The 117,312-nt window shown below is 48.7% G+C and overlaps 1 protein-coding gene across 8 annotated transcripts; it reads right to left on the reverse strand.

The window, feature by feature from the left end:
* Positions 1-5,851: 5,851 nt before the first annotated feature.
* Lrrc20 (leucine rich repeat containing 20) lies at positions 5,852-104,139 on the reverse strand. Of its 8 annotated transcripts, XM_021227628.2 has the most exons (6): positions 104,007-104,077; positions 102,339-102,428; positions 97,870-98,014; positions 54,874-55,023; positions 35,298-35,465; positions 5,852-8,650 (listed from the first exon to the last, which is right to left on the reverse strand). In XM_021227628.2, exons 3-6 carry the CDS (start codon positions 97,949-97,951, stop codon positions 8,493-8,495), a joined length of 558 nt encoding a protein of 185 aa, XP_021083287.1. In that variant the 5' UTR covers positions 97,952-98,014; positions 102,339-102,428; positions 104,007-104,077; the 3' UTR covers positions 5,852-8,492. The 8 variants fall into 8 exon arrangements, with proteins under 8 accessions (XP_021083287.1, XP_005070892.1, XP_040588158.1 ...); XM_005070835.4 differs by lacking the exon at positions 102,339-102,428 and having other exon boundaries at positions 104,007-104,139; XM_040732224.1 differs by lacking the exons at positions 102,339-102,428; positions 104,007-104,077 and adding an exon at positions 103,503-103,948.
* Positions 104,140-117,312: the final 13,173 nt, after the last annotated feature.

Below are 117,312 nucleotides of genomic sequence, written 5' to 3' on the forward strand. Positions count from 1 at the left end.
CTGGGTGCTTTCCTCTTTGACACTGGCTTCCTGAACACTTTCTCTCGGGAACTCAGGGTACCTACCCATCTCTAAAATGTGAGCGTTTGGGTGACAGAGAGTGCCTCATCTTCACAGCCCCCATCCTTGAGCCTAGGTACACAGAGTCTTCTGAGAGACTGGGGATACCCAGAGAGGTCCTGTTCTCAGGCTGGGCTTCACACTCTAGGTTGTGATAGTGATGGCTTCTTGGGAGGCTTTGGAGGGCGCAAAGCCAAGGACTCAGTGCATCTCTGGGACATCACAAGCTTTAGAGGACCAGGGCAGTTCTCTAGGACAGCAGGAGAGGGGGAGTCCACAGGCTTCCCAAAGCATGTGTGTAAGCCTGGGCACTAATTGGAAATGATACAGACTCTAGTTAAAAGACCTGGGCTTGGAAACCAGTTCCTCCTCCAACTGGGAGCATTCTCGTGTGATATGTGACTTTGATCACATGCTCCATCATCTCCAAGCCTGTCTCTTGGCTTTATTTCTATAGCCCAGACTAGCCTTAAGTCATCCTCCATCAGGCATCGGTGGCGCATGCCTTTAATCCCAGCACTTGGGAGACAGAGGCAGGCAGATCTCTGAGTTCAAGGTCTACAGAGTGAGTTCCAGGACAGCCAGGACTGAGAAACACACACACACACACACACACACACACACACACACACACACACACAGTCATCCTCCTGTGTGATGAGATCACAGGCATGCAGCGCCTGACTTGTCTCTTCTATACACTGCAGCACAAATTGTAACTACCTTCCCTGTTGTGGTGGCAACTGAATTTGACAGTAACTGGAAAAACTTGACAAGTCACAGATTTTTGCCTTATTTTCAAAGGTATCTTACCTTATTTTTAAATTTAATTTTATTTTTGAGGCAAGGCCTCATGTAGCCCAGACTGACCTCAAATCCTTGACCTGGAACTTAAAGAGCATCATTTATTTTATGTGTGGGTCCTTTGTCTTCATGCATACCTGTGTGCCACAGGGCTGGTGCCTGCAGAGGCTAGAAGTGGGGGGGATCCCCTGGAACAGGAGTTCCAGACCCTTCTGGGCTGCCACGTGGGTGCTGGAAATTCAACCTGAATCCTCTGGAAGAGTAGCCAGCATTCTGAACTGCTGAGCCATCTCTCCAGCACTTTGATTACCCTGAGGGGTATAGATCTTAGAAAGTTAATGTGAGCTTTTGATTTGTATATAGTGAGAGACTCCAGACTGATGTGGTATCTCATGCCCATCATCCTAGCACTTAGGAGACTAAGGCAGGAGGATTGTCATGAGTTACAGGTCAGCCTGGGCTACAAAGTGAGACCCTATAACAAGATCAAAAACAGAAGGAAGGGAGGTAAAGGGAAGGAGGAGAGGAAGGGGAGGAGGGGGAAGGGGAAGAGAGAGGATAGGAAGGTAAGGGGAAGGAGGAGAAGGGGAAGAGGGGAGGAGACGGGGAGGAGTCCTTTAAGCAGGCTGTTGTAGCCTCTTGGAACATTCATGTCCACATGTCACACACAGATCTTGGTGAAAGGCAAATTCTCAGAAGGAACATACTGTGCTTTTTGTTGTGAGAGCCTGTATGTTGGTATTTGAATCCAGGCTCTTGAACATGCTAAGCAAATGCTGTACCACATTTTTAACACACACACACACACACACACACATACACACACACACACACACCTCCTTCTACTGATGCTGCTGGCTGAGAACCACACTTTAAGTAGCAAGGGTCTGATCGGTCTGGTCCCTGAACTCTGTCAATCCTGACAGGGGTGGAACTAGGGTAACAGGAGAGGGTGCTGCTTGATCAAAAGCAACAATCTCCTAACGGTGAAATCTCAGGCAGAGAGCACAGTGCTTGGGCGTGGGGGCTGCCCATCCTCTCCTGGGCTATGTGTGTGAGCTCTTGGAGCTCCACTTAGAACAAAACCCAGCCACAATACTATGGTTTGTGAGGTTCTGGGAAGAGCAATACAAGGGGGATTACCTGATGTTCAAATCAACATCGCTGGTAAGATACACGGAAATTTAATGTGAAACTTGACCTTGAGCTAGCAGTGGTCCAGTCCGTGAGCAATTTTCTCAAAATCCCAATTCTCAAACATTGAGATTCATTACCATGCACCTGTTCAGCCACTGGCGGCAGTCACTGTATACCAGCTATGCGCCAGACATTGCTCAAGAGATGGGAGGGAGGGACAGCTATGGAAACCAAGACCATGATCCCAATGAGTGTAAATAATGGTCACAGATAAATGCTCACTGGTTACGCAGTAGGTGATAAGCTCTATGGATGCAGAAAAACTTGGGAGTTGGGAGTGTGTCCTAGTGGTCCATTAGAGAAGGTGACAGGTGGTAGATGATACTCAGTCCAAAACAGCCTTGTAAACCCTTAGTTTCCCTTGAAGGCAATGGAGAACCTTTCAGGAGGTGGAGCAGGAGTGACCCGGGATCTAGAGGATCTTCTGGGTGCTGTGTGGGGGGTTAGCAGGAACTCCTTAAGGTGCATGGGCCCTATTTCCAGAGTCCGTCTGTCTGGCAGCTCAGGTGGACCTGGGATTCTGCTTCTTTTTTTTTTTTTTTTGGTTTTTTGAGACAGGGTTTCTCTGTGGCTTTGGAGGCTGTCCTGGAACTCGCTTGGTAGTCCAGGCTGGTCTTGAACTCACAGAGATCCGCCTGCCTCTGCCTCCCGAGTGCTGGGATTAAAGGCGTGCACCACCAACGCCTGGCAGGGATTCTGCTTCTTAGAAAGCTCACATGTGATTCTTTTTAGTCGTTTATCAAGACAGGGTTTCTCTGTGTAGCCCTGGCTGTCCTGGGACTCACTCTGTAGACCAGGCTGCCTCAACTCAGAGATCTGCCTGCCTCTGCCTTTCAAGTGCTGGGATTCAAGGCATGTGCCACCACCACCCAGCTGCCCCCATGTGCTTCTTAGACCCAGTCCTGAGATCTGATACCACCCTTTGCACAACCCCTGAGCTCACTGTGCCCTCAGTGGAAGGAGTCAGATACAGCAACTGCACTATGAATGCCCTCTGTGAACTGGGCAGTGAGAAAGGCCCTTGGGACTTATCCTGAAAAGTGTCAGCTTAGGTGGTCGCCATTGCCAGGAGATAGGGAGCATAGATGCTTGTGATGGAAGGAATCTAGTTTTGCTCTTGGGCAATAGCAGGAGCTCCAGCTGGCTGTCAAGGCCTCCGCCGACTCATCAGGCAGCCTCTTTAGATGAGCAGCTCAGACAAGTGTTAATAGTGGCATTTTGTTCTTTGGGACATGGTTCTGATGCTGTAAGCCCAGGCTGGGATCCACATCACAATTCCCCTGCCTCAGCCTCCCAGGTGCTGGGTTCACAGCTTTGTAGGCTTCTGAACCACCAAAAAGGTTCCCCACCAGCCTCCAGATGTGTCCAGTGGATTTATGTCCTTGCAGCCCTTTGTGGCAACAAGAGGCTATGTTCTTGTCTGGACCCCGAGGGCTTTGCTCACAGTGGTGGGCAGTAAGTAGCTGTGAGAGGCAGTTTCAGGGCATGGCAGGTGGTAACCCTGATGTACCCCCCGTGTTGTGTGAGCTGGTCTGCTGACTGGATGGGGAGGCAAAGGCTTGGAGAAGCCATTTTCCAGAATCATGCCATCTGGAGAAAGCCATTGGTCACTTCCATGCAAGCAGGCCTCCTATGAAGCTCAGGCTCAACTGAAGACCCTGGACATGCAGAAGCTAAACAGGCCATCCTAAAGACCTGAATCTGATGCTTCCTGGTCCTGTGCTCACCCCTCCAGCCACGCCTGCTGGTAGGGAGTGATGCTGCTACAGCAAACAAGGACATACAAGTCCCTTGGGGGCTGGAGAGAGGGCTCGGTGGGTAAGAGCACCTGTTGCTCTGGAAGAGGACTCAGGTACAGTCCCAAGCACCCACCTAATGGACCACAACCACCCGTGACTCCAGGGGATTTGATGCCCTCTCCCGTATTAGGCACACATACATTCAGCCAAAAACACTCATACACTAAAAAAAAATTTAAATGTAAAACAAGTTCCCTTTGGGGACAAGTGGACACTAGGAACTCATGAGCACTGGCAGCCTGTGTCTCCTCCTGACTGTTTGAGAACTCTCCCCACTCAAACCTACCTTTGATCCTAGACCTGCCCTTTCTGGCCATGGTCCCCTCTCCCAGGATTTGACTGGCTTTTTGAGAAGGAACAAACACATTTCAGACACACAGAAGTTTCAAAGCACGATTCTAGGGGTCCAACATGATCTGTTGGGGAAAAAAAACACCAGGTCACACCCTCTGGTCTCACACTGCCATATCCATGAACTCTGCTAATCTGTCATCTTCAATACAACGTTCCAGTCCAGGAACCTCCTGCCCAGGAAATAAGAACTTTCACTTAATGGAGGGGTCTAGTTGTATTAACAGTATCAACAATCCCAAGACTCTGAGCCCTCCTTTGTCCCCAAATGCTTTTTTTTTTTTTTTTTGAGAGGAGTTTCTCTGTGTAGCCCTGGCTGTCCTGGAACTCATTCTGTAGACCAGTCTGGCCTCAAACTTGGAGATCCGCCTACCTCTGCCTCCGCTACCCTGTGCATGTCCACTCCATCCACCTTATACTTCACTGTAATCACCCTGTCTTGACCAAGGCTTCCTATCTGCATGAAAAACTAGGTCTCAGCCTCCTCCCTACAGGAAGAATAAGTGAGGATCTGTCAGCTCATGGTCAATGACTGAAGTCCTGAAAGCTGGAATTTGACAGGAAAAGTTTGATTTGCAGGGGACATTGAATAGCAGAACCCTTAGAACCCAAGCAATGTGGACTGTGTGATTCCAGAAAGTTCCTCGGGAATTCCTAGCATGGCCCATTCATTTTGCAGGTAGTAACCAAGGCTTGGAGAGAGGCAGAGATTTCTGGAAATCACAGGACTGCTAAGATAGCACCAAGGGATAAACACGTTAACAACCATAATGTGCCTGGTACCTGCTGGGTGCTCTGTGTCTATTCAATAAAAGCCGTAGTGCATTTGGTTTTACAATTCCAATTGAAGTTGGACAATCCAACTTAAAAAAACAACAACAAAAAACAAAAAACAAAACACGTCTGAACCCAGAACAGCAGTTCTCTAGCTGGAACGTCAAAGCTGTCAAAGCCATCAAAGCCATCTGGAGGGTTTGTTTGGACAGCACCAGCCAAACCCGAGTCTCTGAAGTTGCACCTGGGGTGAGCAGAGTTACTGCACTTTTAACCAGTATCCAAAAGTCTTCTCAGAGAACGGGGTGGGGGGTAACAAAAGGTGTAATGTCTGCCACTAGTGACATGAGTTGACCATCCTTCCCAAGACAGTCTTCTCCAGGCCCACATCCATCCACTGCTCTGCAGAGCATGCTGCAGGCTGTACATTTTGTGGGCTTGCCCCAGTACAGCCTTTGCTTTTCATTTTTGTGTACACTGACATTTTACCTGAATGTCTGTATGAGGGTGTTGAATCCTGGAGTTACAGATAGTCGTGAGCTGCCCTGTGGGTGCTGGGAATTGAATCCCGGTCCTCTGGAAGAGCAGAGTCATTTCTCCAGTCCCGAATCTCCCCCGATCCCCCCTTTTGAGACAGCGTTTCTCTGTGTGACCCAGGTTGGCCTTGAACTCACAGAGATCTGCCTGCCTCTACCTCCTGGGTGCTGGGATTAAAAGCATGCAACCAACACCACCAGGGTCTAGTATAGCTTCCTTTACCTTGTAGTTTTGAGAATTCCTCCCCTGTGGGAGATGTAAATAATGTTCATCTTCCCACTGTACGATCCCAATGACAAACCAAAGTATGATTCTATCAATGTCAAACCTGGGGAAGCAATGAGTTTATTGTGTTTCTTTACAGAGCATGGGTGAGGAGTTGCTTATAGGTGTGTGGGTGATTCTCCCCCCAAAAAAAGCCTCACTGGAAAGTCTTCACCCAGCGTAGATAACTTCCTTGTAGCCATATAGATGGAATCTCTCAGTTAACATTCCCTAACCTATAGACTGGCATACAAATCGCTGGGAGAGTGGCTGGCATCTCAGATTTTGGGTCTAATGATCTTCTTTACCAACTCCTTCTCTGAGGACGCCCACAGTCCACAGCTCATTCCCGATGGACTTGGGCAGGCATGCCCAGCTCATCTAATGACTGTAGCAGCTGTTGCATAGAGGACCAAACTGTAACTCAAGCCTTCCACCAGAGAGGCAGTCTCCCTTCAAAGGTGGGCAGGTGACATCCGTTCTCTGATTCCCAGAGTGTGTGCTGGGAGAATAAATCAAATACTACTTATACACACTGGGAAAGAAAAAAAAAAAGAAACTAAAAACCAAACACTACCCAGGCAGATAAGACTAACACATCCATCCTCTATTACAGACTGAAGCAAAGGGCTTCCTTCCACTGGTAGCCTGGACCTGGAGGTTTCTGACTGCCCAAGCTTGTCTGTCTAGGCAGCATAGAGAATGACTTCCAGGAGCAACCCCAACTGCCATGCAGGGATGCCCCAGAGAGGTGAGGTGGGGTGACAGGACATACCTAGCCACCATCTGGTGATCACTACAGTAGTCATTCCAGTGAAGCCAAGACTGAGAAATGATCTAAGATGCTAGTGTCTCCCAGTGCTGTTAGTGGGGGCTGAGCATATACTCAGATCCATGGAAGAGTGTGTGTGTGTGTGTGTGTGTGTGTGTATCAGGGCATGACATTCACTCTGCACTGTGAGGACATGCCCAAGTCACCCAGGCCCTTGACTGGTTCTCACCATGACACTACTGAAGGGACCAGCTCTGGTGCTTGTTAAGTCACAGTTCTGACTCAGAACACCAGTGGGAGGCCTGGAAACCTGCATTTTAGTTTCCCCTTTACTGAGACAGGGTCTGACATAGCCTGGAGACTCTTTTTATTCTAGGTTGAGGTTGGTCTAGAACTCCTGACACTTCTGCTTCTACTATCTGAGGGCTGGGATTCTAAGAGGGCATCACCACGCCAGACACTCCTTTCTTCTGTCTGCCTGCTGTTGTCAAGTTGAGATAGACTCCCATTATGCAACACAGGCTGGCCTCAGACCTACAATCCTACAGTCTCAGCTTTCCAAGGACGGGAATGACAGGTGGACAACACCAGAGGCTGCGTTTTCAGCATATTCAAGTTAGCCTGTCCATACTTGGAACTGCTGAGCTCCAACCATGAGATCCTTCTACATTCCAAGAACCAGGAGCACTGTGAGAGTTCAGGGACCCAGACAAACTCCATGACAGGTTTCTGCTTGGAGTAGTAGTGTTAGTTCTAAACTGCAGAATCTTGGAGACAAAGTGGCAAAGCCCTACCTGTGTCCTGGTACCTACACAGCCTTCACGGACCTACACAAAGGTGTTGACCAGCCAGAGTCTGGGCAGCTGATAGCTCTGCTTGCTCAGGTAAGGAGGTAGACACATGGAGATTGAGGGGACCAGGGATGCCCCCAAGTATAGGCCTTACCAGAGGTGAGAGCCCAGCCAACTCCTGGGAAATTCCACAGTTCTGAGCGCACTGGGACAGCTCGACACCCTACTCTCTGGCTACCTCCTAGGCCACAGGAAAAGGTCCTAGAGATGGCAGGTCATTGGTGATTATGGTGATAGCCTTGAGGGTGGTGGTCCTGGGCCAGGACACGGCAACCAGGCTGCTATCAGAGGGAGGCCACGATGAAGGAGGTCACTGAAGGACCTTGGGTCAAGGTCACAAGTGCAGACAGTTTTGTCTTCTCTGGGTCACCGCTCCTGTGGCCCTGGGGATGATGCCTGGCCATACCGGGCTATCATCAGGGAGGGACAGAGCAGAGTGCATAGAACTTCTTCCCCTTGTCTTGCACAAGACAGGATGAGCTGCCCGGAGCTGCCCTCTGTACCCAGGCCTTCATAAACACTCCTGCTTACAGGAACCAACCACAGGACCTAGGCATCTGAACTCTTAGTTCAGGCTCTGACCAGTCCAGGCACTCTGCTGGCCAGTCTTTCGAAGGAGGACTATGTTCAGTCTTCAGAAGATGACAAATAGTCAGAGGTGGTCTCTTCTCAGGATGGTGACTGGCTTCAGATCATAAGGTTCATAAAATGCCCATCAAAGACTCATCCATGAGCTTAGAAGGCGTCTGACGACGTGGAGGCAGAATGGCAGATGAGTCCCAAGCAGGAAAGGCTCTCCACTTCCTTTCCTCCTCCCAAGCTACGAAGAAACCTACCTACATCAGCACGGCAGTGTTGAGTGTCCTGAGCCAGGCTCGACCCTCACCTAGCTTCTCCCTCTGGAGCACCAGGGCTCACTCTAGCGCTAAGCTACCTATCTTGGCTTAGCTGCGCCCCTCCCACTTTATCCTGTGTGGCCCCCCCATCCCACTCCCGAAGCTTGGCCTTCCACAGCCTGTCCTCCCCTCAGGTTGGCAGGCCAGTAGCTTTTGTCCCTTGCTGGGTGAGCACAGGGAGTGCGTCCTAAGGCGGAGGGGCCTGTGCATCATCCTCTGGAGACATGAGCATATCAAACTTGATGAGTGGCGGGGCGATGACGCGCACCTCGGGGCTCAGTGGGTTGAGGCGCAGGTTGATGAGCCGCAGAGCTGGCATGGTGGCCAGCTTCTCCACAGGCACATCTGTTGGGGAGAGAGGGGACAGGTTAGAGGGGTGTGACAAGCAGGCCGGCATAGATGACGGAGCAGGAAGACAGGAGCACAGGGAGCCGCAGGGGTTCCCATCCCTGAGGGAGGGGTCATCGGGGGCTCACCAGGACACGGAAGCCACATGTGGGACAGCAGCTTTGTAAGTGAGGACTTAGGCTGGGCATGGAGGCCATGCCTGTAATCCCAGCACTTGGGAAGCAGTGGCTAGAGAGTCGCTCTACTACATAGTGAGTCTGAAGGTGGCCCTGGGCTACCATTTGTTAGTTATTGTGGGGGAATTAGATTAGGCATCTCAAAAATAGAATTATCATATAGACCACAATTTTATTCCTACACAGACTCAAAAGAATTAAAGACAGGCACTCAAATCCTGTTACATAGAGAGAACAGGAGAGTTATTCACAATAGCCTGATATCCACCAACAGGTAAAGAAACAAGAGTATGTATGTGAGCACAATGGAATAGCATTCAGCCGTAAAAAGGAGAAAAACTCGGACACATGCTTCCTCCTTGGGAGGAGGAAGTTCTATGGACTCTGCTCTGTCCCTCCTGAGGAAGGCAGGCACAGCAACTCCACTTGGCATCTAGAATAAAGTTCACAGAGACTGTAGACAGCTTCTCCCTGAAGCTGGAAGAAGAGGTCAGGGTGAGTTAGCCAACTTGGAAACGGATGGTGGTGATGGCTGCACAGTATTATAAAAGCAGTTGCCGGGCGTTGGTGGCGCACGTCTTTAATCCCTGCACTCGGGAGGCAGAGGCAGGTGGATCTCTGTGAGTTCGAGACCAAGCCTGGCCTATCGAGCGAGTTCCAGGACAGGCTCCAAAACAATACAGAAACCCTGTCTTGAAAAACAAAACAAACAAACAAACAAAAAAAGCAGTCAATGCCACCCAGAGGTACCACACTGAAAATGGTTTAACTGGCAAAATTTCATGTCATTTACAGTGTTGCAATTTTTTACATTTATGTGTGAGTACATATTTATGTGGGTGTGTGAGTGCAACTGAGCATGTGTGGAGGTTGGAGGACAAGCTTCCCAAGTTGGTCTCTCCTTTCGCTGTGTGGGTCTCTGAGACTGTATTCAGGTGGCCAGGCTTGGGCAGTGAGTACCTTCACCCGCAGAGCCATCTTACTGGTGCCTGAACTACAATGTTTTACATTAGTAACACACCATGCAGAAGCGCACTGAACTACAATGTCTTACATTAGTAACACACCATGCAGAAGCGCACTGAACTACAATGTTTTACATGAGTAACACACCATGCAGAAGTGCACTGAACTACAATGTTTTACATTAGTAACACACCATGCTGAAGCGCACTGAACTACAATGTCTTACATTAGTAACACACCATGCAGAAGCGCACTGAACTACAATGTCTCACAATAGTAACACACCATGCTGAAGCGCACTGAACTACAATGTCTTACATTAGTAACACACCATGCAGAAGCGCACTGAACTACAATGTTTTACATTAGTAACACACCATGCTGAAGCGCACTGAACTACAATGTCTTACATTAGTAACACACCATGCAGAAGCGCACTGAACTACAATGTTTTACATTAGTAACACACCATGCTGAAGCGCACTGAACTACAATGTCTTACATTAGTAACACACCATGCAGAAGCGCACTGAACTACAATGTCTCACAATAGTAACACACCATGCTGAAGCGCACTGAACTACAATGTCTCACAATAGTAACACACCATGCTGAAGCGCACTGAACTACAATGTCTTACATTAGTAACACACCATGCAGAAGCGCACTGAACTACAATGTCTTACATTAGTAACACACCATGCTGAAGCGCACTGAACTACAATGTTTTACATTAGTAACACACCATGCAGAAGCGCACTGAACTACAATGTCTCACAATAGTAACACACCATGCTGAAGCGCACTGAACTACAATGTCTTACATTAGTAACACACCATGCTGAAGCGCACTGAACTACAATGTCTTACATTAGTAACACACCATGCAGAAGCGCACTGAACTACAATGTCTCACAATAGTAACACACCATGCTGAAGCGCACTGAACTACAATGTTTTACATTAGCAACACACATGCTGAAGCGCACTGAACTGTGCGCTTTCGATGTAGGGACTGAGCGGCATGTGATATATCCCAGTGTAGTGATGAGGGGGAAAAAGCCTGTGTAGAGGCTGGGGATGGAGGGCAGCTGGTAGAGTGTTTGCCTTGCTTGCATGAAGCCAGGGGTTCAATCCCCAGAAATGGATCAACCAGGTGTGGTGACACCCATCTATAATCCTGGCACTTGGGAGGTAGCTGCAGGAGAATCAGAACATCCGAGACGTCTTCAGCTACATTGGGAGTTTGAGGCTAGCCTGGGCTACACATGAGACTTTGCCTCAAAAAAGGCAGCGAGGGATGGATGGCAAGATGACTCAGCAGGTAAAGACATTTGCTGCAAGTCCAAGGATCTGATTCCATCCCAGGGACCACCACACTCCTGTAAACTGTCCTGAACTCCATGTGCAAAACAAAGAAAGAATCTAGTAAAAAAAGACCAAAATGAATGTGTATGTGACCTGATGGATGAGGCTGCATCGGGTGACACGTGCAATTCTCATTAATGGTGGCAGCACCATTCTCTGTCCCATCACCTGGTCCACTGTGCCTCTGAGGACTCCCTAAGACAGGGCTACACATATGCATTGGGCTCCCTTCCAGCCACCTGTAGACCAGTACCGCTGAGAACCTAGACAGATCAAGAGCCCTTCACCGCTACACTGGCTCAAGGTTTGGCATCAAGACTCCCACATCATGTCCCCAGTCATATGCCTATAGGAGTGCCCTGGATAGTCAAGCAGAGGCTAGGTGTCCTCAGGAGTCAGGGCAAATCTCTCCTGTCATAGCTCTGGGTCCCAAATGCTAATATGTAGAACATGGAAATCAAGTTTCAAATTCTCACCCATTCAATTTATCCAAAGATAACAGGACTGTTCTCAAAACACACCCAAGGCACTTTGTCAAAAATATAGGTAGTGATGACCTGATTTAAGTTCCAGTACACAGTCAGAAATGAGGTGGCAGATGATAGGGCGCATCCTTGCAACCCGAGGACCTGAGTTCAATCCCTGGGGCCCACATGGTGGAAGACCAGAGCTGGTATTCACAAATTCTCACCTCCATAAGCACACTATGTATGGTTTATACTCCCTATAACAATAAACAAACATGCCCCAAAAATAATACTGGATGTGGTGGTGAGTTCTTTAATCCCAGCACTGGGGAGGCAGAGGCAGGCGTATCTCTGTAAATTTGAGGCCAGTCTGGTCTACAAAATGAGTTCCAGGACAGCCAGGACTACATAGAGACCCTGTCTTAAAAACAAAAAAAATAAATAAACAAACACAAAAAATATAAACAAACAGACCAAACAAAACGAAAAGCTTGGCAGCAGCAAGCCCGAAGACAACAGGCCAGCTTTCCTCCACAATAATTTCTAGTCCTGCTCCGTGCGTCATTCCGTGGGAACACAGATCCTCAGTTGCAAGCCTGCACAGGTGTGCGCCTGCCAGGCGCATAGTCATCTTGAAGGCTGTTGTGATCACTCTGTCAGTGTGGTGCTAGATTCTTCCACCATATAATTACTGCTGTTTTCATTTTTCTCTCATTTGCAAATAACAAGAACTCTGTGGGGACACTCTTTAAGAGCAGGCTGGCAGAGTCTCCTCATCAGCATCTCTCACCCATTGCCACGGCCTTGATGTCCACGGACAGTCCGTTCCGAATCCACCTTGGTGATGGCTATAGACCGTGGCCTGCCACTGCTCAGCACTGCCCTTCTTGGCTGCCCATCTGTTTATCAACAGGGATTTCTATGCTTCTGCTGATCCCTGACTGTTGTGTTTAATTAATTTGTTGCTCAATTTGTTCCAGATTTGGCCTGTGGGGGCCCCTTCAACCTGGCTCCTGACGGCTCTTGTTTTTGTATTTTGTAGTGCTGGGGACCGAGCATACTAGCAAGTGTTCTGTCTTGCTCTTCCACCCATGGCCCTGGCTGTGTGGGTTGGCAAGCGCCCAACGTTTTGGGTTGTATTAAAGCATGTTGTGGGATCCACTTACAAGGCTCTGCACATACATAATCACCTGCTTTGAACTGCAGCCAAGTGTGCCGTGCGTGCAAGCGGTTCCTCGCTGCACCTCCCCCTGTACTCCGCCAGTGACGGACACGTAGGCTGCACCATCTGCCCCTAAAGGCTGGTCTGAGGATGCCTTCGGCTGCCTGCCAGGAGCAGAGACAATGGCTCCATCCAAGGATGTGTATGCAGTTGCCTCTGATGGTTCCTGGACCCTAGCTCTGGTCAGCCTGCCTCCCCAAGATGTTCAACTGAGGCTGTCTCCATATCCGTGGCAGAGACACACCCCAGGCCTTCAGCAAGGTCCCTTGTTCTCCCTCCTGACACATACCTTGAGTCCTTTGAGGATGGTGGATAGCGAAGACTCCCGAAGCACAGACAACTGCCCTCTCCTGTATGCGTGATTGCTAGGATGAAATGGAGAGGCTACCGGCTCTGGCCAGTCGTTCCCTGCGCATGTACCAGAGCTTACAAAACTGAGGAAGTCAGGGCAACTCAGGGGTTCTTCTGCCCACTTCACAGATGAGGAGCCTGAGGTCAGAAAGGCTGAGCTCAAGGACATTTGGTTACTGAGAAGCACAGCAGGGGCCAGGTATGGGGCTGCCTGCTCCAAAGCATCTTCTAAAAGGGGCAGGCTACTGTAAGCATGGGGGTGGCAGAAAGTGACCCAGAGGCCCCATGTCTGAAGAGGTAGGTGGTTCCATGCCTATGGGGCTTCCCAGAGGCCTCTTTGCACCAAAGCCCAGCACAAACATTACAAAGTGGAACTCTGCAGTGTCCCAGGCCTCCAGATCCTCTGTGCTGGGTCATTTTACTGTTGATAGCATTTTCCGTAGTTATTATTTGTTTTTATTATTTTTTATTATTGTTTTTCGAGATAGGGTTTCTCTGTATAGCATTGGAGCCTGTCCTGAAACTCACCAAGCTGGCCTCGAACTCACAGAGATCCACCTGCCTCTGCCTCCCAAGTGCTGGGATTAAAGGAGTGTGCCGCCGGCACCTGGCTTGTTTTTATTTTTACACAGGGACTTGTGTATTGATGGCTGGCCTTGAATTTGCTATGTGGCCAAGAATGACTTTGAATTTCTCATCATTTCATCTCTACCTCCCAATAGCTGGCAGGGCAGACCTGCTCCACCACTTCCAGTTTATGAGGTGCTGGGGATGGAACCCAGGGCTTGATGCATGCTAGGTAGATGCTCTACCAATGGAGCTACAGAGTTTTAGGTAATACGTACTAAGGTCTTGCTAATTTATGATCTGTATGAATTATTAACATTTCTAACTTAACATTTTGTATAGCTGAATGAGCCGAGGACCATTAATTTTTATAGGATTTTTATTTGTGTATGTACATGCTCGTGTGTACATGTTCTTGTACCTGGGGAGAACATGTGTGCATGTGTATTTGTGCCTGGGGAGACTAGAAGAGGGTCTTGGACTCCCTGGAGCTGGAGTTGTAGATATTGTGAGTCACATAATATTGACAGTTGGGAACCAAATCCCAGGTCTTCTCCAAATGCAGTACACAATCTTGGCGGCTGAAGTCTCTCTCCAGCCCCAAGTACCATGATTATCTCTATCCACTGTGTGGGATCAAGTCCAGAGATATTAAAGACGTGTGTGTTTATGCGCGTGCGTGCTCGTGCATGCGCGGGAGCATTCAGTTGGTAAAACGGGATGTCTGATGGCTGGCTGGCTGGCGACTGGCCCTGTGTCCTTCATGCCATCTCCCAGGCAGCCTTCCAGTGTGGCTTGTGTCCCCCTCCAGAGCTGGGTGGGCTTAATCAGAGAGGAGCAGCACTCAGGCAGCCAACTCTTCAGGCAGAAGGGGTTAGAAAAGGGATGTTCACCCTCTCCTAGACTTCAGGGTGATGGGCCACTGAACCCCCGAGGGAGGGCTGTCTATGATTAGATCGGGGCCACATTCAGAGCTTCAGTGGACAGCTTGCACAGAAGAAGCCAGATGCACAAGGCAGATGTGAGAGTGTCACCACCCGCCTGGCAAGCAGGAACCACTGCAGGTGGAAGGGCAGGGTGATCCCTAACAGACTAGGGTGAGGGCAGAGCACAAGGCCAACCCCCCCCCCCAGGATGTAGGTAAAACAGAACAGACCTACCGCCAGGAGGAGAAGGAAAGCAGAGTGATTGACATCTGCCAGTGCCCACCCACTTCCTTCCTCTGAACACCTGCAGCAGCCTGGGAGGCTCCTTGCTGCCCCTTATTGGCTGTGGGGCTAATGGCAAGAAGACAAAGGCTCATTCCTTGGGCTCATCATCGCAGAGGGCAGCTTAGAGGAGGCAGCCAGGCAACACAGCCCCTATGTCTCATCACCAAGAATTAGGAAACCCCTTGCATTTGGCTTAGTGAGGTCGAGTCATTGCACTGACCTTAACTTCCACGGGGCACAGAGGGAAATCAAGGCCCAGATGTAACTGGAATGTTAGGGTGAAATTCCAGGTTCCAGCAGTCCCAACAAGCTAGGCTGGACATCCCACCCGATAAGCCTATCAAAGAGACAGAGTGAAAGCAGGGAGGAGAGATTTAATCAGCAGCAGGAAGAACTGATGAAGGCGGAGGGGATGCTGAGCAGGGGGAAAGGAAACCGAGGGACCTTCTGCAGCCATCCACTTGCAGGGAGTCACGTGAGACTCAGAAGCCTCAGCATGATTACTAACACCAATCGGACAGGGAATGAAAGATTTAAACACAGAGATAGATTTCAAATGCTATGATGAAAGTCTCTTTGGGAACACATTCCCATAGTGCTAGCCTTCAGATGTACAGTCAAGAGTAACTAATTGCACGATTACAGAGGGACCAGCTGTAGCTGGGTGTGGTGGTGCACACCTTTAATCTCAGCTTTTGGGAGGCAGATGCAGGTGAATCTGAGTTCAAGGTCAGCCTGATCTGCAGAGTAAGTTCCAGGACAGCCAGGGCTGCACAGAGAAACCCTGTCTTTAAAGAACCAAACCAAAACAACAGTTAAAAAAAAAAAAAAGATGCGAGGCTTGACCGCCAGACCAGAAAAGCAGTGGGTCTCCCATGAGTCTGGCCTGGAAAGCACACCCAACACAGAAAAAAGCCCTGCTCTGTTCCCCCAAGCAGTGGAACTGAACAGAGTGGTCAGGCCAAACAAGATTAGCTACAGCCATTTCCAGGGCTCCCTGCATCTATGAGCTGGGGATTCATGACAAGCAAGTACATGCAAAATGGCTCACTTAAACTGCCTAGGACCCAGCAACAACCAGTCCAGGCAGGAGTCACTGGCCAGGGAACTTGCACATAAGGTGGCTCACCCTAACCACCTAGGAACCCCCCCCCCCCCGTTTGAGCTGTCCTCATTTACAGAGGCTCTCCCTAACTGAATGAGGGCTCCACAGAAACAGAGACCCGTGTTCCATCACACACTCTGGTAGGTCTGTCACCTCCAAGCCCTCTGATTTCTTTGCAGTATACTAAATAAACTTTTTTTCTCTCGATTATGACCTTGGGAGGAATTCTATCGCCAACCCTCTTATCCCCACCACAAAATGGCCCTTATGCAACTCCCTCCCCCTGGTGTTTGGAGAGGGCCTCCCTATTTCAGCTTACACCTGCCACACTGAGGGGTGAGGGACCCAGCCTCATCTGGGAACTTACCCCACCTGCTTCAGGAGACTCTGTCTCCTGCAGAAGCCATCACTGACTTCCCTTGGGGGACAGCTCTGAGCAGAGATGCCCTGCTCTTCTGGCGATTGAGGGTCTCAGGCCACGGCAACTCATAGCGTACCCCACAGCACACAGAGAGAAGATACTGTTTTCTGCTCTAAACGTCGTGCACAAAGCAGACCAGCACTGCTGCATGTGTCCCTTCTCTCGCAGCCATGTTCCTGACAATGCTCATCTCAGTCATCTAGGAGTTTCCTGTGACAACAGCATGGGACAGATTTCCCTTTACAAGCCGGCTCAGCATTTCTGCCCTTTAAATGTTGGCCCCAGCACCAGGTAGACCTTTAAAGAAAAAAATCACATTGTGTGTTTGTGTGTTTGTGTGTGTGTGTGTGTGTAAGCTTGCCCACTATGTCACACCTGTGGAGGTCAGAGGACAAGCTGCCAGAGTCAGTTCTCTATTTTCACCATGTGGGTTCCCAGGATCGAACTGAGGTCATCAGGGTTGGAGGCAAGTGTCTTTAAGCACTGAATTGACTCTCCAGCCACAAATGGTCCTTTTGAAAGGAGGGGCACCCTTTTAAAAGCTCCCTGGTGGGTATCTTGTATCTTTTTCCTTCAAAGGGATGCCTTGTTAAGAATGAGTGTCACTGATCCTGTTGCTGTGTGCCACAGGCCATTTTATCTCTTCAGACTCACCTCTGGAATGTCCTAAAGAACCAACCGAGGCAATTGGTGGAGAGAGGGTTTAGCAGTTATATATTTGGTTTTCCAGACAGGGTTTCTCCATGTGGCTTTGGAGCTTATCCTGGAACTCTGTAGACCAGGCTGGCCTTGAACTCACAGAGATGTGCCTGCCTCTGCCTCCTGAGTGCTCCTGTCCCTCGGCTAGAGTGATTGATGTTCTTGCTGCAGACTAGAATTTGGTTCTTGCATCTATGCCAGGAGGCTCATAACCACCCGCATCTCCAGCTCCAGGGGACTTAGGCTCTCTTTCTGATCTCTGCAAGTATACCTCCCTACACACACACACACACACACACACACACACACACACACACACACCTAAAAATAAAATAAATCTTGGAGCGGGAGAGATGTTGCAATAGTTAAGACCACTGACTGCTCTTGCAGAGGACAGGGGTTCGATGCCCAGCACCCACAGGGCAGCTCACAACCATCCCTAACTTCAGCCCTAGGAGATCAGATACTCTCTTTTGGCCTCTGTGGGCACCAAGCATGCAGACAAAAACACCCATACATGTAAAAATAATAAAGATAATACTTTTTAAAAATCTTAAAGAACAGAAACAAATTTGATTCTCAGACTATGAGAAGGAAATGCCATTTCATCTCTCTGTATAGTATAAATGGGCCTGATCAGGCCTGATAATTCAGACAAAACCCAAAAACAAATGACAACAAAAAATCACATTACCAACAGCAAAAAGTTTCAGAGGTTGTTCAGATATACAGCTCTTAATCTGTATCACTGTGTTATAAATTTAAGCTCACATTCCGTATAAATGGGTAAATCTGTTTTACTGAGTAATTTTGTCTCACAACTAATTATATGTGCATTGGGGGTGTGTGTGTGCGTGTGCAGTGTACAGACACCCATGGAGGCCACAGAGGTTGTCATATCCCCTAGAGCTGTAATTACAGACGGCTGTGAGCCACACAATGTGGGTGCTGGGAACTGAACCTAGGTCCTCTGCAAGAATAGCATATGCTCCTTTTAGTCTCAATATTTATTTAATATGTATGCATGTTTTGTCTGTATAGACATGCATGTGTGCAGTGCCCAAGGAGGCCAGCAGATGGCATTGGATCTCCTGGAACTGGAGTTACAGATGGTTTTGATGCGCCATATGGGTGCTGGGAATTGAACCCAGGTCTTCTGGAAGAGCAGCCAGTGCTCTTAATCACTGAGCCATCACTCCAGATCACCACAACAAAGTATTAACATCACAGGTGTATTATCTGGGTTTGTCAGTATATTTATTTCTGGAGAGGTGGTTCAGTGTTAAGATGGCCTTCTGGAGGACCCAGGTTCAATTCGGGTAGCACCTACATGGTTACTCACAACTATCTGTAACTCCAGTCCCAGAGGAATCTAGAACTCTTCTGATCTCCAAGGGCACTGCACAGACATACATTCAGGTGAAACACTCCTATGCACAAAATTAATTTTAAAAATGGTGTTACTGATCTGTTCTTAGTAACATTAAAAGAAACAAAGATTTTTATGTTTGAGGTAATTACTTTCATCAGAATTTGTGAAGCTTTTTTTTTTTAACCTAAATGTTCCCTGTGAAATTTTAAATCACCATTGATTTTTTCAAGACAGATATAAGTGGGTGTGGGTGTTATGAAGGAAATTTCCAGAAAAGAGCCTTTCCACTGACCCTTCTGCAGGCCGACCAATTAGAACTTCAATTATGGTGCAGAGTTTAGAATGTGAACCCAGAGCCAAATTATCCTGGGCCATTGGTTACCCTCTTAACAGCCATTACTGCCTTCCTCTCTACATGTGACCTAACATCTTCATGACAACTAGGTAAATCCTTTACAATGTACAGATGGACCCTAGTTCCCACCAACTCAAGGCTTGAAAGTGCATCAGATAACATTCAGGCTTGGAGCTGAGGTTTTTTCCAATTTTTTGAGACTCACGTCAGTGTTTCCACCAATGCCTTTGAAAAGTGATTTATTACAACTCTGTTTTGTTACTATAAAAGTTCCACACCGAACTGATATTCTCAGGCCACTCATATTTTGTTCCAGAGTAAACTCTTATTTCCTTTAGATCTCACTTTCAGCTCAACAGGGCCAGGAGGGAAGCCCTGCTCTCTCTCTCAGACCGCAATGGAGCTGCCCTAATTGCCTTAATCCATTTTAAAATTACTTTAACCATCTGATGAAGAGCACACAGAGACAATGTGCTCCCCAGAGACAATGTGATACCAGATCTAAGGGTACTGATAGGAACTTGAGGTTTTAAAAAAGGAAGAACTGGCGTAAGGGCAAGAGATGTGCATGTAATTAAACAGCCCTGGTCTTTCAAAGGGGTCTCACAAATGAATTATTAAACTGTCAACTGCTGTCACTGTTGATGGGGATCAATATGATTCTGGCAAGATGACGGGCGCCTACATTCGGAAGATGGTGGTCTGCCCTGCCAGTCTTTGCTGTCCCTGGAATCCAAGGTAGACAGTGACTCATCTCTGTGTCTTCAGCCCCAAGGGGTTTGTGTGTGTGTGTGTGTGTGTGTGTGTGTGTGTGTGTGTTAGGTTCAATAGGCATTCCTGAGTGACTAACACACCTGTCAGGCAGGAGTCAAAGTCAAGGAGACAGACACAGATGAAGGTGGAGATGACAGGGTTTTGTCTTGCTTTGAGTGACCTGTGAGCCCAAGTGGGGAGTTAATGCTTTTTAGCAAAAGCTGCCTCTAAGTGCCTGTCACACAGGAATTTGGCAGCTTATCTGAGAGGGCCTAGCAGAGGAGGAGACTTCTGGAAACCGATGTCTGAGGTCCTGTTCTAGAAGGTTCCTCACGATGCTCCACTTTACAAAGGAATTGAGCCTCAGATTCGTGGTGACCAAGGTCATGGAGCCAGTGAGTTAACATGAAAGGCAGTCCCTGATCCTAACACCCACCTGTGGGGGGGGGCGGGGTCAGGGCCAAGATGAGACACCAGTCTGCTTTCTCTGGCTCTCTGGGTTCCTGAGGGTAGTTGTGATGAGCACGCAGTAACCCCTGTCACAGCGCTCCTGCTTCAAAGAGGCTTGGACCTGCGAAACCGTCCCATCTCCCCTTCTGTCACTGGAGAGTGCAGCTCCTGCCTGTTTCTCCAGAGGGACTGTACTGGGGAATTGCGAAGAACCTGTTTCCAGGCCAGTGGTCTGCACAGGGGCTGGTGTCCCTGGGATGCACTGCTACAGATTGCTGGGTGCTGCAGACCAGCCTTGGAGGATAGCTGGGGGGGGGGGGGGCAGCTGACTCTCTCCAGTGATTAACTGCTCAAGTGACAGAAGCAGCTCAGGGACAGGAGCTACCGAGCCACGGTCCATGGCAGAGATGACAAAGCGGAGCAGCCTAACTAGCAGATGATAAGCCCGAGAAGCCAGCCGAGAGCTTCAGGATGAAGTCTCAGAAAGATCATTTATGCTCCCTGAATCTGGACGAGAGGCAGAGATGGATAACGGGATGGAGAGGAGATGAAGTGATTTGTGTCTTTCTGATGAGGACACCAAATGTGTCCATGTCAACTGCACCTCCCTGGGTCAGAGCCTGTCAGTAAACCACTCATAACAGAAAAAGGTCTTGCCACTTTGGTCTCCACATCCCCTCAGGACTGTGGATTCCACCCCCACCCTACCACCCCACACCCGCCCCAAACTTCTGCTCCTTAATCCTAGCCCAAAGACCACCTCCTGCCATGTCTCTTGGATCTCCTTCGCATTCTTCTAACGTTTTTGCTGTCTTAAAGGCTGTATGTGGGTGCTGGGAAGTGCACCTGGGTCCCCTGCAAGAGTGGCCAAGGTTCTCAAACCACTGAGCCACCTCTGCAGCCCCGCCTTTCACTTTTTTGAGATAAGACTCTAACATAGGGATGAACAACCCCTCCCTCTTGCTTCTGCTAGACATTCAGCATCTTGTCCACATCTTGGCACCTGCAACGCTATGTGGGTTAACAAGGCATTCTGGGGCAGCTGCTGTCTACTTCAGCCAAGCCTGAAAGATGTATGATATGAAGCTCTAGAATCCTCTCATGAAGCCAAAGCAAAATGCCTTCAAGTGTCCAGATGTGGTGGCGTACACTTAGAATCCCAGCACTGGAGAGGCTTGGCAGGGTTAGGATGTGGCTGACTGAGTAATGTCTGGAACACAGGAAACCCTGAGGTCCATCCCCAACACTGCGTAACTAGCTCATGTGTGGCAGTACACACCTGCACTTTTAGCATTTTGGAGGTGGAGGCGGGAGGATCAGAAATTTAAGGTCACCTTTGGTAAGGCCACTCTAGGCTACATGGGACCCTATCTGTCGTGAAAGAGAAGGTCCGAGGCAGGAGTAGGATCAGGACTTTGAGGCCAGCCTGGGACACATACTGAGCAAAAACCTAAGTCTCTTAAATTTCTTATGGTCCACTAGTGTATGGAAAGGGGTTGGCACAAGCTTCTTTTGCAAAGCCTTGTGTCCTGGGTGGGTTCTGGAGCCAAAGACTTAACAAATCTTTCAGAGAAAGACCCAAATCAAGGACAAATTCCCTCCCTGATGCTCCTCAAAATGTAGAGGGCCTTCCTAGGCTCTGTCTATTCATGGGAGGCTTAAGTAATCAATCAATCATGGCAGCACCCAAGCGGGCAGGATTTACAGACAGCCCTGTCCTGAAGTCAGCTTGGCTTCATCTTGCTGTCATTAGCACTATTGACTGATAGTTCTGTAATGCAGTGGGACCAGCTGAGAGGCAAAATGACAAATACCATCTCTCTGAGAAATTTCCTACATCTCTGATACCCCCCATGGCCCAAAAGGATACTAGGAGGAGGAGGAGGGGACTGGGCCCAGGAAAGTGGCAGGGATGGTAAATTTCCAGCAGGGTTAATTAGAGGTTTGTGTATCCAGAATGACTTTAGATTCTTGGGAATCCAGGCTGGGCAGAAGCAGGGGGCCTGGCTTCACACCTCAGCATAACAGCAGCTCTTGGTGCTTAGAAACCAAACTAAGTAGCATCAAGGATGTACAGGCTAGCTTCACATCCCACGCAAAATGCCATAAACTCAGGTAACCCAGCAGGGACAGGGAATGGTGCCTGAACAGGACTACATCTGGGCCACACTTACGTTCCTCAGACTGTGCTAGTGACTGGCCAGAAGCCAGATGGGGGAGTAACTAAGCCTCCCAGTGCTCTGGGCAGGAAGCCAACAGAAATAGAATAGTTCTTGCCTTCTGGGAGAAGCACAAAGCTGGCCTCGGTCAGTCCCTCATATTGAGCTCCAGTGTTTGGGGAGGCTATGCATGATGTGGAATTCTAAACCTACCACTGAAGAGACCAGGGATTTAGACCCAGTCTCCCAGTCAATCTCACACAAGGTTAGTGAATTTGGCCAGTCCTGGCTACACAAGCTGACCCTGAACACAAGACCCTCTTGCTTAAGCTTTTCTCAGGATATTGTACAGGATATTGTCTTGTTCTATGGCTCCAGAGACAGGGTCTACCGAACCTGAAGGTCACCCACTAGGCAGACTGGCCAGTGAGTCTTGGGGTACCTGTCTCTGCGTCCTCGGGTACGCAACACCATGTGATAGCGAATGTTGGCTGTCAACTTGACACACCCAGAAAGAGGGAACCTTACTCGTGGGGTTGCATCCATTGACTGGACTGTGGGCGTGTCTGTGGGGCGTCGTCTTGACTGATTATTGGAGGAGGCTCCAGCTCACTGTGGACAGCCCTATCCCTAGGCAGGTGGGCCTGGGCTGTTTTCTCCTTGGTTTCTGCTTCAGACTCCTCCCTTGAGCTCTCATGATGGAACTTCACTTGTAAGCTAAAATAAACCCTTCCCTCCCCAAATTGCTTTTGGGCATGGTGTTTATCACAGCAACAGGGAGCACACTGGGACAACCACACACAGCTCTTTAGGTGGGTGCTGGGCTTCTGAATTTGGGCTCTCATGTGCACGAGGAAAGAACTTTCCTGACTGAGTATTTCTCCAGTCCCGGTGTGCTTTGAGAAGTAGCTCATGCTTGCCTCAGGCTTACTGGGTAGCTGAGATTGACCATAAGCCTCCCATTTGTCAAAGGCTGGGATTACAGCCATATAACATATTATGTGCCTCTGTTTAAACCTCTCATCTGCCTCAGACTGTTGGGTGGGGTCACAGGGACATTTAGAGGACCATAAACTGTTTTCTGGGGAGGAGGGAGTTACTGAGGTGTGCAGTGTGCAACCCTTCCAAGAGCATGGGAAGGAAGCCTGCATTTTTAAGGCTCCGTAACAGTCTGCTACCCACACACATACACAAGCTGTCAAAGTATGAGCTAGACGGGAAGAAAGACAAAGGAAAACCCCAGCTCCTATCTCCCCCTCCTCACCACAGGCTGGTGTGATAATCGGGCAACTGGGCGTCAAGGAAGGTCACCAGTCCATGCAGCCTTTCCCGCAAGATTCTCTGTACCCAGTTCTGACACGCAATCAAGTCTGAGCACAACAGTTCTCCTTAGAAATAACAGCTGGCCTCCAGAGACCCAGAAATGATGGCCTCAAATCATCGGCTAACAGCTATCCTTACTCCCCATCTGGCCTGCTCTCCTTCCTCTGGCCAGCCCCAACCCTCCAGGGCTCAGGCTAAGATGCTCTTAGGGAGGGCCTCAGAAAGCTGGGCAATTTCTGTCTCTAGTGTCTGCCACTCCCTCCCTTGGAGCTGGTGGCCTCTCATTGGAGGGCTGGAGCTGAATGATGGGCTGTCAGAAGGGTAGGAGGGCAGGCTGCAAGAAAGAGCAGTATCCAAGGCACTGAATTGGGGGTGGGGGCGCACAGCACCATGCCTAGAGTCCCAGGAGGCGGTTTAGTAGAGGAAGATGCAAGTCACAGAGCTCAACTGAGTTGCCCTCCAGCAGAATGTCAGCTCCCAGAATCAGGCTATTGTTCTTATCTTAAATTATGCATCTCCCCAGAGGTTTTAGGGAGGGCAGTTAAAGCTTTTCTAGGGGCTGAAATGAGGGTTTGTCTGGGTTTACTTGTTTTTCCAAGTAGAAAAGACCCTATGTCTGGGGCAGAAGTGTGCTTATTGGTGGAAGGTTCTGGTCTAGCTCAGCTCCAGTCTTGCCTGCACACTGGAATTATCTGGAGCATTTTATTTTCTGGTGTGTGAATTAGCTTCTGTGATTCTCCTGTCTTCAACTCCTGTCTCTCAGATGCGCTGGGGTTGCAGATGTGCCCCATAACTGTGTCTGGCTTTCTGTGGGTTCTGATGCTTGGAACTGAGGCCCTCACACTTGCTTTACCCACTGAACCATCTCCTCAGCCTCATCTAGAGAGTTCTAAAAAGTCACGGATCAGAATTCCACCACCAGAGATTCTAATTCAATTGGTGTAGGATGTGATCTGGACTTGGACCTATTTAAAAGCTCACTGGATGGTGAGAATGTACAGCTAGTATGAGCACCACCTCCTCTCTCCGTGAGGATTAATGAGAAGTTGCTGAAGATACTCACGGGGAGCCTCCATCCCGGAATGCTGCCCTGCTGCCGCACTGTGTGGGACTGAGCAGGCAGGAGGAGGCAGGATGTGCCTCAGGAGACTGCTTTGCATACTCTCTGTACCCCACTGATCAGACTATAGCTTTCTCAAGGTTCTCTGCTCCAGAGGTTCGTAGAAAAGTCCTATTCCTGGACAGAGTGCTGGCAGGAGTGACACAAGGGAGCTTGGGTTAGAAACGCTGCTCTGTCCAGATGGCGTGACCATCTCTTTGTTCCACAAGGTTACGGTGGAGATTAAATGAGAGCATCCTTGAAAAGCTCTCAGAAAACATGTAAGCATGAACTGGAGAACTGGCTAATACCAGCTACTAGGAACCCATGATGCCACGAACCCCACAGGGATGGAGAGACTTTTCTTTGAGTCTCTGCTCAGTACCTGGCACAAAGTTAACATACGCTGCGTAGACCCATGTTGTGACTTCAACAAGCTGCTTTTGCCCTGGGTAGACATCCTTGCAAGGCTGGGCTTAAACACCTAGACCATCGCATAGTCTTCTAGCTCTCTAGGCAGAGCCAAGAGTAGGTGGTGTCAGGAGACTGGTGGGTAAATGGAGCTTAAGAAACTCACTAATTAGCCAGAGATAACCTTAAGTTCCTCATGCTCCTGCTTGTACTTCCCAAGTGCTAGGACTACAGGTGGGTGTCCCAACAACCTAGTTTACAAGTTGCTAGGGATCAAACCTAGGGCTTTGTACAAGCCAGTCAAGCACTCTACCAAATGAGCTATACTCCTAGCCTTGTACAAGCCTTAATTATAGTTTAAACAAGAGTCAAAGAAATTTAAAAAATACCTGTGTGATGCCAGCAAAGTGCCAACAGTACCCAGGATAACTGGAGGTTTTTGATCATCAAAGCTTCATCACATGGTGGCCAACACGGACGATGGATGCCATTTGGGCAAAGACTAAGTGTACGAAATGTATTTTGCTTAGACATGGCCTTGCTAGTTCCTTGTAGTTGGACCTGTGCAGGATCAGTGCTGCAAATAGGATCTTCTCTCCCTTTGGGCCTGAGAACCACAACTTCTTTGCATTAATTGCTGTTGGGTCCCATTTGTTGACTCCACAGCTGTGGCCAGCAGGTGCTCCCTATACTGTCTGTCCAGTGATCTATTCCTGGCACAACCCATGCCTGTACCAACCGTTTGATCTCCACAGACACAGTACAGAGCTTTGCAGATGCTAGGTGAATGAGCGGAGCATGCCTGCTGTACACACAGGTAACTACCACTTGGGAGGACATACTGTCCTTCCCAGGTGCTAGTCCTCCACCAGGCAGGACTAAGTATGAAAAACTATGGAAAACTCCAAACCCCACGCCCAGGAGGACAGTTCCATTTCCTGCTGAGGCAGGCTTGGATATGCAGGGACAAGAGGGAAAGGCCAGAGTTTGGCTTTGCTCTTCGGATATACCAGACCAAGGGTCCCTGTCTGGCCAAATCATTGCCAGGATTGAAAGCTGTGCATCATGACCTCTCCCTCTTCTCAAATGCTAAGACCCCATCTCCAATCCCCTTTGTTTTTTCAATGACATGTGTGTCTGGGTACACATGTACACATATGGAGGTCAGAGGACAATCTCTTATGTCATTCTTTAGGTGCTGTCTGCCTTAGCTTTTAAAACAGGATCTCTTACTGGCCTGGAGCTCATCAAATATGCCAGGTGTTGTGGAATATTAGTTTAACGTGTGTTACATTCGTTTATGCTGTGGAATATTTGTTTAATGACGCAAAGATGTGCTGCACTCTTTTATGTTGCATTTATTTAACTCTATAAAGCTTTGTTATTTCGCCTGTCTGAAATATCTGATTGGCCTAATAAAGAGCTGAGTGGCCAACAGCTAGGCAGGAGAGAGAGAGAGGCAGGGCTGCCAGGCAGAAAGAATAAATAGGAGAGAGGGAGGAGGATGTCAGGGGTCAGCCATTCAGTCACAGCCAGCCACGGAGAATAAAGAAAGGTAAAAAAAAAAAAAGTCCAGCAGCAAAACATAGTTAAAAAGAAATGGGATAAATTAAGTTAGAAAAACTAGCTAGAAACAAGCCAAGCTAAAGCTCGGCACTCATAAGTAAGAATAAATCTCCATGTGTTTATTTGAGAGCTGAGTGGCACCCGGAAGAGTGAAAACAAACTAACTGCATCCAGGCTGGCTAGTGCCAGGGATCTGCCTATCTCCAGCTCCCCAATGCTGGGACTACATGTACATCAACACGACTCTGTGTGTGTGTGTGTGTGTGTGTGTGTGTGTGTGTGTGTGTGTGTGTGTGTGTGTGTGTGTGTAGTATAGTATGGGTGGTGAGGGAATGAGAGCTTCTGCTACAGTCCATGATGTGTCTGTAAATATCTGAGTTGCCACAGACCCCTTTGACTTGAAGAGCCCTTGGTGGTTTCTGCCATGTGTACCTCCCAAACAGGCGTCTGGGGTAACAGGTGGGGCATGTGGTGTGAAGGAGGTTTATTAACTAGGAGTTGTCATTTACCAGTCAGGACTGAAAGAAACCCTTTAAACATACAATGACATGGGTGCCAATGGACTGTTGGTTGCCTACAGCTGACTGCCATTCTGTCCTGGCTCTAATCTTCAGCAAGGTCACTGTGTGATCTTGGACAACTCGCTGAGGTTTGGCCCCACCATAACAGTTCATGTGTTATAGTGACAGAACCCTTCCTGTCAGCGAGACACAATGAACTCATTTTATCTATTGTTCTAGTCACCAGAGGAAATGGTGACACCCACACATTGAGCAAACCTGAAAAGAAAACATACACTTCTTGAGTGTTGGCAGTAAATAGCAGAGTGTGGGGTTCCGTCTCGGAGTCCCAGGGCCCTGCCCAGTGCCCTGCCCCGTGCAATTGTTACCCAATGACCACGAGGCCTTGCAGAAGGGCCTGGGTTCAACCAGTTGTCCTGTGGCCTCTTGGTCTTCATCTTCACACGTGTATCCCCCAGTACCAAGGACTGAATCCTAGCTCATACATGCTAAGAAGCCGGTGCTGGAGAGACAAGGGCTCCTCATGGCCGAGCCGGCTCTCCAGCTCCTTATTTTTCTTAAACATTTTATTTATTCACTTATTTACTTACTTAATGTGCTTGTTTGTGCCTACCAGAGCCTGCATGCAGGATTTGGGGGACAACCAGGGAGAGTTGTTTCTCTCCTTCCACTATGTGAACTGTAGGGATCAAATTCCCTGTCCTCAGGCCTGGGTGACAAGAGCCTCTGTCTGCTGAGCCATCTTGCTGGCCTAAATGTCCATAGTTTTCTTAAGAGGGGCTATGAGGATAAGGACTCCTCTTCCTACCTTCAGATGAGAAAACAGAGTCTCTGCCTTTAGTCTAATGACCCTGCATGGTAAATGACAAAACTGGGACCCAAACACAGACTTTCAGCCCCCACACCCCACCAGCTTCCTTTCTACCACCATTAAGTGACAGGCTGTGGGCCAGGTGACTGAGCACTTTTCTTTCAAGCACGAGGACCTGGGTTCAGCCCCTAGAGCAGGCATACCTGTTTTTATTGTTGTTTTAAAATAGTTTATTTATTGTTTTTGTTTTGTTTTTTTGAGACAGGGTTTCTCTGTTTGGCTTTACTAGACTGGCCTCTAACTCACGGAGGGAGATACACTGACCTCTGTCTCCTAAGTGCTGGGATTAAAGGTGTGCCCCTACCTCCCAGCCTTTAATATTTATTTTTATTTCATGTCTCTGGGTATTTTGCCTTCATACTTGTCTGTGCAACACCTGCATGCAATGCCTGTGGAGGCCAGAAGAAGGCATTGGTTTCCTGGAAATGGACTTAATGTATGTGAGCTGTCATGGTGCTGGGAATCAAACCTGGGCCCTGAGGGAGAACAGTTAGTGCTCTTGACCACTGAGACTTCTCTCTAGCGAAACCCCTCCACATGCTTGTAATCCCAGTGTTGGGGAGGCAGAGACAGCCAGTCTAGCCTACTTCCAGAGTACTGAGCAGGTACTTCAAAAGCAGGGCGGTGTGAGGGCTGGGGAATGTCGGGATGACTCAGAGGTGTCTTGGGGGCTACTATTGCTGTGAGGAACCATCACAACCAACTCAACCTGGGAGGAGAGGGTTGATCTGGCTCACACTTCCACATCACTGCTCACCATCAAAGGAAATCAGGACTGGAACCTGGAGGCAGGAGCCGACGCAGAGGCCATGGAGAGGAGCTGCTTACCGGCTTGCTCCCCATGGCTTGCTTAGCCTGCTTTCTTATAGAACCCAGGACTACCTGCCCACAGTGGGCTGGGTCCTCCTATAGAAACCACTAATTGAGAAAATGACTAACAACAAACTTGACTACAGCCAGATCTTACAGAGGCAGTTTCTCAATTAAGGTTCCTTCCTCTTAGGTGACTCTAGCTTGTATCAAACAGACATAAAAACCAGCTGGCACCGCAGGGGAAGTTACTAGCAGTTCTGAGGGACTGAATTTTGAATTCAGGCCTCACACACCAGGCAAACACTCTGCCACTAAGCAGTATCCCAATTCTTGTTTGTTATTGTCTTTTTGTGTGTGAGGGAATGGAGACAGGGTCTCGGGTAGTTCAAGCTGGCCTGGAATTCATCATATAGCTGAGGCTGGCCTTGAACTCCTGATTAGTGTCTACCTCCCAAGTGCTGGAATTACAGGTGTGCCGTCGAGCCTAGCTATTTACCAAGTCTTCAACCAGAATGGAGTTTCCTACGATCCTTTGCTCTCTGGAACAGCGTGGGTGCAAAAACAACAGAATTGAGGGTCGTGGAAAGCCAAATTCTTAACTTGGAGCCTCCTGCTTAGCAAAATGAAGCTGTTGAAACATGTGATTTCCTCCTCACCCCCACATGTTCTAGCACTGAGCTGCCAGGCAGGAGCAAACGCTCACCAAGTGAGGATGTAATTCTGCTGTGCTCCCTCCCTCTGATCCGAGATCCGCAATCCACACACAGGCTGGGGATGTGGGGAAGCTGACTCGTCCTCATGGGACTGGCAACCTGTCACAGGCCCACATCATCACTCCCAGTCAGACTGAACGCTTCACCTCCTCAGAAGCCTTCTCTGGAGCATCCTGGGAGTCCCCTCTCTAAAAGTCCACCGACAGCCAGCCACCTGCTTCTAGAGTCCTCTCCACTGTGGTCCCAGCTCATCTGCCCTCCCCTGGTGGCTATGTCCTTTCCAGCAACGTAGCTGGAATTTGTCCACACTAACCTCTGCAAGCCCTGCTGCCGGGCCAAGAAGCCCCTGCCTCCCCCAGCAGTTTTGTTTATAAATACTTAACAAGCCTCCACAGAGTCACTCCTCCCTACCTGTATAATCTTCATTCAACATGCCAACCAGCCACAGGCCAAAATTAGTCAGGAAAAAGACCATGTTTGTATCCTACACATGCAGAATTTTCTTGTCATTATTATCTAAACAATGGAATAGTCATTCACTCGGCGTTTACACTCTTTTAGGTATTATAACGAACACCAACTCTGAATGCATTGGAGGCCATTTGTAAGTTGTACTAAGGCTTTTCCACTCTGGGCAAGGGACCTGATCATCTATACAGGGCTGGTAGCCTCAAGTGTCCTGGCACCTGTCCCCTATGGATTCCCAGAGGCGACTTCCACTTTCTAGTTTGGAAAACAGAAGGACCGTCTCATACCCCGGAAACTTTTAGGTGATTGTTGTTTAGACAAATACTCTTTTATTTGTTTTGTCTTTTTTTATTTTTCTTTTTTCTTTTTTTTCTATTAATTTTATTTTATTTGCATTGGTATGGAGGGTGTCAGATCCCCTGAAATCAGGGTTACAGACAGTTGTGAGTTGCCATATGGGTGCTGGGAATTGAACCTGGGTCCTCTGGAAGAGCAGATCAGTGCTCTTAACCTCTGAGCCATCTCTCCAGTCCCTGTTTTGTCTTTTTTTAAGACAGTGTTTTTCTGTGTAAGGCCCCTGGCTGTCTTGGACCTCACTTTGTAGACCAGGCTGGCTTTAAACTCAGAAATTCACCTGCTTCTGCCTGCTGAATGCTAGAATTAAAACTGTGTGTCTGGCATTGAGCAAATACTTTTAGGCCACAAATACCCCCCAGAACAAACAGCCTTGTTTCCCCAAATCAGAAAGCTTCCCATCAGTAGGGGAGGCACGGGGGGGGGAGGGAGGGAAGGAAGGAAGGAGGGAGGGAGGGAAGGAAGGAGGGAGGGAGGGAAGGAAGGAGGGAGGGAAGGAGGGAGGGAAGGAGGGAGGGAAGGAGGGAGGGAGGGAAGAAGGGAGGGAGGGAGACTCCTCCGTCCGCTCCCCTTCCTGTCCATCTGAACCAAGTGTTTAGACTGAGGAATCTGGCCACTGGCAAAGAGGGCACTAAGACTCGAAAGGTCCTTTGGACTAAGAATACAGACCAGAGGGGGCTGGAGAACAACAGAGGGCAAGGTTGCACGTTACACCCGGGAACATGGACTGGACGGTAGGACTGGTGGCCAGGCTGGCTGAGAACAGAGGTTCGGTTCTCTGTAGAAAAACTTACTGAAGTGTCTTTGGGTAGTTTGTTATTATTATTATTAATTATTAAAATTTGATTTAATAGTATTATGTCTATAAGTGCCAAGAGCCCAAAGGACAACTTTTTGTTTTGTTTTTAGACAGGGCCTCTTTATATAGCCCTGGCTGTCCTAGAACTTACTATGTGGAGCAGGCTGGCTTTGAACCCACCTGTTTCTACCACTATTCTCAGCTTCAAGGAAAATTTTGTCAAGCTGGTTCTCTTCTTCTACTTATATGTGGCTTCCCAGTATTAAACTCAGGCGGCCAGGTTCCCACCAGCTTGGGTGGCAAGCACATTACATCTTGACAGATTTGGTGGTTTTTATTATGACCATGCTAAGAAACACAATTTTTCACCACGACCCCAAACAAACACCTGAATGTACACACAGTAAAACTGAAATTAAAAGTCACAAAGTAGCAACTTACCGTGCTTCATGTACCCTGATATTTTCTACTCTATTAAAAAAAATTGCTGGTCTCAACCCACTAATTTACCATTATAGCTCCCCAGTGGATCACAGCCTGCAACTGAAATAATCAACTTGACTTGGTCTGGGGACTTTAGAGGGACTTTGAGGCTTCCCAATCCCTACTGTGCTGTAGTTGTGCTTTCTAACCAGCGAGTGGCAGATGTTACGTGCAGTCTCCACGGGGTAGCAGGGCACGCGGCTACACCAGAGGGAGAGCACAGAGAAGCTGGGTCCTAGACCAGGGATTGTCTGCAGCCACATGCCTCACAGCCGTGCCAGCTGAGGACATTCAGCTGCTGGAAAACACCAAGGATAGGTGGCACCCCACGCTGGGCCTCAGGAAGCAAATGGAAGTGCCCCCATCCCTCCCAACTGGCATCCCTGCAGAGGGTCCAGGACATCTTTCCTCCATGAAATGGACCCCCACACCCTCTTCCTCTCACCCCAGAACAGCCCCAGATGTGGAGCAGAGGTAGATGGCAGCACTAGCCGGAAGAATGGGGTGCGTGTGTTGACCATGGAAGCTACAAGTGTCAGTCTCCCAGGGCCCAGACAGGAGGCCTGGTGAGGGGAAGTCCTTCAGGGGTGGGGATATCCCTCCAAAAACTTACAGCCAGTTCAGAGCTCGCTCCGTTTGCTGAGTGAAAGCGTAACAGTAACTCAGCCATCTCACAGCTCTTTCTGGGGTGGACAAGGGGGTGAAAGCGCTGTGTTTGCCACCAAACCTAACAACCCAAGTTTGATCTCCAGGACCCACAGGGTCGAAGAAAGAATCAACTTTCTTTTCTGAGACAGGCCCGCTCTCTCTTTCTATACTGTCCTGTGTTAAACCAGGCTGGTCTCGAACTCAAGAGATCTGCCTGCCTCTGCCTCCCAAGCGCTAGGATTAAAGATGTGCACCACCATGGCAGGCATGAGAGACCAACTTTCGCAAGCTGTTCCCTGACCTCTTCATATGCACTGGGGCTCATGCCCCAGCCCCCACAAAAGAAATAAGTAAATAAATGTAATAGAAATTCAACGGCAAAAGGGCTTGTTTTTTTTTTTTTTTAAGGCATTTCTCGTAAGAACTTGGCTTTATTTTTTCCAGCACCATTTTAAGGTTCTAAGGGAAAATAAGTCACTTTGAAGACGTCCGAGCTCTAACTACCATTACGGTCCTGTGGGAGACGAGGAGCTGGCAAGCAGCACAAAGCTCTTTCCCACTGAAGGACGCGTGGGCCTTGTGTTCACTGGCGACAGCCCCCCTCCTGCCCTGGGGCTTGTCTCACTCCAGAAGGGCTAGAAAGGATGTAGTCCGGCCTTCCCACTGATTTGAAAGTGGAACAGCCACTGGGTAACCAGAATGGACCGGGGAGAGGTAGAATTGGAGCAACTCAGCAGGGTATGATGGCTGCCTCAGTCCGATCCCTCTCTCTAGATGAGAACAATCAACTCTCCTGCAGTCCCATAGTGACCTGAGGTTAGCAGGGCACCTCCAGACCAGCTGCCGTTTGGGGACAACCAGGAGTCTTTTCTGGACAGAGACGGTTCCCTCTCCACGCTGGCATCTCTGTATCACACACCCACCTCCAACCATCATCACCCCCCCCTCCACAGCCTAGGCACTGAGGTCCCTTTTACCTGGACAAGTGTGCAATAGGAACTTGGCTACAAAGGCTAGGAGGACCTCCTAGAGTCTCAGTTTCTCCGTGTGTCAAGTGACTTGCTAAGCTGTCAGCACATGTGACAAGTTATTACTGTCACTCCATAGAAAGGCAGAGATGTGTGTATGTCACAGGGAGCCAAAGTAGCCTGTCCTTGCTGTGTCACTGCTCTGCTGAGGGACATTGTCAACACTGAGGGAGAGGAAAAATGGAAGTGTATGGATCCCCATCTTGCCTGACTTGGTAACAGTCACATTATGGATGGGCTGCAGCCAGCACAGATGTTTAGTCTGTTCCCAAGCTTGGAAGAAAGACCCTTTTTTCTCATCTCTGAGCACCCTCTGGGGTGGCCAGAGATCCAGGTGGCCACTGAGCATATATCACTTTCATCCAGAGAGCTGCCCGAACTTTGTCCTGGCCCACATGCTCACTCTGGACTTGGCGCTGACCACGGGAGCCCTTGCCCAATGGCTAGCTGACTTGGATCTGCTGCATGAAGAAGCAGAGGCAGAGGAAGCGAAAAAACAGTGAAAGGCAGCGGAGAAGACGGAGCTGGGAACGTGACACGGAGCTCAGCACAGCTAGGGTGATGGGGACGGCAGAGAAGGGAGACCTCACAGTGAGAGGGCACTCTGGGGGTGCTCTTTCTGCTTAGGGGAGGTACAGTAGTGAGCCACAGGCCAGACTGTTCAGGGACCCCAGACTTTAGGAGTGCCCACGGCCAAAGGCTTCTCTGAGACCAGCGGGGGAGACACAGTTCATAATCGTGTGTTTCCCTTGTGCATTCTCTCCATGCAATCTAATGTGCTCTTGTAATGCTTAGGAGCTCTTTTTCCTCATTAGTCCAAGCCAGTGAGATGGCTCAGCCGGTGAAGGCACGTGCTGCCAAGCCTGAGGACCTGAGTTCAATCCCCAGTATGTGCACGGTAGGAGGAGAGAACTAGAGAGCTAATTCCTGCAAGTTGTCCTCTGACCCCAATATTGTACTCTGTAGCCAGCATGTGCACACCCAAACACACACACATGTGAACACATACATACACAAGTAAATGCAATTTAAAATGAAAAGGCAACAATAACAAAATGGACCTAGAACTGAAAAGGTCATCTGGCCTCACCTCCTCCCAACCTGGCCAGGTCAGAAGTCTTGCCCACAGCATCCTGGATATTCAGGCACTCACTACCACACAAGGCAAGGACTGGACACAAGGCATTCCCCTGCTGCAGCCCAAACAACTCCAAAGGCCATTGCCTTTAATCAAGTGGCATAAAGGACCATAAAAACACATAGGAAAAACCAGAGCAGAATTGAAGGGGACTGGGGGTAATGTGGCAGACATTAGAACAGCCGTAATGATAAAGGCACAGGGAGAGGGTGAGGCGGGGCCAATGGAGCTAAGAGCCAAGAAGATGAGGACACAAAGAGACCAGTGAGCATCTGCTCTCTCCGGGGACATCAGGCTCCTAGCTGGAGAGGACACTCAGTTCTGTGAGGTCCCGGTGTGACAGGGAGGAGCTGCACTGAAAGGAGGGAGGGGGCACTCTAACCCTGAGCAGAACCCAGCCCCGGGGGGCTGCAGCTGCCTCATGGCGGGGGCCCTGAGCTACTGTTCTGAGCATGACAGTGTGTGGTCCCTGCCACTTACTGTGAAGACAGAAGACTCAAGTAGAGCTCAGTGTAAAGGGGTTCACGGCTGGAGGGGACCGGAGACAGCCGAGGGTAGCAAATGAAGATCTAGAGACGGGGCTGAGAAGTTCAGGACTGTGTCATGGGGAAAGCCCAGGCCGCTGATGGAAGTGGCTATCTGGGCTAGCACGGGGCAGGTGGCGGGGCTGTGCAGTGGTTATCTTCCCAGGCTCCCTCCCGTCAAGCCTCCCTTGTGCCTAGTGTTCTAAGCTCTGCAGAATCCCAGACAGCAGTAGCCACACTCACCCACTATCTCATTCTCCTCCAGGTTGAGAGTCTCCAGTTCAGGCAAGGTGGTCAGCTGCTCTGGGAAGTCTCGAAACTGGTTCCGGGACAGGTCGATGGCCCTGAGGTGCTGCAGGCCGCTGACCTCGTTGGGGAGGCGGTAGAGGCAGTTGCCTTCCAGGTGGAGCTCTGCCACAGGAGGGAAGGAGGACAAGTTGTGAGGGAAGGGGGCCTGCCCAGAGGCCGCCGGGATTGCTGATGGTGCTCAGCCAGGACGGTGAGAATGCCCCCACCACTGCCCAGGGCCTTCCACCATTATTCCAGCAGAGGTTCCCTGCTTTGGCTCTGTAGGAGGCTCTCCTAACAGAAGCAAGGGCCCAAAGATCCGGGTGTGCTAGCTCCCTCAGACAGGCCTTGTGGGATGTGTCAGGATATGCACCAAAAGGGTCACGACCTCTCCTCAAGTCCCTCTTTGCTCCAGGACTGCTGGGGTAGCCCAGTTCTGTCATGTGTCCTTGGTTCCTCACCCAGCCACTACCAACCACACATGGGTAGGTGATGGGGAAGTCCTGTGTATATGTAAATAAAGCACTGTTGGCCAATAGGGAAGCAAGACAGGTGGGAGGTGGGACTAGGAGTCTAGGAGGATTCTGGGAAATGTAGAGAAGGGAGTCGTCGCCACGTGATTCCCAGGCAGAGGGGATGCAAGTCTGCGTTCTCAGAAAGATAAGTCCTTATAAAAATATATGTTAGAAATTATGGGTCAATAATTAAGTCAGAGCTAGCCAATGAGAAACAATAGCAAATGGCCAACAGCTTCATAATTAATATAGTGTCTTGTGTGTTATTTGGGGGCTGAAAGAAGCAACAGGAACCAGGCGGCGGCAGGAAAACTAAATGTTACAGGTAGGTTCCTCCCCGGGAGTGGTCACTGTGAAGCTGACCACTGGCCTGTGGAAAGGACTCTCATGAGGAGGCCCAGACAACACCGAGAGATGGACCAGGGCAGAAGCTGAAGCTGAAAAACTTCAAGAAAAAGGCTCCTGGGCCAGACGTGGTGGTGCACGCTTCTAATCCCAACACTTGAGAGGTAGAGGCAAGTGGATCTCTGTGAGTTCAAGGTCAGCCTGGTCTACATAGTGAGTTCAAGGGCAGCCAGGACTACACAGAGAGATCCTGTCTCAACAACAGTAACAAGAAAGGAAGGAAGGAGGGAGAGAGAGAGGAAGAAAAAAAGGAAGGAGGGAAGAAAAAAGGCTCTCTGTGTCTGCTGTGTTTGAACATTTCCCTACTGCTACATGGCACACGAGATTTTTTTCCAGCCTTTAGTCCTTTAACTTGTAGAGAAAAGGGCTCTGTCAAGACCCAGATAGTAGTAACATTAAGGAAAAATAAGGAAACAAGGAGCACAGACAATAGGAAGCAGCTTCATTCAAGGGAGGCAGGGATGCGAGTGGACTGGAGCAGAACTTGAAAGACAATGAGAATGCTCTACAGCTTGGCTAACCTGGGAGGATTCTGTTCGTTTTTATTGATTTGAAATTTCACATAAGACACCCCATCACATTCACTTCCCAGTCCTCCCAAGTCAACCCTCAACCCTGTGACCTCCCCAAAACAAAAGAAGGAGAAGAAAAAAAGAAGAAATACCAAGTCCAATTTATGTTGTCCATATATTCACTGGAGCATGGTCAAACCCCCTGTGGCCTGCCCCTTAAAGAAAACTGAGTTCTTTGCCTGCATCCCCGCCAGAAGCCATCAACTGCGAAGAGCTACATTTCAGCATTCCTATTACAATTTTTAAGAGTTCTCTTCAATGGCTTCCTGTCTAGACTGTTTCTTTTTGGAGGCTGGGGGAGAGAGATTGTCACACAAGGAGAGACTTCTATTTTGTGAGGACCTATTCAGCTATGTCCATTTCATATATGCCTCTGCCTCTTATTCTATTCGACAAAAAAACGATTTTAGTATAAGACAGATGTTAACTGTGTGGCTATAGTGTAACTGTCAGAAATATAGTTAAGTAAAATATGGTACAGTACAGAAAGGAAGGAAAGAAGAGGCTCCCAGAGGGGCCCCCAATAGGAAGTAGCAAATACAGAACCAGACAGAGAGTGTGGAGTACAGCGCAGGGCTATGATGGGAATCAGTTGCTGTTGCTGGAGTGCGAACCCCACCCTGGCCACCTCCAGCTGACTTAGTCATTTTGCCCATTTAGATTCCAGTTTCCTCACCTGAGGCAGGAGCTGGTAGGTGCCTGCCTCGTGGGGATGTAGAGAATTATATCAATTCACACAGGGAAAGCACCAAGGGGGGGCAGGATTAGTGCTTCTGGAGTTGGGACAGGCCATTTGGGGAGCAGATCACCATACACTAGCCTGCTTCTCTATGGTACAAGTGCCCCAACTCTGTCTGTGTCTGACGCAAATGAAACAGAGACCCCGAAATCTCACATCATGTCCCTCAGCTCTTCCACCCAGCACCAACTTTGTGGACGTGTGACCCATGCGGTCCCATAGGGTCCCATTCGTTTGGAGTGCAATGCCCATGTGCCACATTTTCTGTCTGTTTTGAGACTCGGTCTCATCATACAGCCTCGGCTGACCTCCAACTCAAGGTCCTCCTGCCTCAGCCTCCCAGGTTCTGGGATTGCAGGCATGTCCCACCACGGCTGGCTCCCATGTAGCATATTTTCCCCAACTCTTGCTTTATAAGCAGCTGTGAGTTGTGATGTCCGAGGTTACATGCAGCCCTGCCTCCATCTCTGGGCTGTCTGAAGCTTCCCTTCCCCCTCCTTCGGGCCTGTGTTAGGCCTTGCTTAGACTTATGCAGCCCTCCACCTTCTGTAGGGGAACGTCAGGCTGGAAATTGGTGGCTGTCCCTCATCCCACCCCTGCCCAGGGACCTCGGGCTGCAGTATTGTAGTGCACCTGGTGTGGGTAGCCAGTTGGGGACTGAATCATGGCAGGATTGACACTCTGCCCCAGGTACCAAGCAGGTCTTTTCTTGATGCCCAGGGTTAAAGCTGGGGAGCTGGAGTGCTCAAAGTTGGGAGCTCTCAGTTAAGGGGACACCTGGCCAGTGTGGCAGTCAGTCTAGCATCTGCTAAGAGCAGAAGAGCTGCCATCAGGCCTGAACATACACACACCAGCATCTGACTTCGTGGGTGGTCGTGGGCAGGAAATGGCCTGCTTCTCTTTTTCCTTTTAACCTGCCTGAGCCTAGCTGGAGTCCAGTCTCTTTGGCCCACTCACAGCACCACTGGAAGCCAGCAGTAAAACACAAGTTGTCTAATTCCAGGGTTTTGCATGTGAGCTAACTGCCCCTGTAATTGCTCTTCAAGCAGGTTTTGTGTGACATAAACATGAATTGTATAACTCACCCTGTCTTTATTTTTTCCTTGATGTTAAGTAGCAAAATGAAAAGCAACATAGCAAGCTATGGGAGAGGCAGTCAAAGAAAGCGTCCTATGTGTTTTACAGCACTTTCCCCAGAACAAGAGTCTAGCACTCCGTCTCTGTAGCCAGCTCAGCCTCTTCCTCTGTGCTCCATGCTCTCAGAGGACTCCTGTGATGTGGACCTGGACCTTGTCCCCTTCTGCAGGGCCACTGGATGCATGCACACATGCACACATGCACACATGCACGCATGCACACATTTCTAGCCATACTGTAAGTCCTCTGCTCTGTTATGCTAAGGCAGGAACTGCATGTGATTCATCTTCATTTCTATGTCCAGCCTCCTTCAGGGCTTATGTGGTCACTCAGTAATTATCCAGTGAGTAATGGGGGAGGAGTGTTAGGTGATGCCTCCCAGTGTCCTATCTTTGGCAACATCCTCAATCCGCAAGCAAATCCAAGGCCTGTTCCATGCAACCAAAGACTGACCCCTTTAGCAGCTAGGCTCACGAATAACCATCCCTGAATCATAAAACACCCCTACCTCATGGTAGTACATAGCTATCATTCAAATAACCAGGAGACTCAGGTAGGAAGATGTAGTTCAGGCATCTGGAATACCATGTCTCATAAGAACCCTCAGACTCTGCATCTGGATAATGGTTACTAGTTACAATGTTGGGGGCAATGCTAGACATCTAACCCACTGTGCCCTGGCCAAACAGCATTTCCTAATGCTGAGCAGATTACTGCCGTGGGCCCTTATAGTTTGATTGATTGACTGATTTATTCATTCACTCATTCCTTTTACTTTTTCTTCCTTGCCTCCTTCTTTCATTCCTTCCCTTTTTTCTCCCTCCCTTCTTCAGCTCCTTTTGGGGTAACAGGATCGCATGCAGTCAACGTTAGCCTCAAATTTCTTAGGTAGCTGAGCATGACCTGACCTCCTGATCCTCCTGCCTCAACATCCAAAGTGTTAGAATTATAGGTTAGAATTACTACCATACCTTATATATATCTGGTGTCAGGGATCAAACTCAAGAGCTCTGGCAAACATTTTACAACTGGACTACCACCCTAGTGGCCCACACCCCACATGCGGAGGCAGGGTTTCACTTTGTAGTCCTGCCTGCCTGAGACTTGCTATGCAAACCAGGCTGGCCTCAAACTATGTGTGGTCCTCCAGCCTCAGCTTCCAAGGTGCTGGAGTTACGGGCAATCTTCGGCTCTTGTTTCCTAAAATGTTCTCTACTGTGTATGTGCAAGCCTCGTGGGAGCCTCTGTCTTCACTCAAGCATCACCCCATACTCCCTCCCCTCGGTCACTGTCCTTTCCCTTCAGGACCTGCCCCTAAAAATCCCGTTTCCTAAGCACACTTGTATGTCCGCACTCTGCCTCCTGCTGGGAGAACACACTTGCTTGTTAGCACTCTGCCGCCTGCTGTGAGAGACGGAAGCTGCCCTAGAAAAGTCTCCCCCACAGTGCAATCCAGACTGAGCATTCAATAACACCCAAATGGTTCAGTCCACAGTGAGCACCTGAGAATACTGGGCAGGTAAACAAACCGACAGGTAAATGGATTTCAGCATCGCCTGCCCTTACAATCCCACAAAGTTCCTGTTCCAAGCACATCACTGTTCTTCCTTAAATTGATTTGTTCCTTTTATCAAAAAGGAAAAAAAAAACCTATTATTGCTTTCTATAAAAAGTAATGTTGTTCATGAATCACTGAGCACTGCTGCCGGATGAAAATTCCAGGCCCCAGGCAGGTGACAGCGGAGAGGAACATGGAGAGGCCATTCACAGGGGTGGCTGACCTGGAGCCTCTCGGGAGCAGGTGAGGGGGAGCCCACTTTCTCAGGCTGCAGTACGCAGTGTGTTTCCCAAAGCTCCCACTTTCCAGAAGCATGCTGCCCAGCTGTCTTCTCTCATCTGCCTGCGAAGCCTAACAGGTCACTTAGAAGCTGGCCTGGAACTTGATATGTAGACCAGGCTGGCTTCAAAATCACGGAGATCTACCTGCCTCTGCCTCCAGAAGGCTGGGATTAAAGGCGTGCAGCACCATACCCACAAGACATCTGACTCTAGAGTCTGTGTCTGTGAGATCCATGGTGCACAGCCATTCACTGCATCATGGTAGGAAATGCAGAGGGGCCTCTCTCCCCTGGCATGGGGCACAGAAGTCCATTAAAACCTGGCAGACAAAATCTGTGAGTCGGGGGGGAGGAAGGGAGGGAGGGAGGGAGGGGCGAATCATGGGGAGGATGAGGAGTTATATGGCACTGCAGGCATGCTTATGCTCCCAGTCACTGGATAAAAACCAATCTTGGAACTCCTGGGAACACTGGCCACCTCCTTTTCTGTACCCCTAATGGCATCTGGAAAGAGAGTCAAGCAAGTCCTACCATCGCTCAAGTCACACAGGAGCAGGTATTTGTAACAGTTGGCAAAAAAAAAAAATCACACACATGTATGCCCACGTGAGGGGTCTTAGACCGCTGCTGACATACACACACACACACACACACACACACACACACACACACACACACACACACACACACACACACACCCCTAAGGAGGGCGAGCACTGCATATGCTGCAGAGGCTGGGAGAGACTCTCCTTTCTCTTCTTTGTTACTTCTAATTTCCTGACACAATCACAATTGCTATTAAGGGAAAAAAAGATGGACTTATCAAACCAGTTCAGACCTGAGTCATATCACAACCCCAGCACGGTTCAGAAATTTAAGAAGTGTGTGTTCCTGAAGGCAGATTACAAGAAAACCTTCTGGGAGCTTGCCCTGGAGCCAGGACATGTATCCACACATCTCTATATGTGTGTATCTGCCTATATGTGAGAGAGTGTGCATGCGTGTGTGCGTGCATGCATGCATGCGTGTATCATGATGCTCTCTGAAGGTCTCAAAAGCCTCACTCCACCTCCTCTCTGCATCCCCTTGGCCACCAAAGCGTCACCCCTGATTGATGGGGAACCTCACTTTCCTCACAACTCTACGGCTCTGCCATCAATCAGCACAGGGATGGCAGAGGTGGGGTCATCTAATCAGGAAACTTAAAGCCCAGAGGACCTGCCTCATGCCTAGGAGATGAAAATAAAGGCTGCAGCTATAGCCCTTGTCATCCCTCACTTGGTCAGGAAGTGTTGGGGTCATACTTGGTCTAGTTCAAAGACAGCGACTTGGGTCTGGTTCAAAGACAGTGACACTGTTTAGAAGTATCCAGGATGACCAGACTGTCTTGACTGCTGTTCCAAGAGAGTACCTGTACAGGGAGCAGGTGTGAGGTCCTCTACCAAGGCACCAAGACCCATAGACAGAGGCAGAGTCAAAGGGCATCAGCCCATTCCTGGCTCCTAACTGATGTCAGCCATGCCCAGGGCTCATATCTTGGCGAAGGTTCGCCTGAGCCCCACATTAAGGACTGAGGGCACCAGTTGGTATCAGTGTCCATTGGCTTTCCTAAGGCCAAACATTAACCCTTGCTCCAACCTTCCTGTTGTAACCAAGCCACTGATCCTTCCATTGTGGGGACTAGTGGACCTAGTGGTCAAGAAATGCTCATCCTCTCAGCAAAACAGCTCACCAGGACAGAGACCAGCAGCCCAGGGAGCAGCAGACAGAGTGAGGGACAAGGGACTGTGTGAGAATGCTAGGACCCCAGACAGCTACGGAAGCAGTGCCAAGTCTGGCAAAGGGGACAGTGGTGTCTGGTGACCCTTGAGCTGGGTTCAGAACCAGTGTGGTACATCATGCATGCTGTGTACCTGGCACGGTGCTCAGCCCAGACTGGAACTATGTAATAAATGAACGAATAAGGACATGGAGGAACAAGTGAAAAGCTGGGGGATGACTTGACAATGAACCCCAGATTCTCCCAGGCCTGGCACAGGATGAAATCTGCAGCATGGGAGTGGGGTCCATGTAACATCCTTCCATACCCATGAGCAACTCTCCCTATATGACCTGGCTCAACCCTTCCCCATGTACAGGAATGGCAGGGACTAGAGCAAGGTGAACTAAACTGTCAACTCCAGCCTTAAGAGATGAGTTTCGGGATAAAATGGAGCACATCCAATTAAGGTCAAATTTCAGATAAATAGTAAATGATTTTGTTTTGTTTTGTTTTTCAAGACAGGGTTTCTCTATGTAACTGCCCTGATTTTCCTGAAACTCACTCTGTAGACCAGGCTGGATTCAAACTCACAGAGATCTGTCTCTGTCTACCGAGTACTGGGATTAAAGGCATGAGCCACCACCACCCGGCCAATAAATGACTTTTTAAAAAATATTTTATGTATTTATTGTGTATACAGCCTTCTGCTTACAAGCAAGCAGAGGGTACAGGTTTCATTCAAGGTGGTTGTGAGCCACCATGTGGTTGCTGGGAATTGAACTCAGGACCTCTGGAAGAACAGTCAGTGCTCTTAACCGCTGAGCCATCTCTCCAGCCCAATAAATGACTTTTTAAGTGTACTTTGACACCATATGTCTCACGAAGTGTATTTACATTGGAAATCTAGTCACTGCTTACCTGAAAGTCCTTTTAACTGGGTATCTTATAATTCATTTGTCAAATCTAGGAAATAAGTGCATAAGAATCAGACCATTTGCAGACACAACCATTTGGCCTGTGGTTGATCTGGAATCTTCCATGCCCAAACCCCTCAAGTCTCTAAACTACTAAGGATTACAGCGAGCACCTGTGGAGAGTTCTTGCTGTGCTAACTGCTTTCCCTGCATGGCCTGTTAGCTACTGTGACTGTCCTGCAAGCGCAACATCAGCATCACGAACATATTTGCAAGTAACATGAGTGAGGCTTGGGGAAGTTCAATGGCTCGAGACAAATCATGTCACTAGTATTTAACCAAAGCACCGTTTCAGAAGAGGGCACCAGATCTCATTATAGATGTGGCGAGGCACTGTGTGGTTGCTAGGAATTGAACTCAGGACCTCTGGAAGAGCAGCCAGTGCTCTTAACCTCTGAGCCATCTCTCCAGCCCTAGCACCTGTTTCTATGGCATAGATCTTGGACCATGGACCCAGAGCTTCTGCCTGAAGGTGGGACACCTGAACCTCAGGCTTCCCACCTCTGTCGGCTTAAATCCAGCTCAGGTCCCATGGAAGTTTCTCCTGTAGAGACTCATTTCTGCGACTAACTGGCTGTAGCAGTCTCCCTACAGACACATTAAGCCTCTCGATGTGACAGTCACTCTATACCAGAACCACAGCTCATCAAAAACGTTCATCTGCCTATCTAGGCACACTGGTTACTTTTCTGTCACTGGCAGAACAGCTGGCAAATGCAAATTAAGGAAGGGTATATCGTGGCTCATAGTTTGAGGGAATGGGAAGTCATGGCGGAGAAGATGTGCCGGCAGGAGATGAGGTCAATGGTCAGGAACCAGAAAGAATTAAAGCTGGTCTTAGCCGACTTTTTCTTTTTTTTTAATTCCATCTGGCATCAGGAATGGTGCCACCCACATTCAGGATGGGTCATCTTTCCCCCGTTAAACCTCTGAAAGCACCTTTGCAGACATGCCCAGAGGTGTGTTTCCATGGTGATTCTGAATCCAGTCATGTTGATGATGGCTAGTAAGCACCTCACACATCATGCCCAACCTCACAGGATCACTGTGGAGTGAGTACTTGCTTGGCCATGGTCCTGATTGGTTTGAGTGTGTCCCCCCAATTTGCTTGTGCCAGAAGCCTGACCCCTGAGGAAGGAGGGTGCCGGGGTAGTGGAACTTTAAAATGAGGCGCCAGTGTGCCAGGTGTGGCAACAAACACCTTTAATCCCAGCACTTTGTGAGGCAAAGGCAGGAGGATCTTTTGTGAGTATGAGTCTTGGTCTACATAGTGAGTTCTATGTCAGTCAGGGCTACAGAGAGACATTGTCTCAAAGCAGGCGGGTGGGCTCGGGGAAGACATGATACCACAAGTGTAAAGTGCTTATCATGGGGGCACTACCAATCAAGGGATTCATGCCTTTCTTGCAGGGTGGGATAGCTCTCAAGAGTGTGAGTCAATTTTAAATTGAAGCCACTCAATGCACCGACTGACTCCCTTTGCACATGGCTGGTCCCCTTTCTGCCCTTGGCCAGGTATCCTAGCAAGGACACTGGAGTCATACTGTTCAAACCATGGAGCTGCCTGAATTGTGAGCCAAACCTTTTTAGTTTGGAAATTACTCAGCTTAGGTCTTTTGTTAGGATAACACAAAACAGACTGGCGCAGAGGAGAGAGAAGCTGAGAGGGGGGAGGGAGAGAGAGAGAGAGAGAGAGAGAGGGAGAGAGGGGGAGAAAGAGAGGGAGACAGAGGGAGAGGGAGAGGGAGAGGGAGAGGGAGAGGGAGGGAGAGAGAGAGACTTAGAAAGGCCAACAGGGGCCAGCAAGGTTGCGAATGATCATACTAGCCTGCCCTGGGCTCCTGTGTTTTCCCTACGGTTGCTCTGTGAGAGGAAACAGCCCCAGTTAGTTAACCTGAGATTGTGTTAACCTTCCACATGGCCATGGCCAGTCACAGTCACAGCCACGGCCAGGTCTGACTCTGCTCTTCACCCTAGGATCACAGCACCCAGGTGCTCTGCCCAGGGTCTCGTGGCTGAAGGGTTCAGGTCTGAAGGACTGTCTGAGGGTCTGGGGTTGAGAGCCGAACAGCTTGGGAATCCAAAGATAAAAGTGGCTTTGGGAGAAAACCCGTTGCATCTCGTTCTGGAAGTATCCTAGCTGACACAGCAGCCCTAGCAGCAACATTTCCTTGCTCAATGACCACCCCCCCCCCAGCTGTGGTTTCCAGTGTTTGTCAAATGCAACCCTCCTTTCTCACCTCACCACTCTCGAAATCCGCTACACCTTGGACAGCTGCCAGGGTCTACTGGGATTAACCCTGCAGGAAGAGAAAACCAGTCTATTCTGTTAGGGGACATGCGAGGCTGGTCTCATAGTGACAGCGCAACTGCTCTGCAAAGGAGTGTGCCAGCCCCACACACCTGCAGGTCAAGGTTCAGCCAAGCCAGGATGCGCTGACTCTGCATTACTGAACAGTTGTGCCTCCTTCTCTCCCTCTCATTGTATTTCTAGCTCTCTCTCCTCTCTCTCCTCTCTCTTCCCCCCCTCCCCCCACCCGGCCCCCCCATGTCAGTGTGGCCATAAGTGTTCTTCCGAGGGGCCCTGTGTGGTCCTGGGTAGAGCACAGAAGGTTTCCCAAGGTTGTTAGCTGGAAAGGAAACGAAAACCAAGCTTCCAGAAAACACACCCAGAATTGTAGGGGACGGCGAGAGGGCTGTGACAAAAAGGCTCCCGTAAAAGCCTAATAAGGCAGTTTTGTTATTGATGTTCCTAATTCATATAGTCCAGGCTAACCTCAAACTTCCTAGGTAGCAGAGGATGGCCTTGAACTCTTGATCTTTGTGCCCCTATTTCCCAAGTGCTACATTACAGGTTTGCAACATCATGCCTGATTTGATTTGGGCAGTGTTGGGGATCAAACCCCCCCCCCCAGGGTTTTGTGCACAAAACACAAACATTCTACCAACTGAACTACATCCCTAACTGGACCAACATCAACTCTCAGTCAAACAAAACTATGATGTAAAAATGGTCCATGTATCCTTCCTTTTCTAGTGAATGGTCTCAGCCCATCCTCTTGTGGTGTGACCTTGACCAAGTTCCTTGCACTCCCTGAGAGAAGGGAAGGAGCGACAGAGAGACAGAGACCAAGAGAGACAGAGACAGAGAGAGACAGAGACAGAGAGACAGAGACCAAGAGAGACAGAGAGAGAGAGAGAGACAGACAGACAGACAGACAGACAGACAGAGCTAGAAATACAATGAGAGGGAGAAAAGGAGGCAGAAAAGAAGGTATGGGAGAAGGTGAGAGGTATGTAAAATTTTTAATAATTTTATACTTGGTAAGGGCTCACAACAATGCCTGCTCTTGGTGGGATGCCGGAAATGTCACCAATACTAGATGCATTTCTATTTCATAGGCCAGCAGCTTCTCGAGAGCTGGCAGCAACAGCTGCTGCTGGGCAGAGAACTGATGTCTGGGGGGAGAAGAGAGACTTATTTCCCTCTATTATCCCTTTTGACTGGACCACTGCATTGTGTGTATCTGCTGCCTATTCAGAAATAAACAAGCAGACAGGACCCATTCTTTCAAATGATGTGGTGGAGCTGTGCAGGTGTGGCGGGGACGTGAACCAGCAAGGAAATGGATGGAGGGAGGGGGGAGGGAGGGACAGAGGGGGCCTGCAGCACAGCAGCAAAGGACGTCTGTGCAGAAAGCTTGGGGGGAAAGGGGGAGAGAGGAATGCAAAGTCCTTTGTCACTCAGGGCTCAGAAAATATGAGCATGGGAATTGAGCTGGAAGACACAGCTAATCCAGTCACCCTGTCCCAGTTTTCTGGGTGAGCCTCACCCCTTATGCACGAGCACACTCACCCTGGCTAGGCAGGCGGAGAGCTGGGGTGCCAAGGTGCAGGATGGAGGAGGTGGGCCTCCTGCTTGAGTGGCAGGTGTACCTCTCCAGGCTGCCACCAGGTCCTCTCGAAGGGGACCTGAAGTAATTTCTTCCAGATCTATGGGTCTGTTGGCCTCTGGCAGATGGTCCTTCTGCCCAGAAACAGTTCTCACAAACATTTATACTTGTATTCTGTTGCTTTCAGCCAGGTGACCCCAGGATCAGATACCCAGGAGGACAGAAAGCACAAGCTGATGCAAGAGGCCACCACGTCCCTGTCACCACCTCCATTCTTGGTAGAATTCTTAGGGACAGCTATGGGGGTTGGCCCTATGGACAATCAAAGGAGACGGGTTCTTCCGGTTTCCCGTCTAATCAGCGTCTTGCTGAAGAAACAGAAAATGTGTGCTCCAACGGTAGATCTGACTGATACCTGTGAGCAGTCAAAATGTTGACACCCCACGCCAGCACTGCTTCTGTGTCTGGCCAGCTTGCTGGCACCGTTCTCTATCTTGTTTCCTTTTGTCAGCTAAAGGACATAAGCTGAGGAAAACTAAATACAAGGGGCTAAGGTAGAGCATGAAGTGAAGGCCCAGTGTCCTGCAACTTCAGTCACACTTGGTCCTGCCCCCTGAGGGCCTATTTGAGGATGGTCCCATCCATCCTTATCTTGCGAGATTTATCATGACTAAGAGAACCCACTCCTAGCCTCCTTTTCCCAGAACACCAGGAAATAAGCCATCCTAGGACACTTTCCACACTGTCCCAATCCCCCAGAACCTTCTAAGCCTCCTGCCCCAGGAGCAGGACAGTGCAGCTTTCTTACACCAGGGGGCTTGCCTGCAGGAAAGAATGAAGCTCTATCTGATTGGCTAAGGCAATGAGGCAAACCATAATTTTCTCTAGCAATAGTCAAAAGAGTCGCTGCCTGGAGGCCCCTGTGGTGAGAACAATGACGGGCTTGAAGCCCTTAACAGATAGGCCCCACAGGGTGCCTGCAGCCTGAACAGGAGTATACACAGCACCGTTTCCCAGGGTGGATGGCTACCTGGCATCTTCCTGTCAGCAAGGGTTCAGGGAACACAGCTGAGGGAAGGACACAGAAAGAGACACTCATTACCCCTGGGTACAGCGGTGCACACCTGTCAAATCAGCACAGGGGAAGTGGAGGCAGGAGGATTAGGAGTTGAAGGTCACCCGTGGAGGCTTAACATCAACCTGGGTTACATGAGACTATCTTAAGCAAGCAAGAGAGTCCATCACTGGAAATCATAACACACTTCAACTTCATGCCATAAGGATCAGGTGTTACCTCACCCCACTCTCAAAATACTTTATCAAGAGCCCTTTTCCTGCCTGTCGGTGGTGGTCCATGCCTTTAATCCCAGCACTGGGGAGGCAGAGTGAATCCCTGTCTCGAAAAACAAAAAACAGAAAAAAACAAAAACAAAAAAATGCCTTTTCTCTAAGTCCTGCTCTGCCAAGCATGTTTGTCTTCCATAGCAGGGACTTTGGGTTCGCTTAGTCTCCACAGAGGCACCTAGGCTGGTCGACCAGAGAGTCCAAACCACCCTGCCCAAATTTGTCCACCACAACACCCTCCTCTCAGCCAGCCCAAGCCCTACTGCCCTGCCTGAGGAGAGGAGACTCATCATCTCAGAAGCTCCCTTAGGACCTGACTGAAGATTGGCTTGGGGTTGTCTTTAAGGCCAGCCCCATTTCCTGCATCTGCTGGCTTTATACTCTGACTCATTATGCTTCTCCTGTCTTCAGTGTCTCTCACTACCTTTTCTGAGTCAATTCATCCTGCCAAAGATCCTTCTTGGATGTTCCTGTTTAAACACATAGCTCCCTCTGGTCAGTCCCTGACAACATGCTTCATCCCTCTGCTCTGGACCATTTGGTTCTGTATTGTTTTTGCTGTCATTTTCCAAATATACCTTTCCTCTCCTGAAGGCTGCTATAGAAACTCCCCCTTATTTATCTGGCAAATGCCTCCTCATCCATCAGCCCCCACTTTATGCTACTTCTCTGGCACCCCGAGTTCCCACCCACACCTCTGAGTCTTCCACAAGCACCCCCTCAGCAGACGACTCCCTAAGTTTCCATGTTGCTACATCTGTATTCCCTATGAAATGGTGAGGCCCTCGAGGGCTATCGCTATCTCAAAGTCTTCTCATTCCCAAACGATGCTGGCGTTACAGCGACAAGTCACAGGAAGAGCAGAGGGAGCTGGAGGGATGGCTCAGTGGTTAAGAGCACTGGCTGCAGTTCCAGGGAACCTGGGTTTGATTCTCAGCACCCACTTGGCAGCGTACAAACTGTAACTCTAGTTCCAGGGGATCCAATACCCTCTTTTGGCCTCTTTGGGCACCAGATATGCAAGTGCTGCAGACATATATGCTGGCTAAACACTTATCCACACAAAAGAATAAAATTAAACTTAAAATAGAAACATCTTGAGGCCAGAAGAGCTGAGTGCCCAGTGAATTGGGGGTCCTGTGCTATTATTCACTTGCAGATACCACGAGTTAAGCCAGGAAGGAGGCTTGTGAGCATCCACTGAATTGAGTTAGGTGAAGGTGTGAGAGGTTGAATTAAAAAAAAATAAGGTCTCATGTAGCCCAGGCTAGCCTTTATCTTTCTATGCAATTGAGAATGATCTTGAACTCCTATTCCTCCTGCCTCCATCTCCCAAGTGCTCGGATTACAGTTGTGCACTACCATGCCTGGCTCAAGAAAGATTGAATTTACTGACAACAGTGAAATCCTGTATCAAACAGAATACTGATCCACAACCTGTAGCCCAGGAAGCCAACCAGTTAACTGGAGCCACTAGCCGGACACTTGCTATGTTGGCTGGTCTGATGTCAACTCGACACAAACTACAGTTATTCTGAATGGGGGGAACCTTAATTGAGATAATGCCTCCATAAGATCTGGCTGTAAGACATTTTCTTAATTAGTGCTTCATGGGGGAGGTCCTAGCCCATTGTGGGTGATGCTGTCCCTTGACTGGTGGTCCTGGGTTCTGTAAGTAGACTCAGCAAGCCATGAGGAGCAAGCACCCCTCCATGGCCTCTGCATCAGCTCCTGCCTCTAGGTTCCTGCCCTGTTTGAGTTCCTGTCCTGACTCTGCCAGTGATAAGACTGCAATGTGGAAGTGTAAGCCCAATAAGCCCTTCCGTCCCCAACTTGCTTTTTGGTCCTGGTGCTTTGTGGAAGCAACGGAAATCCCAACTAAGACACTTGCTCACTTAAATCGGACATCATAGGAAGTGTTGTCTGTAACAACCACTCAACAAGCCAAACCATAACCCCTGTGACAATTGGCTCTAAAAGGACTCAATAACCTGCAGCTACTCTAATTTGGGGGGGGGCATGGTAGATACATAGTTAAGACAGGATCTCATTTAGCCCAGGCTGGCCTCAAACTATGTAGCTGAGGCTGGCTTTGAACTCCTGGGTCCTTCTGCCTCTACTTCCCAAGTATTGGGATTACAGGTTTCAACTATCACACGTGGGTGAGCTTCCCTGAGTTTTGTCTCTATATCCAACTACGGACCCTAAGGAGAAAGCTAAACCTATCTCTACCCAATTCTAGTGGTCCACGCCCAAGGATGCCTGCTTTTAGCAAGCAACTAGCAGTTGCCCAAGCCATAACCCTTGCTTTTGTTCCACTATGAAGGATTCCTGGTCCCCTGCCTGCTCTGGAACCTCTGTCAAGTGCACATGAGCGGGTTGGCTTCCGGTTCTACAGCAGATGCCCAGGGCAGGGACCTCCACCAGTCTCACCTGTTGGGAGGGGGCAGGTATATTTATCTCTTAGGTGTGCCTCACACTCCTCTGACCTAGCAGGTTCACAACACAATCAAAAGAGCCGAGTGATGGGAGAGCAAGAAAGGAGACAGATACAGAAGAGCCATACCCAGAAACCGAGATCCCATTCTACAGTTCATCTGCGATTCCCACTGATTCTGTCTAGCCCCTTCACTCGCTCAGGTCTTGCTGTTTTGCTTTGCTTCTTTTAAGACATCATATATCTCAGGCTGTCCTCCAACTGGTAGGTAGCAGAAGATGTCTTTGAACTCCTGATCCTCTTGCCTCTACCCCTAGAGTGCCGGGATCACTAGTACATGTCACCACAACTGTCTTATGCGGTGCTAGCGGCTGAACCTAGAGCCCTGTGTGTGCTAGACAAGCCACTGTAGACCAAGTTCTGTCTTTTCATTTCAGTAGAATGAGTGAGGGACATGGAAAGACAGAATCAAAGATGATCTAACCATGGGAAGCCGTGAGTCTGATGGAGAGAGTTCTGAGGGGCCTGAGGCAGGCAGGGGATACGTGGCACATCTGCTGCTGTCAAGAGCCCAGAAGAAGACACAGCAAGCAGTCTTTTCAGTGCCAATACCGTCTCCTCCACACACATGCAGCTTGGGGTGAGAGTGCGTGCGCACACGCGCGTGCATGTGTGTGTTGTGTGTGTGTCTTCTGTTGAAAGAGAAGTCGTAACAAAGATTTTGGCTCAGAGCTATCTCTCTAAGAGCCGAATGAGCCTTGGCTCCAGCACTCGCCACCTCAACCTCACCACCCTCGGCTCCTGGCCACCACAGCCTACAATCCACTGTGTGAAATCCAATTAGCAGATCTGGCCTTCCTTTTGAAACGCCAAGCTGAGGGATGGAGGAGTCAGGAGCTGGTGGGGGCAGAGAGCAGAGAATTCAGATGGCAGTAGACATTTGAACTTCAATAGGCATTTGATCCAATGGTACCCGAGTGAGTACACTGGTGTTGGCGAAGCCCTGAGCAGCATTTCCCCCAAGATGCTAGTGAGGGGCCTCTGAAAGCGCTTCCTCCAGCCCTCAGCGCCCACACTGCTCGCAGCTCTTCTGCCCAGCGGCCTGTCCTCCTCCATGTGTCCTTGCCAGCATCCCGGCCCTCAGGGGGCAGGGTGGGGGTAACGAATGAGCATCCTGTAGCCTATACCTGGTTGACTGCTCGATGTTATTTCCCTACCTCTAGACTCGGGTCTGGAAGACTGCAGGTGTTTAAGAGATGGACCGAGAATAAGAAAGCAGACAGGATCTCCCCTCTGCCCAAGGAAGCCTGACTGCTCTTTCTGGGACTGCCCGGCCACCTCTCTCTCCAGAAAACAAATGCGCATGACTGAGAATGTGGCTGCACTGGGAGAGGGCTTGCTTACCCAGTATGATGAAGCCTGGGTTGGATCCCCAGTGCCATGTAAGATGGGCATGTGACCCCTACACTCAGAAGATGGAGGCAGAAGGATCAGAAGGTTTAAGGTCACCTTCAACTAAATAGAACACTCTATTTTGACTTTGTCAATCTATTTTGACTTTGTCAAGAGTATAAGACCTTTGAGCTAATACAGGTACCCTGTGAGGTGGCCCACTTGGAGCCAAGCCCTGGAGGTTCTGTTCTGGATCCTTACTGAGCCAAGTCCTTCCTCTTTGATTCTTCATCTCCTTCCATGAAGCAGGAAACTAGTGGCCATGCCATTATTTTACAAGCTAAATCTACATTGCAAATGCTTCTTACTGGCTTTCACATTACATAAAACCTGGGGAGATTCTCACGCACTGCTTATTTCCAGCTTCTCTTAAACAACCAGCAGCAGCCAGCCACGGGAGTCTATGACTACACAATCCTAGTGCTTGGGAGGCGGGAGCAAGAGCATCAGAAGTTCCAGGTCACCTCTGGCTCCACAGTCTGAGGTCAGCCTAGGCTACTGGAGACCCTGTCTCAAGAAAACCAAATTGGATATATGATCAGAAGGATGGACATCACCAGTCTGTCTTCTCTTGTGGCACATACAGCTGAGGGACACACCAGTGGCGGGTGGGGAAGCCCCCATGACTCCTTACTGCCAGACGCTCAATGCAAGTCACCCATTACTCATCACATGCTAGCCTCTTAGACGCTTGTGCTGATAACTGCGGGTGTCAGCACTTAAGGCCCGCACATGCCAAGCCTAGGCTCACACTCAGTTATCCAACTCATCTGGCCTTGGGATGATAGTGTGTACAGAGAAGTTCTGGCTTCATCAAGGGGCATGAACTAAGTCTGAGGGGCCCGCTGGCTACGAGTACCCACATCGCCTATGTAAAGTGGCAGATGCTAGAAAAAGACTGAAGAGAAACCAGCTAGGTTAAAGTACACACGGGTGCCTCTGGGGAAACAAGCCCTGCCCTGCTTCCCCCCCTTCCCCCTTCCCCGTCCCCTCCCCCCTCCCCTCCCCTCCCCTCCCTCCCCAGCACAGGAACTGTTTGAGCCCTATGATCTTCACTCAGAAGGAGCCACCCAGACTAATAATGTGCCTTTATGCCCATGAGACAGTGAGGCTGGCCTCACCTGGATCTTTCAGGCTTCACCCTGACCCGTGACACCAATTCTTACTATGTGCAGGACCAAGCTTTGCTCATTCACACTCATCTCTGCCTTTCTGTCTCTATCCAACACCTACAGCTCCCTGAGGAAGCCTGCTGTCTTGGAGATTCTATTGTTGCGATGATGAAACACTGTGAGCTAAGGTAACTTGGGGAGGAAAGGATTTATTTGGCTTATACTTCTATATCACTATTCATCACTGAAGGGAGTCAGGACAGGAGCTCAACCAGAGCAGGATCCTAGAGGCAGGAGCCGATGCAGAAGCCACAGAAGGGTGCTGCTTCCTGGCTTGCTCCTCTTGCCCACATTCTTATAGAACCCAGGACCACCAGCCTAGGGACAGCACCACCCACCATGGGCTGGGCCCTCCTCCATTGATCACTAAAAGAGCAAATGCCTTACAGCTGGATCTCATGGAGGCATTTCCTCAACTGAGGCTCCTTCCTCTCTGATGACTCTAACTTGTGTCAAGTTGACACACAGTACCAGCCAGAACATCTGACCAGCCAAAATCAGGGGGTCTGAAATACATTTGCTTGTTCTTCATACAGGACCAGTAATTTGTGTTTGTTTCCCTAAACAGAATCACGGACCCTTTTCATACCCCTGGCAGACAGAGAGCCCTAGGAGGCAGGATTCACCTTGCTCGAGCATCCTGTGCCTTCTGCAACTCTCCCCATGCTGTGCCACCATCGACGGGGCAGAACGACGGAGGGAGGGAGTACCACAGTTTCAGCCTTCCAGAGACACCGCTGCAGAAGTTCCAAAATGCTCACCTGCTGGCCTCCTGCCCAGCACCCTCCAAAGACCATATCCACTCACTCGGTGTGTGCCAGAGAGATAAGCCAGCATGGCTGGCACCTGTCACAGCTGCCTTGAGAAAGCGACATGAAAGAAGAGAGCGGCACTGGGGAGGAGACGGGAATCAGTCATTCACGCCTCCTCGGCTTGTGGTCTGTTCAGAATGAAAGAGTCAATCGAGCCAACGCTTGTCTTCAGCCAGTCTTTTTTGTTTGCTTGGTTTTTTGTTTGTTTGTTTGTTTGTTTTTTGAGACAGGGCTTCTCTGTGCAGCAGCCCTGTCTGTCCTGGAACTCACTCTGTAGACCAGGCTGGTCTCAAACTCAGAAAGACCTGCCTGCCTCTACCTCCTGGGAAAAAGGCATGTGCCACCACACCCTGCTCAATCAATCTTAATAAATCAGGTTGATCCAGGACCATCTCTGGGGACAGTCTCCAGAGGGGGTGAGACCCTGAAGGTCAGGACCTGGTCACATACTCCTTGCCTGAGCTAGCCCCCTGGCTTACCTCGAAGCTGACTGAAGGTGGTCATGAACTTGCTGGTGAGGGACTTGAGTTCATTGTTAGCCAGTGTGATGAGGTGGATCTGGTCGGAGACGTTCCTCAGGACCTTGTAGATGCAGATGGGGAAAGAAACAAGCTTGCAGTCGGCCAGGTCTGCAGCAAAAGAACACAGACAGATCAGAGCCATTAATGGTAGCTTCCTAAAAGCCCACCCCAGACCCACATGAACCTAACCCACCTCTCCCTCCAGTTTCTTCCCCTCCATCTTCTTCCCCTCCATCTCCTTCCCCTCCATCTCCTTCCCCTCCAGTTTCTTCCCCTCCATCTTCTTCCCCTCCATCTTCTTCCCCTCCAGCTTCTTCCCCTCCAGCTTCTGTGTCCTCCGGCCTGCCCCGTAGCCCCATCAGCGTTACGCCTCACTTGTCCCTCCTTCACATTCTGAACCTTGGTTTTGTCTCCATCTCTAATACCACAGCAGACTAGCTGGAATCCAAGAGGCAGAACCTTGAAGTCACAATAACAATGTCATTCCAGGCAGCATTGTTCAGGCCCTTCCCTTACAGAACCAATTGCTTTGGAATCAAAGACCCGACAATGAGGCAGCCTCTCAAGGGTACTTCACTTGCTTTGGACACACACAATGCTCAGACTCTGTGGTTTGCCCATCTTCCCAGGCCTGTATTAAACAAGCAGAGAAGCCACTGAGCAGAACAGGCTCGCACTGCCCCGGGGACAGACCACAGAGTCATTGTATGCCACCCAGGAGACAAGAAGACAAGTGTTTCCATGCAGAAAGCGCCAGACATGCAGGGGTCTTCAGCTGCTTTGCTGGCAAGGCCTGAGAGCAGAACGTCACAACTGACCCCAGGCTGAGAAATGGGTGATGTGCCCATACAAAGGAATATTGCCCCACAACAAGAAGAAATGCCACAGAGGCTGGGGAGGTGGTGTGGTTAGTTAAGAGCGTGCCTTGCGGGTGCAAGGGCATGCACGTGATCTCCAGAATCCACGAGGAGGGGGGAGAAACATGCTGTTGCAGTGACGGCGGTGTGTCTCTGATCCCTGTGCTGGAAAGGTAGACACAGGCTTAGACCTGAGGCTCACCGGTCAGTCAGCCTACTCCACTTCTTGAGTTAAAGCCCAGGGAGTGACCCCACCTTAAAAACAGGGGAAAACTTGGATGGCAACCAAGAAACAACATACATGCACACACATGCCTGTGTATGTAAGAACATGCCCCGTGGCCACAGAGAAATAATACCATAACATGGAAGAATCATGAAAACATGGTGCTGAGCCAAAGAAGCCCGGCATGAGCACCACACATCAGCCGGAATCCACACGCGTGAAGCGTGAAGAGGCAAATCCACTCAGACAGAAAGCAGACGGATGATGAATACACAGGCTGCAGGAGAAAGGATCGGGGAATGGCTATTTGCTGCGAAATGTTCTAAAATTGGACTGTGCCATCAATTTTATAGCTCCTTGAATACAATGAAAACAACTAAAAGGGTTTCTTCCATCTTCTCTTTCCATCTTCTCTCTCCTCTCTTCCTTCCTTTTGTCTTCATCGCCTCACATAGCATATGCAGGCTAGCCTCAAACTAACTTTGTGGCCAAGGACGACTGTCAACTTCTGATCCTCCTGCCTCCACCTCCTAAGAGCTGGGGGTACAGTTGTGCCTTACCACATCCAGTTTCACAATGTGTTGGGGACCGAACCCAGTGCTTTGCCTATGCTGGGCAAGCACTCTGCCCACTTAGCCATATGCCCAGCCTCAGGTCTCCATAATGAGTTAGGTCTCCACAGAACTGCGTGAACACACAGAGAAACCCATGGAACCTATGCTGTTAGGCTACCCAGCTCTCCCCAGTTACTAAAGCTCCCCGAGTCTCAGTTTCCTCATCTATTATGCAAAACAACAACAATGGTATTTGACTGGCAGCTGCCAGGAAGAGAAAACTCTGATAAAATCATAACTCACCAAGGGCCCAGCACACACACACACACACCCTCCACTCTCCCTCCTCACTCTGTTCAAACCCTTTCTATACTTTCAAGCTGGCTCCCTCCAGACCTCTCCTGGGAGACTTTCGGAGCTTCCCTGTTGCTGGCCATGGCCTTCTGAGGCCTTGTGGCTCTCAGTGACTGTAGCAGCACCATCCCATCTCTTCTCATAGAAGCCTGGCTCTCTTAGGTTGCCACGCATTTGCAGATGGCTCCAGAATAAATACACAGCCCCATGTGGTTTTCAGTCATTGTTTCTCTGTTGTGCACACTGGAAGCTGAACCTAGGGCCTTGCACTTGCTAGGTAAGTGCTCTACCACTGTGCCATATTCCCAATAGAAGAATTTAAAGTTCCTGTCACTAAGAACAACAACAACAAAAATACAAAGCGCATGGGAATGGTCATGTAGTAACCATGAAACCATTCACAAGCCACTGACCCACGGAATCTCCACTCTTGTTCCAAGTCCTAGTCAAATGTCGCCTACTCCATGAAACATCTCACTGTCCTAGTTTCATGCAATGCCACTGTGACAGCTTAATCCTAGGTTTTATTAACATCTGTTTGTGTCTGTTTTCAGATATTTTTAGGCTTAACATGTGAAGGCAGACAATATGTTCATTGGTAACAAGAAAAAAATACTAAATTATGTTGCTTTTTAAAATCAGGTTTTATTTGACTTCTAAGTTATTTGTGCGTGCGTGCGTGCGTGCGTGCGTGCGTGTGTGTGTGTGTGTGTGTGTGTGTGTGTGTGTGTGTATACATGGATGGATGTGCAGGTGCCCAAGGAGGTCAGTAGAGGGAGTCAGATTCCCTGAAGCTGGAGTGACAGGTGGTTGCGACTCATCCCACCTAGGCAACTGAACTCTGGTCCTCTGAATGAGCAGACAGGGCTCTCAATAATTCACAGAGCCATCTTTCATTTGTTTTTGAGACAGAGTTTCTCTGTGTAGCCCTGGTTGTCCTGGATCTCACTATGTAGACCAGGCTGGACTCAAGAGATCTGCCTCCCTCTGCCTCCTGAGTGCTGGGATTAAAGGTGTGCTCCAACCACCACTGCCCGGCTCCGTGTTACCTTTTTTAAAGGTAAAAAATGCTCACCAGCTCCCTTACATAACAGCTCGAGCAAAACGAAAAAAGAGACTCCCCAGAGACTCAAAAGTTTTATCCACACCAGAATACTCAGAAGTGATCAGAGTTAATGTTTAATGTTAGGTTAAAGGTATCTTTCCAAACTTAGGGATCATTTAAGAAATTGCATAAAAGATAGACCACTGAATATTTAAAAAAGAAAAATATCCAGGTGGTGGTGGCGCAAACCTTTAAATCCTAGCACTTGGGAGGCAGAGGCCGGTAGATCTCTGAGAGTCAGAGGCCAGTCTGGTCTACAGAGCCAGTTCCAGGACAGCCAAGGACACAGAGAGAGACCCTGTTCTGAAAAACTAAAACTATATATAGTAATAATAACAATGACAATAATGGTAATAAGGCAAGGGGCTGGCAAAATGACTCCGTGGTTAAGGGTGCTTGCTGCCCTTCCATAGGACCAAGTTTAGTTCCCGGCACCCATATCAGGCAGCTCACAACCACCTGTAACTCCACCCCAAAAGATCCATTGCCATTGCAAGCTTCTGAGGCACATACATGGCACATGCAAAGACACGCAAAGACACACACACACACACACACACACACACACTAGATGATTTAGCCAGGCAGGTGGTGCACACCTTTAATCCCAGCACTCGGGAGGCAAAGGCAGGTGGATCTGTGTGAGTTTGAGGGCAGCCTGGTTTACAGAGTGATTTCCAGGACAGCCAGAGCTACATCGAGAAACTCTTGTCTCAAAAACAAAAACAAAAACAAAAACAAACAAAAAATAGATCTTTTAAAGAAAATAAGGTAAAAAAATGAATTATGCAAGTCTATAAATAAGATAAAGAAAATGAAAATGCTTAAGATAATAATATTAAAAATTAACAGTAATTAATAAATTGAACCTACGACAGTTACAAAGGGAAAATATAAGCATAAACAAATATGCAGCCCTCACATGGATTGCAAGCTGCTTTCTAGAACATTATGTTGATTTATAAATCTAATGAGCAATAGTATTGTGCTTTAAAAAACATACCTTGCTGATATGATCAGTGGAATGGTATCCCTTGGCCTAATCTGCAGTGCTTTGGGTAATGAGACTAATTACATTTTATAGTCAATTAACCATCTTTATTTCCCCCGTGAAGCATTCTGCTCTCATCTTTTGTTATTTTGCTTGGCATTCTGGAGGGCCTTCACTGACAGCATGGTAAAGCTCCTTCTACAGGAACTGTCAACCCACATCTGCTGGTAATTTTCACATTTAATAGTTCACAATTTCCCAACTTCATAGTTCATATCAAGCTTTCCAATTTTTATAATTCACATCATAGAGGTTAGATTTTTGTTTTCTTTTTTAGAGCAGGGCTGGCCTCTACCTCACTGTATAGCTGAGCATGACCTTGAATTTCTGATCCTCCTGACTCTACAGGTGGGTGTCACCATTCCTGGTTTTATGCTATGCCAGCGATGGAACCCAGGGTTTCATATGTGCTAGGCAAGATTCTACCTATATCTTGAGCCCCAAGACTGGCAATTTTTTAAACAAAATACTGAAATTAAGCTGAGTATGAAGGTGTGTGCCTGTAATCTCAACTACCTCGCAGAAAGAACTAGAAGGACCATTTGACCCTAGCAGTTCAAGGCCAGCAGGATAATAAAGCAAGATGACATCTCAACTAGATATAAAGTACACAGGCTTGGGAAAGACAGTCTGAAAAAATAAATAACTAGAGTGCCAACAGTAATTATTTGAGAGTATTTTGATTGTTTTGTTACCACAGTCACAATATTTTACATAAGTAAATGATACTTTAAGGACAGAAAAATACATGTATCACAAAATGAACTTTTGTGTGGGGGGGGAAACCTGGTAAATTTGAAGTTAAACTAGGCAGTCATTTTCTTGTCAATAAGACTGAACAAGGCAGAGGGCGAGGCTGGCAGGGAGGGAGTATGGTCCTGTGCAGCCGATGGGCCAGAAAAACAAGGTCTGTCTGAAGCATCCTGGAGCAGTCTGGGTAATCACTCCTCCGCAGTGTCTGTAACTGATGGTGTGTTTAGCTTCCTTCCTGCCATCTAGGTGGAATTCTCAATTGGCACAGACTTGAAATCCTATTCAAGAAGGCTTGAATGATTTGAATAAAAGCATCTAGAAAGGTGTCATTAGTGCTAAGGCAGACAGAATGACTTATAATGAGACACTTTTCTACAATGTCACAGTGAAGTGATGGGCACTGCCCATTACCATATCCAAAAACTCTCACTGGTATATGCCACCAGAAAGCCAGAGCCATTTGATATGATTACAAAAGTGTACCATTTGCAAAGAAATTTGTTGGTTCTGGAAACCATGAGTGGAATTGATTGACTTTGGGTTGACCTTTGCATGTGTAACAGTTTCCTCTGAAACTGAAACATTCCATCCTTCCGGGAAACTCCTTAAGCAGGAAGACAAAAAATTCAAAATAGCTTCAGGAAATCCCTGAAACCAACCAGATTCACTAAGCCCCTGCCTACCAGAGTAAGCAATAAAAGCTGAAAGAACCTTCTTAAAAAGTGAGGCCAGAGTACAAAGAAGACTCTCAGGCAAACAAAGCTGCAAGGAAGTCTTTGAGACCAGCCCAGCTGCCTGGAAGAGGTTTAGGAAGCAGATGGGAGGTGAGATGGGGGAGGGGGAAGCAGGAGGAGAGGAAGGATGAAGAAAACTTGGTAATTTCTTACTGCTTTAGTCACTCTTTTGTTCCTGTGAAGAGACACCAAGACAACTCCTATAAATAAAAGAGAGCATTTAACTGGGGGCTTGCTTACAGCTTTAGAGATTCAGTCCAGTATCATCACAGCAAGGAGCAAGGCTTCAAGCAGGCATGGGCCAGAGTAGTAGCTGAGAGCTACATTCTGATCCACAGGCGGAAAGAGAACCTGGGCCGGGCCTGGGGTTTTGAAACCTCAAAGCCCATCCAAAGTGACACACTTCCTCCAACAAGGCTACACCTCTTAATCCTTCTAATCCTTTCAAATAGTGCCTTTCCCTGGTGACCAAGAATGTAAATACCTGAGCCTAGGGGAGCCATTTTTATTCGAACCACCACACTTACCATGACCTAATCTTGTGTGTGTGTGGTATACGTGTGCAAGTGGATGAAGTGCACTGTAGAGGCCAGGCGTCAATGCTGGGTGCCTTCCTCAGTCCCTCCTCACCTTATCGTTTGAGTCAGGGTCTCTCGGTGAGCCCCGGTGACCACTGTTTTAGATAGAAGGGCTAGCCAGCGAGCCCCAGCAATCTGCCTGTCTCTACCCACCACACCAGGGTTACTGACGCATAACTATGTCTGGTTTTACGTGAGTGAATTGAACTCAAGCCCTTGGCATACAGAGCAAACACTTTGACCTACTACCGAGCATCTCCCCATGCCACCATCTTTCTCTTTGTAATGAAATTTAAAATAAAAAGGGTCAAAAGAACAGAGAAAAGCAGGCCAACAAAGGACAGACAAGAATAGTTCAGCAGGATCTGGGCAGAAGCTGTGAGGTGGGGTTTTCAGCATCTGGTACCGGTGAAGGACTGCACAATGAGTCATTGGTCCCCAAAGTAAGGGGGGAAGTGGTCACAATCAAAGAAGAGACTAAGGTCATAAAGCCATCTGAGTTATTTTCAAGGCTCTGCAAAGTTGCCTGTCACCCTGAGTAGATCAGCCCAGAAATGGCCAGCCCACATCCTGCTCATCACGCCTGTACATTCACACATCAACCTACTGTGGAACTATTCCCCCCACATTGAAATGCCTCCTCCTGGAGGAAGAGGGTGGCTGGTTTAAGACTCAGCAAACTCAAGAAATCCAAGGTTCAAAATGCTTATATAATTAAGCTTGTCAAGATGGCTCAGCAGGTAAAGGCATTTGCTGCCAGGTCTGACAACCTGAGTTTGATCCTGAGTTTGACCTGTTGGAAAGAGAGAATTGGTTCCTGCAAGCTGTGACACATGTCCACCCACACAGACCTACACAGATAAATGAATGTAATAGACTGGGCAGTGGTGGCACACACCTTTAATCCCAGCCCACGGGAGGTGGAGGCAGGCAGATCTCTGAGTTCGAGGCCAGCCTGGTCTACAGAGTGAGTTCCAGGACAGCTAGGGCTACACAGAAAAACCCTCTTGAATACAAACAAACAAAAAAAAACTGTAATTTTTTTAAAGGAAGCTTAAAAAGTTCCAAGATTCACAAAAACGCTCTCCAATGTTATATAAGCAGTAAACAGGTGTGCAGAGAGGAGACTTTAATGGAGATGCCTACAAGTTGGGCACAAGGATGTAGTTCTGAAGGATGCTGGGGTGGGCGCATTCTGGAGACATAACTGCCTCTGAGTTATCCACACTCCTGTAAGCCATCCTGATAGGCTCACAATTTCAACAAGATGGACTTGAACGGAACCGTTCCTTTGATCTCCAGCCCATGCTGTCTGGGGTGAACAGATACTTTCATGTCTCCCCAGGACATCACACGGCATTCCACCATTGTTACAATCGATCTTTTTTCCCCCAGCATTTGTTTATTTTGAAACAATCTTTTCTCATTTTACATACCAATCCCAGTTTCCACTCCCTCCCTTCCCCCCACCCCACCCCTGCCCACTCCTCAGAGAGGGTAAGGCTTCCCGTGGGGAGTCAACAAAGTCTGGCACATTTCTTTAAGGCAGGACCACAGCCCTCCTCTCTGTATCTAGGCTGAGCAAAGGGAATGGGCTCCAAATCCTGGTCCCACTACCAGTGGCCCCACACACTGCCCAAGTCACACAACTGTCACCCACATTCAGAGGGCCTAGTTTGGTCCTATGCGGGTCAGTCGTCTTCCGTCCCCATTACCCACCCCCCAACCCCCCCACCCCCCCAACCCCCCGCCCTCCACTCCCTGCCAGTCTGGAGTCAGTGAACTCCAACTAGCTCTGGTCAGCTGTTTCTGTGGGTTTCTCCATCATGATCTTGACCCCTCTGCTCATATTATCACTCCTCCCTCTCTTTGACCACAACCCCAGAAAAGCTAGGTAGCAAGGAGAAAACTAAGAGAGACATACATGGATCCCAATGGGAAGGGGAAATAGACAAGATCTCCTGAGAAAATTGGGAGCATGGGGGGAGGGAGGCAGAAGGGGAGGGGAAGGAGATCATGAGGGAACAGAATGGTTGAGATGGGAGAAGGACAGAGAGGGAGAGCAAGGAAAGAAATATCTTGATTGAAGGAGCCATTATGGGGCTAGGGAGAAACCAGGCACTAAGGAAATTCCCAGGAATCCACAAAGATGACCTCAGCTAAGACCATCAGTGGAGAGGGTACCTGAACTGGCCTTCCACTGTAATCAGATTGATGACTATTTTAATTATCATTATAGCAGCAACTGATGAAAGCAGACACAGAGATCCACAGCCAAGCACTTGGCCTAGCTCCCAGAGTTATGGTCAAATCTTGACTGTCACTTGATCAGGTGCCTAGGGTTAGTAAGTACATCTGAGTTATATCGCCAAGGATCCCAGAGAGGATCCACTAGGGAAGGACATGCTCTGACGTGGGCAGTTCTGGTCCAGTGCTGGATGCCTGGCTGGAATAAAAGTAGGGAAATGAGAAAGCCTACCAGCACAGCTTGCAGTTCCCCCCCCCTTCCCAGATTCAGCTGCTCTGCTTTGTCCTCTCCCTACCAGGATGGTCTGAAACCACAAACCAAAATAAATCATCCACCCATCCATCCGTCCATCCGTCCGTCCGTCCGTACACCCATCCATCCATCCATCCATCCATCCATCCATCCATCCATCCATGTCAGGCATTTTCTCTGTGATCAGAGCTGGCAGTCAGGCACAGATTTGGAAAGGGGTGGGGGATGCACATGGGTGCTGGGGTAGAGGTGGAGGGTGCTCGCCCACCTTGAATTCATTTTCTCCACTTCTGCTACAACATCAAAAAGGGAGGGGCTAGAGCAGCAGCCCTACCTGAGGATTTCCCTCAGGTTGGGCCAGCTCTCCACTGTCCCAATGATTTAACTGTCACTTTTTCACATAATTCACAGATGGCCAGCCAGTCAGAGCCCACCTGAGCCTATATAAATCCTTGGGCATGGCCTTTGGGGAGACCTGTTCCTGTTTTCAAGCAACTGGCTTAATCTGGCTCTCAGCCAGGAGGCTCACTCCAGCTTCCTGATGGCAAGCAGCTGGTGACTCACTCTTAGCTGGCAACCCAAGGCCACTGAGAACTTACCGAGTGTCTCTTTCATTTCTATTCCCTCTCAGTCAGCGTCCCACAGCCTGTGAGAGCTCAAAGCTGTCACTATTCACTGGCAAAGCAGCTCCTTGTCAGCCACCACAGCCCCTGAGAGCTTCCACTTCACCTTCAAGCTGTCACTCCCACACAAATAAAATCCCCCTTGTTTCACTCACCCTTTGTTGCAGATCCATTAATTCTCCACGGCAAGACAATTAACCAACGGGAAGGGAAGAAAATTCTCTCTCACTCCACTCTTCCAGTCAGATTTAAGCAATACACAGTGTCTGAAGCTTCCTGTGGCCAACTGATGGAAGTCACTGGACCACCCATCCTGACCCTGCAAGGATGCCAAGGGCTAGGGATGTCACCCCAAACACCTACCTCCCTCATCTACCCTCCATTAGCTGGTGAGGCTCATCTAAGTGCCAGGCCCTCATCCAGTGACAGCATATCTGATCCCCCTGTTGTGATTTTGTTGCCATTGTTCCCAGGGACTCCATCTGTTCCCTGTATCCTGTAACCCCAAACTGCCTACCAGAGGCGTGGGGTGCATAGTCAAGGCACTCTGGCTGCCACTGACAGCAGAGATCACAAAGATCCCTTCAACAGGACCACTGGACCTGATGCAAACGTGCTGCCTTCCTGCTGTATCACCAGCCACTAACACCACCCAGCATCATCATCCCTGCTGTGTGAAGAAGTCATGTTCTCAGGCCAAGAACACAAACATCCACATACCCAGCCATCCTGGAACAAACCTCTGCCCTGTCCAGTCACCTTCTCATCAGTACATGAGAAGCAATATTCTTGGAGTTTATGATTTTAAGAATGGTGACAGCATGGCCATAAGAAGTAATACCACTTTATTACTTTCATATACACCAACCCTCCACCCACACACACAAAGAAACCGATACTAAGTGACTTTCAAGGGCTGGGAGTAGCTTGTTGGGAGTGCTTGCCTAACATGATTCAATCACCAGGACCAGGAAAACACACACACACACACACACACACACACACACACACGCACACGCACACGCACATGCGCGTGTGTGTCTTGCTCACTATCCTGTTCCTTAGCTTGTGGATGGGTGTAGGCCTAGGAGTTGGGGGTAGTGATCTAGACCCAGGTTAGACAGACAAAGTCTCTATTCATTTTCTTTTTTAAGATTTCAGCACATTTATTTGTTTGCTTGTTTAGGCAAGGTTTTTTTATATAGCCCTGGCTGTTCTGCAACTCACTATATAGAACAGGCTGGCCTCAAACTCACAGAAAAGAACCTGCCTCTGTCCCTTCACACTCTGCCTAAATTCTGGGATTAAAGGCAAGGACCACCATGCCTGGCTTATTACATTTATATTTGATAGGAGGTGGGCACCTGTGTGGAGGTCAGAGGACAATTTGTGGCAGTTGATTCTTTTGTTCCACCATGGGGGTTCTGGTGACCAAACTTAGGTCCATCAAGCTTAAAACCTTTACCAGCTAAGCCAACTTGCTGGCCCAGTATGTCTGCATTCCAAGCCTTCTGCTATACCACCTGCTTGGGTCAGGGCTATGCCCAGGTACCCACCTCTAGGTCAGGCAGACAGAAAGGAACCAATGTCAAGCTTCCCAATGAGAAACTGCAGCTGTGGCTACCAACTCCTGAAGGCTTTTCCAGTTCAAAGCCTGTGATCCCAAGGCCTCAGCATGCCTGAGGAAAGGCCCGCAGGCTTCCCCGGCTGCCTGATCTCATGGAGGTTTTCTGAAGTCTTAATTTAGAGGTTGAGCATTCTGTGCTGATCACAGTTTTGTGCAGAATTAAAGCCCATCCAAGGCTAAGTCAAATTCATTGTTGGATCTTTGGTTATGTGGACAAGTGGCATTGCTTCCAGAAGGGATGGCCAGGATGTGGATGGTCATCAGGCCCAATTAAGAACAAGTTAAAGGGTCCTCAACCAGGAAAGGGCCCATGTAGGCTGCAGATAGAATGGCAGCCTCAAGAGGGGGTTCTTTTTTTGTTTTGTTTTTGATTTTCGAGACAGAGTTTCTCTGTATTGTTTTGGAGGCTGTTCTGGAACTCTGCTCTGTACACCAGGCTGGCCTCCAACTCACAGAAATCCACCTGCCTCTGCCCCCCCCCAGTGCTGGGATTAAAGGCGTGGGCCACCAATGGCCGGCCTTCAGGAGGGGTTCTAATGCTGGAGAATGTAGCTCAGTGGTAAAGTACTTGATCAGCATGCATGAGGTACAAGTTTAATCTCCAGTAGCATAAAGAAAAAATCCTGCCAGGCGGTGGTGGCACATGCCTTTAATCCCAGTACTTGGGAGGCAGAGGCAGGCGGATCTCTGTGAGTTCAAGACCAGACTGCTCTACATGAGCTAATTCCAGGACAGCCTCCAAAGCCACAGAGAAATCCTGTCTCAAACCCGCCCCCAAATAAAAAGAAAAGAAAAAAAATCCTACAAACACTAAGTTAAGAGTACACTGGTAATACCACTGGCTAAGGAGATGGCTCACCAGGTAAAGGTACCAGCCACCAGAGCTGATGACCCAAGTTCAATTCCCAGGATCGACACGTTGGAAGGGAAAAAAATCAACTCCTGAGAAATGGCCTCTGGCTTTCATAGGCACATTGTAGCATGTGCTGCCCACAACACGAAATTAGTAAGTAAATTGAAGTTTAAAAAAAAAAAAAAAAGAGGATCCCATTCTCCAGGGGGCCTCAAATGAGACAGGATAAGGGTTAAGGGTTCACCAGTCATAAAGGAAGTAAGAGAGGATATACCACATAATATGAGGTGCAGGCCAGGGTCAACAGAGAGGAATCCTACAGCGATGGACGCTGAGCTGCTGAGCTCAAAGATTCCATTCAACCCAGTGAAAGAGACACAAGCTACCAATAGCCCTGAGCACTTGTGCCGTGATGTATGAGCTCAGTTCCCATAACCACCTAGAGTTTCCCTCAATGGGAAGAATAGAGCTGGGATGCCAGGTAGACCACGCACTATCACTCCATTAAGACAAAGGGGCTAATAAATCAGCATGGAGATTCCAGAGATTTGAGCAGGGCAACCAACATAGCCGCTTGCTCAAGACTTCTCCAATACTACTAAGGAGAGCCCTGGATCCCCTCACACTGGGATGCGTAGTTGTCCTGAATTCAAGCTAGTGGATGAAGACCAGGCCAGACAGAAGAGGGCAAGGCAATCTAGGAGAACAGCATGAGCAAAGGCCTGGGGACTCTCTCCATGAGACCTCCATCTTCCAGCTCAGCCTTCTCTGGTTTCCTGGGCTTCGCTCTGCACCAAAAATGTTCAGAGATGAAGGCTCCTGCTCTCCAAATCCTGAGCGAGCTACCTGGTGGCGCTTATCCACAGATTGCCACTAGGAGCTGAGGAGGCAGGCAAGTAACGATCCCCCAGGGTCAACCCTGGGCACCCACATCAATACTGGAGAACACCTGGATGTCAGTGTTCGTCCCTCAGCACGCCCAGCTGTACCTACTTGAATTTCAATAGAGAAGTTCCTTGCAAGACCGTACCAGGGAACATCAGCATAATTATCCTAGCAATTACATGTACTGCAGGAAGGCTGAAATGTACACCCAAAACTTCTAATTGAAACAGTACTTAGTGTTAATAAAGGAGGCTTCTATTTCAAAGGCCCTGTGCTTTATGAAAGGCTACCCAACATATTCTTTCCAGTGAGTACTTGGAGATACATGACAGAGGGCAGAAACTAGGTCCCAATAAACAAAATCCAAGAAGCAAAGTGGCCAGCCAGAAGTCAGGCGTACTGAGCAGATCAAGCACTGGGAAAGAGGGCTGAGTTGGTAGACTGCTCGTCTAAGATCCAGGAAGTCCTGGTTTCAATTCCCAGCATGCATAAATTGGGTACAGTGGTGCACAACTCCAGCTCTTAGTAGGTAGAGGCAGGAAGGTCAGAAGCTGAGGGTCACCCTCAGCTCTGTAGTGAGTATGAATCCTGGGCTACAGGAGACCTTATCTCAAAAAGCAGGAAAAAAGATAGTGCTTCAACAAGGGGCAAGAAGAGAGGCCCAACTCCTGAAAGCTCTCTGACCTCTGTACCACAGCAAAAAATTGAAAAAAAAATGAAAACCCACCAATTTTCAGAGTTGCAACTGTTTCAGGGTTTGGGGTTGGGGTGGGGATGGAGAGCACAGAGGGCATCTGGAGCAGGGAACATGTTGTCCGGTATTGCGATGGTAATGTGCATGCCATCCTACATCCGCTCAAATCTAGAGAATGCGGTTTCTCCAGTGAGCTACGTGGGACACAAAGACCGCGTGGGATACAGGGTCAGCAGTTAACCACGTAACGGCTGTGATGCTTAATGCTATCCACGTGATGGGATTTCTACTCACCTGGGAGAAGACCCTCAGGGTGTGTGTGTGAGAGAGCAAGCGTTTGCAGGCTGGGTTAAGTGAGGGGGGAAGGATCCACCCTTAACCACAGGCTGGGGTCCTGGGCTGAATAAAGAAGCAAAAGCAAGCTCTGGGCCAATGTTCCTCTCCCTCTGCTCCTTGACTGTGGGTGATCAGCAGCCTCAAGCTCATGCTGTCATGATGGAATGTATCCTCAGACTTGAGTTAGCAAATCCTCTCCCTGAGCATCTGTTAGGAATTTCTCACAGCAGCAAGAAAGGTAACCAACCAATGGACCACGATGGCTGGTGATGGGGATCAGGAAGAAGGCTGAGGGGAGAAGGGTTTGTGGAAACTCCAATTCCCCCTCCATTGTGCTACAAACTTAAAACTGCACCTAAAAAATCTTTTTTATTTATTAAACCAATGTAACCGTGTTTGAGCTTGCTGTTCAGTGGCCTTCAGTAAGGTCGTGTGCTGTCTTCAATCTCTAGAACGCTTGTGCCTTGCAAAACTGAAGCTATGTACTTATTAGACACCTGCCCCCATCCTCCCACCTGCTGCTGGCTCCCTGGAAAATGAGAAAATCAGAAACTTTTCTCCAGGCAGAAGCATTGCCATGGTTCCCGAAGCTCCTCTCAGACAGGCAGAAGCCGCCCAGCTCTGACTTTGGCTCCCCTCCTGCAGAGCTCTGTCCAACTACTGCTATGGATCACTGAAGCTGAGAACCACGCTGTGCTGTGGGCCAGTTATCACCACAGTCACCAGGGCTTACTTATCCCTAAACAGAAGAGGAAACTGCTTGCTCAAGCCACATGACCTATTAAACAATTAAAACAACAACAACACTCACAGGTCATCCAGATGGCTCATCAAGTTAAGGGGCCTACTGCCAAGCCCAACGATATGAGTTCAAACCCCAGGATCCACATGGCTGAAGGAAAGAGCTGACTCATCCTCTGTCCCACACAAACACACACAGCTGCAACACTGGAATATTGATTATTACCAAAAAAACTTTAGTTAAAAAATAATTAAGCCGGGCGGTGGTGGCACACGCCCTTAATCCCAGCACTCGGGAGGCAGAGGCAGGCGGATCTCTGTGAGTTCGAGGCTGGGCTGGACCAACAGCCTCCAAAACAATACAGAGAAACCCTGTCTCGTAAAACCAAATAATAATAATAATAATTATTATTAGTTATCGGTGTGGTGTGGAGGTCAAAGAAGACAACTCTCAGGAGTTGAACACTGTCTTCTTGAGACAGGTCTCATGTAGCCAAGTAGGATTCATAGTATGTATCTGATGTTGGCTCTGAACCTCTGACCTTCCTGCAAACCTCCAGGCCCCACTCTGGACATACAGGGGATGGAGCCTGGGCACGTATGCTTTCCTACATCCGCTCAAATCTAGAGAATACAGTTTCTCCAGTGAGCCACGTGGGACACAAAGACCGAGTGGGATGCAGGGTCAGCAGTTAACCACATAACGGCTGTGATGGTTAATGCTATCCACATGACGGGATTTCTACTCACCTGGGAGAAGACCCTCAGAGTGTGTGTGTGTGTGTGAGTGAGAGAGAGAGAGAGAGAGAGAAGGAGGTCTCTGGTGCCCAGTCTAAGAATCACAGAGAATAAATAGGTCTCCCTCTGGCTGTGGTGACTTTACCCTGGTGGATGCTAAGAGGGTGTGGTCAGAAGGAAGCTTTTGTTTGAGAAATACGGGACCTTGGGGCTGTGGATTAGAAAAGCAGCTGAACGTTTTAAGTGCTGCTTAATGGGCCATCTTGGTAAGGGAACGGAAGACAATGTTGCTGAATGTGATTTGATGAACCGTGGGGGCCTGACTCAAGAGGTTTCAGTGATGATTTGGGGAACAATGTGGCTGCTTTTTGCCCTTGTCCAAAAGGTCTGCACGAGGCTAAAGAGTTTTGAATGAATTGCACTGACTACGGAAATCCCAAACAGCCTAGTATAGACTCGGTTGTGTGGGTACCAGTATAGACTCGGTTGTGTGGGTACCAGTATAGACTCGGTTGTGTGGGTACCCGTATTAAATGTAATGAGTATAATGGGAAGGAGCAAGCTGAACAAGGAAAAATGCACAAGTACAATCTGAGGAGAAAAGGAGCACGTTAGGTCCTGTGCTCAAGGAAATAAACAGACAAAGAAATGGAATAAAGGAGTGGTAACCTCAGAGCAAGAACCCACCCAGTTAAGTTTCCAGTTTATGAAAAGGAATTAAAGAAATGGCTGCTCTTCCAGAGGACCCGGGTTAAATTCCTAGCGCCCATATAGCAGCTCACAACTCTGAAACTCCAGTTCCAGGGGATCTGATGCCCTCACACGGGCAAATGTGCACATAAAATAAAAGTAAATAAAATTTTTTAAAGATTGCATGAATCTCAGAAGAGACTTTGAACTTTAGACTTTGAACTGAGTTTGAGATTGTCATAGACTATGTGGACTTACAAAGTTGGACTGAAGGCATTTTTGCATTATGATATGGCTACAAGCCTTTGGGAGCCAGGGAGCGGAATGTGGTGGTTTGAAAGAAAATGGTCCCCAAAAGGAGTGGTACTATTAAGAGGTGTGCAGTGTTGGAGTAGGTGTGGCCTTTTAGGAGGAAGTCTGATACTGTGGGAGTGGGCTTTGAGGTCTCCGTTGCTCAAGTTATGCTCAGTATGGAACAGTTCACTTCCTGTTGCCTGCAGATCAACACGTAGAACTCTCAGCTCCTCCAGCACCAGGCCTACCTGCATGCTGCCACGTCCCACCATGATGATAATGGACCAAACCTCTGAAACTTTAAGCCATCCCAATTAAATATTTTCTTCTGTAAGTGTTGCCGTGGTCATGGTGTCTCTTCACAGAAACAGAAACCCTAAGGCATCAACCAAAGCAAAGCTTCCTCCTCATTGGAAGCAAGGTGACCACGGGGTGCTTATCTCAAAGGCCCATGCTTGGCTGTGGATCCAGGCAAAGGGCTTCATACCCACCAGGATGCTCTCTGAAGACAGCAGCAGAGACAGGCCCAAGGAGGAAGATCTCCTCAGGTCCAAACCAAAGCTTTTCTGGAACCAACTCTTCTAGCTGTGGCACCTGGGTCAGATTTTTAACTCTATCTCAGACACCTCTTCAATACAGTGAGGACACGAGTCATACAAAACCTGTCTGTGAATGTCCACAGCTGAACTGTTTACGTCTGAAAGCGGAAAGCAGCCAAATAAATGCCCAGCCACGGAGGAACAGAGAAATGAATTATGGTATACCCACGCAATGAAAAAATATCCATCCATAAAAATGAACAGAACTCCAGCACGGGCTATAACGTGGCTAGACCGTGCAAATATTTTTAATATTTATTTACTCATGCATTTTATGCATATGAGTGCTCTATCTTCATGCACACCAGAAGGAGGAAATCTGATCCCATTACAGATGATTGTGAGCCACCCTGTGGTTGCTGGGATTTGAACTCAGGATCTCTGCAAGAACAGTCAAGTGCTCTTAACCACTGAGCCATCTCGGTAACCACACACCCTCCATGAAAATATTTTAAGAGATGAAAGAAGCCAGTCACAAAAGGATAAACAATATCTGGTCCCATATGCATGAAATGTCCAGAAAAGGCCAGTTTACTGAGACAGAAAGCATATTGGTGGTGACCAGAAGACAGGGAATGGAGACAAGAGGGCCTGCAACTAATGGGGAAAAGGCTCATATTTAGGGTGATGAAAATGGTTTTTGAATTAGTCAGTGGTAATGGCTTTACAATCTTGTAATTATACTAAAAACCACCAATTTATGGACATGGAATGAAGTGTGTTTGACGGAAGGTGTTTGGCACAGTGCCTGCCATGCAGTCTGCATTCAATAAACAGGATTCACGGCTATGAAATGAAGATATACAGGAGTGTGTGTGTGTGTGTGTGTGTGTGTGTCTGTGTGTGTGTGCATATGTGTACATGCATATGTGTACAGGGGATGGTCTTCATTTTCTTGTTGGTTTGGTTATTCTATTTCCTTTTCTTGCCTGTGTAGTGCACATGCATGTGTGGATGTGTGCTCACATGTGTATGGGTATCTGTATGTGTGCATAAAAGCAGAAGTTCAAAGTTGGTATTATGTGTCATCCTCCTCCATCATTCTCCACTTTATCTACTGAGGCAGGGTGAGTTCACCAATTCTTGCTAGTCTAAGATATAGCTAGCTTACCCCAGGGAACACTTCTCCCCAACACAGTCTCTTTCTCTTGAACACTAGAATCACAAGTGACCACATCTGGGTTCTGGGGATCTGAGCAGGCCTGTCCACTGAGCCATCTTCCCAGTCCCTTTGGTTTTTAAGACAAGGTCTCTTGTTACATAACTCAGGCAGGCCTCAGTCTTGATCCTCTTGCCTCCATTTCCAGGGTGCTAAAAGGGGGAGGGTATGTCCCTTTAGTGAGCCAGAGTTTCTCACTGAACCTGGAGCTCACTAATTCAGCAAGGCTGGCTGGCCCCTGTGCTCAGGAGTCTGCCTGTCTCTGCCCTAACACTAGGACTACAAGCAAACTGCCACCACATCCAGCATTTTACCAGAGTTCTGGGCCTTGAACTCAGGTCCTTATGCTTGCACAACAGACATTTTACCCACTGAGCCATCTCCCCAGGCCCTGGGATATGGAACTTTTATTAGAGAGAAAAACAAAAACAAAACCTTCTTCCTTGCCTGAAATAATCATCCTAGTAAAGTAACACAGGCCTAGAAAGAGAAACATGGCATGTTTTCTCTCACATGTGAAGTTGGCTTATGAATTTTAGATACTGGGCTGGAGAGGTGGCTCAGTGGTTAAGAGCACTACCTGTTTTTCCAGAGGTCCTGAGTTCAACTCCCAGCATCCACATGGCAGCTCACAACCATCTGTAACTGTAACCCCATGAGATAGGATGCCCTCTCCTGGTGTGTGAACATACATGTAGATAAAACATCCATCTACATAAACATATGTGTGTGCGATGGCTATTCCCAGTGTCAGCCTGACTGTGGCTGGAATGAGCTATAATCCAGAAATGGAGAGCACACTTGTGATCTGGATCTTGAGGCAGAGGACAACATGGCTTTAAATCAGACCTTGGGCTGGGAGACACACCTTTAGTCTGGGTCACACCTTCTGCCGGAAGCCCATGTAAGGGCAATGGGAGGAGAAAGGGGTGCTCTCCTCCTGCTTGGCCTCACCTTGTCAGCGGACCAGCTGAGACACCCAGCTTCACTGAACTGAGCAGCTACTAGATTCTCGGAATTTCCATTCATGACTAGCCACTGAACTGCAGTCTGGAAGTCATTCCAGTAAATTCCCACATATGAGAGAGAGACAGAGACAGACAGAGAGAGGGAGAGAAAGATTCATTCCATAAGTTCTGTGCCTCTAGAGAACCCTGACTGACAGATTTTGGTACCAGAGTGGTTCTAGAGAAACAGAAGCAGAAGGATGACTCTCTTAAGTATCTAGAATAGGTTTCTTAATTTGCCTGCACCTTCAAATTCACCAGCACCTTCAGCTACTGAAGCGTCTCCAGTCACTTTCTCTCCTGGGAGCTCACAAAGTACTGAAAGCTCATGGTACAAACTATATTTAAAACCTAAAGAGATAAATGCCTTTGATTATCTTGAGTCATCAATAGTGATTGATGACTCAGTGGATTTTGTGATGTTATATTTGAAACTTTTGACAGTTTGGGGGAAAATAAGGGAAATGATGCTTTTGAATGGCTGATCTTAGTATCTCTGGATACTGCTAATGGATAGGAATGAGCTCCATGCTAAAATTAACCAACTTCAGAATATGGGGAAGGATAACAAGGAACTTAGTGATAAAGGTGACCGCCTCCAGATGTGAATAAACAGTCTAAAGGTTTCTTTTTTTTGTTTGTTTGTTTTTTGTTTTTTACGAGACAGGGTTTCTCTGTATTGTTTTGGAGGCTGTCGGTCCAGCCCAGCCTCGAACTCACAGAGATCCGCCTGCCTCTGCCTCCCGAGTCCTGGGATTAAAGGCGTGCGCCACCACCGCCCGGCAACAGTCTAAAGGTTTCTAAGTGTGCCCTGGAAGACACTCTGCTCTCCAGCTGACACAGAGCTCAGAAAAATCATACCGAATCCCTCATTATAAGGTTGGCTGAATTACAGTGAAAATTCAAGTCTCAGTCACAGAGGGTGTCGGCGTTAATGTCAGGGCACAAACTGGTAAAGGATGGGATGCGGTCGTGTGGGAGGGCCATGCTGAAGCTCAGCCCAACCCTTGAAATATTGCCCCTTTCATTGAGGGAATTAATCCATCAGTGTCTGCTAAATCAGCAGTGACTTTTTTTTTTTTTTTGGTTTTTTTCGAGACAGGGTTTCTCTGTGGCTTTGGAGGCTGTCCTGGAACTCGCTTGGTAGTCCAGGCTGGTCTCGAACTCACAGAAATCCACCTGCCTCTGCCTCCCGAGTGCTGGGATTAAAGGCGTGCGCCACCACCGCCCGGCCATCAGTGACTTTTTCTGGAGGAAATGCCACACAAGACAATACCAAAGTCCCTCAAGGTCCACCAATAGTTGCCTCTAGACCTGACCAGGCTCAAGGCAAAGCAGGTTCCTAGAGAAGAGGTGGAGAGTGTAGTCCACGCGGAAGTGTGCTACCCTGCTAAAGAGCTTAAGGATTTTGCTAATTCGTTCAAGCAAAAGTCTAGGGAATATGTGTGGGAACGGATCTTAAGGGTGTGGGGTAGGAGCTGAAGAGATGACTCAGAGGTTAAGGGCACTGACTACTGACTACTCTTCCAGATGTTCTTCTGGTGACTACTTTTCCAGATGTTCTTCTGGTGACTACTCTTCCCGATGTTCTTCTGGTATGCAGGCAGACAAGCGGACAGAACAGCACATACATAATAAATAAATCTTAAAAAAAAAAAGAAAGGGTGGAAGGAACATAAAACTAGATCAGGCTGAGTTTACTGATATGAGTCCTCTGAGCAGAGATTCTAGGTTTAATATGGAAGCTTGCACAGTTAAAAAAAAAAGTTGTCAAAACTTTGAATGGTTGACTGACGCATTTATCAAGTGATAACCTACTGAAAGGGAGCTGGAGATGCCTGATATTCCCTGGGCTTAGTATTGATGAAGGGATTTTACGGCTCAGGGAAACTTTAATGGTAGAGTGGATACGCTGTGTAAAACCTAATCCCCCACAATGGGAAGGCCCGGAAGACACGCCCTTCACTAATCCTATAAGACAAAAAATGGTGGGGGGGGGGGGGGGCACCAGCACATCTGAAGAGTTTTGTTGTCACCCTTTTCCTTGCGCCAGACCTAGGATTGGAGATACTGCTGCTCAATTGGGTGAATTAAATGCAACGGGTTTAACTGGGCCCCTGAGGTAGCAGGGGCCAGGTGGCAGCACTGAATCACCAAAAGCAGGGTGATCATAATTATCATAATGGGCAATGCAGACAAAACATAATGGATCAGCACAGGCAAGGTGAATTTTACAGTGATGTGACATATACAGACTTTTGGTACTAGCTAATCACTGTTTCCAGGTATGAAATAGATAAGCCTACTGCATTTCTGTTTGATCTGTACAAGCGGGAAAATTCTCCAACAAATAAGAAAGGCTGCACTGGATCGTGGCAAAAGACAGTCTTGGCCTGTGACTCAAACTCCAGACCTGAGCCAGTCGGCAGACCCAGAACCTCTTGAATGGAGGGGTGGCCAGGTTCCCCTGAGGGAGCACCCTGAGAAGATAACTAAAAGCTTTACAGCTAGCCTTTCTCCACTTCCTCCCCAAGAGGGAGCTGGGGCCTTTTACAAGGGTAACTGTGCACTGGGGAAAGTAGCCAATCAGAATCTCCAGGGTCTATTCTGAATTGACACCGATTCCAGGAGACCCCAAGAAACATTGTAGCCCTCCAGTTAAAATAGGGGCTTATGGAGGCCAGGTTATTAATGGAATTTTAGCTGATGTACAACTCACAGTAGGACCCCCGAACTCACCCTGTGATTATTTCCCCAGTTCCAGAATGTATAATTGGGATGGATATACTCAAAAGTTGGCAGAATTCTCACATTGATTTCCTGACCTGTGGAGAGAGGGCTACTATGGTTGGAAAGGCTAAATGGGAAGTCTTTAGAGTTGCCTCTGCCAAGGAAAAATAGTGAATCAAAAGCAGTATTGTGTTCCTAGAGGAACTGCAGATATTAGTGCCACCATCAAGGACTTAAAAGATATAGAGTGGTGGTTCCCAACACATCTCCCATTAATTCTCCTGTCGGCCAGTGCAGAAGACGTATGGATCGTGGAGAATGACAGTTGACTACTGAAAACTCAATCAGGTAGTGACTGTGAGCAGCTGCTGTACCAGATGTGGTGTCCTTACTTAAGCAGATTAACACATCTCCTGGTACATGGTGTGTAGCTATTGCTCTAGAGAGTGCCTTTTCCTCAGGATCCGTCCATAAGGACCACCAAAAGCAATTCGCTTTCCATTGGCAAGGCCAGAAGGCAATACCTGCACTGTTTGGCCTCAGGGATACATTAACTCTCCTGCCCTGTGTCATAACTTAGAAGGGATCTTGATCATCTGTCTCTCCCACAAAATATTACGCTGATTCATGGGCTGTAGCCAATGGATTGGCTGGACGGTCAGGGACTTGGAAAGAGAATGATTGGAAAACTAGTGGGAATGCTATCTGGGGAAAGAAGTATATGGATCGATCTCTCTAAATGGGCAAAGGATGTAAAGATACTTGTGTCCATGTAAATGCTCATCAAAAGGGGACTTCAGCTCAGGAGGAGTTCAATCATCAAGTAGATAGAATGACCCAGTCTGTGGACAGTCAGCCTCTTTCCCCAGCAGACATGGGGATTATGCATGGGGGTTATGTATGGGCTCAACAACATGGACTTCTTCTCACCAAGAGTGACCTGGCTACAGCTGCAGCTGAGTGCCAAATCTGCCAACAGCAGAGGCCAACACTGAGTCCCAGACATGGCAGAATTCTCCAAGGTGACCAGTCAGAAACCTGGTGGCAGGCTGACTACATTGGGCCACTTCCTCCATGGAAAGGACAACACTTTGTCCTTATTGGAGTAGACACTTATTCTGGTTATGGATTTGCCTTTCCTGCACATAATGCTTCTGCCAAAACCACCATCTGTGGACTTATAGAATGCCTTATCCACCATCACCGTATTCCACACAGCATTGCTTCTGACCAAGGAACTCACTTCACAGCCAGGGAAGTGCAACAGTAGGCCCAACATCATGTTCCCCACCATCCTGAAGCAGCTGACCTGACAGAAGGATGGAATGGCCTTTTAAAGACACAGTCACAGTGCCAATTAGGTGGCAATAGCATGGAGGGCTGGGGCACAGTTCTCCGGAAGGCAGTGCATGCTTTGAATCAGCATCCAATATATGGTAGTTTCTCCCATAGCCAGGATCCACGGGTCCAGGCATCAAGGGGTAGGAAAGGGAATTGTTCCATTCACTATCATCTCTAATGGCCCACTAGGAAAGTTTCTGCTTCCTGTTCCCACAATCCTGAGTTCTGCTTCCTAGAAGTTTTGGTTCCTGAGTGAGAAGTGTTCCTTCCAGGAGCCGCAGCAAACATAATTAATTCCATTGAACTGGAAGCTCCCACTTCCCCCAGTCACGTTGGGCTTTTAATGCCCTTAGACCAACAGGTTCAGAAGGAAACAACATTGTTAGGAGGGGTGATAGATCCAGATTACCACGGGGAAATTGGGCTGCATCTCCATAATGGAGGACAGAAGGATTATGTCTGAAGCATGGGAGAACCTTCAGGGTGTCTCTTGGTGCTCACATGCCCTATGACTAATGTCAATGGGAAACTACAACAGCCTAATTCATACAGGATGACAAGGGGCACAGGCCCATCAGGGATGAACTATGGGTCACTCCTCCAGGAAAAGAGCCAGGGTCTGCTGAAGCGCTAGCAGAGGGTGAAGGAAATGCAGAATGAGTAGTAGAGGAAGGTAGTGATAAATACCATCTAAGGTCATGTGGCCAGTTGTAGAAACGAGGATTCTAACTGGCATGAGAGCATCTCTTGTATTTTGTTAAGAATGTATTTGTGGGGGCTGGAGAGATGGCTCAGAGGTTAAGAGCACTGACTGCTCTTCCAGGGGTCCTGAGTTCAATTCCCAGCAACCACATGGTGGCTCAAAACCATCCGTAATGAGATCTGGTGCCCTCCTCTGGCCTGCAGGGATACATGCAGACAGAACACTGTGTACATAATAAATAAATAAATCTTTAAAAAAAAGAATGTATTTGTACAGATATTTGTGTTTTTTTTCAAATTCCTTATATGTTGTAACATTAAGAGAATATCAGGGGTTATCATATGTAAGTTTGAGATACTAGAAAGATGTTTCTCAAGAACATTACAACTATTCTAAATTATAATACATTTGCATTTGTACAAAGGATAGTTATATCATGCTAGGTGTAATTATGACCTGGTTAAATATAGAGCACATTTGCAATTGTACGTGGAATAGTTATAGTATGCCTAGATGTTATTATGACCTGGCTACTACTTTTGATTTGGAAGTTAAGACCATTATGTGTCAAGTTGACAGGAGATAGATTGTGATGGTTGTTCTTGGTTGTCATCTTGACTAGGTCTAGACTCAACTATAATCCAGAAATGGAGGGCACACTTGTGATCTGGAGCTTCTTTTTTTTAATTTACTTGATTTTATTTTTATGTGCATTGGTGCGAAGGTGTCAGATCCCTTTGAACTGGAGTTATAGACAGTTACGAGCTGCCATGTGGGTTTTGAGAATTGAACCCAGGTCCTGTGGAAGAACAGCCAGTGCTCTTAACTCCTGAGCCATCTCTCCAGCCCTGTGATCCAGACCTTGGGCTGGAAGATACACCTTTAGTCTGGGTCACACCTTCTGCCGGAAGCCCATGTAAGGACAATGGGAGAAGAAAGGGGTGCTCTCCGCCTGCTTGGCCTCAGCTTGTCAGCACATCCATTTCCTTCAGACCAGCAGACCAGCTCAGACACCAACCCTCATGGGACTGAGCAGCGACTAGATTCTTGCACCTTTTATTCATAACTAGCAGTCTGTAAATCATTCCAATGAATTCCCATATATATAATAGAGATAGATAGATAAGATAGAGAGAGATTAATTCTGTAAGTCCTGTGACTCTAGAGAACCCTGACTAATACAGTGTGTTTCACTTGGAACCCACAGAGGTCAAGGGTCATGGGGGAGGGGATGTTTCAAGAAAGGGGAAATAGAATACAGTGTTATAAAGGATAAAGGAGACATTGGAAGGATTAAATAAGGTGGAGAATAGGAGGGTGGGGTAGAGGAAGGAATATGGGAGGGATAATGAACACTGAAGACCTTTTGAAGAAAACCATATGGAGGGCCAAAGAGATGGTTCCGTGGTTTAGAGCACTTGTTGCTCTTATGGAGGACCCAGGTTCAACTCCCAGTACCCACATGACTGTTCGCCACCACCCTAACTCCAGTTCCAGGAGATCCATTGCTTTCTGACCTCCATGAGCAATAAGCACACATGTAGAACATACACACACACACACACACACACACACACACACACACACACACACACGCAAGCGAAACACAGGCACATAAAAGTAAACTTTTTTAATTTTAAAAGAAAAAGCCATAGAAACCTACTACTAAAATATATACATATATAGAATTTAAACTCAGTTACTCTATAACGAGGGAGAATGCTCCAACAAGAAACCATACACTACCTAATAAAAACCCCATTACCAGGAATGGGTTATTTCTTTTTGAATTGTCGCCCAATGGGATCCCATAGAGCCTTGCCAAACAATAAAAGCTATTGCTAATGCTTAATTACTCTACAGAACTCGATGGTAAGAAAACCCTATTGTTGAAGATATCAGATACTTGAGTCATACATAGAACATGGGCAAATCCAGCTGGTACTCAGCTGGAAGCTTCACCCCTACTGGCTAGCTCTCACAGGGTGGGGAGGTGCTATGCACATTACCAGAGGAGAGAGGTAACCATCAGTCTCGCCTCACTATGAACCCTGCAAGCAAGATATGCCACGTGGTACAATAATGGTACAACTGTTAACTGAAGTAACCAACCTCTTTCTAACCCAGCTCCACAAGACGGAACTTATACCTGACACTGTCAACCAGGCCAACAATCTGTGGCTAGATAGGTCATGGCCTCAGGGGAGAACCTAATACTACTCTTCTTCTAGATGGACATATATTAAAAACGACATAGTGCTATATCCACAGGTCAGTGCATCTCTCAAGCCTCATCAGCGAAGTAATGGCAGTTAACACAGAAACCAATAGCTGGTCAAGCACGCAGAGGGAAAGAGACTTTGGAATGGCCAGCTCTAATTGGAACATCTATTACACCCTTCCGCAGAAGGCTCAGGGATCTATTCAAAGAAAGTGTTTTCTGGACATAAAAGGGCATACGTTTTCATGAGCTCACAGCTATTGTGACAGCATGCATTAGACTTGTATAAAGCCCAACCCAGACAAAATCCCAGCATAAAGGAAGGGAGGCGAGCATGAAGTTTCACCCCTAGCTGAGGAGTTATAGGCGTCTGGTTGTTGCTGCAAAAAGAGTCAGTTTTCTTCAATGAAGTGACTCCTGGTTTACTGGTCACACTACAGGCCCCATACTCAGGAACAATCAGTCAACACAAACACAAACTGGACTTGATGGGTTTGAGAGAGAAGTAGGAAGAGAGAATATGAAGTTGGGTGGGTAGAAAAGTGGGGTGAAGACCTGGGAGGTGCTGTAGGAAAGAAATAATAAATATGACAAAATATACTGTATAAAATTCTCAAAGAATTAACATAAACATCATTTTTTAAAAAAGAAACCCTTTTTTCCTTGCTGACAAGCTGTTCTGCTATTTTAAGAAAAAAAACCAATATTCACTTAGAAATTAAAAATAAAGTTTCTTTTTGCAAATACAGAATCCACAAATGCCACAAGAGGTTCTGATTTGAGACATCCGTTCTCTTAATTGAGTCAGTGACTCATCCCAGCCACAGTCAGGAATCACAACAGCAGCCATGATGCTGCTGACGACACAGACACCAAGAGCTCTGTGGGGCCCCAGCTGGTCATGGCAGAAGCCTCCTAGTCTTGGAGAGAACTGTGCATGACCTAGGGTCTTCTTCAAGGGCTCGGCATTCGGCTGACTGGATATCACTGGACTAAACCTGATGTCCACCTCCAAAAGAGGGGTTCCTTGCCGGGCGGTGGTGGTGCACGCCTTTAATCCCAGCACTAGGAGGGAGAGGCAGGGGATCTCTGTGAGTTCGAGACCAAGCCTGGTCTACTGAGCGAGTTCCAGGATAGGTTCCAAAACAATACAGAGAAACCCTGTCTTGAAAAAAAAAAAAAAAAAAAAAAAAGAGGGGTTCCTAGTGTCCCCTCTGCAGATGAACAAGCTAAGGCCAAAGGAGTTGAGATTTTCTCAAGATCACATCATAAATTGGAAAGGGGTGGAATGTCTTTCTCTTGAGGTTCACGGCCCTGCAGAATCTGGGGACCCAAATCCTGATCTGCTGCTGCTCTTCAGAAGTGAACAAGGGCAGGTTACTCTTTAGTTCTCAACTTTAGTTCTTTATATAAATGCTCATGTTCTCAATGAAGGTCAGTGTCCCTCCCCTTGAGACTCCTAAACACACACACACACACACACACACACCTGTGCACATATGCCCTTCCTCTATCATGCTTCACCTTATTTTTACAGACATTATTATCTACACAACTGACTGGTCAGCACTGGACTCTCAACTTGCTAGACTGACTAGACAGGGACCCCCTCAATGTACCTGTCTCCCCACAACCCACCAGCACTGGGATCATAGGTGTGCTGCTACACCAGCTTCTTTTCAAACATTTGTTTGGTTTCTATTCATACGTATGTATGTGTATGAATATGTGCACACGAGTGCAAGTGCCCTCGGAAGGCAGTTTGTACTCTTAACCACCAAGCCATCTCTCCACGTCTGTACCCAGTGGCCTAGCACGTGCCAGGATCTGTTGCCTCTGGATAGAGGAAACAGACGTGGCCCACGGGCAATGGAAGTTTATATTGGGAAAGGGGGAAACCCTGTGTTATGGTGAAGTCTTAGGGTTTCAATTGCTGTGAAGAGACCATGACCATGGCAACTTTCAGAAAGGAAAACATTTCATTGGGGCTGCCTTACAGTTTCAGCAGTTTAGTCCATTATTCATTATGATGGGGCATGGCAGTGTGCAGGCAGACACGGTGCAGGAGAAGGAACTAAGAGATCTACACCTTGATCCACAGGCAGCAGAAGAGACCTGAGTCCCACACTGGGCATAGCTTAAACACAGGAAACCTCAAAGCCCTCCCCCACTGTGACACACTTCCTCCAACAAGGCCACACTTACTCCAGTCAGGCCATACTTCCTATATGTCATAGCCTACAGACCAAGCATTCAAACACATGAGTCTATGGGGTTCATATCTATTCAAACTACCTCAGGTAACTGGGCATGTTAATTAGGTGAGTCAAAGGGGGCTTAACTGTTGGACTTCAGTACTTTGATAGCTAGACCTTGGTAGTCAGCCTCAGGAGGAGGAAGTGGCCGAATAAGGGAATAGACCTTGGTTGCTAGCTTTAAGGATGGAATCCAATGGTTTTTAGGAAGGTAGAGGGAATGGAAGAGAAGGGTAAGGCAACAACTGTTGGTGCCATAGTTGGCATGCCCCGGCCTGCTAGAGCCCTTCAGTAGGAACTGGGTCCCACTGAGGCAGGTAGCATGTTAAAAGAGTACATTGGAGGCCAACAGACTAAAGCTCAAACTCCAACACCAGATTGGCTGGCTGGCTATGATAGTCAAAACCTTTTTTTCTTTTTTTCTTTTTTTTTTTGCAGTGTGAGAATTTGAACCCAGGGCCTGGCACATGCTAGGCAACTCTCTGCTAAAGTACACCCCAACTTTTGGGGGCTTTGTTTTTGAGATAGCTCCCTATATAACCCAGGCTGGCCTCGAACTGGCAACCTTCCTTCCCCAGCCTTCTGAGTGCTGGGATTAGAGAGATATACCACCATGTGTGGCTCTCTTTCTTTGTGTGATGCAAAAGTACCACCTGTGGAAGGCTATCATTACTTCATTTGACTCACTCATTCATTTGCGAAGTCTCTCCCAGGTAGTCTAAGGACACAATGGTAAGCTACAGCCAACTGCCGCCTGTGAGGAGCTAGCTAGTGCTCTGAGCTCGTGTTCCAGCACAGTAGGCAGAAACTCAGACCTGAGAGGGCACTCAGCTGTGACTGCCCTCAGGAAACAAGAGGGCATCCTAGGACAGCAGGCCACAAAGGGAGGGGTGAGGCGAGCCTTGGGCAGGAATCGGGAGCAAGCACAGCAGCCTCAGGGGGCACCTGCAGGGCTCCTTACTTAGATCCTCCCTCAAGTACCTTCACGGCCCATCCTCTGCAGAGCCATGACCACAGACACAGCGCAGGGAGAAATGCCATTCCAAAGAGAGGACCTAACCAGGTAAGAAACCTCCGGGAGAAACCAGAACATGACAGAAATATGCATCTTGGCAATCCAGTCAACCAAGGCAGGACAATTCAAAGGGTCCTTACCTTACCCCCATCTTCCAGGATGATGAGTCTGGACAGCACCACCTCTGGAAGCAATCCCAATTTCTCAACTTTATCAAGCAGGAGATGGCTCCCGGCACGTGCCAAGATCACATTTAGAGTCCGGAGGAGGCCTGATTTCACAACCAGTGGCTTGGCCAGTCCTCTCCAGCCTGAACTTCTATCCTGGCCACCCTAACAGCCATTTGTGGAAATATTTGATTTTAATATCCTCCCAAGCCTCCTCATTAAGATGTCTGCCCAAGGCTAACATTTTCGTGCCTGAGCAACGGGAGCTTTTGATACTGTGAAATTATCTATTTGCTGATTTCTGAGGCTAGGCGTTTTCACTCTTCTGCTGGCACTCACTATGTGAAGTTGCATCGTTAGCCCTGCAATTTCAAAGATCTGCACAGGTCTGTGGGATCGAGGAAAGGGGCAACCTAGGGTAGGGTGGGCTTCTGGGGCAGGAGCTCTTCTGCAGAAATCCCCAGTGCCAGCTGGCTGAGCCATCTGTTCAATTCCTTGCTGTGAGCCTCTCCATGGTGTCCCACAAGGTCCCTAAGCTCAGCAGAACTCCCCACACTACCAACCCCAAATAACCCAGGCTTCCCCGTTTCTTACAGTGTAACCAGGTTCCACACAGCACACCTAACCTTGCTTTCTCGTCACCCACAAAGGTGCCAAGCTGCTTCTTCCCTGGGTTCCCTTAGGTGGCTTCATGTGGGCCCTATACCCAGCAGTGACCTTCCTAGACCTGAGCAAGTCATACAGCTCTCTTCCTCAGAAGCCGCCAGGGACCTCTGTCACCACCCAGATCAGAGAAAGCAGAGGCAACTCACGCACTCATTTATCTGATTTCAGAGGCAGTGTGTGACTCTGACATTGAAGATACACTACAACATGGACAAGCTGGCTACCAATGCGGGGCCTCAAATGCTCCCAAACTCGGAATCAACAGCCTCCTCAGAGGGAATAATGTGTGCACCACTCTGGAGAGAACTCTGGCTGGGTTTAAATCCCCCTCCCCACACCCCCTGGAAGGTACAGCCTGGGGAAGTTGCTCAGTACCCCTAGGTCTCAGCTTTCTCATCTGTAACACAGAATTAGGGGCAGGAACGTGATGTAACCCAGTTGGCCAAGGTTCACTTAGGATGCAAAAAACCAAACTGGGCATAGTGATGCCAGCCTGTAATCCAAGCACTCTGGAGGCAGAGCCAGGAGGACCAGAAGAAGTTCAAGACCTTCCTAGGCTACATAAGGAGCCCGAGGCTTAACAGGTACCCTCTAAGGTTAATCAGATCGCAGAGTTAAGGGTGAAACGGGAGGTATGTCCAGCAGCTGAGACAGCCTGGTTTGTCTATTATTGGAGACAGTAAGCCGATGTGAGTTCCTATTTACAGGTCGTTTTGGTTCGAGGTGACTTTTCTATCTTCAGGCTCTTTAGATCCCGGCCCTGTGTAAGGTGAGAGACCTCACTGAACATCTATTTACAACGGTCATAGCATTTCACCTCCTAATTGGCTCCTCTACCCTTCTGTGTGGCCCTGCCCTTCCTGGCAGGGACCTCCCACCTTTACCGAGGAACACCTCTTACTCCAGCCCCCTGCCTGCGCCGTGCACCTGACTCATCCTTTAGGGTTCAGCAGCTTCTATGCAAAGCCCACAGTGCAGATGCACAGCTACGGTCCTGTGTGTGTGAGTAAAAGGAGAGCTCATTCATATTCCATTTACTCCCTCCTCTGCAAGGTTGACACAACTCACGGGACCATCTCTTCATCCGGTACCCTATGTCCATGGATTGCAGCGTTTCCACGAATCACTGCCCTAACTGGGCCTTAGTGTCCTTGCTGGAGAAGGACCACCACCATCCACCTGATTCCCTTGAGACAACCCGAGCAGGGACCAACTCTCACACCTAAGCCATCTCCACAGCACGGAATGAGAAGAGGGAGGATGGAGGGGAGGGGAGCAAGTGAACAGGGCTTTATTCATTTCTCCAGTGCAGGCACTGGTTTGGGACAAGTCCTCTGACTGGGCAACATGGTCCTGAGCTGGAGCTAGGGGGCCAGGTACTAAGTCCTTGGGGTGCTGACCTCCATTCCTGGAATCTCAAAGTATGCAAGTCTGTGGTCCTCAGCCCTCAGCGATGTCAGAACATAGTGAATGAGGCTTTCAGAGCTCTCAAAGGATCTAGAAGTTCAAGGGAGGGAGAGGCTTGGGGCCCATCCACAGAGCTTTGGGGCCTCTCTCGCCACTGCCATGAACTGGGGCAGCCTAGGACTCCAGCTGACCACTCTCTATCCTAGCAATCCTACAGCCAGCCAGTCTGACCCCACGAGCCTTATGCTCTTCTGGTCCCACAAAACACTGTGCCAGAGAGGAGAGGACTGGGGGCCGGAGGGCAGCATGGGAAATCCTGGCTCACCACTACCTACCCTTCCCCACCTTGGAGTCGGCACCCGAGGCCTACACATTACCCACAACTTCTTTTTATGCTTGGACTTTGATTTCTTTCTGGGGGTGGGGTAGAGGGTTGTTTTTTAAGATAGGTTTCGTTATGCAGCCTTAGCTAGCCTGGAACTCATGATCTCCCCCTCCAGAGTGCTGGGATTACAGGGAAGTACTACATGCCAGCCACCTGTTTTTGTTGTTTGTTTTTTGAGTGGCTTTTTTAAGTCAGGGTCTCATGTAGCCCAGGCTAGCCTTGAGCTTGCAATGTAGCTAAGGATGGCCCTAAACGTTGGTCCTCCTGCCTCTAGTGCTGGGATTGCAAGAGTATACCACCAGGCTTGATTTACTAGGCAAACACTCTCCAAACTGAGCTACACCCCTGTACATCAGTTGCTGTTTTAGTGACCATCTGCCTGTTGTAAGTATTCCCCCAGGTGTGAAGGTCACAGCTAGACCTTCGAGCAAGTCCACACTCTCTACCATGGGAGTTGCCTCCCAGCAGAGTGGCTCCTTTCCTGTCCCCAGGTCATTGTACCTGAGGCTGAGGGGTCTAGGCAGGCCCCGTGACCACCTGAACACAAAGAAACCAAAGACCAAGGACAGACAAGGTTTGCGGGAGCTTCCCAGGCCTCTCCTGCCTTCCACTGCCTGGACTCCATACCCACGGTTCTGGACCTCAGCTGAGCTTGACACCAGTTCAGAAGCTCCATCAGCCCCAGGAGGACTAACCCTAATCACAAGCCTCTGAAACAAGAGCCGCCCAAGCTTGGGCCCTGCATTGAAGCCCAGCAGGCCTCGGCACCAGGCCAATTTGCTGGTGGTAAAGCTTCTTCTGCTTCTGCGAATCTATTGATTTTCCTTTTCAAGCCAGTTATTTGCTTCTGAGTTATACCCTCGCATCGTACCAGGATTCCACCTACGCTGCTCGCTCTACACTGGCACATCCTGCCAGGGACATCAGCCTCAGACCCTCGGAGGCTTACTGACAACCGCTGCAGTCACAGCCAGCCCACACAAGCCTGCATTCTCAGACTCCCAAGCTGGAGAACGCACATGTCCAAGGCACCTTGGAGAGTGGGCTGGTTCCTCAGCACCTGTATAACCAACAGAAGTTCAGGCCAGAGTTGGAAAGTGCCTGCCAAGGTCACCTAGTAAGGTCAAGGCTGAGCTAAAGACGTACTGGGTGGTTTTGTGTCAACTTGACACAAGCTATAGAGTCGTCATAGCAAGGAGCTTCAGCTGAGGAAATGCCTGCTTAAAAATCTAGCTGTAAGACATTTTCTCAATTAGTGATCAATGGGGGAGGGTCCAGCCAATGGTGGGTGGGGCCATCCCTGTGTTTGCTGGTCCTGGGTTCTATAAGGAAGCAGGCCAGTAAGCAGCACCCTTCCATGGCCTCTGCATCGGCTCCTGCCTCCAGGATCCTGCCCTGTTTGAGTTCCTGTTCTCAATTCCTTCAGTGACGAACAGCAATGCTGAAGGGTAAGGCAAACAAACCCTTTCCTCCCCAACTTGCCTTCTGGCCATGGTGGTTCGTTGCAGCAATAGAAACCCTAACTGAGATGAGGCTTAAGCCGCAGGACTCCTCTGGCTACCAGCAGGCCTATCCTAAGAGGTTTGAAAAGGGCCACAGGTACCCTGGCTTACTGGTTCTACCTCTCTGTCGGTGCTACAAGCCAGCCTGAACATCATCTGTCCTAAAGACCCATACTACCTAGGGAGGATGCCTACAGCCTGGGTCTCTCCTTACACAATCGCATGCCTACGAGAACTGCTGGGCAGCCCTGAATCTATGGACAGTGGTGTGGGTGAACACACTGAGGCTCATGTATGCAGTGAGACATAACCACAGTGACACACACAACAAACATCTACAAGCAACCACACGGAAGATTCGGAGGAATGAAGAAACAAAAACAAAGACATATGTGCTAAGAATGCATGCACGACAGCGCTGGAGAGTGTTCAGGTTAAGAATGCTTGCTACAAGCCAAGGCTGCCGAGAATGGGTTCGTCAATGGGGAAAATGTGATTCCTAATGGGACCAAAGAGTCTTTAGCAGCGTGGGCGGGCGAAGCGAAGGAGCGTCTCTGAGAAGCACTCATCGGGAATCCAGCTTAGCGGAAGTTGTGGGCAGCCCACTCACTACACGGCCGTGTTCCTTGTTCACATTTTTCTTTTCGCAGAGAGGAGAGTATGTTTTTGCTGCCTCATATAAAAGTGATTTTTAAGTGATCTTAAAGATCTAGTTTCCCTTTTTGATTAAGATTGCCATCTTGCTTCTGGGCCAAACAAACTAGCCAGCAGCGGTAGAGAGAGGAGGTACCTTTGGGAGACTGCACTTGCGGCTCTTGGGGCGGGGCGTGGCGTGGCGGGGAGTTGAGGTTCCTGCTTAGCTGTGCTCTGCAGGCCTGCTGTCCTTGCTCCAGAGTGAAAGTTGGCTCTGCCTCCTGCTGAGGAGCCAAGGTTGGACTCTGGGTGTTCAGTGGACATGGGGATGAGGCACGGTACAGAGGAAGTCAAGCGAGGGCTGGGCAGATCTTTTTTTTTCTCCTTAAAAATAATATCCCCGCCGGGCGGTGGTGGCACACGCCTTTAATCCCAGCACTCGGGAGGCAGAGGCAGGCGGATCTCTGTGAGTTCGAGGCCAGCCTGGTCTACAAAGCGAGTTCCAGGACAGCTTCCAAGACAATACAGGGCAACCCTGTCTTGAAAAAAAAAAAAGTCATGCGCAGGAAGCTGCATAGATGGCTCAGCAGTTAAGAATATATACTAGTCTTGGAAGGGACCTGAGACTGGTTCCAAACACCCAAGTGAGAAAACCTCGGGTGTCAGTCTGCGCCTTCCACCTTGTTGGAGACAGAGTTTGTTACTTACCCCTGCATGTGCCAGGCTGGCTGCAAGCCTTCTATCTCTGCCTCCATCATGAGCTACAGCATCTGGTTTTTGTGTGTTCCGGGGATTCAGACTCAGGTCTTCATGCTTGCACAGTCAGCATGCTGCCCACTACAGCCCTCCCTTACTGCTGCTTTTACGCCACCTGGGCTTTGGAGTTCTATCACAGAAGCCTGGATGGACTGGGGCATTAGCATCTCTGGGCTGGGGCCAGGGAGGGTGCTGAAGACTATGTGCACAAGGCAGCCACAGTGTGAGACGGGGCCCGCCCCCTCCAGGATACAAAGCACTGCTTTCAAGAGAGGCCTTGAGCTCTGGAGGAGGAAAAAAAAAGCTCTCTAGGCCTGGAAGAAGGCTCAGGCTTGGTTTCCAGATCCTGCAATCTGGAGAGACGGTCTAGAAATGGCAGTTTAGGTAGAAAGTTTCTCGCACCCCTTTTCCACATTGCATCATACGTAGGCAGAGCCTGGATGAGGCTCTCATCACACAGGAACTCAGGGTCTCTGGGGAGAGCAGCTGGAGGCTCTGCAGTGGACGGACGGTCAGCACCCAGCCTCTTGTCCCCATCAGATGCAAGAGACAGGAAAGCAGAACAAAGGCTTTGGCTTTCTCAGTAAGCAGAGATGGGAGTCTGAGGGATGACTTATCCCTCAGACTCGGGAGCCTGTCCCTACCCTCGTGCCCTCAGAAAGGGCTGGACCTGGCAGACCCTGGGAGCTCTCCAGACTAGAAACACTACCGTGAAACAGATAACCCTTAAAGTCACAAGTTGCTCCAGGAACTGTAAATTAGCAAACCTCAACTTAAGTCCGGGGCTACCACCCAGCCAGGACAGAGGGGCTATTCCTGCTATAGCCCTGGCTGCTTCCTCTAAACATATCCATGTGTACAGAGAGGGAGAGAGGAACGTGAAGTGAGACCTGTCTCAGTTTCCACACCAACAGTCCTGGAGCAGCTGGTCCTCATGAGCATACAGTCAGCGCTCAGTGTGTATTTGCTGGGAAAAAACCAGCAGAGATTTCATATTCACAGAGACTCACACTAAGCACATGGTAAATACTGTCATAAAAGAATGGAGTTTCTGCTGGGCTGGGTGGCACTCATCTTTAGTCCCAGCTCTCAGGAGGCAGAGGCAGGAAAATCTCTGTGCATTTGGGGCCAGCCTGGTCTACATAGGGAGTTACAGGTCAGCCAAAGCTAAACACTGGGACCCTACCTCCAAACAAAACAACAACAACAAAAAAAAAAGATGGAGGAAGGGAAGGAGGGAGGGAGGAAAGTAGAGAAGGAAGGAGAAAAGGAGAGAGGGATTTCCAGATCATGGGGTGCTACAGGGCTCAGACAATTATACATTACAGAAAGTGAGCTGGCTGGGGAGAAGACTTTTTGTCAGGCTGTGGGACTGACACCATGCAACAGCCAGGCCAGCTGGTGACAGGGCGCCATCTGCTGGTCAGTGCAGCTAAGAGCTGGTGAACCTGGAAGAAGGGGGTACATCCCTTCTCTCCCTAGCCTTGGTCACCTATTTATGTCACAGCTCCATCCTAGGATGTGGCCTCTCCCCACTCATTCTCTTGCTTTCATCCCTCATACATATCCCGAGGCCTGCCAGGCAACCAACCTGCCCCACCTTAGAAATTCAAGGTAGAGGGGACCCACACAAGCTTCTGCAGGCATGGGACCCGTGAACCTGGACATCTGCCCAGCTTCCAGACTGTCCCAAGAGGAGGACACACAGGCTTGAGCTTGGCAAAGTTATCTTATATGCACCAACAGGACTACTGTCCAGAAAAAAATAACCATAAACTGGACTTCATCAAGATTAAAACATTTGTTTTTCAGAAGACACCGTTAGAAGGTTGAAAGATGAGGCAGAGACTAGAAACTGAGTTTAGGAAAACTCTGGCCAGGTATGATGGAGAACATGTAGGACCCCAACACTTACGAGGCTGGATTACATAGTCAGACCCTAAAACAGACCTTGGATCCAGAACATATAAAGAACTGGGCACCAGCAAGATGGCTCAGGAGGGATAAGCATTTACCACCAAACCTGATGAACTGAATTCCAACCACGTGGTGGAAGAAGAGTACTGACCCTGCAAGTTCTCTGACCTCTACATACACACCATGGCATGTGTGTGCCCCACCCAATAAATAAGTAAGCAGTAAATATAACATTTTAAAAATACACATTTATAGATCCGGGCAGGGTGGCACAGGCCATTAGTCCTAGCACTCAGAAGGCAGAAGTAAACAGATCTCTTTGAGTTCCAGAATAGTCAGGGCTGTAGAGAGATACTACCTCAAAGAAATGTGTGTGTGTGTGTGTGTATACACATACACAAATTTTCAAAATTTAACAAGAAAAGTTATTTGCTTAAAATTCCAGTAAAGATTAGAACAGATTTCATCAAAGACAGACAGATTGGGTAAAGAGGTAAATGAAAATATTTCCAACATCATTTGTCATCAAAGAACTGTAAATAAAGCAACAAGAGATGTCTCTCCCCCCCAAAAAAGGCCATACTAAACTAAAACTGTACTGAATGCTGGAGAATATGAGCAGGAACCAGAGTTCTGGGCATGGGAGGGGCTGTTCCATAATCAAACCACACTCTCCACATGCAGCCCAGCCACTGTTCCTGACACTAACTCGCACAAAACCCTTTGTTAAAGTGTCGATGGGGTCATTAACAACGTGGGACACCTAGAAACCATCCACATGTCTTCCCTCCTGGAAACAGGTAACCAGACAGAGATACGCATGCCTACTCAGGAAAGAGAGAAGCTAGATACAGACTGTCATGAGCCAGGACAAGAGTCACACAGGCTCTATTAAGGAAAGGCAGCCAAGTTCGGGTTGGGTATGGGTTTGCCTGTTTGGAGTCCCAGCCTCGTGAGAGACTGAAGCAGAAGGGTTCCAAGTTCAGGACCAGGCTAGACAACTTGACGAGACTACCACAAGACAAAAAAGAGCTAAGGACAGGAGCTGGAGAGGTAGCTCAGTGGCTAATAGTACTTGCTACTCTTCCAGAGGACCACCATCTGCAACTTCAGTTCTAGAGGATCCAATGCTGTCCTCTGGCTTTTGAGGGCATAATTTAAAATGCAAGCCAAGTATGGAGGTGCACTTGGGAGGCAGAGGCAGGAGGCAAGAGAATCTGTGAGTTCAAGGTCAGCCTGGTATATGGAGCAAGTTCTAGGCCAGTCAGGACTACACAGTGAGACCCTGTCTCAAAAAGAATGAGAAGGAAAGGAAATGAACAGGTAGGCTCACAAAGGTGTTTCTGGGGCATGAGAGGAGACAGTCTGGGGTAAGGCAGCCTCTAGCTGCTCAGCTTTCAGACCATCTCTTTATCTCTGCACCCCCATAGGGGTATCAAGGTGTTTGTCACATCAGGGTATGAACCACACAGAGCTAGATGAGCTAAGGTTTCACCTCTACTCACCTGGGTCACCATCAAATCACCTGCACACTCTTTCTAGCTTGAGCTCCGTAAAACTCCCACATGACATGATAAACGCTTGTATTTACACAGGAGACTGAGGAGGATCACTGTAAGTTCAAGGCCAGCTTGGGCTATACATTGAGGTTAATATATAATGAGTTGTGGGTCTAGTAAGTTTGGGCTGCATAGTGACACCTTGTCACAAAATTAAAAACAAAAGGCAACCTTAAAGAGGGCACAGGTTGGGCCGGGCGGTGGTGGCGCATGCCTTTAATCCCAGCACTCGGGAGGCAGAGGCAGGCGGATCTCTGTGAGTTCGAGGCCGGGCTGGACCGATAGCCTCCGAAGCAATACAGAGAAACCCTGTCTCGTAAAAAAAAAAAAAAAAAAAAGAGGGCACAGGTTGGACACCTTTAAGCAGCAGAATGCTAGAAACCACACTTTAAAATACTTCTATCTAGCCGGGTGGTGGTGGCACACGCTTTTAATCCCAGCACTCTGGAGGCAGAGGGAGATGGGTCTCTGTGAGTTTGAGGCCAGCCTGGTCTACAGAGAGAGTTCCAGGACAGTCAGAGACCCTGCTGGATAACAAAACAAAACCCACTCCTGTCTGTCTCATCATCTTTACAACAGGATGTGAACATCATCAAGTTCTCATGACAATTAAATGAGTCAGGATTGGCAGAGCACTCTCCTGGTGCGTAGAGGAACTGGGACGGCAGAACTAATTTTCCAGCACCTCTGGATGAGAGAGGATGGTCGCTCAGGGCCTCAAGGTACCAAGCTAAGGCTATGTCCCTGCAGGAAGCTGGGGTTGTTGGTTTTTTGGTTTTTGGTTTTTTGAGACAGGGTTTCTCTGTGGCTTTGGAGGCTGTCCTGGAACTCTCTCTCTCTCTCTCTCTCTCTCTCTCTCTCTCTCTCTCTCTCTCTCTCTCTCTCTCTCTCTCTCTCTCTTTTTTTTTTTTTTGGTTTTTCGAGACAGGGTTTCTCTGTATTGTTTTTGGAGGCTATCGGTCCAGCCCAGCCTCGAACTCACAGAGATCCGCCTGTCTCTGCCTCCCGAGTCCTGGGATTAAAGGCGTGTGCCACCACCGCCCGGCTTGGAACTATCTCTTGTAGACCAGGCTGGTCTCGAGCTCATAGAGATCCGCCTGCCTCTGCCTCCCCAGTGCTGGGGTTAAAGGTGTGCGCCACCAACGTCCAGCTGAAGCTGAGGTTTTTGAAGTATGCTACTTTCAGTAAAAGGGTGAACTAGGGCAAAAGCTACTTTCTCTTTTCTTTCTTAATCTGTCTTACCTTTCTTTAGCTCTGCACTGAAAAGAAAAAAACTCCTCAAAGATTCTGAAATCAGGGGCTGGAGAGATGGCTCAGTGGTTAAGAACATTGGCTGTTCTTCCAGAGGACCAGGGATCAGTTCCCAGCACCAACATGGCAGCTCACAACTATCTGTAATCCAGTTCCAAAGGATCTGACACCCTCAGACATACATGCAGGCAAAATACCAATCAATGCTCATAAAATAAAAATAAATAATTTTTTAAAATATTCTAAAATCACAAGTGTGTGTATGTGTGTGTGTGTGTGTGTGCATACATACGTGTGTGTACACCCAAATGTCACAAGAACCACATGGAGGTCCAAGGACAACCTGTAGGAGTTGGTTCTTTCCTTCCACAATGGGGGTCCTGGGAATTAAACTTGGGTCCTTGGGCTTGGTGGCAAGCATCTTTACACACTGAGCCACGTAACCTAGGTCTTGTTTTTGTTCTTTTTCAGACAGGTGACACACAGTAGGTGCTCAATAAGAGCAGACTTCTTAAAACCCAGCTCCTCCACACTGTTTGAGCCTGGTCAAGGTCACCTTCCAAACTTACAGGTAGCTCAGAATGGCCAGGTCCCACATTTTGCGTCTATGGTCACTAAAGCAGTAAAAAGCCCTGTACACTCCAAGCTTGACACTTTAAGGGCCCAGTCTCCACCACAGGAAAGTTTCCAACTTCAGCAGGACTTCCATGAATGAAAGCTCTCCACTGGAGCTTTGCTGCACCCAGGATATTGGCAATCACCAGCTACCACCCTACTCCAAGGTTGTGTGGTACAGTGAGGGTTTCTGCTCTGGTGCCCAAGGCAGGGGCTCTAATCCCAGGCCCTGTGGTGGTCTGGTATGGTGCCTGGAGGCCTGTTTTTGGATCCTTGGTGGGGCATGGATCCTAGCTGGTGCAGAAGCTGGTGTGCCATGTTCTACCAGAATTATTCCATCCCACGCATATCACCCAGACAGAACCCACTCTCGCCCGCTGACATCTGCACCTGACCATGGAGACACGTGCATCTGCAATCTCTCTGGTTTACAGAGGTCCAGATTTCACAAAGTTGGGGAGTATAACCCCTGAACAACACTTCTGAAAGCTGGAGCAACAACTAACTCAGCAAAGGCCTCTCCTCTCCTAACTCAGCTGCATCCAGTCCCTTCCTCCTGTCTCCTCACGGTGCCTCTTCCACCAGGAAGCTTCAGGGGTCAGAGTTCAGGTCTCCCTCTCCGGCTCTCCCTCCTGAGCACTGTTACGACCCTGTGTTCACAGGATCTGGATCTGGATGAGAAGATGCTGCCCGGGCTCCTCAACACATCACCTTAGAGACATGCCACCTTGTACTGAACTGTCTGACTCTCAGAGGGAATGTGAAGGAGGCCCCATGTGACCCGAGTGACTGGCACCTGTGGAGGTGCGTTTGTACCAATAAGGACTTAGCCTCCACCTCCACCACCTTTGGGTATGAGAAAATAAATAAATACAATAGCTGCAGGGGCTGGAGAGATGGATCGTTAAGAGCTCTGGATGCTCTTCCAGAGGTTCTGAGTTCATTTCCCAGCAACCACATGGTGGCTCACAACCACGTATAGTGAGATCTGGTGTGCAGGCATGATACAGGCAGAACACTACACATTATAAATATATCTTTTAAAAAAATAGCTGCCCATTATTGAGCTCCCTGCATGCCAAGCAAGTGACAGATGTAATTGTCCTTAACTGCTCTGAGAGGACAAAATTGTCCCTAACCACCCTGAGAGGAGTACACAATTACCATCCCCACTTTATAGATGAAGAAATCAAGGCTCAGACAGGGTAGGTGACCTGCTAAGATGCCAAGCTAGTACTAGGCAGAGTCTGGTTGACACTCAGGACCCAACAGTCCAAGGACCCAAAAGCCCAAGCTTGGTGGAGTCTTGTTTGCTGGGGTAAGACTCCAGAACTCTACCGAGGGGCTATGCCTAAGGGTCCCTTCCAAAGCCAGCAGAAACCTTCCATTTCCAGACTACATATCACCCCTCAGCTCAGCTTACCAAACCCTCCACATGCCATCATAGTGCCAACTGCCGTACCAGGTTCACAGAGAGGGGACAGAAAACCACGGGGTCAACTGCACATGGTGGCACATGGCTTTAATACCAGAACTAAGGAGGCAATGGCGGGCACATCACTGTGAGTTTGAGGCCAGTTTGATCCACATAGCATTCCACTTCAGCCAGAGATACATGTTGAAAAAAAATCAGTGTCCCTGCTCTCTTGGGAATGACAAGTGGGTCACTACAGAAGAGGAAGGGAGGGAAGAAGAGTGGAATGGGGAATACTGAGGGCTTCCTGGAAGAGGCAGTGACCAAAGCGTATCTGAAGACTGACTGTCTCTCTAGTTCCTGGGTTGTCACCTTCTGACGTATTCCAGACACACCTGATGGGGAGCTCACGGCTGGGTGTCCACTCAGGCTTCCTTGTTATACAGACATATACATGTGCACACAAACCCTCACACGCCTGGAAAATTCCTCTCCACTGACTAAGCCCATCGAAGCTATATGCACTGTCATCTCCAAGACAAGACTGTGTTCTAGCCCAACATGCCTATGTCTCTTCAGTGACACTGATACCCCTGTGAGTTTTACACACACACACAACACACTCGTGTGTGTGTGTGTGCAGAACACATGAATCATTCACCTCACAAAGGCACACACAAACTCGTGCATACACAGACATAACTGTTTACTCTCCTGCCATTTACAACTGCAGAACTCGACTAGATGGATGGTTTGCTTCAATGCTAGGGAGTCTCAAGGTAAATAAAATGCTAAAATGCTATGATCAGTTCAAATTAAAAAAAAAAACATGTCACAAAATCAGAGTGTGGAAGTGTCTTCCGGCTGGGTGAACCCAAAAGCTCACACAGGCTAGCTGTTACTAGCAAGTACTGTTCACCACACACTCAAGAGGCTCCTGGCGCTGGGCGTTGGTGGCGCACGCCTTTAATCCCAGCACTCGGGAGGCAGAGGCAGGTGGATCTCTGTGAGTTCGAGACCAGCCTGGACTACCAAGCGAGTTCCAGGACAGCCTCCAAAGCCACAGAGAAACCCTGTCTCAAAAAACCAAAAAAAAAAAGAGGCTCCTGGCATGGGGCCCGTGCATGGGGTGACTCAAGCGTAGCCAGTTTGATGTTTTGAGGCAGTTTGAGGGAGTGGCCCCGTGTGCAAGCACACACTCACACAGATACACATGCTTGCACACACACACACACACACACACACACAGCTCACTGACACTTGGATTCACAGCTCAGCACTCTTCCAATTTCTTTGGCCAGGACCCAAAATAAGAACAACGTTTACGGTGAGACGCAGGCTAGCCACAACTGTAGGAAAACTTCCGCGGCGCGCCAGTCCTCCTGGCCACACACCGATAGCCCCCTCATCTCTGACTTCACAGGCAAGCCACACGGTAGAGGAGCCAGGCCTCACTTACCCAGGGTATCGGAGCCGCTTTCCACTGTCTCGTTGACTCTCCTTGCAACTCTGGCCACGGCCTCACCCATCTTCCTCAGCATGCAGACGTGGATGTCCGGCTCCCAGCCTCCAGGCTGGTCTGCTGCTCACAAAGGGGTCTGTGCCTGAGGAAGACACAGAACCATGAAGCACCCACCTGCCAATCAGGGTCCCACGACCAGTACTCTTCTCCCTGGGGACTCAAGTCATTAAGAGGCTACAAGGAAGTCCCCAGGCCACTCACGTACTCCAGTGCCCAGGTCATGTCAGCTTAGCCTTTGCAGGGGCTGCTCTGATCTGCCACCCAGAGGTTGAGGGCAGCTGGGCTTTATCCAGTTTCCTGAGAGGATCAACACATGTGACCTCACCAAATACAAGAGCTTGAACCAGTGGCCAGGCAGGTATGAGGACTCAGATGGCCTGTGACTCAACAGGCAGGGCAGGGTGTTAAGGGAGAGGCCAGGTCCAGCTAACTGCTGGGAAAAGGCACCTGTCTATTCTGCAGCCTCCTGCCAGGGCTCAATCCACACAACTAGGCCAGCTGTCCTGCTCGCTGCCCCATCTACCAGTTTCCTACTATATGGCAGACGTGTAGAACCAGGACAAATGAACCTTGGAGCCTGCAGGTGGGTGGTCTCTAGGAATCCCCTGCCAGGATGCCAGAGTGGAGGAAGGTTACGGTGTCAGCCCCCAGGCCTCATTCTCGGCTGCTGTGGAATTTATCTACAAGCAAAGAGAAGCAGCACTGGAAGAGGGAAACCGGGTAACTGGATCACTGGGGAGAAGATACTTAAAGAAGTGTGGGGGCTGGAGAGATGGCTCAGCGGTTAAGAGTGCTGGCTGCTCTTCCATGGGTCCTGAGTCCAAGTCCTAGCAGGGACTCACAACTACACTCTTTGGCTTCTGGAGGCACCAGGCACCAGACATACATGTGGTGCACATACACATGCAGGTGAAACACCATATACATAAAATAAATGAAAAGATGGGCAAGGAAAGCAATTAATGGGGCATTGGGAAAATAAGCTGGGGATGTAGGTTATCTGGTAAATAACCAAACAGTCACAAAAGCCCTGGGTTCAATCCCCAGCACCACACAAATAGGGTAAGGTGGGACACCCAATAGTCCCAGCACTAGGGAGTTTGAGATTAAAACTTCAAGGTCATCCTTGACTACATTAAGTTAAAAGCCAGCGTGGGCTACATAAAACCTTTCTCAAGTAGTGATGGATGGATGGATGGATGGATGGATGGATGGATGGATGGATGGATGGATGATAGGTAGATAATGAAAAAAGTCATAAAATGTCTCCGAAACCCTGTTATTACAGAGAAAGAAACCAAAGCACAAACAATGACTAGGTACTGGGGACAAGCTCAAGGCAAATGGGCCACAATCAGGTCTGGGTAATGCCACACTCGGAATTTGCTTCTTTGCAGAAGTCACCACACCACAAGGAGAAAGGAACTCAAAGGTCAATGCCAAAGGCCATCTTCTTCATCTCTCCTGTCCCTGTCCCCAGTCCTGGATTCAACAGTCCCTCCAGCAAAGGAGCTCTGGCAAAGTCACCCTAGTCAGGGGCCAGGGGCGGAAGAGTGGCAAGGCAGAAAGAAGAGATATGGGGACAGTGTCCAGAGCTGGCCAAGCAGGGCAGGTCCAGTCAAGCCCACCCCTCCCTCACCCAGGAGACTGATGGCGTGTGTCCCGCCAAGAAGCTGACCCAGGAAGGCTAGAACACACTGAAGATGGGAAAGGTCCCAAGTCCAACTCTGCCACTGAGTAGCTGAGACGTGTGGGAGGGGGCCTCAACCACACAGAACACTGAGACTAGTAACACCTCTCTTGATGAGAATATACGATCGTGCAAAGCCCATGTGTGCCTGCCTCACTCTGAGTCCAGGACTCACGCTCAACAAAAGCCAGCTGGGAGGACACGTGCAGGTGTGACACCAGCGCTGAGTGTTGTGTGTATGACCCACAGGACTCTGAACAAACATCTGGGCAGAACTCATCCTTGAGGAATGAGTACAGTTCCCAGGGCTCCACTCCCAGGAAGTGTGCCGTGACTACTCCAACCTCAGCAGCCCCTCCCCCCTCTGAGCTTCAATGGTACTTAAGTGACTAAGCACAAGTCACTTGGGTTGTTTGTGAGCTTCCAAAACTTCTCTCTCTTGTTGGGCATGATGGCACACACCTTTAATCCCAGCCCTGGGGAGTGCAGTTGTTTGTTTTTTACTCTTTTGACTCTAGCCTTTGGAGGACCCACCATCCAGTACCCAAATAAAATCACACGGAGTCTTATTCTTACTTATGAATGCCTGGCCTCAGCTCGGTTTGTTTCTGGTCAGCTGTTCTTAACTTAAATGATCCCATTTACCTTTTGCCTCTAGTCTTTTACTTTTCTTTGTTTCTGTATATTTTTCTTTCCTTCTTATTCCATGTCTGGCTGTGTGGCTGGCTCCTTTTCTCGCTCCTAGATCTTTTCCCAGATTTCTCCTCCTCTTTATTCTCTCTGCCTGGCAGCCCCACCTATCCTTTCTCCTGCCTTGCTATTGGCCATTCAGCTCTTTATTAGACCATCAGGTGTTTTAGACAGGCAAAGTAACACAGTCACAGAGTTAAACAAATGCAACATAAAAGAATGCAACACATCTTTGCATCATTAAAACAAATGTTACACAGCAGAAACAAATGTAATACACCTTAAAATAATATTCCACAACAGGAGAATTCAAGGCCTACCTGGTTCCAGGACAACCAAAGCCACATAATAAAAAGACTCTGTTTCAAAAAATAGGCCCTGGGCATCTTGACAGTTTTTCTTTCCATCTTTTTGAGTCCAAATTGTCCTGGAGCTGTTCTTTCAAAATCTAATCTTCAAAAGAATCGAGAATCAGAGCTAAATCCTGTTTTTTTCTTTTATTCTTATGTCCTATATACCTAACATAAATATTTATGGTTATCGATCATGAGTACTTGAGAGGGGAAAGGAGAGAAGAAGGTACAGCAGGAAGAGCCCCAAAACAGACTAGACTGTCAATTAACCACTTATGCCTGCAATTTTACCAGCTATCACCAGGTGGAGATGTTGCTGTAGGCTGTTGAAAGAAGTCCCTAGGAAAACTCTGACACCCCACAGTATGGGTCAGAGTGGTCATGCAAGCATGGACAGGAACAACATATAAAGTCTGGGTATCAAACCAACTTACTAGAAAGAATGACTCCCTTACTTCAAGGATGCTCTGGGTGCATAGACTGCCCAAAGGAAATCTAAAACCATCGCCTAAAACATTAGCTGCCTACATTTACCACACTCACTGCTGGCCAAACAGCTACCCACATGTCACCTAAGGCTTCTCCCCACAAGAGAGAATTGCTCCACCAATCCAGCTGGGCACCTTTCCAAGCCAGACGACAAAGCAGGCAGGACTGCGAGATGGAGAAAGGGCAGGTCACATTCTGTACAGGAGCCAAGATAGGGTCGCAGGGCTCCAGAGCTGAGGAAGAGCAAACCTGATGGGGCTGGAGTGGGCTCCTGGCCTGCCAAGAGGCACTGAGAAAACTACCCAATGGCACTTAGTGGCTCCTTTGGCCCCAGAGGCTGAATCAAACAGGGATTTGTTTAATATCCAATAGAAGCTCAAAGAGATAGGCTAAGGATGACGAGAAAAAGACATTTGTCCTTACTGGGTCTGGTGCCACAGGCCTGTAATGCCAGCTACTCAGTAGGCTGGAACGGGAGAATCGTTAAGTTCAAGACCTGCCTGGACCACAGAGCAAGTTCAAGGGCAACTTAGACCCTTCTCATAGCCCTGGGTTTATTCCCAACTCTGGTGAGGAGTGGGGGAGATGGAATGAGACACATAGATGGTTTTTGTTTTGTTTCTTTTCAATGTTTTAAAGAAAGAAGCAGACAAACGTCCAAGTCAAACAGAGATAGGGCTGTGGGCTGCCCAATCTATATAAACAATTCGAGTCCATTCACATTCTGCACATCAGCACTATTGGAACAATCAAGGCACTAGGCATGTCTCTGAAAACAGCACAGACCATGGGCCCCAGGCCAGCCCCACAGGTCTAGGTTGTAGGATTCCAGAAGCAGAGATCTGGTAAGGGTGGTGGTAGTAGACAGTCAGGAAAAAACAGGAACTAGCACCCACATGGGCATGACTGCTTCAGTACAACCAGTGCCACCCAGACCAGCCACTGTGCGGGAGAGACTCGGAAACTTCCAAGGAGACTGGCACCCATCTATAGTCCCAGCACAAGGAAAGCTGAAGCAGGGGGATTTTCAGTCTCAGACCAGCTTAGGCTACAGAGCAAGACCCTGTCTCAACAAAGGAAGAAGGAAAGGAGGGAGGGAACCAAAGGGAAAAGGAGGAAGAAATTACCAAAGAAATCACTCCAAAACCCAAGGTGCTTGGACAGACGGAACAAGCCTTACCCACCTGCTCACCTGCCCCTTCCTCAAGTCTGTAATACAGTCCCAGGGCATGTTTAAATCTGAAATCTTCTAGTCACCATCTACAAAATCCATCCTGGACAATAAAAAGACAAAGACAGGATCGGGACTAGAGGTGGCCCCACCTTCCAACACTGCAACATGGCACTGTCATTCACGTGTGCATTAAGCTGCACTCACTCCTGGGACGAACTGGGCCTGCAGGCCACAGGTTTGGCATGCTTGCTGGCACAAGCTTCCCACTAGCAGGCAAAATGAGCCAGTTACAGGCCAGTACACTTGTAGCCTGAGGTGGAGGGTGGCATGGAAGCCTGTGGCATGACCCAACGGGAGGAACCATACGGTGCCAGCAGCAGGGAGACAAAGCCACGCCTGAGAGGAGGCCTGCCGTCTGTTCCAGATCTCTGGAGGCCTTCCTAGAAGGCAGTACTCTGAGGGGCACAACTAATCCAAGCTGTCAGGAAAACTAATTGATGACAAATCACTTCTGAGGAAGGACTTTGCAAGCCATTAAGGGCTTCCCACATTAAGGCATGACCAATCAACAGGTGATCACACAAGGATAAACTGGAAGTTTTCACATAATAAATTGAAGGTGGGTATGCTAGTCTGCTGTGATGTGATTGTGAGCACTGTGCAATTTCTCTGCCAGATCAGAAACCAGTCTCACCTAGATTCCAAACAGAGGGCTGGGGTACTTAAACCTTGACCAAAACTCTGACCCAGCCCTTAAGGGCTAGAACTTTACTACCTTATCTGCAGCTCTGAGATCTCTGCAACGAAGCCACTGCGACACTCCGGCCGCACCAGATGGTCCTATATTTAGTTACTGTTATGGTCAACTGGGAACTTTAGAGCCTGGCAGCCGCTCTGTGGGGCAACCGGAGCCTCTGGAGCCATTCGCACGAGCTGCCCCACTACTGGCTCAGGCCAGGCTTCGGGACCCTGCCAAGTCCAAGAGCTGGTGTGGGGAGATAAGGGACACGGTGCTTGTTCGCACCCCAGCAGTCCCAAAGGTCCTCTCGAGACCAGAACTGAGCTGACCCACTTTCCCACCCTGGGGAAAGAGCCCGCTGTGGAATGAGCCGGACGTGTCGGCGCCGGGTTTCTGAGTCTTGGGGAGCCCCGAGTGAGCATCCTCAGTCTGTACCTGCCCTTGACTGTAGCCAGTGGCCAAAGACAGGATTCCCCAGACCTCATGCTGGCTGCCAGTGGCTGCTCACCTCCAGCACGACGGTGGCCTGGCAGGCTGGGACTGTGGCAAATAGAGCAAACAGTGCAGGGAGGCTAGTGATCACAGAGACCGGGGGCGTCCCATGCTGCCAGGGGCGGAGAGGTACACTCCCGGAGCGACATGCGCAGCTGCCTCTCCCCGTGGGCACGGGCGTCTCCCTGGGGAAACGGAAGTAGGCTGTCCGGGAGCGCGAACTACGAACCGCCCACTCCCCCAAACGATCTCGGGCGGTCGAGTCCACGACCCAGGACACCGCCCGAGCCGCAGCTCAGTGCTACCAGGTGCCCTAGGGGAGTGGAAAGGAGACGCCAAGCCTGGGACCCTGTTTTCCCTTGTACCCCAGCCCCTAACAGGTTCGGCTTCTGGCCACCGTTGCTCTGCGCAGCGCGAAGCCTGTGGGCCGCTTGAGGCAGCACTTACAGCGACAATGCGTCCTAGAGCCCTGAGCCCAGCAGTCACGCTCCCTCGGCGGTCGCCCTCACCCGGTGCAAGTTCTGAACCCAAGGGGCGGAGCTCAGGGGGCGGAGCCCAAGGGGGGCAGCCGGCTCTGCACGCAAGGCCGCTTGGCCAATAATGATGCCAGGATGAGAGCTAGGGCGGGGCGGGGCCGGAGCTCCGGCCTCGTGAACCAATCAGCGCTCAGCTCCTCCAGCGCGCTCGGAAACCTAGGGAGGATCCGCTTTGTGTAGAGTCAGCTGGAGCCAGAACACTGGGGACCGGTGCTTGTTATCTACATCTTTAGGATGCTGTTCCAGGCTGTTTTCTCCAGATTGAGGCTCAGTTCGGCATATCAGGGAACTTTGAAAAAACGTGAAGAAGAAACACCAATTGAGGCCGCATTGTAACTTCATCTCTCCAAAACGGAGAAAACATGGAATTGAAGTCTATAAATACCTGCTTCACGAAGTCATTGTGAGCATTGTCGAAGGGGCTGTTGAGTGCAGCCCTCAGAGCAAGGTAGATCAGAGATGGTTTATCTTGGAGTCAAATACGAGAGACCCTAGCTCTAGAGCATAGATGTAGGTTATTACATGTTCCAACGTGTAAACAGCTTGACTAAGTTGTGTATTTTGACGTTTTGTTTTGATTTAAAGATTTATGCGTGTTTGCCTGCAAGTGTATTTGTGCACCACTTGTGTGTCTGGTGCCTTCTGAGGCCAGAAGGATTATTGAAAACTGAGCCACCATGTACATGCTGGGAACTGAGCCCTGGTCCTCTGTATGGGCGGTAAATACTCTTCTGTTGAGCCATCTCTCCAGCCTCTCTCTCCCCTCTCCCTCTCCCTCTCCCTCTCCCTCTCCCTCTCCCTCTCCCTCTCCCTCTCCCTCTCCCTCTCCCTCTCTCTGTTTTGTTTTTCGAGACAGGGTTTCTCTGTATTGTTTTGGAGCCTGACCTGGAACTCACTCTGTAGACCAGGCTGGCCTCGAACTCACAGAGATCCACCTGCCTCTGCCTCCGGAGTACTGGGATTAAAGGCATGCGCCAACGCCCTGCCTCTCCAGCCTCTTAATGAAGGTTTTATAGCAACAGAACAAAGAAAGTCATAAATCATCAGGCAGTGGTGGTGCTGGCCTTTATTCCAGCACTCAGGGGGCAGAGGCAGGCAGATCTCTGTGATATCGAAGCCAGAACCTGGGCTACAGAGTGAGTTCAGGACAGCTAGGGGTTGAAAAACCAAAAAGAAAAAAAAAGTCATAAATCCAGGCACTTTTCAAGTATACTGGTGAGGATCCCAGGTAATCAGGCAACAGCAAAGGAGAAGGGAAAAAGATCTTGGCTATAGGCCTCAGATGCTGGTCTGAGGGCAATCAGCCCTTTGGTTGTTTGGAAACTAAGGGTTTGTTCATGTATTCTCAACGACTTACAGATGTTAGGCCAGGTAGAGAGCAGGGCAAACAGTTGTTGTTAAAGGGTATGAAGATGCCACAAAATAACCTGACTCTAAACCTACAATATTCCAACCTCTCTGTCCCACCAAAGTTCAGTTCAGTAGGGGCTGGAGAGATAGATGGCCCAGCGGTTAAGACCACACACTTCTCTTCCAGATGACTCTGGTTCAATTCCCAGCACCCACATGGCAGCTCATCATTGTCTGCAACGCCAGGATCCAACACCTCACACAGACATACATAAAAATAAGTCACTCCAACACTCTGTGACTCCAAAGTTCTAATCAGTAAACCAGACTGCAGAAGGTGTGGCTCTTTTCAGTATTTTGACTCACCATGCCTAGGCTAGCCATCATGCCCACGGCTTCTAAAATGTAACCACCTGGCAGACCTCCTATTGTGCTACTGTTTCCAGAAATGTCCCATCCTACAGGACTCTCCTTAAGCAATAAGCAACTCAAAATGGTGTCAGAAACTTTCTTAAACAGGAAGGTAAACAACTCGGAATAGCTTCAGGAAGTCGCTGAAACTGACTAGATTCACTAGGCCTCCTACCAGAGTAAGCAATATACTTGTCATACAATGCCTTCCTTTAGGGACGTCCCTGCCCTGCCTGGACTCTTGGTTTGGAATCCTCTCTCCTACTCCATTCTTGAGATGTCTGTGAAAAGAGACAAGACACATCGCTGCATTGCTTAGTGATGCCTTTGTTGCCTAATGGAGCAGAGCACGTGCCTAAGACATGAAAGTAAACACTGGCCCCAAGGACCACTCACCTGTCTACTTTTTAGGCAGGCCTTATGTTGTTTCTGAAGTCTTGACAACAGATAAGTTTTCCTGAGTAAATTTTTTATGAAGTGCCTCTTTGGATTGACTTTATAAGAAAAAAAAGAGTAGCTGGGTATCTGGGTGGTGGTGGCACACACCTTTAATTCCAGCACTTCAGAGGCACAGGCAGGCAGAGGCAGGGGCACTTCTCTGTGAGTGAGAAGTCAGGCTGGTCTAAGGGTGAGTTAGGACAGCCAGGGATACATACAGAAACCTGTCTCCAAAAAAAAAAAAAAAAAAAAAAAAAGGGTCTGTGTGTGTGCCTCTGTATGTGTCTCTGTGTGTGTCTGTATTTGTGTGTGTCTCTCTGTGTGTGTGTGTGTGTGTGTGTGTGTGTTGCTAACCTGTGAGTGCAGACACATGCATACTAAGTGGAGATCTGAGAACAATTCCTGCTGTCAGTCCTCACCTTCTGCCTTGAGACAGAACCTTGGGCTCACTGCTACATGCACTAGACTTTGTCAGAATGCCTTCGGCTAGACAGGGACCTTATGAGGCTTAGGACTTCCAGAACCAGGTCTATTAATAACCTTCCAGACAGTTCAGGTTGTCACATCTCCCAGGGCCAGAGGACTCAGCCCTCATCCCTCTGACCAGCCAATAGAGTTCTGCAGTTTTAGTCCTTGGTTTTCTAAGCTGTTGGGTATAAGTCAGTCCCTGTGTCTTCCAGGTCTGCTAATGTTTACATAGCTGCCTGACATCACCACATATCCTTTAGAGGGAATAGGGGAAAACAATCAAGATGAGATCGTCTCACCCTCTAACACACACACACACTCACAATGGGGCCGTCTGGAGAATGAATATTGAATTTGACCACTGAGGGAACTTAAGCGGCACAGCACATTCTAGGGCCTTAGGGTTTGTGTCCCCCTACAAGATATGCTAATTCTAATTCTTGGAGCTGGAAGTGTAGCTTAGCTGATAGAGTGCTTGTACTTGAAGGAGCCCTGGGTTTGGTCCCCAGCACCTCAAAAACCAGGCATGCCAGTGGAATCCCAGCACACAGAAGGGGGAGGCAGGAAGTTCAAAGGTCAAGATCATCCTCAGCTCCTGTGGTGGTTTGGTATGGCCCCCACAGATACTCATGTGTTTGAATGCTTGGCCCTTATACAGTGGCACTATTAGGAGGTGTGGCCTTGTGGGAGGAAGTGTCACTGTGGAGGCGGGCTTTGAGGTCTTCTAAGCTCAAGTCTAGTCAGTGCCACAGTTTTCCCTTCTGCTGCCTGTGGATCAAGATGTAGGACTCTCGACTCCATGCCCAGCTCTGTGTCTGCCTACACGAAGCCTTGCTTCCCACCACAAACCTCGGAAACCACAAGCCAGCCCCAATTAAATATTTCCCTTTGATTGTGTGAGGCTCCCCATGGTGTCCTTGACCCCTCTGGCTCCTACACTCCTTCCTCCTCCTCATCTGCAGGATTCTGAACTCTGCTTAATGTTTGGCTGTGGATCGCTACATCTGCCTCCATCAGTTGCTGGATGGCACCTCTCTGGTGACAATTGGGCCAGGCACCAATCTGGTCACATGAGACCAGGTTCACCTGGACTCACAGGGGCTCGAAGAGCCTGAAGGGACCATCAGGGAGCCTGCGTGGAACTGACATAGACACTCTGCCCATATGTTACAGTTATGTGGCTTGGTCCTCTTGTGGGACTCCTAACAGTGGGAACAGGTGCTGTCTCCAATTCTTATACTGACTTTTGGGACCCTGCTCCTTATATTGGATCGCCTTGCCCAGCCTTAATACATGAGGTGCTTAGTCTTACTGAAATTTGATATGCCATGCTTTATTGATACTCTTGGGAGACCTGCCATTTCCTGGATGGAGATGGAAGAGGAGGAGATTAGCAGGTGGGAGGGGGGATGGGAAGGGCCTTGAAGGGGAGGATGGGGGAGGTTGCGGCCAGGATATAAAATAAATAGATGAATTAAAAAAACATAAATAGATGTTTTCTGTTTTAAGAGTTGCCATGGTCATGGTGTCTCTGCACAGCAATAAAACCCTAACTAAGACAGCTACCTGGTTGGTTCAAATAAGCTTGGGCTACACAAGACCATTTTAAAAGGAAAAGTTTTAAAAGTGAAACAAAAAGAAAAAGAAAATCTCCTAACCCCTAGCATCTCAGAACAAGGCCCTGTTGAAGATAAGGTCATTGTAGATCTCCTTGGTGAAAATAAGGTCACACTGGAGTGTGAATGGTGGCCCACAAGGGGAGGAGGGGCAGGTACAGCACCCCATATGATGATGGGAATGAAGAGATGCTCCTGTAAGGAGAGGGATGCAGGATAGTTGGTGGACCAGAAGCTAGCAATAGGCAAGAATTGGCCTCCTAGAAGGAAAGAATCCTGTGAAGTTCATTTCTGACCTCTAGATCCCAGAGCTGTGAGAGAATAAATATCTGTTGTTTTAAACTATCCAACTGAGCACAGTGGTGCATGCCTATTGTCCCAGATATGGGTCTCACATATTTGAGCCTCTGAGTTCAAGAACAGACTGGGCAGCACACCTAGATGCTGGGAGCCCAACTCGAAGGTTCTTGTGCCCACAGGTCTCCAGAGAAACCAGGAATATAAAGCACCAGGATTGACTTTTCCAATGGCAAAGATAAAAAAACCTATTTTTCGAGCCGGGCAGTGGTGGCACATGCCTTTAATCCCAGCACTCGGGAGGCAGAGGCAGGCGGATCTCTGTGAGTTCGAGACCAGCCTGGACTACCGAGCGAGTTCCAGGACAGCCTCCAAAGCCACAGAGAAACCCTGTCTCAAAAAACAAACAAAAAAAACCCCTATTTTTCCACCCAGAAAGCTGAGAATTGGAGGTGATTAATAGCCTGGTGATCTGCATTATCTGTCTGGCCAGGCCATATCAAACTCTCACAACCAGAACCAAAGGTGACTAGTGGTGCACTCCTTTAATCCCAGCACTCGGGAGGCAGAGGCAGGTGGATCTCTGTGAATCCAAGGCCAGCCTGGTCTACAGAGAAAGTTCCAGGACAGGCTCCAAAACAATGCAGAGAAATCCTGTCTAGAAAAAACAAAAACAAAAACAGCCAGGGCTCCCCAAAGTCCCACAACCAGGATCAGAAGTGGCTAACAACCCAAATGACCTCTATGCTATCTGTATGACCAAAATCAGGCCAGACCCTTTCTTAGGCCCTTAAGCTAATACAGGTAGCATTTCTCTAGAACCCATCTTCTTGGAAGAAATAGCATGTACCCTGAGTGGCGTTTCAGTGTTTAGAAGGCAGAGACAGGTGGATCTCTGTGAGATTCAGGCCAGCCTGGTCTACAGAGATCCAGGACCATGAAAAAGCTTGTTTCCCTCGGCAGGCTGCCTTCCTGATTTTTGCTATATTAGCGCCACCCAGCAGTGATGATGAGTCACACACACAGGCTCAGCAACACTCTCATTGTGGGGTGGGGTAATCAAACACCAGAGAATCAGTCAGTGTTACTGTTGTCTGAGAAAGGTCTGCGCCTGAACCTTGTTTTTGTTTTTTTGTTTTGTTTTTTGTTTTTTTGAGGCAAGAAATCTAACAAGTAGGAGCTGGAGAGATGGCTCAGAGATTAAGAGCACTGGATGAAAGGCATGATGGTGCAAGCCTTTAATCCCAGTACTTGGAAGACAGAGGAAGGTGGATCTCTGAGTTCAAGGCTAGTTGATCTACAAAGTGAGTTACAGGACAGCCAAGACTATACAGAGAAACCCTGTGTTCAAAAACCAAAATAAAAATAAAAAACAAACAAAAAAGAGCATGGATACTCTTCTCTCTAGAAGTGTTCAATTTCCAGTAGGCACACGGTGGCTCACACCTACGATCCCAGCATTCAGGAGGCTGAGGAATGATGATTGTTATGAGTTCAAGGCCAATCTGGGCTACATCGTAAACTCCAGAACATCCTGGACTAGAGCATGAGCTTGTCTCAAGAAACAAACAAACAAAAAATGTTGGTAGAGATATTGGACATTCCTGTCTTAGGTTACTTGACTGTCATAACAAAAACCACAGGCTGTGAGTTAGACAACGGAAGTCATTTTCTTACAGTTCCAGGGCCTGGAAGGCCATGGTCAATGGGAGCTGATGGCAGCCCCAGTGGAAGCTGCCCGCCAGCTGAGGCACTCTGGCATCTTCCTGACCTCAGAGCATCGAGCCTCCAGCTGGAGTCTTTCCCTAGGAGGGAGTCCATTTGGCCATGATCACATCCCTGCAGATTTCTCCAAAGAAACCAGGCTTCAGCACGAGAATCTCAAGGAGTATGGCGAGTTAATGGCTAGTGTGGTGATTTGAATAGGAATGGCCCCCATAGACGCATGTGTTTGAGTGCTTGAACCTTAGGGTGTGGCACTAGTTGGAGGTGTGGCCTTGTTGGAGGAAGTGTGTCACTGTGGGGGTGGGCACTGTGGGCTCCTTTGCTCAAGCTACATCGGACACAGACTGCTTCTGCTGCCTGAGGATCAAGATGTAGAACTCTGAGCTCCTTCTCCAGCACCATGTCTGTCATACTCCCAGCCACCATACTCCCCGCCATGATAATAATGGACTAAACCTCTGAAGCTGTAAGTCACTCAATTAAATGTCTTCCTTTATGGGGCTGGGAAGACAGCTCAGCCGTTGGAAGCACTGACTACTCTTCCACAAGGACCCAGGTTCCCAGCACCCACATGGCAGCTCACAACTGTCTGTAACTCCAAGATTTGACACCCTCACACCGACATCCATACAGGCAAAACACCTTTGTACATAACATAAAAGTAAATAAATTATGTAAAACAATGTTTTCCTTTATAAGACTTCTAGAATGCATGGTTCATGCCTAGAATCCCAACACCGGGGAGGCGGAAGCAGAAAGGTCACTGGGACTTACTGGTCAGCCATCCTCACTAAATTGGTGAGCTCCAGGATGATGGAAAGATCTTAACTCTAGAAAGTGGGGTCTGAGGAAAGTAACCAGGGTTGACCCATGGCCATCACATGTGTATACAGAAGCACCCACATACAACCAAACACATACAAAGAATAGTTTTGAAGAGACATAGGCCAGTCCACACAACCCATGTACTGAACTCTATGATGCATTGGCATTTCCTGAAGCTTTTTTTTTCCCTTTTTCTGTGGGTTCTCCCTATTGCCTAGGCTGGCTGGAACTTCTAGGTTTAAGCCAAACTCTAGCCTCAGCATTTCCAGTAGCTAGGACTACATGTATAGGCCCCTGGCCTAACTGATATGCCTTCAATAAAATGGCCACACCAGAACTATCTCCTCGTCGCCACACCCTGCCTTCTCCCTCCAAGTTTTTCAACCTCTGACCTTGAAGGTGCAATAATAAGAGGATTGCTAAGTTTATTGTCTGCAGATCCAAATACAAGATGTTCCTGTGTGAGAAGAAAGAGCCTGGAACTTTCTGTTGGAAGCATACTTCTGCCAAGCAGGAGAGGTGGCTTAGGGCCACTGCTCTACCAAAGCATGACTGTGAATGTCCCCAAGCACACTTGACTTGTTCACCTGTGCCACAATAAAAGCAAATTTGAAGATTTATGGTCGAGCCTCTCCTCAGACCATTTTAACCTCTAACCAGTGACCAGTCACCCTTGGCCAATCACCACCCTACATCTCACCCAGAATGCCCTTCGTGATAAATAAGCATCTATTCAAAAGCAGCCATCAGGCCAGGTATGATGGCATCCACCTTTAATCCTAGCACTCTGGAGGCAGAGGCAGGTGGATTTCTGGGAGTTGACGCTAGCTGGGTCTACATAGGGATTCCCAGGCCAGCCAGAGTGAGACCCTGTCTCAAAACAAAACAAAAGGAGGCAATTAGGGAGGATGAAATGGCTGCCAAGCCTGAATATGATTCCTGGACCCACAAGGTAGAAGAAGAGAATTGACTCAAAATACATGTCCTTTGAATTTCACATAGTTACCATGACATGCACACCTCCTTCCAGATAGATAGATAGATAGATAGATAGATAGATAGATAGATAGATAGATAGACAGATAGATAGATGTAATTTTAAAAGAGAAAAGATGGGCAGCTGCACATGCCAGACACTGTGCTGGACCCCAGCAGTGCAGAGAGCACTCAGCCTACTCTCACAGGATCTACTTTTGGTGACAGGGCAGTTGATGGACAGTGACACAATTAGAACTGGTCATGTGCCGGGCAGTGGTGGCGCATGCCTTTAATCCCAGCACTCGGGAGGCAGAGGCAGGTGGATCTCTGTGAGTTCGAGGCCAGGCTGGACCGATAGCCTCCAAAACAATACAGAGAAACCTTGTCTCGTAAAAAAAAAAAAAAAAGAACTGGTCATGTTGGGGAGAGGCCGCGGTACCCTGAGAGCTTGCCCGGGAAACACTGGACCTTGGAACTGTCCTAGGAAAGCACTCTGAGTGGGGCAGAAACAAGAAAGGAAGAGGGACATGGATGGTTTCCTCAGCTGCCTGTAGAGCAAAGCGCTGCATTCACATGGCTTTTTGAAGGTGAGAGGACGTCAAACTCAGAGCCTTGTACACACTAGGTAAGCGCTCTACCACTGAACTGTTTCGTGATCTTTCCCCCTGGTGAAACATTAAAAACAAAAAAAACATTTGTTCAGTTGGGCTTGGTGGCTCACACCTAAAATTCCAGTGCCCCAAAAGCCGAGGCGGGACTGTGAGTTTCCAGGACGATCTGTGCTCTAATAAGACTGTGTCTCCAAAACAAAAACCAATGAACAAGAAAGCCAGCTACAGCCGTAGTGGCCACCCCTGTGACCCTAGCACTGAGGAGGTGGCCAGAGAATCTGGAGTTAAAGGCCAGTCTAAGCCACAGAGGGAGTTAGAAGCTAGTTGGGGCTATGTGAGATCTTGTCAGAGAGAAAGAGAGAGAGAGAGAGAGAGACAGACAGACAGACAGACAGACAGGAAGGGAAGAAGAGACAGAGAAAGACAGGGAGATCTATTTACACCTAAAATGAGGAAGATGCAGACCAAGATATATTCTGATGGCTCAATTCTTGTGATTGAAAGACTTCATCCAGGTGACTGCAGGGTGAATCATGGGTGATTCAGAGCAGCTGTTTGTCTGAAAGCTCACCATCCATGACTATCAAGCTTCCTAATATATGTGGCTGAAAGTCTACAGCAGAATTCTAGGCAAACCTGGATCACAGTGCCCCCTAGTGTTAAGGCATCAGAGGTGACTCCAGACCCAGACCTGGTGAGGTGGGTTATTTTTTTTGTAGAACACCTTGTCCTTGTGGGTGTGTACCTACTCCAGCCAGGATGGAAGGCCAGTGCTGCCTTAGTGCTATGATTCCGTTCAACCTGCAGCTTCCTTCTTCCAGGCCAGTGAGCGGGAAGCCAGGGCAGACACAGACCTGGGGCTACAGCGTTTTCCAGGTGAACAGGTGAATGCTCTGCTCCTGAGCTTGTTGTGTGACTTTTCTAGGGAAGATAGAAAGGGAACATCTATACCCCCCAATAACATCTATACCCCAAAAAAGCAAAGTACAGACTGATCATAGACAAAGTCTAATGACTCTTTTTTTTTTTTTTTTTTTTTTTTTGGTTTTTACGAGACAGGGTTTCTCTGTATTGTTTGGAGATCCACCTGCCTCTGCCTCCCGAGTGCTGGGATTAAAGGCGTGCGCCACCACCGCCCAGCAGTCTGATAACTCTTAAGGACAGGAATGGCCTCTTTGCACCTTTGCTGTATTCTATTGGTTAGGAGGAAGGCTGAGGTCCCACCCACACTGAAGGTGTGACATCAGGAGGAGGGATTTTGAGGTTCTCCTTGATATCTGTTTGCCACAACCAGGAAGAGGGAGAGAGGCGTGTGCAAAGGCCCTGGGACAGGAGGAAGCATGGCCACAGAGCAACAGGAAGAAAGTGAGAGGGAGTCGGGGGATGAGAAGGACAATCTACTGGGCTTTTCCTTTTTTTTCCTCAAGGTTTATTTTACGTGTACTGGTGTTTTGCCTGCATGTCTGTCTGTGCATCATATGCATGTAGTACCCATGGAGACCAGAAGAGGGCATTACATCCTTTGAAACTGGAGTCACAGATAGTCATGAACTGTCACTTGGATGCTGAGAATCAAACCTGGGTCCTTTGTGTGAGCAACAAATACTTTTTTTGTTTGTTTGGTTTTTGGTTTTTGGTTCTTTGAGACAGGGTTTCTCTGTGGCTTTGGAGACTGTCCTGGAACTCACTATGTAGACCAGGCTGGCCTCAAACTCAGAGATCCGCCTGCCTCTGCCTACCAAGTGCTGGAATCAAAGGCATGTGCCGCCACCACCTGGCTGCAACAAGTACTCGTAACTTCTGACCCATTTCCCAAGCACCCCCACAGGGCTTCTCAAAAATTCCAAGAGTCATGGAGAGCTGTGGAAGAGAGGGGTGGTGGCACATGGCCAGTCACTGACGCTATAGATGAATGGCCCCATCCAGAGCCATCCAGTAGACAAGGAGTTGATGCCAAGGCAGGTGGGCCCCACAGCCAGCTGGGAGCTCCATGTAGGTAAGCTTGATTCAGCACTGAGCCTGGAGTTAGGACTGCAGTAGGCAGTAAGTGGATATGTGAGAATAAATTACTCGACGGATCAATAAGAAGCCACGCCCTGCTCCAAGAATCAGTTCCCTGAGCCCCACTGTGCCCACCCATACAGAACTCCCCTTGACAAGCTTGGGATCCACCCAAGAGATGGCACAAGTTCCTGGGACAGCAACCCTTGCCTCAGCTTGGCAAGCACTGCCCTTGGCTAGCAGGCTGGGTACACAGTGTGCCCTGCCTTTGGGCTGAGGCAGGAGCAGGGTGTGGCCCAATACTCACTGTTTGGATGACTGTGCACTTCCATTCCAACCATGCTTTCTCTCGTTGGAGCTGAGTCCCTCATATCCAGCACATTCCACCAGACGCAATGTGGCTGCTGTGGGATCTAACCTTGCTTTCACCCTGCAGGCCTGGGGTTTCAACTGATCTGTAGAAAGGTGTTGGGTCTGTAGAATCTGGGGAGGAAATCCATCCCTCGTGGGATACACTTCTGAGGATTCACATCAGGGTCAGCCAAGGTTTGACTGGCAGGGATAGTCATTGGGCATCAAACAGATCCAGGAAATTTCTAGATGGTACCAAAGCTGGAGAGGGGTAGGCAGGACAGCATTATGTCCGTCTGTCCCCGCTATGTCAGAGTGAATCATGCTTTCCTCCCAGCATCCATCCCTTTGGGAGTCCTGGTGGATGATGCTCACTATCTCTCATGACAGACTTCAGAAAGGGAGGTTAGGAGATGGGGAGGTGGCTCATTTGGCAAAATGCCTGCCATGCAACCACGAGGACCTGAGTTCAGAGTCTACACACCTACATAAGAGCTAAAAAATTCCAGCGCTGGAGGAGGTGCAGAGACAGGAGGATCCCCGGAACTAGCCAGCCCACTAGACGAGCCAGGTGGTGTGGTCCAGGTCCAGGGGAGACTCAGCCTCAAAAACTATGGTGGAGGGGTTGGGGAGATGAAGGGGTTGGGGAGATAGAAAGGCTAGGGAGATGACTCAGTAGTTAAGAGCACTGGGCTGCTCTTCCAGAGATCCTGGGTTCAATTCCCAGCACTCACATGGCAGCTCACAACTGTCTTAACTCCTGTTTCGGGGGATCTGACACCACACAGATATACATGCAGACAAAACACTGGTAGTGGTTTGGAAAAATGGCCCCCAAAGCGAGTGCCACTATTAGGAGGTAAGGCCTTGTTGGAGTAGGTGTGGCCTTGTTGGAGGAAGTGTGTCACTGTGGGAGTGGGCTTTAAGGTCTTATTCTCAAGCTTTGCTGGTGTGACAATCAGTCAACTCCTTGCTGCCTTCTGGTCAAAATGTAGTACTCTCAGTTCCGGGACCATGTCTGCCTGCACACTGCCACAATGCTCTCCATCGTGATAACGGACTAAACCTCTGAAACTGTAAGCCAACACGAATTAAATGTTTTCTTTGTAAGAGTTGCTGTGGTCATGGTGTCTCTTCACCGCAATGAAAACCCTAACCAAGACAACACCAATATACATTAAATAAATAAATAAATAATAAAAATAAACGGTTTGACGTGCAAGTGTGAAGACCCAAGTATAACCTTCCAGACCCCACATAAAAAGCCTGGTGTCTTGGTGCAGCCTTTGGAGTCCCAGCACCGGAGAGGTAGAGACAGGAGAGTCCCTGGGACTCCTAGGTCAGCTAGCCTCGCTGAATCAGGAAGCTCCGGGTTAAGTGAAGATGAAGGGAGGAACTGGTGAGATGGCTTGGCCGCTAGAGGTACTTGCCAGCAGACTTGGTGACCCGAGTTCAACCCCCAGAACTCACATGAAGGCGGAAGGGGAGAAAACAGCTCTGCAACGTTATCCTCTGACTTCATGCATGCCATGCAATTTGAATTGCACATATGCACACGCACTGATAGTAACAATAAAGAAAACGAAAATTTACAACAGAAGCATCAACAACAATAAAAAAAAGTGGAGATCAGTTTTGAGAAGGAGGCCCCAACATTGACCTCTAAGCTCCTGCCCTCACACACATATATGTGCAAGCACAAGAAATTTTTAGAAGTACCCCAGGTCACATTGGCAAGCTAGTTGTCTGGTAAAACAGAAGTGGTGATTCTTACTATGGAGGGCAGGCAGGGTGTCTTAGTTAGGGTTTCTATTTCTGTGCTAAAACACCATGGTTGAACGTAACTTGGGTAGGAAAGGGTTTCTTTCATCTTACAACTTGGAGTCCATCCTTTGGGGAAGTTAGGGCAGGAACTTAAGAACCTGGAGGCATGACTAACGGAGGCTATGGAAGAGTGCTGCTTACTGGCTAACTCCTCAAGGCTTGTTCAGTTCTCCCCATGCCCCCCAGACAGGGTTTCTCTGTGTAGGCTTGGCTGTCCTGGAATTCACTGTGTAGACCAGGCTGGCCTTGAACTTACAGAGATCTGCCTGCCCCTGCCTCTGGAGTGCAGGGATTAAAGGTGTGCACCACCACCTGCTACAGC

The sequence above is a fragment of the Mesocricetus auratus genome, unplaced genomic scaffold, assembly GCF_017639785.1.
Source record: "Mesocricetus auratus isolate SY011 unplaced genomic scaffold, BCM_Maur_2.0 Super-Scaffold_100027, whole genome shotgun sequence".
Taxonomy (NCBI): domain Eukaryota; kingdom Metazoa; phylum Chordata; class Mammalia; order Rodentia; family Cricetidae; genus Mesocricetus; species Mesocricetus auratus.

Excerpts from the sequence above, each read along its gene's own strand:
- Lrrc20 (XM_005070835.4), bottom strand. The coding sequence starts at position 97,951 with ATGCTGAGGAAGATGGGTGAGGCCGTGGCCAGAGTTGCAAGGAGAGTC. Across the intron at positions 55,024-97,869 it reads AAGCGGCTCCGATACCCTGG|ACCTGGCCGACTGCAAGCTT; the intron begins GTAAGTGAGGCC and ends CTTTTGCTGCAG. Across the intron at positions 8,651-35,297 it reads GGAGGAGAATGAGATAGTGG|ATGTGCCTGTGGAGAAGCTG; the intron begins GTGAGTGTGGCT and ends TCTCCCCAACAG.